The sequence below is a fragment of the Danio rerio genome, chromosome 15 (genome assembly GCF_049306965.1).
Source record: "Danio rerio strain Tuebingen ecotype United States chromosome 15, GRCz12tu, whole genome shotgun sequence".
Classification (NCBI taxonomy): domain Eukaryota; kingdom Metazoa; phylum Chordata; class Actinopteri; order Cypriniformes; family Danionidae; genus Danio; species Danio rerio.
The window spans coordinates 32,000,857-32,145,035 of NC_133190.1; the positions used below are offsets into that span (position 1 = coordinate 32,000,857).

A 144,179-nucleotide genomic window follows, 5' to 3' on the forward strand; every position below is an offset into this window, starting at 1 on the left:
TGTAGTACTGAATACTTGCTTCTTAAAGTCAATAGTGATGTAGCATTGACAGACATTCAATAAAAGACAAAACAAGCTGACTGTGCCAATTAAACCAAATTGTTTATTAAATTGATTAAAAAAAAGCCTGTTGTGCCAAATCCTGTCCACCAGTCTGATCCCAGTCACACCTACTAAAATGTTAGAATAATGAATTAAGCAATAGAGCAATAATAAAGTCTACCTAATGACTGTTTAATTCCAATATGGATGTTTTTCTTAAACACATCATTGTAAATTATACTAATTTTTATACTATAATATATTATATTAATTATATATTATAATAAATTATATAATATTATATATATATATGTGCATTTAAAATGGTTGATTTTAATTTAAAACCTCATTCAGTGCACTATCACATACTGTGTACAGTGGCAGAGTTAAATTTATAAATAAATCTGCAGTTCAACCACCCTGCTAAACATAGTTTAATTAAAAATAATAAAATGACATGATTATTTGCTATAAATTGGTGCTGGGAATGTTTATTTAATAAAGACCATGCCAGCTATAAACACAAAAGTTTTGTTGTTATTATTATTATTAATTAATTAATATTAAAGTGCCCTAAGAAACTGATCTAAATGCTAATGGGTTTTATTATTTTTTTACGTTGTTTAAAGTAAAAATGTACTTTGGCCATATGTGATGATAATCAATTTTTACCTGACCTACTGTCCCTTTCTGCAAATAATTTGCGGCTCTAATCTGAGAAAAAAAAAAGTTACATTGATTTATAACAATTAATAGTTTATGGTGCAAACATTTTACTCATTAGTATTTATTAATGGCAAATATATTCAAACCTAAGCTGCATATAAATATCCTAAATTGTGATGATATGATTGACTAAGCTTTATTTGTACTCTTAAGCCTATTTTTACTTGTTTTAAATTAATTTTAAGCTCCTTTTTATTAACATTTGTATGGCTAAATTACTATGGAATCTAAGTTTAAAGATAAAGGACACGAGGGGAAGACAGGACTTGGCACAACACCCCCTGTGAGCAAGCCATTGGCGACTGTGGCAAGGAAAAAAACTCCAAAAAGTTTGGAGAGAAACCTTGGAAAGACCAGACTCAGCAAGGGAGTACCCATCTTTCTTGGGCGTGGCACATAACATAACATTTTTTAAATGTATAAGCTAATAACATTTTTAAACAACGTTAAAATTATCTAAAATGTTGCAGGACACCGTCTTCCACCATCTGGCCTCTGGATCTGGCATGCACAGACTGTATATCCTGAGGAAGAGGAGGCAAAACAGATGTGACAAAATTATTAGTAAAAAAAATATATTTTGATTGTTTGGATACTTCAGGAACAAAGAGAAAATGAGAATCACGGTTTACTTTAAAATCTAAGGTTTTACAAAGCCCATACTTCTTAAAGACAAAGCACAAGTTATGACAAGATGCACTGAACCACAAGACTCTCCTAGAAGTACTAATAAAGTATACCTCTGGTCCGTCATCCTGCAATTCTGTGGTGTGCAATGCCAAACACCTGTTCTTCTCCTGTAACCATAAGATTAATAAATCAATAATAAGAACACTATATACACAAGCACCATTAAAAAACAGCCATTAACATTCATAGTGGATGCAAAAAATACAAAGAAAGTCAATGCTGTTTTTCCACAACATTAAAGATTTTTTTTGCATTCTCAAGCATTTCGAGTTCAAGAAGCAAGCAACTCAGACATATTTGAAACGAGTAGATTATCTGTAAATGACAACTTAAAAGTTTAGGTGAATAAACACCTTAATAATGCCTCAAAGTTTATGCAGCTTAATTTGTGGAAATATTTTGTAAAAGTTTCCTTTTAGAGAGAGCTTAAACAATATTGCAAATATAATTTTTTTTAATGGCATAACTCACTTGTTTCAGAATACCTCTGTATTAGAGATGTTCTTCCTCTGGTCCATCATTCTGCAATGCCGTAGTGCGCATACACCTGGTCTTCTCCTACAACCATGAGATTGATGAATCAATAATAAGAACACTATATACACAAGCACTAGTTAGAACAGCCATTAACAATAATAGTGATGCAAAGAAAATACAAAGAAAGTCAATAGCTTTTTTTCCATAACTTTTAAGATTTTAAAAGCTTTTTATTTATTTTATTTTTCAAGTATTTTGAGTTCAAGAATCAAGCAACTCCAGTAAATGATAATTTAAATGTTTAGGTGAATAACCTCCTTAATAATGTCTCTTAGTTTATGCAGCTTAACTTGTGGAAATATTTATTTTTTACATTTCTTTTTGTAGGAAGCTTAAACAATATTTAAAATAGAATCTTTTGTAACATGACAACTGGTTTGTTTTATAATTTCAATACATATTAGTACACATACACACTACAATTAAATGGCGTGATCCTAACAGCATGCTCACCAATATATAGTTAGGCAGATGTCTTCCTCAACAATACTGCAGGACATTTGTTTTCTCAGTCAACACATCTTCTTGGGTCTTCTGGTAGTAAAAACATAAAAAAAACACAACACTTGAATGAGACTAAGATTTAACATTATGCTGAAAATGTGACTGTATTACAAGGCAGTACAAACAACTGAAACAAAATACTTAGCTTTAGATTGAATCTCAAAGAATTCTGTCCACTTTGAAAAGGCTGCTGTTGTGTTAAAGCTGTGCCTGTAACAAATTAATAATATAACAGAAAATGTAAGTCATACATTCATTCATTTTTTCGGCTTTATTAATCTGGGGCTACGACTGCAGAATGAACCGCCAACTTATCCAGCACGTTTTTATGCAGCGGATGCCATTCCAGCCGCAACCCATCTCTGGGAAATATCTGAACATACTTTTTTACTCACACACACACACACACACACACACACACACACACACACACACACACACACACACACACACTAAGGCCAATTTAATCTATACCAATTCACCTGTTCCGCGTGTCTTTAGACTGTTGAAGAAGTCGAAGCAACCGGAGGAAACCCACTCGAACGCAGGGAGAACATGCAAACTCCACATAGAAACACCAACTGACCCAGCCGAGGCTCGAACCAGCGTTGCCACTGCAAGTCATAAATTCAGAACAAAATGTCAAACACAAATACAAAGGAAAAACATAAAATAATTCATTTATTCATGCATTTTATTGTCGGCTTAGTCTCTTTATTAATCCGGGGTCGCCACAGAAGAATGAACCACCAACTTATCCAGCCCATTTTTACACAGCGGACGACCTTCCAGCCGCAACTCATCTCTGGGAAACATCTGGACATTCTTATTCACACACATGCACACACACACACAAAGGCCAATTTAACCTATACCAATTCACCTGTTCCGCGTGTCTTTGGACTGTGGGGGAAGTTGAAGCAACCGGAGGAAACCCACGCGAACGCAGGGAGAACATGCAAACTCCACACAGAAACACCAACTGACTCAGCTGAGGCTCGAACCAGCGTTGCCACTGCAAGTCATAAATTCAGAACAAAATGTCAAACACAAATACAAAGGAAAAACATAAAATAATGGAACATTTAAAAAGCCACTGTACTACTCACCAACTGTTGCTGCTGTCACTGCCCTTTGTAAACTTTGAAGATGCCACAATATCCTCCTGATGTCCCTTGCTGCTGACCCTACTCTACTCTCATCACACAGCATCCACCTCAGGTACGACACACCGCCTTCACGCAACTGTGCACACACCACCAAGTAAAAGACGAGTGGCTGATAATCAGGCTCTATCCAGGTCTTTTGTCTCCCGGTTCTGTGTGGCACACTGACTTCATGTCAAAGACGTAGGCCAATGTTCGTTTCTTTGTGGTGGCCATGGAGATGAGCTGTTTGTATAGTAGGGATTGGAACAACTCCAGAATGGGCTTTCTTCCAGACAAGAGGTGGTCTTTGGTGAAGTCTCCACAGACAATTATGGGATTCTCCATCATTTCCAAATAATTAAGTAGGCCCATGATGTTTGGTGATGGTGTTTTATGTCCTCTATATGTGATGGGAGTCCCTCTGCTTTATGATGCACAACGATAAGCTTTTCTTTCAGACTGTTGTTGGTTTTTTTCCAGTGAAAAAGTAGCATGATGCCTTCCAGCGTTGCCATTTTTTGTCCTCTCCAACGTGGTTGTGATTTTTGACAGCCGATTGCATGGTCATGCCTTGAACTTTGTGAGTGGTGCATGCGTAAGCCATCTTGATTGGAAATAGTTGACAGACTGCTTCTTTTTTAAGAGTTTCCTCTGATCTTTTGATGTAAAGTGTCCTCTTCACCTTGCAGTTGTTGTCGTATGTATTTCTGGCCAGCATTTGGATTGTCGACTGATTTCCAAGCATGTGCACAAATGCAAGTCTGTATTTTGTTTTGGTCACAATGTTTCCAAAGCATCCATTGACAAGTCCATCTTTGACATCCACATTTTTGATCAACATTATGCAGACTCCCAATCAATGCAACTTGTATGGTGCCTAGCAGGTTGTCTTTTTTTACCCATGACAGGGTTAGTTTGCTTTTTCATCCATCCTGTTCTTGCATCTTGCACACAGAAACACCAACTGACCCAGCTGAGGCTCGAACCAGCATCGCCACTGCAAGTCATAAATTCAGTACAAAATGTCAAACACAAATACAAAGGAAAAACATAAAATAATGGAACATTCAAAAAGCCACTGTACTACTCACCAACTGTTGCTGCTGTCACTGCCCTTTGTAAACTTTGAAGATGCCACAATATCCTCCTGATGTCCCTTGCTGCTGACCCTACTCTACTCTCATCACACAGCATCCACCTCAGGTACGACACACCGCCTTCACGCAACTGTGCACACACCACCAAGTAAAAGACGAGTGGCTGATAATCAGGCTCTATCCAGGTCTTTTGTCTCCCGGTTCTGTGTGGCACACTGACTTCATGTCAAAGACGTAGGCCAGTGTTCGTTTCTTTGTGGTGGCCATGGAGATGAGCTGTTTGTATAGTGGGGATTGGAACAACTCCAGAATGGGCTTTCTTCCAGACAAGAGGTGGTCTTTGGTGAAGTCTCCACAGACAAATATGGGATTCTCCATCATTTCCAAATAATTAAGTAGGCCCCTGATGTTTGGTGATGGTGTTTTATGTCCTCTATATGTGATGGGAGTTCCTCTGCTTTATGATGCACAACGATAAGCTTTTCTTTCAGACTGTTGTTGGTTTTTTTTCCAGTGAAAAAGTAGCATGATGCCTTCCAGCGTTGCCATTTTTTGTCCTCTCCAACGCGGTTGTGATTTTTGACAGCCGATTGCATGGTCATGCCTTGAACTTTGTGAGTGGTGCATGCGTAAGCCATCTTGATTGGAAATTGTTGACAGACTGCTTCTTTCTTAAGAGTTTCCTCTGATCTTTTGATGTAAAGTGTCCTCTTCACCTTGCAGTTGTTGTCGTATGTATTTCTGGCCAGCATTTGGATTGTCGACTGATTTCCAAGCATGTGCACAAATGCAAGTCTGTATTTTGTTTTGGTCACAATGTTTCCAATGTTTCCAAAGCATCCATTGACAAGTCCATCTTTGACATCCACATTTTTGATCAACATTATGCAGACTCCCTATCAATGCAACTTGTATGGTGCCTAGCAGGTTGTCTTTTTTTACCCATGACAGGGTTAGTTTGCTTTTTCATCCATCCTGTTCTTGCATCTTGCACACAGAAACACCAACTGACCCAGCTGAGGCTCGAACCAGCATCGCCACTGCAAGTCATAAATTCAGTACAAAATGTCAAACACAAATACAAAGGAAACACACAAAATAATGGAACCTTTAAAAAGCCACTGTACTACTCACCAACTGTTGCTGCTGTCACTGCCCTTTGTAAACTTTGAAGATGCCACAATATCAACATTATGCAGACTCCCAATCAATGCAACTTGTATGGTGCCTAGCAGGTTGTCTTTTTTACCCATGACAGGGTTAGTTTGCCTTTTCATCCATCCTGTTCTTGCATCTTCCACACAGAAACACCAACTGACCCAGCTGAGGCTCGAACCAGCATCGCCACTGCAAGTCAAATTCAGTACAAAATGTCAAACACAAATACAAAGGAAAAACATAAAATAATGGAACATTTAAAAAGCCACTGTACTACTCACCAACTGTTGCTGCTGTCACTGCCCTTTGTAAACTTTGAAGATGCCACAATATCCTCCTGATGTCCCTTGCTGCTGACCCTACTCTACTCTCATCACACAGCATCCACCTCAGGTACGACACACCGCCTTCACGCAACTGTGCACACACCACCAAGTAAAAGACGAGTGGCTGATAATCAGGCTCTATCCAGGTCTTTTGTCTCCCGGTTCTGTGTGGCACACTGACTTCATGTCAAAGACGTAGGCCAATGTTCGTTTCTTTGTGGTGGCCATGGAGATGAGCTGTTTGTATAGTAGGGATTGGAACAACTCCAGAATGGGCTTTCTTCCAGACAAGAGGTGGTCTTTGGTGAAGTCTCCACAGACAATTATGGGATTCTCCATCATTTCCAAATAATTAAGTAGGCCCCTGATGTTTGGTGATGGTGTTTTATGTCCTCTATATGTGATGGGAGTTCCTCTGCTTTATGATGCACAACGATAAGCTTTTCTTTCAGACTGTTGTTGGTTTTTTCCAGTCAAAAAGTAGCATGATGCCTTCCAGCGTTGCCATTTTTTGTCCTCTCCAACGCGGTTGTGATTTTTGACAGCCGATTGCATGGCCATGCCTTGAACTTTGTGCATGTGTTAGCCATCTTGATTAGAAATTGTTGACGAACTGCTCCTTTCTTTAGAGTTTCCTCTGCTCTTTCGATGTAGAGTTAAGTGTCCTCTTCACCTTGCAGTTGCGTATGTATTTTTGGCCAGCATTTGGATTGTTGGCTGAATTATTTAGGCAAAACACAATACACTGGATTGTGATAGCTATAGTAGGTGTGTAAAACACCTGACTGCATGCACAAGTCTGGATGAGAAACATAAATATGATCCAACAGTGTTTGTTTCTCTGTGGTTGCATTGGTGATGAGCTGTTGGTATTGTTGGGATTGGAACAACTCCAGAATGGGCTTTCTTCCAGACGAGAGGTGGTCTTCGTTGAAGTCTCCACAGACAATTATGGGATTCTCCTTCATCATTTCCAAATAATCAAGAAGGCCCCTGATGTTTGGCAAAAATTTTTCCAGACTATAGTCTGGTGGCCTGTACACCGCAGCAATTGTTGCAGTCACTGGTGCATCAACTTTGATGACGACAAACTCCAGGTCGGTGACGTGGTGTATAAAGTGTCGAGGTTCCGCCTGAATGTCCTCTTTGCAATAAATTGCAACTCCACCACAGTCCTTCTTTGCCATTTCTGGAAGGGTTGAGTAAGACGCATGTCTATTTCTTGCAAACATCTTAAAGCCTTCCAACTGGACATGTGATGAGATGCATGATCCGGAGAGGTGCGTTTCCGTAACACAAAAGATATCACATAGAAGCAGCTCATGATGGTGTTTGATGTCTTCTATATGTGATTGGAGTCCCTCTGTGTTATGATGCACAACAATTAGTTTTTCTACCAGACTGGTGTTGGTTTTCTTCCAGTCAAAAAGTGGCATGATGCCTTCCAGCGTTGCCGTTTTCATCCTCTCCAACGAGGTTGTGATTTCCGGATCAGCATAGATCTTTTTTTCATCAAAGTCTCTGATGTACAACCCACCAAGTGAGGTTGTTCGGCTGAGGGCAACATAGGCCATTCCTGGCTCAAAAATCCTCTTTAGTGATACTACAGCCGATTGCATGGTCATGCCTTGAACTTTGTGAGCAGTGCATGCGTAGGCCAACTTGATTGGAAATTGTCGACGGACTGCTCTTTTCTTTACAGGTTCCTCAGATCTTTCAATGTAGACTAAAGTGTCCTGATCACCTTGCAGTCGTCGTCTGTATTTCTGGCCAGCATTTGGATTGTCGGGCTGAATGCCAAGCATGTGCACAAATGCAATTCCGTCTCTTGTTTTAGTCACAATGTTTCCAATGTTCCCAAAGCATCCATTGACGAGTCCATCTTCGACATCCAGATTCCTTATCATCATTATGCGGACTCCCACTGCAACTTGTATGGTGTCAAGCAGGTCGTCTTTATTACCCATGACAGGTTTAGTCTGTCTTTTCATCCCACCTGTTCTTGGGTCTTTCCGGTAATCTTCAGCATGAATGGTTATGATGTCAGCATGAAGAGCATTTACCGTGTTACTATTGTGACTGTGGACTTCCTTGTTGGTTGCAAATATGTGCAATGCATCACGTGGGCAGTCTTGGGGATTCCTCACAGCTTGCAATAACAAAGCTCTATCTTCTTCTTTAAGAGCATCAGATTTCCGTTTCACTCTCAATCGGTTTAAAAGCTGGGCAAATGCAAGGTCCTCTTTCTGCCGCATGATCTCTGTGAGGGTTACGATTTGGAAGTGGTCCTTCCAAAAGTCCAGCACATCCTCTTCGTAAACACAGAGTGGCTTGGCTTTTCCCGGGGGCGGTAATTGATAAAAGTCTCCCACCACGATGACAGAAATGCCCCCAAATGGTTTCTTGCTGCCTCTGATCTGTTGAAACCTCCAGTTGATGTATGCAAAAAAGTCTTTTGAAATCATAGAGATTTCGTCAATAATCAGGATTTCCACGTGACGTAATCCTGCTCGTACATCATCAAGAGAGTTCCCAAGTCCTTGATAGGGTGGCTTCAAGTTCCTTGGCAGCTTTAGAATGGAATGCAGAGTTTTTCCAGAAATGTTAAACGCTGCTGTTCCAGTGAATGCACTTAAAATCACTGTAGGAATGGAGAGATCCCCATCCTCCCGGAGCTGAGGAAGTTGTTGCAGAATCTTCGTTGCTTCAGTGTATACGCACTTGATTACGTGCGACTTTCCACATCCAGCACCACCTGACACGAAGTAAAAAAACTGTTCTGGATTCAGTCCCCACACACGGTTCTGACACCACCGCCGAATGGTGTAAAATATGGCTGCCTGTGTCTTGTTTAAACTCCTAAAGAGCTTCCTGACAAACTCGACACTCATCTGTGGCGCCACTATGCGCGGTGCAACTCCGTCGCCATCTTCATTACGAGGCTGGAATTCAGGGACCTCATCCTGTTCGTCATCTTCCTCTGGACCGACGTCTTCTTGTTCAGCTATGCATTCCAGGCGATCCACTTCAACTTCTGGTGCAAAAGCTGTCCAAGCACTCTCAGATGGTCCTTCCTGCTGAAGTTGTTCAAATGCTTTATCTACAACTTTGCCATGCTTTTCATATCTCTGCTGGTATGCCTTTACTATGCCGCAGACAGGGAACCGGAGACCAGGATGTCCAGGAAGTTCCACAAATCCGCTTTTATAAAATAGCTGATATGTGGGAAAATCCTCAGGTTTTAGCTCTTCATTGTGGCGATGGGGAACGTAAAGTTTCACCATTCTTCCATAAAATTTTTCTGGTTGCTTCTCCTCTGAAAAGCGAGCATATCTGATAACTGCAGGCTTGCCGATAGTCCTCTTTTGAATAAATCCCATATCGTGAAGCAGTCGGAGGACATTTTTTCCTTTAATTTGTTGACCGTACACAACACGGTAATTGGATGCAAAGTCTGCAAGACACATTTTTTCAAACTCCAACGTTAGAGGTCTTGCTCTATATTTTTCTATTAAACCTGACATCCAGACGTCCTCCGATTCAGGATTTTTGTTCAGCAACACACTTATGGGCAGACTCATCTTGAGGGCATCGTCATCCGTCGGAACAAACACGACACTTCGTGAACACTTCTTCAACGGCAAGCTGCATGTTCGCGCCACAGACTCCTGAGCACTTACTTGCCGGTGCTTGGCATAGGCTTGCATTATGTGCTTCATTTCATCCTCTTCATTAACGTTGGCTTCACGAACACTTTGGATAACGTTCTTAAGAAAGCCACTCATTTCATGCTCCGGCTTTGAAACGTAGGACAGCATATACATGATGCAGCTGTAAGCGTCTAGGATGTACTGAATATCCATGTTCGCATTCCACGCCCTGAGCAAATCAGGATTGTAGCCATTCACCCAAGTCTCCTTTGGATCACGCTTCAAAAGAACTGCACTGCCAGTGGTGAGTCCTTCAGCATAGTTCAGGTAATCGTCCATGGACAAATTGCACTTGGTTAGAAGGTCTGACAAATTGTTGAAGGAAGATTTGGGATCATTCAGCAAATCCCACAAAGGCTTGAGTTTTGATTTGGCTTCATTCATTGCTTTTTTAGCCTCATCTCGCCTTGCTTTTTTCTTGGCTGCTGAGTCAGTCGGTTCATCATCCCCCTCATCAGGACGCTCTGGCATCGGATGAGTGATCATGGTCTTAGGCATTGGTAGTTTTGGAAATCCAAATCTACACACCACCTTGCCTTTCTTGCATGACTTTGAGTGGTTTTTGCTATGAAGCTGAACCTCTGTCACAATCTTATGAAGCTCAGGATCAACATTGGGATCTGGAAGCTTGCAAGATACGTAACGGTCGATGAAGTCACATATTGTCTCATCATTGTCTTCCTCTGGATCTGGGGCATCCTTTACCCAAGCAAGCAGATGAATATGTGGGCTTCCTCTTGCCTGAAACTCCACTCTATAAAAGAAATCCTCCACTTCACCAATGGGTTGTGCAGGTGACAAAAGCAGGTGAGCCATTAATGCATCTACACGCTTCTCAAACATGCGCATGACAGTGACAGGATTACTCCTAAGGATTTCACATTTTGTCGCCCAGTCAAGCTGTGAAAAGTCAATTTCTTCGCCTTGTTGAGCTTTGATTACAGTCACAATCTCAGGCCATCGCATTTCTGCTGCACTGAATGTACAAAAGAAAGTAGGTGTCCCCAGCTGTCGAATCATGGCCTGTAGATCTCGCAACGTCTTCTCCCAATAGGCTGGAGAGCCTCTCAGGGGCTGCATGAATCGTGTGGCATCCCTGTTGTGAACAAGTCTCTCAACCTCATCGGAATCCTGAAGCATCCTATTGGAGATTCTTCGGCCATCTTTAGTAATGGGTTTACCTTTTCGAAGTTGAATGGACATGCTGTTTCTTGCCAGTTGCGTTTCTGTCACAAATTGTGCAAAGAAAAGGTAGCTTTGATCCCTTGCAAATCGGGCATCAACACAAAACAATCTGACGTTGAAGTACATGCTAGGAGAAACTGCTGTCTGCCTTGCCTCGTCGATTGTGTTCTCTCCTGTGGGGAACTGGACAGGGAATGCCATGGCTTCCAGTTTTGGGATTTTAAAAAATCCAACAGGCTTCTTTCCTTGTGCAGGTGCGATACTAAAGATCCCTTCACCGTACGACAAGATGTCATGTGCAATGTCTGGTGGCTGCATGCACGTGTCCAATGTAAGACCGGGGCGAAGTTCATCCTTTTCCTCCACACTGACATGTTGCTCCTCGTGCTCAGCAGTGCCAACTTCTTGGTTATCCTCTGCTGCATCAATGTCTTCGTCAAACTGATCTTCAGATACCTCAGGCTCTTGTATGGAGATATCCTTGTACTCAGAATGCACTTCCTTCAGCTTGGATAAAGCTGCCAGTACGCTGTGCATATTTACAGTATGGAAGTGCTGGTATCCTTTAAAACTGACATGTCTCTTTAGCTTGACTTGTAGGAGCTGGGACTCGCTTCTTGGTCTTGGCAGAGAGTTGACAGTGTTCTCCACCTCCGAAGGCACACACACAACAGCACCGTGAACTGCTCTCTGTTGTCCTTTGGGCAGTGCAACTATTTTTGCGAAAGGTAAAATTTTTGCAATAAGCTGACGTTCCAGCACATTTAGCTCAGCCAATTCTGCAGGGATAGGTGGCAGTTCAAGCTTGTTTACTGCTGCAATTGAAGGCATGCGTCCTCTTTTCAGATGGCTGTCACATGTGTGGCAGATCCATTCACGTCTTCTCTCTTCTGGAACGGTGCAATCATCTGAGCAGACACTGTCGCAAGTATGCACATACTTCCTTGTCAAGCAAAATGATGAAAGTTGAACATCTTTTTCATAATTCGATCCATCACAGGCCTTGACTTGGTCTGGAAAGAGGACTCTGTGGCAGACTGTGCAGACGTATGTAGGACCTTGCTGGATTTTAGACCGGAATGCATGAATTGCACTTTCCATCACTTTACTGACCAAAGGCTGGGGTGTTTCCAAGCTGGAGCGGATGCACATCTTGTATTTCCTTTTAATCCTCAGTGCACATTGCAACTGATGAATACGTGTAGTGTTATTAGGAAGCTTCTGTTTCTTATGGAGGGTACATTGGAGAATGTGATGTGCTCTGAACTCAGAATCATTTCCATATCTCCTCATCATGTATTCCTTCATTTTTTTCTGGAAAGCAGTATCAGTACTGTACCTGCTGACCATGTGTGCTCTTTTTTTTGCCTGGAAGATGGTGTCGTAACTGTACCTCCTAGTCATGTATTCTTTCTTCTTTGACTTTACAACTGGATCTGTGGTATACCTCTTAGCCATGTATTCCTTCTTCTTTGACTGTACAACTGGATCTGTGGTATACCTCCTAGCCATGTATTCTTTCTTCTTTGACAGAACAATCTCATCTTTGTACCGTCTATTACTGCAGTCTTTCTTTTTGTTTCTAAAATGAGCATCCTGGCTGTACTTTTCCCTAACAGCTTCTTTTTTGTTTGTCCGAAACTGTAAACAGGCGGCATACCGGTCCCTTTCATTATCTCTTTGTTTGTGTTTTTTCATTGCATAGGATGCAGTGGTGTTCTTGGATTTTCTAGATTTGAATTTTTCAGTTGTTTTTCGCATTTCTCTTCTTCTTCTGGACTTATTTTTTTTGGACATCATGGCTTTGTTTTCTTGGGCTATACCATTTTGGACGTCAATATTTTCTTCTGGTTCAGGTAGAACTGAAATTACTTGTGAAAATTGAGCACAAGTTGAGAGTAAAGGCTGTTGGCCAGCCTGTTGCTCTGTTTCAAAAGAGACCGGCATGAATTCATAGTTTTCATTATCAGGGCATTTCCCAAAAAGCTGCAGAATTTGGTCAGTCATGTCACTTAGTAGGGGAAAAGTTAACATCACAGCAGTTCCACAACCAGTACAATCAGGTAATCCTTTTGCAGTCCTTGAATGTGGATCAAAGAATCCATATCTGCCTGATCCATCTCTAAACACTGCAATACATTGTCGAGAAACTATTAAAAGTGCGTGAGTGACATCTGCTGTGAGACACTGCAGTCTTTTGGCAAGAGGCAAAAACCAATTTTCCATATCAGGGGCACTTCTGGCTCGAAGAAATCCAAGTTTGACTTCAGACTTGTGGACATTGTATGTTTGGTTAAATGTTGTAAGTTTAGAAGGTACTTCCTCCATAGATAGATGGTTCTGACGGAATCTTCTTTCAGCGATAAGCTGCATTTTAGTGCTGACATACAAAGCATCCCCCTCCTCTAAAACTCTATCAAGATCGGATATCTTAAACTGAAGCCCTGCACTCTGACTGGCCAAGAATGTCAGTGATACACATGTGCACTGGTGATTTCTGGAGAACTCGTCATATCTAACATCATCCTGACAATGAGACGCTTGCACTGACACAAATGTGGTTGCATTGCCACAACTTTCTGCATGTTGGCTCACAGAAAAGGAATTGACAGCAGCACTGGTACTGGCCTGTTCAACCTGTAAAAATAATGTAATATAAAAACTGCTAGTCAAGTTTGTATTTTTACAATCAGTGAGAAAATGTGAAGAACACTGTTGAACTTCTAGCAAAATATCAATATGTAATATTATAACAATAATAAATAATAATACATAAAATAATATAATAATAAATGAATATATTTAATTATAATGTAGGGCCGGGCAATTTTTACAGTTAATTCGAAATTACATTTTAAGACGATAAATTGTTTTATTAAATCGAGGTATCGCAATTTTTTCTGTATAAAAATATTGGATACATTGTAATTTCACCAAAGCGCTTTGGTTCACTCTCTGTATACTCTGCCTGACTGCCTGTCTGGGTTTCAATCATGGTAGTGACGGACTGAACACAGAGACTGGACAGCCTATTATCACCCAATGCACGAAGTACAATAAATAAATAATTTTATATTAGACGCACATCTGGCTTTACAGTTTCCATGTTCAGTCTTTTACTTCCACTTTAAGAAATAAGCAGCAGCATTACAACCTGTCATTCAATCAGAAGACAAAGTGAAAGCAGAGCTAAAAGCCAGTCTTTCCTAGGCTTAGCTAAACTTGCAAAAAATAACTGCAATTTTGTAATATTCCTAATCCCATTTTTAAAATAAAAAAGCTAATTATTTTATCATTACATTTATAGGTGACTGCTTTAACTCTACAAATTAGATATACAGTCAGTTTTCAGTAGTACCTCTTTAATGCTGGAAATGGTGGTTTCTACATCTTGAAGGTCTACCTTTCTCCAGCGCAATTTCTGAGCCTGAGATCTCTTCCCTTTTCGTGGCATCCTTTAACAAAAAAGTTAAAAATAAAACACAAGTCTAAAAGAAACAAATACACATATATATGTTAGTGGTGTAATGGGTCACAAATCTCACAGCTCAGATCACACTTCAATTTCTGAGTCACAGATCGGACCATTTTTCAGATCAACAAAAAACAAATTACATTTGCTTCCTTTTTTTGTTTATGTAGGGGGAAAACAGACCATTAATTCGCAGGAGAAAGAACATACCCCTTAACTGTTTCTCTGGGTTTACAATTAGGCCTATAGTTATGCATTTCAGTAAACCAATTCTTGTTTCACTCTAAACTACTTTTACACTTTTTTGTATTTCCAGACATGTCAGTACTTATATTTTCACAATAACAAATGCTTTTTAAAAGATTTAAGGAATAAATAATCCGTGGAATAACACTTTTCAGACACACCAAACTAAAATTCTTTACATGTGTAGAAAATAAACTTAATTAAATGTACAGAAAAGGTGTTACATCAAAGTACTTTTTAGGATATGAGGTGACTTTTGCCACAATACGAGACATTTAGAAAAGCAAACTAAACATTTTTTCTTTGGCACATACTTTAAAACTTCCCCCGATGAAAGCACTGCAGAACCTGACAAGATGAAAACCAGTAGTATCTGAAGAATCCGGAATATCTGACGAGTCTCTCTGAAAAAGGGACAAAAAAAAAAATAACATTAATGAAAATTAATGTCAACTATGCATTACCTTCTTTCCATGTTACACATCATCACTTATCAATAATATGCTTAATCTGTATATAAAATAAATAGTTAGGGATACATCAAAAGCATTTATCTATTTTTTAAAGGAGCCAATTTGCGACAAATATACTATCAGAGTCATTTGCAAAAGATTCTCGGAAAAGTGATGTATGGGGGAAAACAGGAAGAAGAACAGACACCTTAACTGGTGCTCTGGGTTTACAATTTAGACCTATAGTTATGCATTTCAGTAAACCAATTTCAGTAACCTTTTTTTTTGTATTTCCAGGCAAGTCTGTACTTATTTTTACAAAAAAAAAAAAAAAAAAAAAAAAAAAAAATCAATATTCCGTGGAATAACACTTTTCAGACACACCAAACTAAAATTATTTACATGTTGAAAATAAACTAAATTAAATGTACAGAAATGATGTTACATCAAAGTACTTTTTAGGATATGAGGTGACTTTTGCCACATTACGAGACATTTAGAAAGCAAACTAAATGTTTTTTTCTTTGGCACATACTTTAAAACTTCCCCCGATGTAAGCACTGCAGAACTTGAGAAAATGAAACCTGTAGTATCTGGAAGAAAACAGAGGTTAGCAACTATAGAAGACAGTACAGTGTGTAATTTAATTTATTTTTTTTTTTTAAACAAACAAAAAAAAAAAAAGTTAAGGAAAAAAAAATGCAGAAAAAAAAAAGAAAATATAAATTACAAAATTCTAAGTTTATTAAAACAAAAGAAACGTAATCCCTGTAAATATGGAGAGCACTGAAAAATAAAACAACAGAAGTAGTTGTTTTATTTTTCACAAGAAACCTGAAAAATAAAGAAAATAGAACAAATTAGGTCAAAGCAACAACTATTGTTTTCTCAATTTTTGAAATAAAAATGTTATCCAACACTCACCAAGATGCAAAGTGCAGTGAAGAATCTGGAATATCTGGTGAGTCTCTCTGAAAAAGGGACAAAAATAACTTTAATGAAAATTAATGTCAACTATGCATTACCTTCTCTCCATGTTAAACATCACTTATCAATAACATAGTTAATCTGTGAATAAAATAAATTGTTAGGGATATATCAAAAGCATGTATCTATTTTTTAAAGGAGTCAATTTGCGACAAACATACTATCAGAGTCATTTGCAAAAGATTCTCGGAAAAGTGATGTAGGGGGAAAACAGACCCCTTAACTGTTTCTCTGGCTTTACAATTTAGACCTGTAGTTATGCATTTCAGTAAACCAATTCTTGTTTTTTTTTTCAAGACATGTTTGTACTGGATTTTACACAATACAAATGTTTTTTTTTTTTTTGTTTGTTTGTTTGTTTAAGAAATCGATATTCCATGGAATAACACTTTTCAGACACACCAAAAAAAAAAAAAAAAAAAAAAAAAAGTGTTACTCAGACCAACTGTACTTTACTTTCCTTGAAAAAAAAAAAAGTTAAAATAGAATAATTTATAAGGGATAATTCCCCCCAAAATAAACAATTGACTCACTTTTATGCATTTACTAACAATGAAGTGGTTACAAACCTTTATGACTAACTTTATTCTGTTGAATACTAAAGATATTTTGGAGGGAAAAAAAGCAAAAATCGGAGCAACACTAGACTTCCATAGTACATAGGAAAAATAAATACTATGGAAGTAAATGGTTACAGGTTCCCAGCTTTCTTGAAAGTATTTTTTTGCTCAACAGAAGAATGTATGAAACACATAAAGGGTGAGTAAATGACAGAACTTTCAGTTTTGAGTGAACCATCCCTTTAACTCAAGCCCATAACTAACAAATCTGGAGAAACAGGATGTTTGCTCACTTAATTTCCCCCCTTATAGTAGTGGTCTGATAAATGTATGAAATTAATGTTATCTTAAAAACTGATTACATTCCAAAAAGTGAGTTTAACTGCTGCAAAAAGCCAGAATTATTATTATTATTAATTATTATAGAATTAATTATTCAATCATTACCTGACACAGGATGGATAGGCTGGTGAAAGTTCTAAAAAGATAAAAGTAGAAACAATCATGTCGCATAAAAAGCACATTTGTACTAGGGAAATGACTATTGTATTTTAATGTCAATTACATAAATTCTATCTGCAATATTAAATAAACATGTATAAAACCTGTACATTTAGATTGTGTAACATTTTTTATATTGATTTCACGACATTCGCAGTGCACTTTCAATGCTTTCTATACACAATTTTAGATTTTACTTCCCAGCACAAAAATTCTAGCAAAAGAATGTATAGTTTATACATTTACATGTCATTTGTTCGTTTATTTTACCTGCTGAAAGAAAACACTGTTCTTGAAACAAGGCTAACCTACATGCACAGGACAAGAGCATTTACAACAAATAAACTAATGTAATAAATATAATTTCGCTTGCTTTTTTAGCGCTGTCGAATAAGTTCTTAAACACCTATAATCGGTCATTATGTTCCCACACGCAACAGAAAGGGCTGCGATTCTTCTCGACTGCGGTTACCGCGGCTCGAGTTATTCATCGGAGTGACGGTGATACGGACAAACGGCCACGGTTAAAGTCTTAAATGCGCGGATATCACAGCTGATTCATGATAAACGCGGTAAAGAAAACTCCAGCTGCAGGGTAACATGCTCATGTGTGTCTAACCACAAGACTCACTGTAATAGCCGAGAGGACACGTTACCTTAAGCAAGCAGGTCAAATGTCTAACACACACACACACACACACACACACACACACACACACACACACCGTCTCGCTCTCAGCTTCAGTACAGCCGCGGGCCGCGGGAATGCAGACCTGTAGCTCACAGCTCTCATTTCATGTCCATATCAGTGAAATACAGGCTCGTGGGTTCTGCTGTAACGGTCAGCTGCTGATTAAGTACGTTGACGATAGTTAGTAGCATGTTTTAATGGGCCGCCCTCGCCACAGTAACGTTATTTATCGAAATAATCGCAGCTTTTGCGACTTGAATCGTAATTCTTCTAATCGCGACTTCAGTTTAAAATTTATTAGAGTATAACGTGACTGTACGTGATAAAGCAGCCTGCATAAAGTTAAGATCTAACCGTGAGTACAACGGCTTCAGCCTGAATTATTATGCACACCTGAAATCCCACTAAAGGACATGAATGGCTACTTTTACATCCACTACAAGCAACAACAATCTATACTTTTTAATATACATGTTTTAATTGAACGTGAAACAGCAATTATAAGAGCAAACCTCTAAAACAACCTACTCACCGCAGAAAGTTCTGGAACCTGAAGACGGCTCATCATCGTTGGCCAATAGAAGGCAAGGCACAGCCAATCAACCTGCAGAATTAAGATTTTCTCCATTTATGGAGAGGACCACACCCGTTTTCAAGTGTGACTTTTTAGTGCCTAACTAAAAAAAGAGTGCATTTTATATATATATATATATATATATATATATATATATATATATATATATATATATATATATATATATATATATATATAACACAGGTAAATTAATTGTAATAATAACAACTCAGAGACATTGTTTACCATGTTCCATTTTGAATCTAGCCATCTTTAAGTATTATAGTAAATAAAAATGTCTGAATTAAAATAATTTTTCTGTGTGTGTGTGTGTGTGTGTGAATGATGATGTAACTATCATTTCACCCCAAACAGCGGCACCTTACTGAATATTAATTAATATTAATGATGATTACACCTGCTTAATAAAAATCTGATGATTCACTACATTAATAAATCTGACATAACTTGATCAGAAATCTAAAAAGAGGAGAAAGAGTAGGGTAAAAAAAAAAAAAAAGTAGACATCAATAGCAGTGCAATAGTTATTCTTTGTACCCAACACCTGTATTTAATAGCGACATCGTGGTCTAGTGATTAGCACGTTCGATTACGAAGCCAGCGACCCGCGTTCAAAGCTCACCAGGAAGAAATACGTTTTTTCATTTTTAGTGTAAAGACATATAATACTGTTTGGGTTACTTGTTACAACCATTACAAATGACTGGATATCTATATAGAATTAATGTTCTCATTTATATATAAAAATGTGAAGTTCTAAGGCACCTGTATCCTTGAAAAACGTGTTAGTGTGTTAGTGTCATTTGAAACTGAATTGGAAATAACGTTATTTTAACAAAATCAGTCGTCGACTGAAGTGGGCCGTTCTAAGGCATGAAACTCCAGAGATAAAAAGGAGCTCCACTCCGGCACTGTCTGTGTGTGTGTGTGTGTGTGTGTGTGTGTGTGTGTGTGTGTGTGTGTGTGTGTGTGTGTGTGTGTGTGTGTGTCTGTGTGTGTCTGTGTGTGTGTGTGTGTGTGTGTGTGTGTGTGTGTGTGTGTGTGTAACAGTTGGTGTTTCCTGAAAACAAGTCTGAGCAGACAAAAAACTGCTATGTTTATATTTGATTAATGTATAAATGTCTAAGACAATCACAAATCAGTGATTTACTGCATTGCTAGGTGGTTGCTAGGGTGTTTTAGTCGTTGCTAGGCACTGCTAACATGTTCTGCTAGGTGGTTGATAATTTCTTGCTAGGGTGTTGAGTAGTTGCTAGGTGGTTGCTAAGACATTGCTAGGCAGTTGCTAGGGTGTTCTGAGTGGTTGCTAGGTTGTTGCTAGAGTGTTCTAAGTGGTTGATAGGCAGTTGCCAGGGTGTTCTGAATGTTTGATAGGCAGTTGCTGAGGTGTTGCTAGGGTGTTCTGAATGGTTGCTAGGTGGTTGCTAAGGTGTTGCTAGGTGGTTGCAAGGGTATTCCGAGTGGTTGCTAAGGCATTGCTAGGTGGTTGCTAGGGTGTTCTGAGTGGTTGCTAGGTGGTTGCTAAGGTGTTGCTAGGCGGTTGCTAAGGTGTCCTAAGTGGTTGCTAAGGTGTTGCTAGGTGGTTGCTAGGGTATTCTGAGTGGTTGCTAAGGCGTTGCTAGGCGGTTGCTAAGGTGTTGCTAGACGGTTGCTAGGGTGTTCTAAATGGTTGCTGGGTGGTTGCTAAGGTGTTGCTAGGCAGTTGCTAAGGTGTCCTAAGTGGTTGCTAGGTGGTTGCTAAGGTGTTGCTAGGTGGTTGCTAGGGTATTCTGAGTGGTTGCTAAGGCGGTTGCTAGGGTGTTCTGAGTGGTTGCTAAGTGGTTGCTAGGCGGTTGCTAGGGTGTTCTAAGTGGTTGCTAAGGTGTTGCCAGGCGGTTGCTATGGTGTCCTAAGTGGTTGCTAGGTGGTTGCTAAGGCATTGCTAGGTGGTTGCTAAGGTGTCCTGAGTGGTTGCTAGGTGGTTGCTAAAGTGTTACTAGGTGGTTGCTAGGGTGTTGCTTGGCGGTTGCTAGGGTGTTATGAGTGGTTGTTAGGTGGTTGCTAAGGTGTTGCTAGGCGGTTGCTAGGGTGTTCTAAGTGGTTGCTAAGTTGTTTCTAGGCGGTTGCTAAGGTGTCCTAAGTGGTTGGTAGGTGGTTGCTAAGGTGTTGCTAGGTGGTTGCTAGGGTATTCTAAGTGGTTGCTAAGGCATTGCTAGGCGGTTGCTAGGGTGTCCTAAGTGGTTGCTAGGTGGTTGCTAAGGTGTTGCTAGGTGGTTGCTAGGGTGTTCTGAGTGGTTGCTAGGTTGTTGCTAGGGTGTTCTGAGTGGTTGCTAGGTGGTTGCTAAGGTGTTGCTAGGTGGTTGCTAAGGTGTCCTAAGTGGTTGATAGGTGGTTGCTAAGGTGTTGCTAGGCGGATGCTAGGGTCTTCTGAGTGGTTGCTAGGTGGTTGCTAAGGTGTTGCTAGGTGGTTAGTAAGGTGTCCTAAGTGGTTGCTAGGTGGTTGCTAAGGTGTTGCTAGGTGGTTGCTAGGGTATTCTGAGTGGTTGGTAAGGCATTGCTATGCGGTTGCTAGGGTGTCCTGAATGGTTGCTAGGCCCTTACTAAGACGTTACTAGGCGGTTGCTAAGGTGTCCTAAGTGGTTGCTAGGTGGTTGCTAAGGTGTTGCTAGGCGGTTGCTAAGATGTCCTAAGTGGTTGCTAGGTGGTTGCTAAGGTGTTGCTAGGCGGTTGCTAAGGTGTCCTAAGTGGTTGCTAAGGTGTTGCTAGGTGGTTGCTAGGGTATTCTAAGTGGTTGCTAAGGCGTTGCTAGGCGGTTGCTAGGGTGTCCTAAGTGGTTGCTAGGTGGTTGCTAAGGCGTTGCTAGGCGGTTGCTAGGGTGTTCTGAGTGGTTGCTAGGTGGTTGCTAAGGTGTTGCTAGGCGGTTGCTAAGGTGTCCTAAGTGGTTTTTAGGTGGTTGCTAAGGCGTTGCTAGGCGGTTGCTAGGGTGTCCTGAGTGGTCGCTAGGCCCTTACTAAGGCGTTACTAGGCGGTTGCTAGGTGGTTGCTAGGCGGTTGCTAGGGTAATTTGGGTGGTTGCTAGGCAGTTGCTAGGGTACCCTGGGTGGTTACTAGGCAAGCCTCACATACATGCCTGATGAAATATTTATACTTAGTGAGCATTTCTAGGAAGTTACAGTACTTGGCTAGTCAATATTAGCATGTAGCTAGTCACTGCTAGCATGTGTAGCATATAGGAAGTTCCGTTTGCTAGCATGAGTCAAACGAGCCAATCCCCAAGTCTCTACGATGTTCTGATGCCGAGATATAGCTGTTGATTAATGGTTGCTAGGGTACTCTGTTTTGTTGCTATGGGCGAGGTTACAGAGTGAACTTGAATGTGGTTGGCTGTCCAAGTCAAATGAGCCAACCCCCAAGTCAATAGGACACTGCTAAGCAAAGAAATGCATGTAGGCCAGTATTAAAGGCAGTCTATGGGACCAGTTTGGGGGCGTGGCTTGTGAGCTTCATTATCATATTGAGATGCTCATTGGTTGTCTGAGTCAGATGAGCCATCCCAGAAGTCAATAGGACACTGCTAAGCAAAGATATGCATCCAGCCCTATTATAATAGAAGTCAATGGGATCAGTTTGGGGGCGTGGCTTGTGAGCTTCATTATCATATTGTGATGCTGATTGGTTGCCTGAGTCAAATGAGCCCACCCCCATGTCTCTATGACACTCCTATGTAATGTTATAGATGTGTGACCTTTATAATGGAAGTCAATGGGATGTGCAATGGGACATCCCACTCCATGTTAAGTCAATGGGGCAGTTATTAAGGGTCTTTAAGTGGTTTGGGGGGGCGTGGCTTGTGAGCTTCAAAATCATATTGAGATGCTGATTGGTTGCCTCAGTCAAGTAAGGCAACCCCCAAGTCTGTATGACACTGCTATGTAATGTGATTGACATGTGAGTCAAGAAATGAATGGGAGTCAATGGGCAATGTAAAGTCAATGGGGACCCCTTTGGGACGTCCTAGCACCCCAGGGGTACAACTTATACCCCCTTTTGGGGTATGTTCTCATACAGGCTGCAACCCCCTACAGATGTTGCGAATCCCATATTTCTACGAAATTCACACTTGGCGCTATAACGCTTTAAAGGTCGTCCCATTTCGCGGGGGCGTTAGTGCTGTTCTAGAAAAATGAATGGGAGTCAATGGGGACAATGTAAGTCAATGGGAGAGCTTTGGGACGTCCTAGAGCCCCAGGGGTGAAACTTTTACCCCATTGCGAGGTATGTTCTCATTTAGGCTGCAACCCCCTACAGATGCTGTGAATCTCATATTTCTATGAAATTCACACTCGGCGCTGTGATTCGTCAAAGTTCGGCTCAATGTTAAGTCTATGGGATTTTTGGGGGGGTTTTTTGGCCCCTGCGGGGCCAAAAAACCCCCCACCCCTTATAAAAGTCATAGCACACCATTCCCGATAAGACCGCACGATTTGAGCCCACTTTCAAGGGTCTGGGACGAAAGCTGCGGGACTAGTTACGCGCCGAAAAATGGTACGGAAGAAGGAAGAAGAAGAATAATAAGCCAGCACAATAGTAAGAATGGACTTTGCCTATGGCAAACCCCATTAATAATAATAATAATAACTAGAATTGTACATTTCCTAAAGGAAATGTGAATGGGGTTTGCGTGGCAAATCGATGGGGTACAAAATGGTACTAAACTGGGCAAAATAGCAGTAAATGCGGAGAAATGGTTAAATTCATGTGTTTATGTGGTTGCTAGGGTAATGCAAATAGTTGTTAGGGGGCTTAAAGTGGTTGCTAGGGAGTGTCTACAAATTTGTTATGTCAGTACTTAATACCAACTTGATAGGCCAAGTAAAATGAGCCCAGTCTCAAGCTTCTACGACTTACTAATCTCCATATCAATGTCAGCCATTTTGTGTCCATGTTAAGTCTATAGGGATTTTTGGTTGTCAGCCATTTTATTTATAAATGTAAAATAAGCCATTGAATTAAAGATGTCATCACCCTTCAAAAGTCATACCTGTCCTCAAGCCGTTGTGGCTCTGCATCCATGGTTCAATAACAAATGGTTGTGTCTAGGATAACCACAATACTGGTAAAGTAGCAACATTGTTTCGCTTCACATATTGTACTTCAACATGGGTCCAAATTTGTTTAACCACTTGCATCTTACAATCATCTGTGTATCAGATGCAATTGCAAAACTGTTATGTTTAAAAATAAATCATACCATCACCTAAAACCTTAATACTTACATCATAGCACAGGTTAAAGCACATTTAGGTAGACTGTGCTTAATCTAACATATGCAATTAGCATTTGTAGTACTGAATACTTGCTTCTTAAAGTCAATAGTGATGTAGCATTGACAGACATTCAATAAAAGACAAAACAAGCTGACTGTGCCAATTAAACCAAATTGTTTATTAAATTGATTAAAAAAAAGCCTGTTGTGCCAAATCCTGTCCACCAGTCTGATCCCAGTCACACCTACTAAAATGTTAGAATAATGAATTAAGCAATAGAGCAATAATAAAGTCTACCTAATGACTGTTTAATTCCAATATGGATGTTTTTCTTAAACACATCATTGTAAATTATACTAATTTTTATACTATAATATATTATATTAATTATATATTATAATAAATTATATAATATTATATATATATATGTGCATTTAAAATGGTTGATTTTAATTTAAAACCTCATTCAGTGCACTATCACATACTGTGTACAGTGGCAGAGTTAAATTTATAAATAAATCTGCAGTTCAACCACCCTGCTAAACATAGTTTAATTAAAAATAATAAAATGACATGATTATTTGCTATAAATTGGTGCTGGGAATGTTTATTTAATAAAGACCATGCCAGCTATAAACACAAAAGTTTTGTTGTTATTATTATTATTAATTAATTAATATTAAAGTGCCCTAAGAAACTGATCTAAATGCTAATGGGTTTTATTATTTTTTTACGTTGTTTAAAGTAAAAATGTACTTTGGCCATATGTGATGATAATCAATTTTTACCTGACCTACTGTCCCTTTCTGCAAATAATTTGCGGCTCTAATCTGAGAAAAAAAAAAGTTACATTGATTTATAACAATTAATAGTTTATGGTGCAAACATTTTACTCATTAGTATTTATTAATGGCAAATATATTCAAACCTAAGCTGCATATAAATATCCTAAATTGTGATGATATGATTGACTAAGCTTTATTTGTACTCTTAAGCCTATTTTTACTTGTTTTAAATTAATTTTAAGCTCCTTTTTATTAACATTTGTATGGCTAAATTACTATGGAATCTAAGTTTAAAGATAAAGGACACGAGGGGAAGACAGGACTTGGCACAACACCCCCTGTGAGCAAGCCATTGGCGACTGTGGCAAGGAAAAAAACTCCAAAAAGTTTGGAGAGAAACCTTGGAAAGACCAGACTCAGCAAGGGAGTACCCATCTTTCTTGGGCGTGGCACATAACATAACATTTTTTAAATGTATAAGCTAATAACATTTTTAAACAACGTTAAAATTATCTAAAATGTTGCAGGACACCGTCTTCCACCATCTGGCCTCTGGATCTGGCATGCACAGACTGTATATCCTGAGGAAGAGGAGGCAAAACAGATGTGACAAAATTATTAGTAAAAAAAATATATTTTGATTGTTTGGATACTTCAGGAACAAAGAGAAAATGAGAATCACGGTTTACTTTAAAATCTAAGGTTTTACAAAGCCCATACTTCTTAAAGACAAAGCACAAGTTATGACAAGATGCACTGAACCACAAGACTCTCCTAGAAGTACTAATAAAGTATACCTCTGGTCCGTCATCCTGCAATTCTGTGGTGTGCAATGCCAAACACCTGTTCTTCTCCTGTAACCATAAGATTAATAAATCAATAATAAGAACACTATATACACAAGCACCATTAAAAAACAGCCATTAACATTCATAGTGGATGCAAAAAATACAAAGAAAGTCAATGCTGTTTTTCCACAACATTAAAGATTTTTTTTGCATTCTCAAGCATTTCGAGTTCAAGAAGCAAGCAACTCAGACATATTTGAAACGAGTAGATTATCTGTAAATGACAACTTAAAAGTTTAGGTGAATAAACACCTTAATAATGCCTCAAAGTTTATGCAGCTTAATTTGTGGAAATATTTTGTAAAAGTTTCCTTTTAGAGAGAGCTTAAACAATATTGCAAATATAATTTTTTTTAATGGCATAACTCACTTGTTTCAGAATACCTCTGTATTAGAGATGTTCTTCCTCTGGTCCATCATTCTGCAATGCCGTAGTGCGCATACACCTGGTCTTCTCCTACAACCATGAGATTGATGAATCAATAATAAGAACACTATATACACAAGCACTAGTTAGAACAGCCATTAACAATAATAGTGATGCAAAGAAAATACAAAGAAAGTCAATAGCTTTTTTTCCATAACTTTTAAGATTTTAAAAGCTTTTTATTTATTTTATTTTTCAAGTATTTTGAGTTCAAGAATCAAGCAACTCCAGTAAATGATAATTTAAATGTTTAGGTGAATAACCTCCTTAATAATGTCTCTTAGTTTATGCAGCTTAACTTGTGGAAATATTTATTTTTTACATTTCTTTTTGTAGGAAGCTTAAACAATATTTAAAATAGAATCTTTTGTAACATGACAACTGGTTTGTTTTATAATTTCAATACATATTAGTACACATACACACTACAATTAAATGGCGTGATCCTAACAGCATGCTCACCAATATATAGTTAGGCAGATGTCTTCCTCAACAATACTGCAGGACATTTGTTTTCTCAGTCAACACATCTTCTTGGGTCTTCTGGTAGTAAAAACATAAAAAAAACACAACACTTGAATGAGACTAAGATTTAACATTATGCTGAAAATGTGACTGTATTACAAGGCAGTACAAACAACTGAAACAAAATACTTAGCTTTAGATTGAATCTCAAAGAATTCTGTCCACTTTGAAAAGGCTGCTGTTGTGTTAAAGCTGTGCCTGTAACAAATTAATAATATAACAGAAAATGTAAGTCATACATTCATTCATTTTTTCGGCTTTATTAATCTGGGGCTACGACTGCAGAATGAACCGCCAACTTATCCAGCACGTTTTTATGCAGCGGATGCCATTCCAGCCGCAACCCATCTCTGGGAAATATCTGAACATACTTTTTTACTCACACACACACACACACACACACACACACACACACACACACACACACACACACACACACACTAAGGCCAATTTAATCTATACCAATTCACCTGTTCCGCGTGTCTTTAGACTGTTGAAGAAGTCGAAGCAACCGGAGGAAACCCACTCGAACGCAGGGAGAACATGCAAACTCCACATAGAAACACCAACTGACCCAGCCGAGGCTCGAACCAGCGTTGCCACTGCAAGTCATAAATTCAGAACAAAATGTCAAACACAAATACAAAGGAAAAACATAAAATAATTCATTTATTCATGCATTTTATTGTCGGCTTAGTCTCTTTATTAATCCGGGGTCGCCACAGAAGAATGAACCACCAACTTATCCAGCCCATTTTTACACAGCGGACGACCTTCCAGCCGCAACTCATCTCTGGGAAACATCTGGACATTCTTATTCACACACATGCACACACACACACAAAGGCCAATTTAACCTATACCAATTCACCTGTTCCGCGTGTCTTTGGACTGTGGGGGAAGTTGAAGCAACCGGAGGAAACCCACGCGAACGCAGGGAGAACATGCAAACTCCACACAGAAACACCAACTGACTCAGCTGAGGCTCGAACCAGCGTTGCCACTGCAAGTCATAAATTCAGAACAAAATGTCAAACACAAATACAAAGGAAAAACATAAAATAATGGAACATTTAAAAAGCCACTGTACTACTCACCAACTGTTGCTGCTGTCACTGCCCTTTGTAAACTTTGAAGATGCCACAATATCCTCCTGATGTCCCTTGCTGCTGACCCTACTCTACTCTCATCACACAGCATCCACCTCAGGTACGACACACCGCCTTCACGCAACTGTGCACACACCACCAAGTAAAAGACGAGTGGCTGATAATCAGGCTCTATCCAGGTCTTTTGTCTCCCGGTTCTGTGTGGCACACTGACTTCATGTCAAAGACGTAGGCCAATGTTCGTTTCTTTGTGGTGGCCATGGAGATGAGCTGTTTGTATAGTAGGGATTGGAACAACTCCAGAATGGGCTTTCTTCCAGACAAGAGGTGGTCTTTGGTGAAGTCTCCACAGACAATTATGGGATTCTCCATCATTTCCAAATAATTAAGTAGGCCCATGATGTTTGGTGATGGTGTTTTATGTCCTCTATATGTGATGGGAGTCCCTCTGCTTTATGATGCACAACGATAAGCTTTTCTTTCAGACTGTTGTTGGTTTTTTTCCAGTGAAAAAGTAGCATGATGCCTTCCAGCGTTGCCATTTTTTGTCCTCTCCAACGTGGTTGTGATTTTTGACAGCCGATTGCATGGTCATGCCTTGAACTTTGTGAGTGGTGCATGCGTAAGCCATCTTGATTGGAAATAGTTGACAGACTGCTTCTTTTTTAAGAGTTTCCTCTGATCTTTTGATGTAAAGTGTCCTCTTCACCTTGCAGTTGTTGTCGTATGTATTTCTGGCCAGCATTTGGATTGTCGACTGATTTCCAAGCATGTGCACAAATGCAAGTCTGTATTTTGTTTTGGTCACAATGTTTCCAAAGCATCCATTGACAAGTCCATCTTTGACATCCACATTTTTGATCAACATTATGCAGACTCCCAATCAATGCAACTTGTATGGTGCCTAGCAGGTTGTCTTTTTTTACCCATGACAGGGTTAGTTTGCTTTTTCATCCATCCTGTTCTTGCATCTTGCACACAGAAACACCAACTGACCCAGCTGAGGCTCGAACCAGCATCGCCACTGCAAGTCATAAATTCAGTACAAAATGTCAAACACAAATACAAAGGAAAAACATAAAATAATGGAACATTCAAAAAGCCACTGTACTACTCACCAACTGTTGCTGCTGTCACTGCCCTTTGTAAACTTTGAAGATGCCACAATATCCTCCTGATGTCCCTTGCTGCTGACCCTACTCTACTCTCATCACACAGCATCCACCTCAGGTACGACACACCGCCTTCACGCAACTGTGCACACACCACCAAGTAAAAGACGAGTGGCTGATAATCAGGCTCTATCCAGGTCTTTTGTCTCCCGGTTCTGTGTGGCACACTGACTTCATGTCAAAGACGTAGGCCAGTGTTCGTTTCTTTGTGGTGGCCATGGAGATGAGCTGTTTGTATAGTGGGGATTGGAACAACTCCAGAATGGGCTTTCTTCCAGACAAGAGGTGGTCTTTGGTGAAGTCTCCACAGACAAATATGGGATTCTCCATCATTTCCAAATAATTAAGTAGGCCCCTGATGTTTGGTGATGGTGTTTTATGTCCTCTATATGTGATGGGAGTTCCTCTGCTTTATGATGCACAACGATAAGCTTTTCTTTCAGACTGTTGTTGGTTTTTTTTCCAGTGAAAAAGTAGCATGATGCCTTCCAGCGTTGCCATTTTTTGTCCTCTCCAACGCGGTTGTGATTTTTGACAGCCGATTGCATGGTCATGCCTTGAACTTTGTGAGTGGTGCATGCGTAAGCCATCTTGATTGGAAATTGTTGACAGACTGCTTCTTTCTTAAGAGTTTCCTCTGATCTTTTGATGTAAAGTGTCCTCTTCACCTTGCAGTTGTTGTCGTATGTATTTCTGGCCAGCATTTGGATTGTCGACTGATTTCCAAGCATGTGCACAAATGCAAGTCTGTATTTTGTTTTGGTCACAATGTTTCCAATGTTTCCAAAGCATCCATTGACAAGTCCATCTTTGACATCCACATTTTTGATCAACATTATGCAGACTCCCTATCAATGCAACTTGTATGGTGCCTAGCAGGTTGTCTTTTTTTACCCATGACAGGGTTAGTTTGCTTTTTCATCCATCCTGTTCTTGCATCTTGCACACAGAAACACCAACTGACCCAGCTGAGGCTCGAACCAGCATCGCCACTGCAAGTCATAAATTCAGTACAAAATGTCAAACACAAATACAAAGGAAACACACAAAATAATGGAACCTTTAAAAAGCCACTGTACTACTCACCAACTGTTGCTGCTGTCACTGCCCTTTGTAAACTTTGAAGATGCCACAATATCAACATTATGCAGACTCCCAATCAATGCAACTTGTATGGTGCCTAGCAGGTTGTCTTTTTTACCCATGACAGGGTTAGTTTGCCTTTTCATCCATCCTGTTCTTGCATCTTCCACACAGAAACACCAACTGACCCAGCTGAGGCTCGAACCAGCATCGCCACTGCAAGTCAAATTCAGTACAAAATGTCAAACACAAATACAAAGGAAAAACATAAAATAATGGAACATTTAAAAAGCCACTGTACTACTCACCAACTGTTGCTGCTGTCACTGCCCTTTGTAAACTTTGAAGATGCCACAATATCCTCCTGATGTCCCTTGCTGCTGACCCTACTCTACTCTCATCACACAGCATCCACCTCAGGTACGACACACCGCCTTCACGCAACTGTGCACACACCACCAAGTAAAAGACGAGTGGCTGATAATCAGGCTCTATCCAGGTCTTTTGTCTCCCGGTTCTGTGTGGCACACTGACTTCATGTCAAAGACGTAGGCCAATGTTCGTTTCTTTGTGGTGGCCATGGAGATGAGCTGTTTGTATAGTAGGGATTGGAACAACTCCAGAATGGGCTTTCTTCCAGACAAGAGGTGGTCTTTGGTGAAGTCTCCACAGACAATTATGGGATTCTCCATCATTTCCAAATAATTAAGTAGGCCCCTGATGTTTGGTGATGGTGTTTTATGTCCTCTATATGTGATGGGAGTTCCTCTGCTTTATGATGCACAACGATAAGCTTTTCTTTCAGACTGTTGTTGGTTTTTTCCAGTCAAAAAGTAGCATGATGCCTTCCAGCGTTGCCATTTTTTGTCCTCTCCAACGCGGTTGTGATTTTTGACAGCCGATTGCATGGCCATGCCTTGAACTTTGTGCATGTGTTAGCCATCTTGATTAGAAATTGTTGACGAACTGCTCCTTTCTTTAGAGTTTCCTCTGCTCTTTCGATGTAGAGTTAAGTGTCCTCTTCACCTTGCAGTTGCGTATGTATTTTTGGCCAGCATTTGGATTGTTGGCTGAATTATTTAGGCAAAACACAATACACTGGATTGTGATAGCTATAGTAGGTGTGTAAAACACCTGACTGCATGCACAAGTCTGGATGAGAAACATAAATATGATCCAACAGTGTTTGTTTCTCTGTGGTTGCATTGGTGATGAGCTGTTGGTATTGTTGGGATTGGAACAACTCCAGAATGGGCTTTCTTCCAGACGAGAGGTGGTCTTCGTTGAAGTCTCCACAGACAATTATGGGATTCTCCTTCATCATTTCCAAATAATCAAGAAGGCCCCTGATGTTTGGCAAAAATTTTTCCAGACTATAGTCTGGTGGCCTGTACACCGCAGCAATTGTTGCAGTCACTGGTGCATCAACTTTGATGACGACAAACTCCAGGTCGGTGACGTGGTGTATAAAGTGTCGAGGTTCCGCCTGAATGTCCTCTTTGCAATAAATTGCAACTCCACCACAGTCCTTCTTTGCCATTTCTGGAAGGGTTGAGTAAGACGCATGTCTATTTCTTGCAAACATCTTAAAGCCTTCCAACTGGACATGTGATGAGATGCATGATCCGGAGAGGTGCGTTTCCGTAACACAAAAGATATCACATAGAAGCAGCTCATGATGGTGTTTGATGTCTTCTATATGTGATTGGAGTCCCTCTGTGTTATGATGCACAACAATTAGTTTTTCTACCAGACTGGTGTTGGTTTTCTTCCAGTCAAAAAGTGGCATGATGCCTTCCAGCGTTGCCGTTTTCATCCTCTCCAACGAGGTTGTGATTTCCGGATCAGCATAGATCTTTTTTTCATCAAAGTCTCTGATGTACAACCCACCAAGTGAGGTTGTTCGGCTGAGGGCAACATAGGCCATTCCTGGCTCAAAAATCCTCTTTAGTGATACTACAGCCGATTGCATGGTCATGCCTTGAACTTTGTGAGCAGTGCATGCGTAGGCCAACTTGATTGGAAATTGTCGACGGACTGCTCTTTTCTTTACAGGTTCCTCAGATCTTTCAATGTAGACTAAAGTGTCCTGATCACCTTGCAGTCGTCGTCTGTATTTCTGGCCAGCATTTGGATTGTCGGGCTGAATGCCAAGCATGTGCACAAATGCAATTCCGTCTCTTGTTTTAGTCACAATGTTTCCAATGTTCCCAAAGCATCCATTGACGAGTCCATCTTCGACATCCAGATTCCTTATCATCATTATGCGGACTCCCACTGCAACTTGTATGGTGTCAAGCAGGTCGTCTTTATTACCCATGACAGGTTTAGTCTGTCTTTTCATCCCACCTGTTCTTGGGTCTTTCCGGTAATCTTCAGCATGAATGGTTATGATGTCAGCATGAAGAGCATTTACCGTGTTACTATTGTGACTGTGGACTTCCTTGTTGGTTGCAAATATGTGCAATGCATCACGTGGGCAGTCTTGGGGATTCCTCACAGCTTGCAATAACAAAGCTCTATCTTCTTCTTTAAGAGCATCAGATTTCCGTTTCACTCTCAATCGGTTTAAAAGCTGGGCAAATGCAAGGTCCTCTTTCTGCCGCATGATCTCTGTGAGGGTTACGATTTGGAAGTGGTCCTTCCAAAAGTCCAGCACATCCTCTTCGTAAACACAGAGTGGCTTGGCTTTTCCCGGGGGCGGTAATTGATAAAAGTCTCCCACCACGATGACAGAAATGCCCCCAAATGGTTTCTTGCTGCCTCTGATCTGTTGAAACCTCCAGTTGATGTATGCAAAAAAGTCTTTTGAAATCATAGAGATTTCGTCAATAATCAGGATTTCCACGTGACGTAATCCTGCTCGTACATCATCAAGAGAGTTCCCAAGTCCTTGATAGGGTGGCTTCAAGTTCCTTGGCAGCTTTAGAATGGAATGCAGAGTTTTTCCAGAAATGTTAAACGCTGCTGTTCCAGTGAATGCACTTAAAATCACTGTAGGAATGGAGAGATCCCCATCCTCCCGGAGCTGAGGAAGTTGTTGCAGAATCTTCGTTGCTTCAGTGTATACGCACTTGATTACGTGCGACTTTCCACATCCAGCACCACCTGACACGAAGTAAAAAAACTGTTCTGGATTCAGTCCCCACACACGGTTCTGACACCACCGCCGAATGGTGTAAAATATGGCTGCCTGTGTCTTGTTTAAACTCCTAAAGAGCTTCCTGACAAACTCGACACTCATCTGTGGCGCCACTATGCGCGGTGCAACTCCGTCGCCATCTTCATTACGAGGCTGGAATTCAGGGACCTCATCCTGTTCGTCATCTTCCTCTGGACCGACGTCTTCTTGTTCAGCTATGCATTCCAGGCGATCCACTTCAACTTCTGGTGCAAAAGCTGTCCAAGCACTCTCAGATGGTCCTTCCTGCTGAAGTTGTTCAAATGCTTTATCTACAACTTTGCCATGCTTTTCATATCTCTGCTGGTATGCCTTTACTATGCCGCAGACAGGGAACCGGAGACCAGGATGTCCAGGAAGTTCCACAAATCCGCTTTTATAAAATAGCTGATATGTGGGAAAATCCTCAGGTTTTAGCTCTTCATTGTGGCGATGGGGAACGTAAAGTTTCACCATTCTTCCATAAAATTTTTCTGGTTGCTTCTCCTCTGAAAAGCGAGCATATCTGATAACTGCAGGCTTGCCGATAGTCCTCTTTTGAATAAATCCCATATCGTGAAGCAGTCGGAGGACATTTTTTCCTTTAATTTGTTGACCGTACACAACACGGTAATTGGATGCAAAGTCTGCAAGACACATTTTTTCAAACTCCAACGTTAGAGGTCTTGCTCTATATTTTTCTATTAAACCTGACATCCAGACGTCCTCCGATTCAGGATTTTTGTTCAGCAACACACTTATGGGCAGACTCATCTTGAGGGCATCGTCATCCGTCGGAACAAACACGACACTTCGTGAACACTTCTTCAACGGCAAGCTGCATGTTCGCGCCACAGACTCCTGAGCACTTACTTGCCGGTGCTTGGCATAGGCTTGCATTATGTGCTTCATTTCATCCTCTTCATTAACGTTGGCTTCACGAACACTTTGGATAACGTTCTTAAGAAAGCCACTCATTTCATGCTCCGGCTTTGAAACGTAGGACAGCATATACATGATGCAGCTGTAAGCGTCTAGGATGTACTGAATATCCATGTTCGCATTCCACGCCCTGAGCAAATCAGGATTGTAGCCATTCACCCAAGTCTCCTTTGGATCACGCTTCAAAAGAACTGCACTGCCAGTGGTGAGTCCTTCAGCATAGTTCAGGTAATCGTCCATGGACAAATTGCACTTGGTTAGAAGGTCTGACAAATTGTTGAAGGAAGATTTGGGATCATTCAGCAAATCCCACAAAGGCTTGAGTTTTGATTTGGCTTCATTCATTGCTTTTTTAGCCTCATCTCGCCTTGCTTTTTTCTTGGCTGCTGAGTCAGTCGGTTCATCATCCCCCTCATCAGGACGCTCTGGCATCGGATGAGTGATCATGGTCTTAGGCATTGGTAGTTTTGGAAATCCAAATCTACACACCACCTTGCCTTTCTTGCATGACTTTGAGTGGTTTTTGCTATGAAGCTGAACCTCTGTCACAATCTTATGAAGCTCAGGATCAACATTGGGATCTGGAAGCTTGCAAGATACGTAACGGTCGATGAAGTCACATATTGTCTCATCATTGTCTTCCTCTGGATCTGGGGCATCCTTTACCCAAGCAAGCAGATGAATATGTGGGCTTCCTCTTGCCTGAAACTCCACTCTATAAAAGAAATCCTCCACTTCACCAATGGGTTGTGCAGGTGACAAAAGCAGGTGAGCCATTAATGCATCTACACGCTTCTCAAACATGCGCATGACAGTGACAGGATTACTCCTAAGGATTTCACATTTTGTCGCCCAGTCAAGCTGTGAAAAGTCAATTTCTTCGCCTTGTTGAGCTTTGATTACAGTCACAATCTCAGGCCATCGCATTTCTGCTGCACTGAATGTACAAAAGAAAGTAGGTGTCCCCAGCTGTCGAATCATGGCCTGTAGATCTCGCAACGTCTTCTCCCAATAGGCTGGAGAGCCTCTCAGGGGCTGCATGAATCGTGTGGCATCCCTGTTGTGAACAAGTCTCTCAACCTCATCGGAATCCTGAAGCATCCTATTGGAGATTCTTCGGCCATCTTTAGTAATGGGTTTACCTTTTCGAAGTTGAATGGACATGCTGTTTCTTGCCAGTTGCGTTTCTGTCACAAATTGTGCAAAGAAAAGGTAGCTTTGATCCCTTGCAAATCGGGCATCAACACAAAACAATCTGACGTTGAAGTACATGCTAGGAGAAACTGCTGTCTGCCTTGCCTCGTCGATTGTGTTCTCTCCTGTGGGGAACTGGACAGGGAATGCCATGGCTTCCAGTTTTGGGATTTTAAAAAATCCAACAGGCTTCTTTCCTTGTGCAGGTGCGATACTAAAGATCCCTTCACCGTACGACAAGATGTCATGTGCAATGTCTGGTGGCTGCATGCACGTGTCCAATGTAAGACCGGGGCGAAGTTCATCCTTTTCCTCCACACTGACATGTTGCTCCTCGTGCTCAGCAGTGCCAACTTCTTGGTTATCCTCTGCTGCATCAATGTCTTCGTCAAACTGATCTTCAGATACCTCAGGCTCTTGTATGGAGATATCCTTGTACTCAGAATGCACTTCCTTCAGCTTGGATAAAGCTGCCAGTACGCTGTGCATATTTACAGTATGGAAGTGCTGGTATCCTTTAAAACTGACATGTCTCTTTAGCTTGACTTGTAGGAGCTGGGACTCGCTTCTTGGTCTTGGCAGAGAGTTGACAGTGTTCTCCACCTCCGAAGGCACACACACAACAGCACCGTGAACTGCTCTCTGTTGTCCTTTGGGCAGTGCAACTATTTTTGCGAAAGGTAAAATTTTTGCAATAAGCTGACGTTCCAGCACATTTAGCTCAGCCAATTCTGCAGGGATAGGTGGCAGTTCAAGCTTGTTTACTGCTGCAATTGAAGGCATGCGTCCTCTTTTCAGATGGCTGTCACATGTGTGGCAGATCCATTCACGTCTTCTCTCTTCTGGAACGGTGCAATCATCTGAGCAGACACTGTCGCAAGTATGCACATACTTCCTTGTCAAGCAAAATGATGAAAGTTGAACATCTTTTTCATAATTCGATCCATCACAGGCCTTGACTTGGTCTGGAAAGAGGACTCTGTGGCAGACTGTGCAGACGTATGTAGGACCTTGCTGGATTTTAGACCGGAATGCATGAATTGCACTTTCCATCACTTTACTGACCAAAGGCTGGGGTGTTTCCAAGCTGGAGCGGATGCACATCTTGTATTTCCTTTTAATCCTCAGTGCACATTGCAACTGATGAATACGTGTAGTGTTATTAGGAAGCTTCTGTTTCTTATGGAGGGTACATTGGAGAATGTGATGTGCTCTGAACTCAGAATCATTTCCATATCTCCTCATCATGTATTCCTTCATTTTTTTCTGGAAAGCAGTATCAGTACTGTACCTGCTGACCATGTGTGCTCTTTTTTTTGCCTGGAAGATGGTGTCGTAACTGTACCTCCTAGTCATGTATTCTTTCTTCTTTGACTTTACAACTGGATCTGTGGTATACCTCTTAGCCATGTATTCCTTCTTCTTTGACTGTACAACTGGATCTGTGGTATACCTCCTAGCCATGTATTCTTTCTTCTTTGACAGAACAATCTCATCTTTGTACCGTCTATTACTGCAGTCTTTCTTTTTGTTTCTAAAATGAGCATCCTGGCTGTACTTTTCCCTAACAGCTTCTTTTTTGTTTGTCCGAAACTGTAAACAGGCGGCATACCGGTCCCTTTCATTATCTCTTTGTTTGTGTTTTTTCATTGCATAGGATGCAGTGGTGTTCTTGGATTTTCTAGATTTGAATTTTTCAGTTGTTTTTCGCATTTCTCTTCTTCTTCTGGACTTATTTTTTTTGGACATCATGGCTTTGTTTTCTTGGGCTATACCATTTTGGACGTCAATATTTTCTTCTGGTTCAGGTAGAACTGAAATTACTTGTGAAAATTGAGCACAAGTTGAGAGTAAAGGCTGTTGGCCAGCCTGTTGCTCTGTTTCAAAAGAGACCGGCATGAATTCATAGTTTTCATTATCAGGGCATTTCCCAAAAAGCTGCAGAATTTGGTCAGTCATGTCACTTAGTAGGGGAAAAGTTAACATCACAGCAGTTCCACAACCAGTACAATCAGGTAATCCTTTTGCAGTCCTTGAATGTGGATCAAAGAATCCATATCTGCCTGATCCATCTCTAAACACTGCAATACATTGTCGAGAAACTATTAAAAGTGCGTGAGTGACATCTGCTGTGAGACACTGCAGTCTTTTGGCAAGAGGCAAAAACCAATTTTCCATATCAGGGGCACTTCTGGCTCGAAGAAATCCAAGTTTGACTTCAGACTTGTGGACATTGTATGTTTGGTTAAATGTTGTAAGTTTAGAAGGTACTTCCTCCATAGATAGATGGTTCTGACGGAATCTTCTTTCAGCGATAAGCTGCATTTTAGTGCTGACATACAAAGCATCCCCCTCCTCTAAAACTCTATCAAGATCGGATATCTTAAACTGAAGCCCTGCACTCTGACTGGCCAAGAATGTCAGTGATACACATGTGCACTGGTGATTTCTGGAGAACTCGTCATATCTAACATCATCCTGACAATGAGACGCTTGCACTGACACAAATGTGGTTGCATTGCCACAACTTTCTGCATGTTGGCTCACAGAAAAGGAATTGACAGCAGCACTGGTACTGGCCTGTTCAACCTGTAAAAATAATGTAATATAAAAACTGCTAGTCAAGTTTGTATTTTTACAATCAGTGAGAAAATGTGAAGAACACTGTTGAACTTCTAGCAAAATATCAATATGTAATATTATAACAATAATAAATAATAATACATAAAATAATATAATAATAAATGAATATATTTAATTATAATGTAGGGCCGGGCAATTTTTACAGTTAATTCGAAATTACATTTTAAGACGATAAATTGTTTTATTAAATCGAGGTATCGCAATTTTTTCTGTATAAAAATATTGGATACATTGTAATTTCACCAAAGCGCTTTGGTTCACTCTCTGTATACTCTGCCTGACTGCCTGTCTGGGTTTCAATCATGGTAGTGACGGACTGAACACAGAGACTGGACAGCCTATTATCACCCAATGCACGAAGTACAATAAATAAATAATTTTATATTAGACGCACATCTGGCTTTACAGTTTCCATGTTCAGTCTTTTACTTCCACTTTAAGAAATAAGCAGCAGCATTACAACCTGTCATTCAATCAGAAGACAAAGTGAAAGCAGAGCTAAAAGCCAGTCTTTCCTAGGCTTAGCTAAACTTGCAAAAAATAACTGCAATTTTGTAATATTCCTAATCCCATTTTTAAAATAAAAAAGCTAATTATTTTATCATTACATTTATAGGTGACTGCTTTAACTCTACAAATTAGATATACAGTCAGTTTTCAGTAGTACCTCTTTAATGCTGGAAATGGTGGTTTCTACATCTTGAAGGTCTACCTTTCTCCAGCGCAATTTCTGAGCCTGAGATCTCTTCCCTTTTCGTGGCATCCTTTAACAAAAAAGTTAAAAATAAAACACAAGTCTAAAAGAAACAAATACACATATATATGTTAGTGGTGTAATGGGTCACAAATCTCACAGCTCAGATCACACTTCAATTTCTGAGTCACAGATCGGACCATTTTTCAGATCAACAAAAAACAAATTACATTTGCTTCCTTTTTTTGTTTATGTAGGGGGAAAACAGACCATTAATTCGCAGGAGAAAGAACATACCCCTTAACTGTTTCTCTGGGTTTACAATTAGGCCTATAGTTATGCATTTCAGTAAACCAATTCTTGTTTCACTCTAAACTACTTTTACACTTTTTTGTATTTCCAGACATGTCAGTACTTATATTTTCACAATAACAAATGCTTTTTAAAAGATTTAAGGAATAAATAATCCGTGGAATAACACTTTTCAGACACACCAAACTAAAATTCTTTACATGTGTGGAAAATAAACTTAATTAAATGTACAGAAAAGGTGTTACATCAAAGTACTTTTTAGGATATGAGGTGACTTTTGCCACAATACGAGACATTTAGAAAAGCAAACTAAACATTTTTTCTTTGGCACATACTTTAAAACTTCCCCCGATGAAAGCACTGCAGAACCTGACAAGATGAAAACCAGTAGTATCTGAAGAATCCGGAATATCTGACGAGTCTCTCTGAAAAAGGGACAAAAAAAAAAATAACATTAATGAAAATTAATGTCAACTATGCATTACCTTCTTTCCATGTTACACATCATCACTTATCAATAATATGCTTAATCTGTATATAAAATAAATAGTTAGGGATACATCAAAAGCATTTATCTATTTTTTAAAGGAGCCAATTTGCGACAAATATACTATCAGAGTCATTTGCAAAAGATTCTCGGAAAAGTGATGTATGGGGGAAAACAGGAAGAAGAACAGACACCTTAACTGGTGCTCTGGGTTTACAATTTAGACCTATAGTTATGCATTTCAGTAAACCAATTTCAGTAACCTTTTTTTTTGTATTTCCAGGCAAGTCTGTACTTATTTTTACAAAAAAAAAAAAAAAAAAAAAAAAAAAAAATCAATATTCCGTGGAATAACACTTTTCAGACACACCAAACTAAAATTATTTACATGTTGAAAATAAACTAAATTAAATGTACAGAAATGATGTTACATCAAAGTACTTTTTAGGATATGAGGTGACTTTTGCCACATTACGAGACATTTAGAAAGCAAACTAAATGTTTTTTTCTTTGGCACATACTTTAAAACTTCCCCCGATGTAAGCACTGCAGAACTTGAGAAAATGAAACCTGTAGTATCTGGAAGAAAACAGAGGTTAGCAACTATAGAAGACAGTACAGTGTGTAATTTAATTTATTTTTTTTTTTTAAACAAACAAAAAAAAAAAAAGTTAAGGAAAAAAAAATGCAGAAAAAAAAAAGAAAATATAAATTACAAAATTCTAAGTTTATTAAAACAAAAGAAACGTAATCCCTGTAAATATGGAGAGCACTGAAAAATAAAACAACAGAAGTAGTTGTTTTATTTTTCACAAGAAACCTGAAAAATAAAGAAAATAGAACAAATTAGGTCAAAGCAACAACTATTGTTTTCTCAATTTTTGAAATAAAAATGTTATCCAACACTCACCAAGATGCAAAGTGCAGTGAAGAATCTGGAATATCTGGTGAGTCTCTCTGAAAAAGGGACAAAAATAACTTTAATGAAAATTAATGTCAACTATGCATTACCTTCTCTCCATGTTAAACATCACTTATCAATAACATAGTTAATCTGTGAATAAAATAAATTGTTAGGGATATATCAAAAGCATGTATCTATTTTTTAAAGGAGTCAATTTGCGACAAACATACTATCAGAGTCATTTGCAAAAGATTCTCGGAAAAGTGATGTAGGGGGAAAACAGACCCCTTAACTGTTTCTCTGGCTTTACAATTTAGACCTGTAGTTATGCATTTCAGTAAACCAATTCTTGTTTTTTTTTTCAAGACATGTTTGTACTGGATTTTACACAATACAAATGTTTTTTTTTTTTTTGTTTGTTTGTTTGTTTAAGAAATCGATATTCCATGGAATAACACTTTTCAGACACACCAAAAAAAAAAAAAAAAAAAAAAAAAGTGTTACTCAGACCAACTGTACTTTACTTTCCTTGAAAAAAAAAAAAGTTAAAATAGAATAATTTATAAGGGATAATTCCCCCCAAAATAAACAATTGACTCACTTTTATGCATTTACTAACAATGAAGTGGTTACAAACCTTTATGACTAACTTTATTCTGTTGAATACTAAAGATATTTTGGAGGGAAAAAAAGCAAAAATCGGAGCAACACTAGACTTCCATAGTACATAGGAAAAATAAATACTATGGAAGTAAATGGTTACAGGTTCCCAGCTTTCTTGAAAGTATTTTTTTGCTCAACAGAAGAATGTATGAAACACATAAAGGGTGAGTAAATGACAGAACTTTCAGTTTTGAGTGAACCATCCCTTTAACTCAAGCCCATAACTAACAAATCTGGAGAAACAGGATGTTTGCTCACTTAATTTCCCCCCTTATAGTAGTGGTCTGATAAATGTATGAAATTAATGTTATCTTAAAAACTGATTACATTCCAAAAAGTGAGTTTAACTGCTGCAAAAAGCCAGAATTATTATTATTATTAATTATTATAGAATTAATTATTCAATCATTACCTGACACAGGATGGATAGGCTGGTGAAAGTTCTAAAAAGATAAAAGTAGAAACAATCATGTCGCATAAAAAGCACATTTGTACTAGGGAAATGACTATTGTATTTTAATGTCAATTACATAAATTCTATCTGCAATATTAAATAAACATGTATAAAACCTGTACATTTAGATTGTGTAACATTTTTTATATTGATTTCACGACATTCGCAGTGCACTTTCAATGCTTTCTATACACAATTTTAGATTTTACTTCCCAGCACAAAAATTCTAGCAAAAGAATGTATAGTTTATACATTTACATGTCATTTGTTCGTTTATTTTACCTGCTGAAAGAAAACACTGTTCTTGAAACAAGGCTAACCTACATGCACAGGACAAGAGCATTTACAACAAATAAACTAATGTAATAAATATAATTTCGCTTGCTTTTTTAGCGCTGTCGAATAAGTTCTTAAACACCTATAATCGGTCATTATGTTCCCACACGCAACAGAAAGGGCTGCGATTCTTCTCGACTGCGGTTACCGCGGCTCGAGTTATTCATCGGAGTGACGGTGATACGGACAAACGGCCACGGTTAAAGTCTTAAATGCGCGGATATCACAGCTGATTCATGATAAACGCGGTAAAGAAAACTCCAGCTGCAGGGTAACATGCTCATGTGTGTCTAACCACAAGACTCACTGTAATAGCCGAGAGGACACGTTACCTTAAGCAAGCAGGTCAAATGTCTAACACACACACACACACACACACACACACACACACACACACACACACCGTCTCGCTCTCAGCTTCAGTACAGCCGCGGGCCGCGGGAATGCAGACCTGTAGCTCACAGCTCTCATTTCATGTCCATATCAGTGAAATACAGGCTCGTGGGTTCTGCTGTAACGGTCAGCTGCTGATTAAGTACGTTGACGATAGTTAGTAGCATGTTTTAATGGGCCGCCCTCGCCACAGTAACGTTATTTATCGAAATAATCGCAGCTTTTGCGACTTGAATCGTAATTCTTCTAATCGCGACTTCAGTTTAAAATTTATTAGAGTATAACGTGACTGTACGTGATAAAGCAGCCTGCATAAAGTTAAGATCTAACCGTGAGTACAACGGCTTCAGCCTGAATTATTATGCACACCTGAAATCCCACTAAAGGACATGAATGGCTACTTTTACATCCACTACAAGCAACAACAATCTATACTTTTTAATATACATGTTTTAATTGAACGTGAAACAGCAATTATAAGAGCAAACCTCTAAAACAACCTACTCACCGCAGAAAGTTCTGGAACCTGAAGACGGCTCATCATCGTTGGCCAATAGAAGGCAAGGCACAGCCAATCAACCTGCAGAATTAAGATTTTCTCCATTTATGGAGAGGACCACACCCGTTTTCAAGTGTGACTTTTTAGTGCCTAACTAAAAAAAGAGTGCATTTTATATATATATATATATATATATATATATATATATATATATATATATATATATATATATATATATATATATATATATATATAACACAGGTAAATTAATTGTAATAATAACAACTCAGAGACATTGTTTACCATGTTCCATTTTGAATCTAGCCATCTTTAAGTATTATAGTAAATAAAAATGTCTGAATTAAAATAATTTTTCTGTGTGTGTGTGTGTGTGTGTGAATGATGATGTAACTATCATTTCACCCCAAACAGCGGCACCTTACTGAATATTAATTAATATTAATGATGATTACACCTGCTTAATAAAAATCTGATGATTCACTACATTAATAAATCTGACATAACTTGATCAGAAATCTAAAAAGAGGAGAAAGAGTAGGGTAAAAAAAAAAAAAAAGTAGACATCAATAGCAGTGCAATAGTTATTCTTTGTACCCAACACCTGTATTTAATAGCGACATCGTGGTCTAGTGATTAGCACGTTCGATTACGAAGCCAGCGACCCGCGTTCAAAGCTCACCAGGAAGAAATACGTTTTTTCATTTTTAGTGTAAAGACATATAATACTGTTTGGGTTACTTGTTACAACCATTACAAATGACTGGATATCTATATAGAATTAATGTTCTCATTTATATATAAAAATGTGAAGTTCTAAGGCACCTGTATCCTTGAAAAACGTGTTAGTGTGTTAGTGTCATTTGAAACTGAATTGGAAATAACGTTATTTTAACAAAATCAGTCGTCGACTGAAGTGGGCCGTTCTAAGGCATGAAACTCCAGAGATAAAAAGGAGCTCCACTCCGGCACTGTCTGTGTGTGTGTGTGTGTGTGTGTGTGTGTGTGTGTGTGTGTGTGTGTGTGTGTGTGTGTGTGTGTGTGTGTGTGTGTCTGTGTGTGTCTGTGTGTGTGTGTGTGTGTGTGTGTGTGTGTGTGTGTGTGTGTGTAACAGTTGGTGTTTCCTGAAAACAAGTCTGAGCAGACAAAAAACTGCTATGTTTATATTTGATTAATGTATAAATGTCTAAGACAATCACAAATCAGTGATTTACTGCATTGCTAGGTGGTTGCTAGGGTGTTTTAGTCGTTGCTAGGCACTGCTAACATGTTCTGCTAGGTGGTTGATAATTTCTTGCTAGGGTGTTGAGTAGTTGCTAGGTGGTTGCTAAGACATTGCTAGGCAGTTGCTAGGGTGTTCTGAGTGGTTGCTAGGTTGTTGCTAGAGTGTTCTAAGTGGTTGATAGGCAGTTGCCAGGGTGTTCTGAATGTTTGATAGGCAGTTGCTGAGGTGTTGCTAGGGTGTTCTGAATGGTTGCTAGGTGGTTGCTAAGGTGTTGCTAGGTGGTTGCAAGGGTATTCCGAGTGGTTGCTAAGGCATTGCTAGGTGGTTGCTAGGGTGTTCTGAGTGGTTGCTAGGTGGTTGCTAAGGTGTTGCTAGGCGGTTGCTAAGGTGTCCTAAGTGGTTGCTAAGGTGTTGCTAGGTGGTTGCTAGGGTATTCTGAGTGGTTGCTAAGGCGTTGCTAGGCGGTTGCTAAGGTGTTGCTAGACGGTTGCTAGGGTGTTCTAAATGGTTGCTGGGTGGTTGCTAAGGTGTTGCTAGGCAGTTGCTAAGGTGTCCTAAGTGGTTGCTAGGTGGTTGCTAAGGTGTTGCTAGGTGGTTGCTAGGGTATTCTGAGTGGTTGCTAAGGCGGTTGCTAGGGTGTTCTGAGTGGTTGCTAAGTGGTTGCTAGGCGGTTGCTAGGGTGTTCTAAGTGGTTGCTAAGGTGTTGCCAGGCGGTTGCTATGGTGTCCTAAGTGGTTGCTAGGTGGTTGCTAAGGCATTGCTAGGTGGTTGCTAAGGTGTCCTGAGTGGTTGCTAGGTGGTTGCTAAAGTGTTACTAGGTGGTTGCTAGGGTGTTGCTTGGCGGTTGCTAGGGTGTTATGAGTGGTTGTTAGGTGGTTGCTAAGGTGTTGCTAGGCGGTTGCTAGGGTGTTCTAAGTGGTTGCTAAGTTGTTTCTAGGCGGTTGCTAAGGTGTCCTAAGTGGTTGGTAGGTGGTTGCTAAGGTGTTGCTAGGTGGTTGCTAGGGTATTCTAAGTGGTTGCTAAGGCATTGCTAGGCGGTTGCTAGGGTGTCCTAAGTGGTTGCTAGGTGGTTGCTAAGGTGTTGCTAGGTGGTTGCTAGGGTGTTCTGAGTGGTTGCTAGGTTGTTGCTAGGGTGTTCTGAGTGGTTGCTAGGTGGTTGCTAAGGTGTTGCTAGGTGGTTGCTAAGGTGTCCTAAGTGGTTGATAGGTGGTTGCTAAGGTGTTGCTAGGCGGATGCTAGGGTCTTCTGAGTGGTTGCTAGGTGGTTGCTAAGGTGTTGCTAGGTGGTTAGTAAGGTGTCCTAAGTGGTTGCTAGGTGGTTGCTAAGGTGTTGCTAGGTGGTTGCTAGGGTATTCTGAGTGGTTGGTAAGGCATTGCTATGCGGTTGCTAGGGTGTCCTGAATGGTTGCTAGGCCCTTACTAAGACGTTACTAGGCGGTTGCTAAGGTGTCCTAAGTGGTTGCTAGGTGGTTGCTAAGGTGTTGCTAGGCGGTTGCTAAGATGTCCTAAGTGGTTGCTAGGTGGTTGCTAAGGTGTTGCTAGGCGGTTGCTAAGGTGTCCTAAGTGGTTGCTAAGGTGTTGCTAGGTGGTTGCTAGGGTATTCTAAGTGGTTGCTAAGGCGTTGCTAGGCGGTTGCTAGGGTGTCCTAAGTGGTTGCTAGGTGGTTGCTAAGGCGTTGCTAGGCGGTTGCTAGGGTGTTCTGAGTGGTTGCTAGGTGGTTGCTAAGGTGTTGCTAGGCGGTTGCTAAGGTGTCCTAAGTGGTTTTTAGGTGGTTGCTAAGGCGTTGCTAGGCGGTTGCTAGGGTGTCCTGAGTGGTCGCTAGGCCCTTACTAAGGCGTTACTAGGCGGTTGCTAGGTGGTTGCTAGGCGGTTGCTAGGGTAATTTGGGTGGTTGCTAGGCAGTTGCTAGGGTACCCTGGGTGGTTACTAGGCAAGCCTCACATACATGCCTGATGAAATATTTATACTTAGTGAGCATTTCTAGGAAGTTACAGTACTTGGCTAGTCAATATTAGCATGTAGCTAGTCACTGCTAGCATGTGTAGCATATAGGAAGTTCCGTTTGCTAGCATGAGTCAAACGAGCCAATCCCCAAGTCTCTACGATGTTCTGATGCCGAGATATAGCTGTTGATTAATGGTTGCTAGGGTACTCTGTTTTGTTGCTATGGGCGAGGTTACAGAGTGAACTTGAATGTGGTTGGCTGTCCAAGTCAAATGAGCCAACCCCCAAGTCAATAGGACACTGCTAAGCAAAGAAATGCATGTAGGCCAGTATTAAAGGCAGTCTATGGGACCAGTTTGGGGGCGTGGCTTGTGAGCTTCATTATCATATTGAGATGCTCATTGGTTGTCTGAGTCAGATGAGCCATCCCAGAAGTCAATAGGACACTGCTAAGCAAAGATATGCATCCAGCCCTATTATAATAGAAGTCAATGGGATCAGTTTGGGGGCGTGGCTTGTGAGCTTCATTATCATATTGTGATGCTGATTGGTTGCCTGAGTCAAATGAGCCCACCCCCATGTCTCTATGACACTCCTATGTAATGTTATAGATGTGTGACCTTTATAATGGAAGTCAATGGGATGTGCAATGGGACATCCCACTCCATGTTAAGTCAATGGGGCAGTTATTAAGGGTCTTTAAGTGGTTTGGGGGGGCGTGGCTTGTGAGCTTCAAAATCATATTGAGATGCTGATTGGTTGCCTCAGTCAAGTAAGGCAACCCCCAAGTCTGTATGACACTGCTATGTAATGTGATTGACATGTGAGTCAAGAAATGAATGGGAGTCAATGGGCAATGTAAAGTCAATGGGGACCCCTTTGGGACGTCCTAGCACCCCAGGGGTACAACTTATACCCCCTTTTGGGGTATGTTCTCATACAGGCTGCAACCCCCTACAGATGTTGCGAATCCCATATTTCTACGAAATTCACACTTGGCGCTATAACGCTTTAAAGGTCGTCCCATTTCGCGGGGGCGTTAGTGCTGTTCTAGAAAAATGAATGGGAGTCAATGGGGACAATGTAAGTCAATGGGAGAGCTTTGGGACGTCCTAGAGCCCCAGGGGTGAAACTTTTACCCCATTGCGAGGTATGTTCTCATTTAGGCTGCAACCCCCTACAGATGCTGTGAATCTCATATTTCTATGAAATTCACACTCGGCGCTGTGATTCGTCAAAGTTCGGCTCAATGTTAAGTCTATGGGATTTTTGGGGGGGTTTTTTGGCCCCTGCGGGGCCAAAAAACCCCCCACCCCTTATAAAAGTCATAGCACACCATTCCCGATAAGACCGCACGATTTGAGCCCACTTTCAAGGGTCTGGGACGAAAGCTGCGGGACTAGTTACGCGCCGAAAAATGGTACGGAAGAAGGAAGAAGAAGAACTAGAATTGTACATTTCCTAAAGGAAATGTGAATGGGGTTTGCGTGGCAAATCGATGGGGTACAAAATGGTACTAAACTGGGCAAAATAGCAAGAAATGCGTAAATGCGGAGAAATGTATTTGTTTTGGTAGCTAGGGTGTTTTGAATGGTTGCTAGGGTGTTCTGAGTGGTTGCTAGGTGGTTGCTAAGGTGTTGCTAGGCGGTTGCTAGGGTGTCCTGAGTGGTTGCTAGGTGGTTGCTAAGGTGTTGCTAGGCAGTTGCTAGGGTGTCCTGAGTGGTTGCTAGGTGGTTGCTAGGCGGTTGCTAAGGTATCCTAAGTGGTTGCTAGGTGGTTGCTAAGGTGTTGCTAGGTGGTTGCTAGGGTATTCTAAGTGGTTGCTAAGGCGTTGCTAGGCGGTTGCTAGGGTGTCCTGAGTGGTTGCTAGGTGGTTGCTAAGGTGTTGCTAGGTGGTTGCTAGGGTGTTCTGAGTGGTTGCTAAGTTGTTGCTAGGCGGTTGCTAGGGTATTCTGAGTGGTTGCTAGGTGGTTGCTAAGGTGTTGCTAGGCGGTTGCTAGAGTGTTCTGAGTGGTTGCTAGGTGGTTGCTAAGGTGTTGCTAGGTGGTTGCTAGGGTATTCTAAGTGGTTGCTAAGGCGTTGCTAGGCGGTTGCTAGGGTGTCCTGAGTGGTCGCTAGGCCCTTACTAAGGCGTTACTAGGCGGTTGCTAGGTGGTTGCTAGGCAGTTGCTAGGGTAATTTGGGTGGTTGCTAGGCGGTTGCTAGGGTACCCTAGGTGGTTACTAGGCAAGCCTCACATACATGCCTGATGAAATATTTATACTTAGTGAGCATTTCTAGCAAGTTACAGTACTTGGCTAGTCAATATTAGCATGTAGCTAGTCACTGCTAGCATGTGTAGCATACAGGAAGTTTCCGTTTGCTAGCATGAGTGAAACGAGCCAATCCCCAAGTCTCTACGATGTTCCGATGCTGAGATATAGCTGTTGATGAATGGTTGCTAGGGTACTCTGTTTTGTTGCTATGGGCGAGGTTACAGAGTGAACTCTAATGTGGTTGGCTGTCCAAGTCAAATGAGCCAACCCCCAAGTCAATAGGACACTGCAAAGCAAAGATATGCATGTAGGCCTATTTTAATGGAAGTCTATGGGACCAATTTGGGGGCGTGGCTTGTAAACTTCATTATCATATCGAGATGCTCATTGGTTGTCTGAGTCAGATGAGCCATCCCCCAAGTCAATAGGACACTGCTAAGCAAAGATATGCATGTAGGCCAGTTATAATGGCAGTCTATGGGACCAGTTTGGGGGCGTGGCTTGTGAGCTTCATTACCATATTGAGATGCTCATTGGTTGTCTGGGTCCAATGAGCCAACCCCTAAGCCTGGGGTACAATGTATTTGTTTTGGTAGCTAGGGTGTTCTGAATGGTTGCTAGGGTGTTCTGAGTGGTTGCTAGGTGGTTGCTAAGGTGTCCTAAGTGGTTGCTATGTGGTTGCTAAGGTGTTGCTAGGCGGTTGCTAGGGTATTCTGAGTGGTTGCTAGGTGGTTGCTAAGGTGTTGCTATGCGGTTGCTAAGGTGTCCTAAGTGGTTGCTAGGTGGTTGCTAAGGTGTTGCTAGGTGGTTGCTAGGGTATTCTAAGTGGTTGCTAAGGCGTTGCTAGGCGGTTGCTAGGGTGTCCTGGGTGGTTGCTAGGTGGTTGCTAAGGTGTTGCTAGGCGGTTGCTAAGGTGTCCTAAGTGGTTGCTAAGGTGTTGCCAGGTGGTTGCTAGGGTATTCTAAGTGGTTGCTAAGGCGTTGCTAGGCGGTTGCTAGGGTGTCCTGAGTGGTTGCTAGGTGGTTGCTAAGGTGTTGCTAGGCGGTTGCTAAGGTGTCCTAAGTGGTTGCTAGGTGGTTGCTAAGGTGTTGCTAGGTGGTTGCTAGGGTATTCTAAGTGGTTGCTAGGCGGTTGCTAGGGTGTCCTGAGTGGTTGCTAGGTGGTTGCTAAGGTGTTGCTAGGTGGTTGCTAGGGTGTCCTAAGTGGTTGCTAGGTGGTTGCTAAGGTGTTGCTAGGTGGTTGCTAGGGTGTTCTGAGTGGTTGCTAGGCGGTTGCTAGGGTGTTCTGAGTGGTTGCTAGGTGGTTGCCAAGGTGTTGCTAGGCGGTTGCTAAGGTGTCCTAAGTGGTTGCTAGGTGGTTGCTAAGGTGTTGCTAGGTGGTTGCTAGGGTATTCTGAGTGGTTGCTAAGGCGTTGCTAGGCGGTTGCTAGGGTGTCCTGAGTGGTCGCTAGGCCCTTACTAAGGCGTTACTAGGCGGTTGCTAGGTGGTTGCTAGGCGGTTGCTAGGGTAATTTGGGTGGTTGCTAGGCAGTTGCTAGGGTACCCTGGGTGGTTACTAGGCAAGCCTCACATACATGCCTGATGAAATATTTATACTTAGTAAGCATTTCTAGCAAGTTACAGTACATGGCTAGTCAATATTAGCATGTAGCTAGTCACTGCTAGCATGTGTAGCATATAGAAAGTTCCGTTTGCTAGCATGAGTCAAACGAGCCAATCCCCAAGTCTCTACGATGTTCCGATGCTGAGATATAGCTGTTGATGAACGGTTGCTAGGGTACTCTGTTTTGTTGCTATGGGCGAGGTTACAGAGTGAACTTGAATGTGGTTGGCTGTCCAAGTCAAATGAGCCAACCCCCAAGTCAATAGGACACTGCTAAGCAAAGATATGCATGTAGAGCAGTTATAATGGCAGTCTATGGGACCAGTTTGGGGGCGTGGCTTGTGAGCTTCATTATCATATTGAGATGCTCATTGGTTGTCTGAGTCAGATGAGCCATCCCCCAAGTCAATAGGACACTGCTAAGCAAAGATATGCATGAAGGCCAGTTATAAAGGCAGTCTATGGGACCAGTTTGGGGGCGTGGCTTGTGAGCTTCATTAACATATTGAAAAGCTCATTGGTTGTCTGAGTCCAATGAGCCAACCCCTAAGTCTATAGGACACTGTTATGCAAAGATATGCATGTAGACCAGTTAAAATGGCAGTGAATGGAACACTTATTAAGGGTATTTAAATGGATTTGTGGGCGTGGCTTAAGAGCTTCATTATTATATTGAAATGCTGATTGGTTGTCTGAGTCAAATGAGCCTTCCCCCAAGTCTGTATGACAGTGCTATGCAAAGATATGCATCTAGCCTTATTATAATAGAAGTCAATGGGACCAATTTGGGGGCGTGGCTTGTGAGCATCATTATCATATAGTGATGCTGATTGGTTGCCTGAGTCAAATGAGCCCACCCCCATTTCTCTATGACACTCCTATGTAATGTTATTGATGTGTAACATTTATAATGGAAGTCAATGGGATCTGCAATGGGACATCCCACCCCATGTTAAGTCAATGGGGCACTTATTAGGGGTCTTTAAATGGTTTGGGGGGGCGTGGCTTGTGAGCTTCAAAATCATATTGAGATGCTGATTGGTTGCCTCAGTTAAGTAAGCCAACCCCCAAGTCTGTATGACACTGCTATGTACTGTGATTGACATGTGAGTCAAGAAATGAATAGGAGTCAATGGGCAATGTAAAGTCAATGGGGACCCGTTTGGGACGTCCTAGCACCCCAGGGGTACAACTTATACCCCTTTTTGGGGTATGTTCTCATACAGGCTGCAACCCCCTACAGATGTTGCGAATCCCATATTTCTACGAATTTCACACTTGGCGCTATAACGCTTTAAAGGTCGTCCCATTTCGCGGCGCGTTTAGTGCTCTTCTAGAAAAATGAATGGGAGTCAATGGGCCAATGTAAGTCAATGGGAGCACTTTGGGACGTCCTAGAGCCCCAGGGGTGCAACTTATACCCCCTTGCGGGGTATGTTCTCACTTAGGCTGCAACCCCCTACAGATGCTGTAAATCCCATATTTCTATGAATTTCACACTTGGCGCTATAATCTGTCAAAGTTGGGCGTAATGTTGAGTCAATGCGTTTTGGGGGGTGGTTTTGGGGCCCCTGCGGGGCCCCAAAACCACCCACCCCTTATAAAAGTCATAGCACACCATTCCCGATAAAGCCGCACGATTTGAGCCCACTTTCAAGGGTCTGGGACGAAAGCTGCGGGACTAGTTACGCGCCGAAAAAGTGTACGGAAGAAGAAGAAGAAGAAGAAGAAGACAGAATAATAAACCACAATAGTAAGAATGGACTTTGCCTATGGCAAACCCCATTAATAATAAGCCAGCACAATAGTAAGAATGGACTTTGCCTATGGCAAACCCCATTAATAATAAACGGAGCAATTCCAATAGGGCCTACGCACCGTTTCGGTGCTCGGTCCCTAATAATAAACAGAGCAATTCCAATAGGGCCTACGCACCGTTTCGGTGCTCGGTCCCTAAATAGCCAAGACTGGAATGATCATTCAGTTATATACTAACTGCTGCTTCCCTGAACATCAATAAAAGACTTATTGCACATTGAGTACTGTACCATTTAGGCACACAGATGGCAATAAACTAACCCATATTGTCTCAAGTGAGGGTGTGTGATATTTCTCTCCAAATTTGAGTTTTTATTTTTGATAACTGCAATTAATATTTTGCCAAAAGTAATTTGTGGCTGGTTTACACCTGTCATAGATGAATAAATATGACTGTAAAACTGCCAGTAGATGGCGACAAGTCTCTGTTTTAATGAGTGATCCACTGAATCATTCAAAGGATTCTTTCAAAACTGCTGAACTAAGCAAGATTTCATAAATTTATTATTACCCTGGTTTTCTTCCTTACATGATGCAAATGTTTTCAAAGTTCGGAAAAAAATAAATATATTTCAAATGTGAAGTAGGTGCATTTCCATCAAGTTGTTAGAGTGGCTGACTGTAGTATTGGTAACTTAGTAACCAACAGTAAACAAAGCAAGCATAATGTAGACGGGTCGTGTGGGTGTATTATTTGCTACATCTGAGTTTAATTGGCAAATCAGTTTCAGTCACCCATTTAGGACTTTATATGCAAAAATAGGCATTTCCATCACTCATTTCTCATGCGATACTTAACCCAGCTAACGACTAGGGCTGGGCGATAAGTCAAAAATGCTATCTCGATAATTATTTCCCATATTGAACAATAACTATATATATTTCAATATGAGTTGTTAATGCTTCCAGATTTAAGAGGACCCCGACAATGACTGAAGCCACAAAAATTAGAGGGTCCATCAAACGACATAACTTATTTTGGGATGATGAATATTCAGTGGCTGAAAATCTCTAATATCAACACACTTTTAGATTCTCGTTGTACATTTATGCTGTGTGATTGGCTTTTAGACCAATATAGAGTAAAAAAGTCCAGAGCTTATCAGTGTTATTGACAAAGTTTAATTGGATTTGATTGGATATAATATTGTTTATCGGCCCAGCCCTACTATTGACTCAAATGATTTATTCAGGAATCATTCATGAAATGTCAGAATAACTTTGAGGTGCATAAATGTTCTGCTTTAAACTATTTTACTGTGTTTGAAAAACAAAACTGACAATATTGTGTCTAAAATGTCACTTAATATTTACTTATTTTTTAACTGTTGCTAAATCAATATCGCATTTAAGTTGACGTTTCAAAAACAAACTGCACCCTTGCTTTAGTGATATCAGTTAATCATATGATTACTTATACATAACAAATCCAGTGTGTTTGTTTACTTTTTTTCTTCCTCAAAGTGACTGACATGATAATGCACAATCACAATAATGCTTGCACATTATCAAAACCTCAGTTTTGATATTATATTATATAATATAATATAATAAATATCGCACACCCCAAAACAGACACTTGCTCTGGATACAGTAGAAAAGCATCTCCTTGATGCTATTGATATAATGAAGAACTAAATAAATACTCTGCGTCTGTTCTGAAGACCACATCTTCACATAACTGCTGCGTTGGTCTTGATTAACTCTGAAACTAATGCATTTGAGGAAGCAAAGACATGAGGAAGCAATGTCACTCAACCATCTTTTGGTTTGCTGGCACAAAGCAGTCATATGACAAATAAAAGATCAACTAAAGTTAGTCTTGCGAAGATGTCTATTGGGAATTTCAATTGCACTGACTTGAAGAGGCCAAGAACCACCCATAATGCCTGCCTGAATGGCCACACCGGTCACCACTGCCAAGTCCGGGTCCACTGACGTGTTCGGCTCCTTTCCGAAATATTGACTGATGAGCTGCCGGATCCGAGGGATCCGCGTAGACCCTCCAACCAGGACAATCTCATCCACCTCCTGCTTGTCCAGATGGCCCTCGACGAGGACGGTCTCGATGGGAGCCAGGATCTTCTGGAAGAGGTCGGCATTGAGCTCCTCAAATGTCTCCCTGGTCAGCTTCTCCTCAAACAGGACTTTCTCCTCTTGCGCTCCGCTGGCTCCTGTCATCTGGAGGTACAGAGGAACTCGGAGGTGAACGTGAGGTTCTTGGGTGAGGTTAAGTTTGGCGGCCTCTACAGCCTGTCGGAGGAGATGGATGTCTTCTTTAAGAGTAGGGGGAACGCCATATTGCTGCCGAACTCGCTCTGTGGTGTACTGGAGCAAACGCTGGGTGAAGTCCTGCCCTCCGAGCTGGTTATTACCTGTGGAGATTAAGTGTTAATTATGGGGCCAAACAGGTGGGTTGTGCTCATGGGGCCAGTTGCACCAGCAGTGTGCAAGTTAAAACGTAGCTTAGTTGTGGCTTAAAGTGACACTAAGTTACAACTTACACATTACTAAATATGTTGCACCACCTAACTTAGATTGAATGTAACGCAACGATCCAACTAAATATTTTTACGGCAGAAAAGAGATGACTAGTTTCCATTGAGGAGCTCACGATCATAATGCAGAATGATCTCTCTCTACTCACAGCTGTCATATCTTCCCAAATCTCACATTTTTTTCAGTTTGTATTTTCTAGTTTTTTTCGGTTTGTATTTTCTATTAATTTGTATTTCTATTTATTTTAATTTTCTATGAAGGACTGTTTTGTGTTTGTTGTATCCATCAATTAAAAGTCCTGGGCTGCATCCGAAACCGCATACTTCCATACTATATAGTACGCTAAAATCAGTATGCGAGCCAGGTAGTATGTCCGAATTCATAGAATTCGAAAATCAGTATGCGAGAAGTACCCGGATGACTTATAACTTCCGGCGAGATTCTAGAGTGCGCACCCCATGCATGATGCGCTATCCCATGATGCCCCGCGAGCGAATTCATGATTGGGAGTAAAGCGACGCAATTGACGCAGGTTGGTCACGTGACCATGACAAAATGGCGGATGTAGTACGTCCGAATTCCATTCATACTTTTCACATTCATACTGTATAGAACGTACTTTTGTAACAGCCGAGTAGTACGTTTAAATTCAAATGCAAAACCTACAGAGTAGTAGGCAGTTTCGGACGCAGCCCAGCTCTTTTCTCTTCAACATGTAAGATATAAAAAAAAAAAAAAAAAAAACAAGTTTAGATAACTTTGTGTATGGCTCGTGAATCAGGTATGCGTGTCATCTGTTATAGTGACTGACAGTATCGTACTATAAAACTGTAACTTGTCATTTAATTTTCATAGGACAGTTATATATAGATACATTAGTTGCAGAATTTTAAAGCAGTTTAATGATTTAAATACTTTTTGTTGGATATTACATCATTCAAGCAACTACGCATGACTTTAAGGAGAGCTTACGACCTACTAACTACAGTTTGATTTAAGAGCATGTGGTGCAACCGAAGAAAGAACAAATTTAGTTACAAACTAGCTAGTAGTTACTAAGCCCCTATTGAGGACTTTACGTTCCAGTTTAAGAAAGAACCTACGAACAGCTGGTGCAACCCTACCCAGATGTGGTGGCATTTCTATGAGTGTCAGTTAAATGTCAATGAGACTGCGTCATCTACAAAAACATCTAATCTAAAAAGCTATTGAGGTCAAACCCCTGAGAATAATGTGACCTGTATTAAATTGTTCAACCAAAAAAAAGAGAACTTGCAGATTTTTTTTTAATTCTTATTCTGCTTAAGATTTTTGTTTTAATAGAAAATTGAAGATTTGTAGCTGAAACGGGTACCTGGTGATTCAGAAAAAAAAAATACCAGCACTAAGAGTAAAGTTGAAGCAAAGCATAATACTTGTGGCTCCTAATGATATGAGGTCTTAGGAGGTAAATTAATCTGTGTAAGAAATTGAACATTGTTAACAGCACTATTATGAATCACCAAGAACCACGGCTTCAGAAAAAAATTAATTAATTGATTAATTAAAATAAAAATATTTATATCTTTAAATTCATTAACTGACTGAACAATATACATACATGAAATTATCTTCTACAGGATTTATTACTTTTAGAAGCTAAACTCACCATTTTAAGCACAATTGTATGTTAACATTAGTAAATGAACTGTCAAATGACATGTATGTTTTGTTAACATAACTAAAGATGTTATACAAATGTATTTCTATTTTTACTTGTGTGCTTGAATGTACTTATTTAACAGACTAAAGCTTACTTTAAAACCAGGGTCGCCAGCCCTGATCCTGCAGAGCTGGCTTCCAGTGGTCTAGACAAGATACGGTCTAGCTAGGATACAGCTGCAGATACGCACATCAATAAAGCAGCATTTTTGTAACACTGTATAAGTAACAAATAATACTCTGTACAGCTACTGTTTTTACATTTCTGTGACGGTTGAGTTTAGGATTGGGGTAGGGGTAGAAATTAATATATACACAATTAAAGCTGCGGTCACCCTGCACTTTTCTCACCACAGACTTCCGTTCATATGCACGTGAAAGGGTCAGAAATGCAAGCTCGTGCGACAAGTTTCGCAGTTCGGCACATTTGAAAGTTCTAGCTTAGTGAAATCTGACCTGCAAAATCGCATCACATGAATGCGTGAGACCAATCAAAGATCACAACCTGACCTCTCTGAACAGAATTTTAAAATATGGACCAATCGCTCGCTTTTTTAAATGTATAATCATCTTATCTCGCCCCTCTTCGCTGCGCTGTACAACAGAATTTCGCAAGCACAAACTCTGTCCGCAGCATTATTGGGTAATTTAATAAGTAACATATATAATACTCTGTACAACTACGGTTTTTACATTACCGCTATGGTTGAGTTTAGGGTTGGGGTAATGGTAACCAAAGTTATTAATTGAATACAAAGTAATGGGACATTTAATATGTAACTATAGAACTATAGATAAATGAATCATAAATTTGATAACAACTAAATCTGATCTAGCAACAACCCCTTCCAGCAGAATTCAGCTCCATCCCTGATCAAACACACCTGAACCCATTAATTAGGACCTGAAGCAGCACTTGATAATTACAGACAGCTGTGTTTATTAAAATCTGCAGGAAGGTAGATCTTCAGGAACAGGGTTGGTGACCCCTGCTCTAAAGTGTTCAAGAACTATAACTGCTAATTTCATATCGCTCCCTTAAAATACAGTGTTTTACTACAATGTCTAAGTGACTCTTCACACTCATTGGCTGTTGCTTCAGTACAACGATTACTATAGCAGTGTTTGGCAGAGTGAAGATTGAAAATGAGAACAAATATTTCCGTGCTTTACCAGCAAGGATAACATAAGATCTTTGTCCTGCTCAGAGACTGTATAAAAATATGTCCCGAAGAAGAAGCAGAACATGTCTGAACTGAACTCACAAGATATAAAGACCAACGACAACAACACTGACGAGCGTAAACAACAGCTGGAGATTTGATGACACCAATGTTGTTTTTTCTGATGGACAGGTAAGGGAATTGACTATTGTGGCAAAAACATAGCTTTCTAACACAACTAATCTCAAATATCAACATTTTAAAACCTTTTTTTTTAATCCGTCATAAAAAGCTTAGACTAAAAATGCATAACACCGCTAATGAGAGCGGCATTGCATTATATAACTTAACATTAAATGAACAGCATTGTATTCAGCATAATATTGAGGCAGGATGAATTGTAAATAACGTTAATAACTTTTCTTGAAGATACTAACTACTCTTTAGAGACGCGTTTATATCAAACCATATCAAACACCTGCACAAATCATGTTCATGGCATTTTTCTATATGGGAACACTAACAGGTTTGCTGGTATTACAAAACTGCGGCAGAAGTTTAAAAAAAAAAAAAAAAAAAAGACTTAAAATGACAAAGCTAATTTTAGAAAACACTGCCTAACCATATGTAGTCTTCTAACACTACCCTCTACCTTAAAAGACAAAAAAAGGTGACCAGCTTATTATCACTACTGAGGACACTCAAATTAAAATATTTGTATTTGTTTTATTCTATAAAAGGTCTGATAACATTGCTTCCAAATAGAAAAAAAGAACAATATTAAAGGGCTTTAGAGCCTAGAGTTTTGTTTTTATTTTTTTGTGATGGAAAATCATGGATGTTCCACCATATACTGATTTCCTAATACTTTAGAAGTTAAATCATTGATATTTTTTTGTCTAAAAAGGGATCTAGACATGTCTGAAAACATGGTCTCTTTTTTTAATTGGGAAGAAATGTTACCAGTGCTTTACAGAATAAAATACATTTTAATCAATCAACTAATAATAAATACATATGAAGTTAAACCTTCATAAAAGGTTTTGCACATTAAAATTCAAACATGCAGCTTTATATACAGTAGTAAAGCTTCTGTTAGTTAAGATGTTTATCATTATCGTATCACCCAGCTCACCTGCCATAGCTCTGGTGAGGAACATGCCGCCCTGTTTATTGAGTAGTGACACATCTAGTGTTCCTCCCCCCAGATCCACCACCAGCACATTAAACACCTCAGCCTTATGCAGTCCATATGCCATCGCTGCTGCTGTGGGCTCATTGATCACCCGCAGGACATCCAGTCCTGAAAAAAAGAAATGCACATGATTTGTCATTACAGATTCTAACCAGTACATGAGTAGCTTTTTTTTATTAGTAAGAAGTGATTTTTTTTTTTTTTTTTTTTTTTTTTTACAAATACTTGTGGCCAAAAAGATTGATTAAGATGTACAAAGCACTGCTCTCAAAGAAGTTATTTCAAATTAAGTAAATTTGTGGGTCAACATGGCAAAAACAAAAAATCACTATGGAATGACTGGATTTAAAAGTTGACAATTTATTAGAATGATACAAAACCTTGAAAAGGTTTTCAGCATGATTTGTAAAAGTTAACTGGTTCTAAAAAATGTAAAACCTGTGTGGTTTACTGTTTAAAAAAAAAAAAAAAAAGAAAAAAAAAAAGAATTATATTTAAAACAAAATGTATACCAAACAAATTTCATCTAGCAAAAACATTTGGTTCTGCACCAAAACAAATATTATAAAAACATTTCTTTCCAATAGAAAATTTTAATTAGTTTATATTTGCTGCTTTTCTTCTCCAGATTTTACAATAGATGTTGTAGAATTGTATACAGCAGCACAAGGTATAAGGCTGCACCCAAACACAGTAATCTCTCAATTATATACACATCTTGAGTTGAATCTCATATGAGATGAAATATTTCCCCATGCAGACCTAATATCAGACAGAGTTTTGACAGGCAAATATTGGATTTCTGTTGATCACTGCGATGAATTTAGTCAGAAACTGTTGCAATATATTTTGCTGTAGCATGAGACTGGAATAATTGGATTCCTGTTGAAATGAAATGCAAGCTTAAAAACTGAATCCTAAAACTGACCAGCTAGGTTAGCAGCTCTTATGGTGTAGTTTCTCTGCCTCTCATCAAACTCTGCTGGCACTGATATGACCGCTTTCTCGACAGGAACTCCCAGCTGCTTCTCAGCCATCTTCCTCATTTTCAGCAGGAGACGGGATCCGATAAATTCAGGAGTAACCGTGAAAGTGCTGTTTGTATTGACTAAAAAATCTGCACTGCCATTGTTGAATATCACCTGCAAAATAGCAATGATAATGTCAGAGACACGATAAGAAATGATAGAGTGTAACAAGAAAATTTTTTTACCTTAAATGGGTATCTTGCACTCTCTTTTTCTAAAGTCTCTTCATCGAAAATCTTTCCAATAAATCTCTTAGCATCATAGATTGTATTTTGAGGATTTACGTCAGACAGTTCCTGGCCCTCATGTCCAGCAAACACACCGGTCAGAGTGAATGACACCACACTCGGGATGCTTTTGCGACCTTTGTCATCTTCGATAATTTCAATCTCGCCAGTGCCAGGCTGAAGCACTCCCACAGAGCAGAACGTGGTCCCAAGATCCAGCCCAATGACCCTGGGCTTTGGAGGCGGTAGATACTGCTGTCCCAGATACCCAGCCAGAAGTAGAGCCAGGATGACAGAACCTGGAGAAACACACAATTATGTATGGCTAAAAAATAATGTTGACTAATAAGCAATGTGAAGTTGCTATCGCTTGAAATCCACTACAACACGCACATAGGATACAGTGTCAGATGGTAATACCACGATACTTTAGTTCACCACTTAACTAGTGGTTACCATATAATAGCAATCATGAACATTCCATTTAAATATAAAGGTTTCTAGCATGTGCCTGTATGGTATACATATAAATGTCACGTAGAAAAACTAAAACATAAAAAACACTTATATGGTTTGGTACGGTGTCTAGACAATGTTCCTGATGATGACCAAATAGCTAGACAGGTAGTTAACATGGTGTTTAGACCCAACTGCTGTAACATCTGTAACTTACCATAAAGAACGAAAGTCGACTGGCATATAACAGCTTATTTTACAGGCTGGCGGCTTTGTGTTATGCCAAACAAGAAAACTATTTACCAGCTTGAAATCAAGTTAACGTTAATGTAATTATCCACAGTGCAGTCAGTTATTAGGGAGTTTCAAGACAGATGCGTCAGATCTGTTTCTAGCTAACGGCTACACCAATGGTTATTTTGCTAGAGTTTATATATAGTTGCCAGTACGTTAATTTAAATAAACACTTACCTATCATTGACATTTCTCCGGCCATGTCTCCAACCCAGTATGTATTGAATAACTGTTTAAGAGATGTTCATTCAGTATCTGCGCCGACTGCGTGAACATAACACGTCAACCTAATATGAGATGTTCGGCTTATGGGGGTTGTAGTTCTTTTCATCGACCTCATTATTACTCTGAAGGATTATTTGGTACGCACAGAACTACATTACCCAGAATGCATTTTTAAAATGCAAGGGACTTTTGCACAATTTCCGGTTATCGTTTAGTCTCGAAACCAGATGTAACGCCTCACAAGGCAAGGTGGTTGGGATGAAAAATGGCGAAGGAAAGATGCCGAAGCGGGTTTAGCGACAGCTGTGGTGTGAATGAAGAGAGTGAAGGAGGAAATTTAGACGATGAGGATGATTCAACCAACCTAGATATGGAAGATGATTGGTCTCAGGTTGAACAGAGATCTCAGAAGCGCAAGAACAGAAGTTCAGATTCTGAGGAGGTAGCAACAGGAGGAGTAGAAGGAAGAAGCAAAACAATGAGGATGGAGGATGAGTATAAAGTTATCATGATGTTCTCAAGCATAGGTGAGATGAATAATCCCATGAGATTAACAAAAATGCTCAAAAAAGCTATTGGGGAAATAAATTCAGCCAGATATTTATCAAACAACCGAGTTCTTGTATTTTGTCTGAACAAAAAACAACAAGAAATGCTGATTAAAATGAAAGAGATTGGAGGAGTCGGAGTTAAATGCCACGTACCAGGAGAGGTTAGTGGCATTAAAGGAGTGATAACTGGGGTTCCGCTGTCTTTATCAGACGAAACATTAAGAAATCAGTTATTAAGTGAAAAGGTAATAGAAGTGAAAAGGTTAACAACAAATAGAAGTGGGAAAAGAGAGCCAAGTACAACAGTGATGATAATCATGAATGGGAAGCAACTGCCAGATAATGTAAAAATGGGATATGTTTGTTATCCAGTAAGAACATTCATTAAACCTGCATTAAGGTGTTTCAACTGCCAAAGACTGGGTCATGTTGCAGAAGTTTGTAAGGGAAAGCAAAGATGTTGTAAATGTGGAGGTGAACACAAATATGGTGAATGTGGGGAACTAGTAGAACCTAAGTGCTGTAACTGTGGAGGTCCTCATAGTGCAGCGTATTTAGGATGTAATGCTCAAAAACAAGCTGTGGAGGCAATGAAATACAAAACAGAGTATAATATGTCATATGCTCAAGCTGTAAAAAAAGTTCAAGATGAACAAAGAAACACGAAGAGCTATCAAGTTATGAATGCAAATGAAAGATCGAATAAATCAATAGAAACTCTCAAAACAAATCAGGATGCAGATTTACTCATGGTCAGCAAGGTAAATTTTATAGCATTCATTGCAGAAGTAATCAACTGTACAGCTCAAACTAACAAAAGAACAGAGAAACTAAAAATCATAATATCTGCGGCAACTCGTCATCTTGGAATAACAGAAGTGTCAATGGAGGGAATTCAGTCTCTACTAGGGCAACCTGAGAGTAACTCAAACCCTCAAGAACCCCCAGACAAGCAAAGGCTAATAAAATAAAATGACATTCAGGGTAATACAATGGAATGCCAGGAGTCTAATCGCGAATGGTCAAGAATTTAAGAAAGTTATACATGAAATGACAAATGTGCCTGATTTAATATGTATTCAGGAAACATGGCTTAAATCGCGATTGGATTTTGTCATTCCAGGGTATATATCTATTAGAAAAGACAGAGCAGGAACTTCAGGTGGTGGGTGTGCAACATTTATAAAAAATGGGGTGGCTTATAGGGAAATAAGTATAGATTCACAATATGAATGTGTTAAAGTTGAAGTGTGGACAGCACTAGGGAAAGTATCAATAATAAATTTTTACAATCCATGTAAGCAAATATCCTTAATGGAGCTGAATAAAATTTGGAGAAAAGATGAAGGTATAGGAATATGGTGTGGGGATTTTAATGCACATAGTGTGGTGTGGGGTAGTATGAACACAGACACAAATGGAATGGTGGTGGAAGATTATATGGAAGATAATTCACTAGTATGCTTAAACGATGGTAGGGGAACAAGATTTAATATTAGAAAACAAGTAAAATCATGTTTAGATTTAACAATAGTGTCAGCTGCAATATCTGTTAAATGCCAATGGGAGGTAATAGAGCAGTCAACAGTAGGAAGTGACCATTTTCCAATTATATGTACAATAGGATTAGAAATGCAAAGGAGTATATTGATAAAACAAAATAGATGGAAATTTGAGAAAGCTGATTGGGGAAAATATAATCAAATATGTGAAGAAAAAGTAAAGAACTTTACTAAAGAAGATGACATTGACAAACGTACAGAGGAATTAAGTTCAATTTTAATCACAACTGCAGAAGAATGTATACCAAAAACTAATGGGAATAGTAAAAAGAAGATTGTGCCTTGGTGGAATAACGAATGTAAAAACTCAATAAAAAGTAGAAATAAAGCATTTAGAATGTTGAAAAGAACTTTGACACCAGAAGCTGTAATAGAATATCAAAGGGAGAGAGCAAAGGCAAGAAGAACAATTAAACAAGCAAAAAAGAAATATTGGAGGGAGTATTGTGCATCTATTGGAAAGGAAACACAATTAGGAGAAGTATGGAATATGTTAAAAAAGATGATTGGAGTTTATAAAACTAGAAATATACCAGTAATATCAGGAGAAGGGAAAACGGCTATTACAGAAAAGGAGAAGGCAGAGTTACTAGTTAATACCTTTCAGAAAGCTCATAGTAAAGAAAACCTCAGTGAGAATTATAGAAAGAAAAGAACAGAAATTTTGACTCAACATGAAGACATTTATAATAAAAGACAAAAAGGAGTGGGAGCATTAGATGAGGAGTTTAAAATGTGGGAACTTAAGCAAGTTATGAATAAGATTAAACATACAGCACCTGGACGAGATGGAATTTACTACATTATGCTTAAGCAAGTAAATGATAAAATACTAAAACTTGTATTGGACTTGTATAATAAAATTTGGACAGAAGGGAGATTACCAAGGTCTTGGAAGCATGCTATAATAATACCCATAGCTAAACCAGGGAAAGATGCTTCAAAAGCAGAGAATTACAGACCAATTGCTCTTACATCAAACCTGTGCAAACTAATGGAGAAAATGATTGTAAATAGGCTTAATTATATATTTGACATTAAAGAAATTTTAGCACCATATCAATACGGTTTCAGAAAAGGAAGGTCAACATTAGATGCATTAGTTAAATTGGAAACAGAAGTAAAAAAAGCTATAGCAGTTAAAGAGGGATTGGTAGCAATTTATTTTGATATGGAAAAAGCATATGATATGCTCTGGAAAGAGGGATTATTAATTAAAATGAAAACAATTGGAATAGAAGGAAGAATGTTTAATTGGGTATTGAGTTTTTTATTTGATAGAACAATTCAAGTCCAAGTGGGTAGTGAAGTTTCACAAATTGTGAATATAGAAAACGGAACACCACAGGGAAGTGTGATCAGTCCCATACTTTTTAACATTATGATTAATGATATTTTTAAAAATGTTCATCCAGGAATTAATACAGCATTGTACGCAGATGATGGAATAATGTGGAAAAGAGGAAGGAATATTGCATTTAATTTGTATAAAATTCAAGAAGCTATAAATACAGTAGAGAAATGGTCATTAGATTGGGGTTTCAAATTTTCAACATCAAAAACATGTTATCAAATTTTTACAAAGAAGAAAATAACAGTGAATAAACAGCTTACACTATATGGATCATGTTTAGAGAAAGTTGAAAATTTTAAGTATTTAGGATTATGGTTTGATCAAAAGTTAACATGGAAGAATCATATAGATTATATATTAAAGAAATGTGGAAAGATATTAAATTTAATGAGAGCAGTGTCAGGACAAGACTGGGGTGCTGACAAACAGTCGTTAAAAGGAATTTATGATGGACTTATGCGATCTAGTATTGACTATGGATGCATTGTATATGAATCAGCATCATCAACATTATTAAAAAAACTAGACATTATGCAAACTAAAGCGTTAAGAATTATTTTAGGGGCAGTTAAAACAACACCTATAGCTGCTCTTCAAATAGAGACATCAGAAACACCACTTTATATAAGAAGACAAAAATTGGCTTTGGCGTACTGGATAAATCTACAGGGACAAAGTGAGAATCATCCTGTAAAAAATGTTTTGAATGATTCCTGGGAACTTATAAATACACAAGGGAAGGGCTTTGCCTGGAAAATCAAAGAATGGGTAAATGAGAATGGTCTAGATATATTAACTTTTGCATCAATAAATGTAATGTCACCAATTCCACCTTGGTTACTTGAACAACCAAAAGTAGATTTAAAATTACATGAAAACAAAAGAGAGATGGAAGAGACTGTTAACATAAACACATATGTCAAGAACTACATTATTAATGAATATTACTCATATCTACAAATATATACAGATGGTTCAAAGAGTATGGAATCAGGAAGGACAGGAGTGGCATTCTATGTCCCAGTGCTTGAAGTGAGGAAGTCTGAAAGGATATCAGATGGAACCTCTGTATACACAGCTGAGATGGTTGCAATTTTGATGGCATTAGAGTGGATATATGAAACCAGACCTGATAAAGCTCTAATATGTTCTGATTCAATGGCTGTCTTGATGAGTTTAAAATCAATGGAATCGAAAAGAAATGACATTCTAACAGAAATTATGATCAAGTTTAATAATCTAACACAGATGGGAGTAATAGTTCATTTAATGTGGGTTCCAGCGCATGTCGGTATTCAGGGCAATGAGGAGGCAGATAAAATAGCTAAAGAATCTCTACAACAAAATGAACCAATTAGACACATTTCACTAAGCAGAGCAGAAGGAAAAGGCTTAATCTTAGAAGCTTGTAATAGGAAATGGCAGAAAGTTTGGGAGTCCAATAACACAGGGAGACATTATCATAAGATCCAAAAAACAGTAAAGAAAAGCAAAATATCACATAATCTTAGTCGAAGAGAACAAGTTATTTTAACACGTTTAAGAACAGGACATACATTTTTAAATCAAACATTACACATAATGGGGAAACATGAGACAGGTTTATGCAACACATGTCTAATAGATGAGACAGTAGAACATGTTTTAAAAAGGTGCAAAGCATATAAAAATGAAAGAAGAAACCTTAAAGAGGAATTGCATAGTTTAGGATACCAGGATTTCACAATAAAGGGTTTATTAAAAGATGGTTTAGATTCAGGAAGACAAATAAAGGCAGTAATAAGGTTCATTAAAAATAGTGGATTATACAATAGAATTTAGGAAACCAGTTCAACCTCTTCACACTCCATCACAGTAGGTGGCGATATGCACCTTTAAAGTTGGTTCGCAACTCGCCATAAAACGAAGAAGAAGAAGAAGAAGAACGCCTCACAAGTGCGCAAATGTTAAAACTGAGACCAAACCTGGACCAAACAGTACAAGTAAGTTGTCATAAAAGGCTACGACTCCTTTAGCAAAGCGAGCTGTATCACTAATCAAGAAAAATATATTACAGTATAGTGTTCATAACATTATTTATATACATTAAAACATTTTTTTAAATATGAAAATTATCTGTACTACATTATATGAGAATGTAATATAATGCATTTTCATGCCATTTCGAATACCAATAAATGTCACTTTAGCTAAATTATTTTTATAATAACATGAGTTTTGGAGCAGAGATTAAAGTTTGAAAGCGTAGACCATTTCATTATATACAGTTGAAGTCAGAATTATTGGCCCTCTTTTGATTTTTATTTTCTTTTTTAAATATTTCCCAAATTATTTTTAACAGAGCAATGAAATTTTCACAGTATGTCTGATAATATTTTTTCTTCTGGAGAAAGTCTTATTTGTTTTATTTCAGCTAGAATAAAAGCAATTTTTAATTTTTTAAAAACCATTTTTGGGACAAAATTATTAGCCCCTTTAAGCTAATTTTTTTTCGATAGTCTACAGAACAAACCATCATTATACAATAACTTGACTAATTACCCTAACCTGCCTAGTTCACCTTATTAACCTAGTTAAGCCTTTAAATGTCACTTTAAGCTGTATAGAAGTGTCTTGAAAAATATCTAGTAAAATATTATTTACTGTCGTCATGGAAAAGATAAAATAAATCAGTTATTAGAAATAAGTTTTTAAAACTATTATGTTTAGAAATGTGCTGAAACAATCTTCCCAGAACAGAACAGAAATTGGGGAAAAAAATAAACAGGGGCGTTAATAAATCACGGGGGCTAATAATTCTGACTTCAACTGTACATAAAACAGAAATATGCAAAAAATAAAAATAAACTCACACCGGCCACTTTAATAGGTACACCTTTCTAGTATCGGTTTGACCCTCTTTTGCCTTCAGAACTGCCTTAATCCTTCGTGACATGGATTTACCAAGGTACTGGAAATATTCTTCAGAGATTTTGGTCCATATTGACATAATAACCAAACAGCTGCAGATTTGTTGGCTGTGCACATCCATGATTCGAATCTCTTGGTCCACCACATCCCAAAAGTGCTCTATTGGATTGAGGTCTGGTGACTGTGGAGGCCATTTGTGTATAGTGAACTCATTGTCATGTTCAAGAAATCAGTCTGAGATGATTCATGCTCTATGACGGGGATCACCAAACTTGTTCCTGGAGGTCCGGTGTCCTGCAGATTGTAGCTCCAATTTTAATCAAACACACCTGAACAAGCTAATCAAGGTCTTACAAGGTATTCTTGAAACACCCAGACAGGTGTGTTGAGGCAAATTGGAGCTAAACCCATGCAGGGCACCGAAGCTCCAGGAACGAGATTGTTGACTCCTGCTCTATGACATGGCGCATTATCCTGCTGGAAGTAGCCATCAGAAGATGGGTACACTGTGGTCATAAAGGGATGGACAGCAATTCTCGGGTAGGCTGTGGTGTTTCTACTAATTGGTACTCAGTTGGTACTAATGGGCCCACAGTGTGCCGAGAAAATATCCCCCTGCTCTTCTGCATACCTCGGTTGTAATCAGTGGCTATTTGAGTTACTGTTGCCTTTCTATCTGCTCAAACCAGTCTGGCCATTCTCCTCTGACCTCTGGGATCAACAAGACTTTTGTGCCCACAGACTTTCACTCACTGGATATTTTTTGACCATTCTCTGTAAACCATAGAGAAAGTTGTGCGTGAAAATCCCAGTAAATCGTCAGTTTCTGAAATACTCAGGCCAGCCTGTCTCGCACCAACAACCATGCCAAGTTCAGTGTCACTTAAATCACCTTTCTTTCTCATTCTGATGCTCAGTTTGAACTGCAGCAGATCATCTTGATCATGTCTACATGCCTAAATGCATTGAGTTGCTGGCATGTGATAGGCTGATTAGAAAGTTGCATTACAAGACATTGCAAATATGTACCTAATAAAGTGGCCAGTGTGTGTGTGTGTATTATATATGTATAATTCAGCTCTTTTTCTAATGTCGTTTACAACTGTCATTTCAACATTTAATTTCATTACCTATTACTCATTGTTCAGATAGGGAAGTTGCGTAATAATTATTAACTGGAAAGTGCTTAGTCATCTGGAAACGTATCCTACCAGAAGCAACACCCACAAGAATTAAATAGTTATTTTAAGAACCAAATGGAAAAGTTAATGCACTAAATTTTAGCAGCGATAGCAAAAGTTATGCAAATAGCCGAAAGAACAAAAGAAACGTGAAGAATAAATAATTTATTTTTTATAACATTATATACAGTTCAGGCTCGATAAACATTTGCAAAAGCAGTAAAAACATCTCTCTCACACACAGTTAGGTACACATTCAAAAAACATCCACTGAACAGGAAAAGGTGTTACATCGATCAATGTGCAAATACAAAACACATACATGTAAATGAGAGAATAACAGATTATGACAAAAAGAAAAAACATGAACTGAGTTATGTGTCTGTTTGTAGCTTTAACATTAAGTAATATCAGCAGAGAGACATTACGCTCATAAGTTAAAATCTTCTTTATAGGATGGTTTCCTGAAGAACCTTTAACATCCGTTTCATTCCACAAGTAGTCCTTCAAAGTGAGCAAAGGTCGTTTAAATTATTATTATGTACTTCATGCTGAGAAATAAATGGTTCTTCTTAAAAACTGTTGACAAGGTTTTTCTCTGCATTCACTTCTAAAATAGTTTCATTTTATTGAAGTTTTATTTTCTAGAGTGTAGAGTCTCTCAGCAGTCAGGACACTCCGCTGGAATAAAACAGCCCGAGTCTCTGAGACCATCATTATCTTCATCCTCGTCATCGCCCTTCATCTCGCCCTCTTCCTCCTCTGTAGGCCAAAGCAAAGAAAGGTTAAAGCGAGCACATGAACTCCTGCTTGTTAATTTCATCTCTGCTGAACAAATCAGGTTTGCGTTTGCTCTAACAACCGAATGAAATTAATGTTAATTAAATGACTGGATGTCTTCCTGCGTATTCTGGCACACTCGTATCAGCCAGAGCGGCCCAACCACGTGCCACCTGCTCATCCAAATGGTAATTAATCCTGACCTGCATTTACAGAAAAGGGCCGTTCCTTACTGGATTACATAAAAAAAATAAATAAATAAATAAAAAAGATACGGAGGTGACATTCAATAATACAGGAATCACAAGCAGTCCAACTCTAATATTTCAAAAAGGCAGATTTTCATCCAAACACTAAAATAGATAATGCAAAGAGAGCAGTATCTGTGCCCTTCCTGAGACTCACTGACATAAGTGTGAAAAGATCGGTTCAGTTTGTTTCTTATGTGTGTGCGCCTTTGTCTAAATCAGTAGCCGCTAAGCTAAACCTCATGAGGTAGTGACTACCAACACTGGTCTAAGATTATCTACCATAATATATGATGGCTAGATATCTAAATTATTGTTGGTAATATTAGTATTATTTGTCGTTTAAAAGTATAGCTTCTGCTTGAAATTAAGATTGACACGTTTACACTGCATGGATGCATTGATGTAAAAATTGATGAAAAGTAGCAAAACATAAGTTAATGCAAGAATCTACTTTAGAATGGAGTAAAAAAAAGCCAAATTACTAAAATCATCTCCACATATCCCCAGTTTATTGTTGATTACGTTAACAATTACAAAAAAAATTGTTATACAAGATTTTTAAAAATTCTAAATATGCAAATAAGTGTTTAATATGTATGTTTAAATTAGCAAATAATGAATTTTATTTATGAAATATGTAAAATTGCTTTAGTTTGCAAACCATTTTGGCACAAATATCTGAACAACGAATGAAGCAGTGTTAAAAATGTGTGTTTCGCCATTGACTTGCTTGGTTTGGGGACTTGTGGAGCTGCATTGATTTGCTGTTCTGTGTTTGGACTTTCAGCAGTGAAATTTAAACCACACTGAACTGAACTAAACTGACATTCAACTCTGAAAACTGGACTGACACAGTTTCAAATCACTATGAACTTCAACTGCTTTGACACAATCTACATTGTAAAAATGCCATAGAAATAAACATGAATTTAAATAAATTATGATTCCTGAGATGGACACTAGAATATATATACACTGTGTAAAAATTAAATTATGTCCAAAATCCTATTTTGTTTAAATGAGTATTACAAAAGGTATCTGGATGGTTTACTATTTCTGGTAGAAATTGCAAGTGCAGATCTCTGCACACTATAATGCTATTGTAGCCCACAACAAATTGAACAGTACACAAGAATTCAATGTCAACTACAAACATGAATAAAACTGTAAAAAAAAAAAAAAAACTACAAACATGGCGGATGCACAAGATCAACAGATACTGTAAGTGGAGAGGTTTTAGTTAAAGGGTTAGAATTATTAATAAAACCTGATAAAAAACATTTATTTTAAATTTAAGTTATATTTACAACAACAATGTGTTTTTAATAAAGTTAAAAGTTTAACTAACTTTTTAATGCATAATTATACAAACGGAGGAGATTTCTCTGCATGAAAGCTTGTGAATAGCAGGTCAACATACTACTTCTACAATACAGTAGGAAATTTAAAATAAATTTGGAGAATATGATGGCATGATTAAAATGACACATAATTAAGCAATAAAACTGTTTGTTAATGAGGAAATAATTTGTCCTAAAGCTTGCCATTTCTTCTGTTACACATTCAAAAGTACATACTTTTCCTTCACAAAACAGTACATGATTTTACAGCATAGTATAGGCGAATTGGGATGAAGCAACTATCATTTGGGAATTTTGGACACACTAATGCTGATGATACACTGGGCAACCTTTTAAACAATGTCGCTTGACTATTTTATTATTGAGAATGGTCGAACATACTGTATCTGCATCCCATTTGTCTAAGTAGTTGCCTTGTTTTACCTAGTTGCCCTTTGGCAGCAAATCGTAATTTCTCAAAGTCTCACCACAGCTTATAAAGTTGCCCAGTGTATAATCAGCATGTCAGTTTTCCCGACAGCTGTGGATCAGATAGTGTATTGACACTCACTGTTTGTGACGTAGAGGCAGTCAGAGGCTGCAAGCAGCCTGTGTCTGTGTTCAGGATCAGTCACATTCAGCTCGATCAGATGCCTCTCTTTCAGATGTCTGAGGTCATCCACTGTCTGGTAGCCATTCAGGAGTAATGAAGATGCATATTCCTATTACAAACAAGATTGAAAATATTACATTGTGCAATGCAGTGATACACTTTTCAGGTCTGGACAAATTCACAATCGTTCACTGAAAGTCACACATGCCATAAGACCCAGAAATTGTAGCCATTAAAACCCCAGCGTAGACAGACATCAAAATATTGAAGAAGATTTTTAGAAGTTCTACAGTAGTTAAATAACTAATATCAATTCTAGTGGCAACCAATATATGTCATGTAAGGATGTTTAAATAAGCAGTATTAAACAAGTGGGCATACAAAGAAAGTGGTGCTTTTTGTGTCTGTATGTGCATTCAGATAATATCTAGGTCTCTTTATACCTCTAAATGAAGCCGTTCTAATAACTCCAGCAGTGTATTTGGTCGTGGTTTCTTGCAAACTTTCATAGGTCTTATTTTCGGGGCTTCTTCCTCCTGTTCCTTCTCTTTCTCTGGTAGAACATCTACATAGATAAACTTGAAGTTCCCCACTTTATTATTGAGCATGCCTGTCCATATGCCCATCGGTGGTTTACTTATAATGCTGATGATGTCTCCCACCTAAAAATAAAACATTATATAATTAATATCCTATTTTGCTGTAAAAAATGCTTGCTGCCCTAATTTTTTTTAGTTAAATCAAATGAACTTGCATCAAACAAACTGACTAAAATATTGATTTAAACTGTGTAGCTAATTAAAGATTAGTTGAGACCTGATCAACTTATTAAAATAAGTTAAAGGAACATAAAATATGAGCTCTCTTGCCTTTTTGTCGATACATTTTTTACAGTGTGGCTATTCATAATTCAAAATTGAACTTACTGTAAGTGTATATAAAAAGTGCAGTCATCTCACCTTCAGTTTGAGGGAATCTGTATCGTATGGGCTGGGGACAAAGTCTGTATGTACTTTGGCTCGCCCACAGAACTGTCCCGTATAGAGCGCTTCCTCCTCCAGTTTCAGGCTGTCTCTGTTACTGGATACATCTGAACTGCTCGCCACACCACCTGAGCCAGTAAATACATACACAACAAGAGTATGATTACAATGTAAAACACAGATTTCAGATTCATTCGCCTGTGCATAGATTCTCACTGGATGAGCTCTGTCCACTGTAGAGGCTTTCTAAAGAGTTGCTGGTGCGGTCTGAGCTCTTCTCCACAGCAGATCCATTCTCTGTTTCTCCCTCAGTGTCATCAGCCTGCACCGAAACAAAACAAAGAATGACTACGAATTCTTTATTTTATGTGATAAAGAGAACTAGATGGGTTGGTTGGCAACAGTGATAGGTTTTCTTTGGTTATACCATCTTTGCAACCAGATAGAAACCCTAAAAGAACACTTTAGTTACTACCCAAAAGCAACAAGCTAGCCAAACACCTATTACCACAAATAACATCCCAGCAACTAAAAAATAATAATTAATAATTCCATACATTTATATAGCCCTTTTCTGGACAGTCAAAGCGTTTACATTTTTGGGGGGAATCTACTTATCCACCACCAGTATGTAGAATCCAGGGCCGGAGTACGACTCCTTTTTAGCCCTGAAGTTTCAAGCCTTCGACCGGCCCACTTTGGTTCACGACTGACTTTATCAGTGGTCACCAAACTTGTTCCTGGAGGGCTGGTGTCCTGCAGATTTTAGCTCCAACCCAAATCAAACACACCTGAACAAGCTAATCAAGGTCTTACTAGGTATACTTGAAACATCCAGGGAGTTGTGTTGAAGCAAGTTAGAGCTAAACCCTGCAGGGACACCGGCCCTCCAGGACCAGGATTGGTGACCCCTGGACTATATTTAAAAAATGTCATTTCCAATTCAGTACTTCTCAGGGAAGATTTATTTAAACAATTAACACAATGTAATGTTTAACAGTATCAGAATCCATTTTCTGTTGGAATTAAAGCTCATAAATATCAAATAAATACAAATATAATGTATGTATCATGTATGTATGTAAGGAAAATGTATTGAACATTTTAAAGACACTATCATGTCTTTTTTTAAGGAAACAGCTGCTTTAAAACTTTAAATATATTTTCAGAAATATGACAACATTAAAGTGTAGCTAGATCTCCAACAATATTTTTTAAAACATCAGTGTCCTTTTCTGCAATATCTGAATATATATTCAAAAATGGTTACAGATATCCAGTCCTTAAACACAAATAAAAAATAACACAAGTATTGCACTGTTATCTGCCAGACATTTTTAACCACAGTATAACTTTTTAATAAGGGCTTCATTTTAAAATTTATTTGCAATTTATTAATGCAGTGAATCATCTGATTTCATTAATTGTCACTGACCATTGAGCATGTGTAATAATCATTTCATATTAATATTTCAAATTCTTATATTTATTTAGTGACAATTCTACCAGGCCATTCTAGTGTGTTGGGCTCATGACAAGTGCTTGGTAACGTTACAGGGCCTGGTTTTTCTCTGTTAGCAGCAAACTGGACAAGAGGCTGCTGCTGCTGAAGAGCTACAGTTCCAGAAAAAGTTTAAAACATGAACGGAGGTTTGCAGACATCATTGTTTTGTGCTGCTCCTTACTAGCTAATGCTAACTTGCCGGTCATTTCATTTCATTTCATTCTCGCTGCTGCTGGTTTTAACAAAAAATGTACTCAGCTTCGTACATTTAGCCGTGTCAGTTTCTAGATTTTATAATTTTTTTTTTTTAATTATGGCCTTTTCAGCGTCACTTTTGTGTTTTTATTATCCATTTTTCATCTCTAGGCGCTTGCTGAAAATAATTGTGAGTGCATGAAGCTAGAGACACAGGCCCTCGCGACCAAAAAATTGACCGGCCCACAGGGAATTCTCTCGGTCTTCCCAATTAACCAATCCAGGCCTGCATCCACCTGGATGTCTATATTAAATGTTTTTTAAGGAACACAAAGTCAGGACCTCGGTTTAACGTCTCTGAAAGACGGTGCTCACTGAGCAGTATAAATTCTCCATCAATATACTGGGGTGTTATAACCCACACAGATCTCCAGTTGAGCTCCTCCTGCAGGCCTCACTGACACCTTTACATCTGCAAAGTAAAAACTTAGCAAACACACCTGATACCCCAACAACTGCTTAGCAAAACCTTAGTTACCACCTTTTCTTGCAAATCGTTCTGTCTAGAAAACAGAGCAAATGCATAACAAGCCCTAGCTGAAATCCCTCAACAAACTGCATAACAACACCAATCGACCAGAACTCTAGTGTCTGCATCAAATGACACATTAATACACCGATACATTCTGAAACACTGAAAGCAGATGATTACAAGTATATATTTAGAATGTTTGAAGAAATTTGTGACAACAAACTGAAAAACAATATGTATAAAATAATGTTCCATATTCTTCAATGAATACAAATGAAACAACATACATATTCTGGCCTGTACTCAGTCAAATAAAATGAATAAGTTATCAAACTTAATTTGATTACACTTTAAATGACCAAGGTAACTATTTATTGCTGGCAAATGGGTATAACCTAGTGGTTTGAAGGATAGTGGCATTGTATAAAGGTTTGTAATTAAATTAGTTAGAAACTTGGCAGTCCAGTGTGATCCTTTAATGGTCTTCTTAAAATTAACGTCACACTTATAAAGTCTAATGAAATGCTGATATTGTGGATAATGAAGAGCTGAGTTGCTTAAACGGTGTCAGCAATCACCGAGCTTGCAGGAGCAGGAGCTTGCGTTATATGACTCACCATATCCTCTGAGCAGGATTTGACGGGTTTCTTGCCCATTCTTTTACGCATCGTCATTGAGATGGCCTTCATCTTTTTCCCCAGACATCTTGGTTTCTCACTGATGTCTGCTGCTGAGTCGCCTTCTGTCTGTTTAAAAAAAACAATGTTTTTATTAATGCATCTGTATATAAAAGTTCTCTTTTCAGTGATATGAAAATCTGTTCTTATTTTACTAGCCTTGAGGTTTTTTCTTCTTCAGTAGAACATAAAAAAATATCTTCATCCAAAGCTGTGGCCCTTGGTGATTTAATTTAATGCAAGTAAACAGTTACAGACAATAAAAAACCTTGCACGCGGCACAAAATTAAAACCAGTGGCTCTTGTTCGTATGTTAAGGTGTAATGGAGCAAAGTGCTTGTCATTTAGAAGAGTTTTGAGCGCAAGCTGTTATTTATGTACAAGCTAGCGCAAACTCACTAATACTGTCTGGTTTAAGCTTTTTTTTATATAGATTCCAGCATTTCAAAATAAGCTCAAATGCACCATTTTGATGAAAAAGTCTTCTTTCTCAGTTGTAAACAACAGTGTCATCTCATGTGTCAGTGTGCCAACGCATATGTTTTTGTGGCTATAGAGGCTGCATAAGGCAATAATGTTGCAAATAATTTCTGTTTAAAAGACCTCAATGTATCATCAGGACTCAAGAACTGGGTGCAAATTACAGGGGAGTTTAGGAAGGATTGACCCCCTTAATTACTACTTAAATAGTAGATAATATACACCTCTATAATGAATTATACCATGGTTAATGCATAATCACATAAATTAATCTATGCCGATAGACACGGTAAGTGTTCAGGTGTTTGTAGCCTAAAAGTAAAGTAAAATTAGATGCGTTGTTTGTATAGTTTGACCAACTGTAACCTCTGAAATGGCTATATCACAGGATATTGTAGGTCAGAATACACAAACTATCCCACAAAACACTAAAAAATATGTTGCAATAATAATGTAGATGTAAGGTAGTAAGGTAATAAGGTAGACTTTGACTTGCATTTTATCAACAATAACCAAAGTGTTAGATATAAATCTTTTAATCTTCTATATAAGAGGTGTAAAAAGTATCTTGGATGGCCCAAGGTTTAGTAAATTGATTTTTGTTTGAATTTTGGTCAAATTTAATAATTTGGGATCCACTCCAAAAATGGGACGATGAAGAATATGTTATGGGGATGAAAATGTATAATAGTTTTGCATAAATCCCAATGAATATTATATTAATCTTTATTTACTTGTTTGTCTTACCTCAGGGGTGCCATTTTCCTCAAGCTTGGAAGGAGAGTTTTGATTTCTGAATGTGTCAAATCTTCCAAAACTTGTGGATCGCTGTGTCAGGTAAATAAAACATATGACATTTAGAATAGATATTTTGTACATTGATAACACGCATCTTATACATTACTTTGTATAAATCAAAAATCATCTGACATCACGTTTTAGAGCACTTCAGTATATTAAACAGCACTTGACGTGTCATCATTTTAATGCAATGTTTTCAATTTGATAAAAATGCTGAATGACTCCTAATCTGCTTAAAACATGTCAGCTCTTTCAGAGGAAAATTATAAATAATTATCCAAATTAAAAATCCATGTAATCCCAGTCTTACAGCAAATGGAACTTACATTTTAGGCAGTTATATGACCTGAATGTTACTTTTCATACTTTTCCAGCAATGTCATGTGGTGTTTTCTTGCTTTATTTTTAAAGTGTCAGATCTACTTCTCTATTGTATATTAAAAAACACAAATTTTTGACACAAATTACTCATTTTTTTGTCACAACAAATGCTAAGTTTCACACAATTCCTTCATGTTTATCCATCACAAATTGATTTATTTAAATTTTACATGTAATTGTTTTTACAAATTTAAGTGGATTTAACAAAATGTTTGTCTCAAAAAAAAAAAAAAGCTAAAGAATTGTTTCAACTCATTTTTATGTAGTTTAAACAAGCAGCAAAAGTCATTTTCTGAATGTAGATCTAAATAGCAAGTTCTCAACAACAATAATATACAAAACCTACCTTAGGTTTAAGACTTTTTGGCTTGTCTGATACATTTGAAGCAGCCCTTTGAAGCATCTCTTTGACTTGTGCGTTCAGTTTTCCCTCAAAATGAAACACTAATCTGAAACTAGCGGTTTTACTTCTCAGCTCGTCAAGTGTAAAAATGCAGTGCCTCAGCAGAACAACTGAGCTCAAGAACTTCCTCAAATCACACAGGATATGAGCCAATGCGTCTTCTGTCTATTATCAAGGCATCAGTTTTACAGGGGAAAAAAAAACGAAGTGCTTGAGTCTGCATTTTGTGGCTCACCACTTCACAGTCATTTCGAGTAACACAGATTCGGTATGTGGGGCTCTGTGGCACACACACAAAGTTTTTCCAAAGAGGTGCTTTTTACATAATCAAATTTTCTTGCATCATTTTGGTTTCATGGAGGCCTTTACGTTTGTGAAGAAAATCTAACCTTCCACTTTTTAAATATATATATATTTTTTTACTTTTTTGTGATTTTATTTAATGTCACACTCATGATTTCGAACTGAATGTAAAACTTTATATATACTTAAATGAAAGCTTCTCTTCAAAAGGTTTCATTTTGAATCTTTTTAAAGTGTAAGTAATAGAAGAACCATTTTGTGTTTCCTAAAGAACATTTCAGCGCACTTAAGGACCGTATGTTTCTTACTGTGAAGAACATTTTAATAATCCAACCGTTTGCAGAAGGTAAACATTTTGATTGTTCACCATTTTAGGAGTTTTAGGAGTGTGTTAATCAATATTCCTTTTTTGTCTTTTGCCCAAATTGCAAAATTTGGTCTTTGCACTGGGGAAGTAAGCAGACTTGCACGCAAAGGAAGAGGACCCATGCTTTTGAAATACTTCCTGCCTACTTTCACAACCTTCAGTCAGGATTTTTCTATGTAAAATTGCAAACTAGTTTTATCTGAGGTCTTTCTCTAACGTATTTTGTAATTGCATAACAAAATGTGCTTAATATATTAGGTGTACAACTAGAATTAAACCTTAAATGTTTGTTTTCCTATTGGATTTGTTTTTGTATTCAATTGTATGTACCATAAGCAGATTGTGTAATCTTGAGGGTGAGTAGCCAATGGAAGATTTTTTTGAGTATTGGGGAAACCTGTTTAAAATTTATCATTATTTTTTACTTGCATCAGTGTCACAAGAGGCAAATAAATTTTAGTTTAACTGATCAAAGACCTATTGAAATATACATTGCTTTATGAGGCATGAACTGACCAATAGTGACCACTACTAACAAAACAATACAGACAATAACATCCTAATCCAGCTGTGTGCAATGAGCCATAGCAAAATCCAAATCCAGGATTACAGCAATATAATTTATTTCTTCAAACGTCACAGGCTTTTAGAAACCACCAGCCCTTTCTAACCTTTTATGAAGCTTCAGTCTATCTGAGAGGGGTACATTCTTACTCATTGAGAAAACATATGAAAATCCAGGAACAGGCGATTATTACTGTTATTGTACCTGAAAACATTAGAAATTATATGGATAGTTCACCCAAAAATGAAATTTCTGTCACTAGTGAACATGATTATGGCATGTGTTATGAGGAAGCCAAGTTATTCATTCTTCGCTGTGTGAAGTATGAAACACGGATTATGACTGAACTTGCTGTTGTGATGCAAATCCTTATCATTCACTTGCTTTCCTGTACTGCAGTTTTTAAGCCATGTAACACGTGTTCAATCGTTCAGTAATACTCATGTGTCAGGATGAGTACTGCAGTGAACGTGAGGTAGACTGTGATAAAATAAGAGCGAAAAGTCTCATCCAAATCTGAACGCTAGTTCTGAACCTTAGAGACTATTTGAATGCATGTTCATATACCAGATACAGTTATTTATCTTAACCAGTGTTGGGTAAGTTACGTCAAAAATGTAATTTAGAACTAATTGCGAATAGTATTGCGATAAGATTTGTATTTAAATGTTTTCTAATTGCTTTGCCTTAAAATGGATTGTTTTTAATGTTTGTAAGCATGTGTAATCGTTTAACCTTAATCTAAGTTATTCTGCAAATGTATTTGTATAACAAAATGCATAATTCTTTTTTCAATTTTTCTGCTACTCTGAACAGATTTATACAGAACTGTTAAATTCATGCACAGCATTTTAGGCAAGTATATTTTAAATAGCTCATTAAATTATATAAATATGAAAAAGTAATCTCTTATTTTACTTTGGAAAAGTCATTTAAATGGAAAATTAATTAAAATACGTCAACAAGTTACTTTGTTACTAATTAAACTCAATTCTGATCTCAACTACTGTAAATTCTTGCTAGTGGACCACTGAAGAAGTAATACTTAAAAATATTTTAAAACCTTTATGACCCCAGGCTTTTGGTTGAAAGTGCACTCAAGAAAAAAAAAAAGATTACTGTTGCTCGTTCAAACAACCTGTTTAAAATTAGCTGAAACCACAATTCTTGTCATTTCGTTGGCCAATTTTTTATTTTTTTTATGTTCACTCCACTTAAATTCATAAATGTTATCATAAGCATTTTGTGTTGGGACAATATAAAGGAATTGTGCTCGTCCAACTACCTGGTTAGGGGATTTGTAGTTACCAGCATGCTTTTCAATTAAGAGAGCGAAATGTTGACAGTAAAAGAAATCTTAGGTGTTAAAGTTAATAGAAAAATTTGTTAAAGTTTAATCTTCACTTTACTTTGAAGATTTTGATGTAATTTGAGATTACCACCTTGCAGAAGCACGGGTTTCTTTGAATGTTGGCAGCTTAATTAGCAAAAATGCAGTTTGTTGCTTTGCTCAATGAGCAATAACTTTTCTAAGATTAGTTCTGAGATCAGTCTCAATCAACTGTATATGTAACTCCTGCAATATGCTTAAAATAGCTCTTTTATTTAATTTAGGATAACTGAGTTTAAAGAGACTTTGAAATGTACAACACATAATAGACATTCATGATATTATCAGACCTTTGAGTTTGGTAAATAGAAATACAAATGTATTCAAACTTTTATTTGATAAAACCAGGTTGGACCAACTCAGTTGCAATTAATTGTATAAATATTTTTTTATTTGGTGCTAAACAAGTTAATTGGATAGAGATCCTGACAATCTATCCAATGAGTTTTTTTTTTGAGTGTGTACATCAATTATGACTTACTTTAGAGGCACAGAAATCTACACTGGTCGTGGAGCGCATCATTCCTTTGGGCAAGGAGTCTCTCTTCATATTTGGGCCATTGATTTTGTCTCCTTGACTCCTGTTTCTGGATGCAGTGCACTCACAGGTGTGGATGCGATGTTCACTGAGTTGAGGCTGACAGGGGTTGTAGGCTTGAACCCAGGTGCTTTCAGTGGGGTTACTCCAGCGATTTCTGCTGGATGCTGCAATCTGTTTGACCCTCAAACCTTCAGAGGTACAAGATATATCCGGATTTTGTGACCACATCCCTACATCAGGCATCGTTCCTTTGGCACCTTTACTAGGATCTTTAGGTGACAAAGATAGTAAAAATAAATAACAACAATCAACAATTTTGTGTGAATTATCAATGGATATGCTAAGATTATCAGAAAATCTTTTTTTTTTAAATTGAGATAGATATTGTTTTTCACAATACAACAACCGTCTCACAATATCAAGTTCCCAAACATGCAAGTAATTTTTAGTGTGTGTTGTCTGTGCGGGTAATTATTTATGTGGGAAAAATTTAGTTGCAGTGTTTTTTCCCTTTTCCAGAAATAACGATTTTGTTTTCTTGTTGGAATGGATATGATGATTTATTTGCAAATTACTTTTATGCAATTATACACTTCTCTTAAACTCGCAACTTTAAAATGGAAACACAGCTAATGACATGGGTTTCAACAAAAATCATTATTGTAGCCAAAAAATATCTGCAATTCAAGTTTTTGGCTCTGCAAATATATGAGATTTATATTTACCTGTTGTCTCTTGTGTTGGAGTTTCTCTTTGACTGCTTTTTTTTTCTAGTTTTTTCACCCTTGTTCCTCTTGCTCGTATCATCTCTTCATTTACTGTCTCCGTCTTTTAATGACCAAAAAAAAATTGCATTAAGATTAAGATTACATTTACCCCCCCACCCCCCCCCCCCCCGCCACAATGACTATTATACACATTCAGCATTTTTACAGAAGACACTCAATACAATGTCATTCAGTGTATCAATAGTTTATGTAATGACAAATCTTAGAGGCAAATTTTATTTATTTAAATATATATAAATTTAATTCTTAAACAGGTCAGAATGACTATGATGTTTAACTTTTAGACAAATATGTCACACTAAGCCACAATTGACCATTATTCCACACATTTTGACAAAGATTAATAAAAATTAAAGATTTGCATTTAATATGCTTTCGATATATTTAAAATCACATTTTTAAATTTTATGCAGACACTAAAAACTCTGATATATCTGAAAAAAACATAGACAGTTGAAGTCAGAATTATTATTCTTTTTTTCTTTTTTATAAATTATCAAATGATGTTTAACAGAGCAAGGATATTTTCCCAGTTATGTCTGATAAAATATTTTTTCTTCTGGAGAAAGTCTTGTTTTATTTTGGCTAGAAATTTTTAAAAACCATTTAAAGATCAAAATTATTATCGTCTTTAAGCTATATTTTCTTCTGAGTCTACAGAACAAACCATTGTTATACAATAACTTGCCTAATTATCCTATCCTGCCTAGTTAACCTAATCAACCTACTGTAGTTAAGCCTTTAAATGTCACTTTAAGCTGTATAGAAGTGTCTTGAAATATATCTACTGAACTATTATTTACTGTCATCAAAGATAAAATAAAACAGCTATTAGAAATGTGTTATTAAAACTTATGTTTAGAAATTTGTTGAGAATCTTCGCTCCGTTAAACAGAAATTGATGGAAAAAATTAACTTCAACTGTATATAATTGTGTATATATTTTGTTCAAATTGTGTAATTTTATTGTACAATTTAATATTGTCATACAATATAAAATTCAATATGAGTCCACAGGCATAAACAATTTAGCAGTCTCAACAGAATCTAATGCCACGTGGGCATAAGGATTACATGGGCTGGGCAGAGCGTGCCCCTCACCCAACCATCTGTACAGTCAACCACAATACCCTATTTGGGGACAGCAGTTGTTCAGACCCCGGTGAAACAAACATGACGATCATTTACATTCCAGCTGGCACAAAACACCTGGGTATAGAGTCTTTGAACTTACCACGCCATTCTGCCTGCTGCTTAGCCCATCAAGGTTTGGCTTACACCCTTCATAATAGACAACCTACCAAGAAAATAATAATTTGTAAATAAGTAAATGGAGTAAGTGAAGCATAATAATTATGTAATTACAAATTTATAAATTAATAAGTTGCTTCTAGCATAATGTTTAAATGTCATAGAGAGGACATCCTGTTATGATTTCTGCATCAAACTAAATAAAAGAAATTTTATTTTATATTTATATATCAAATTATTATTTTTTAAAGTGATTTTAATAAGAAAACTAATTTTCTTTAGCCAGATTAGGTGTAATAATGTAATTCAGCTTCACACACACACACACACACGCACACGCGCACACACACACACACACACACACACACACACACACAGTTTTTAATTTGATTCATAGGCCAACAGCAACTTTTTTTACAGTATATTCTGACCTGAAATGTACAGAAATATGAGTGATTATTGAATGATTTTAGTACTGTCAAATGCGAAAAAACATTTTCAAATGGTTTTTAATGACAGTGGCAAAGTGTAACGATTTAAATTATTTTTTGAGGCTTTAATATGATCCTTAAATAGTGTTTTAATGTCATCAGATCAGATTTTATGGTATATAAACTCGTTACACTGAATGACATATTATCGTATAATATTTAATATTTCATACTCTTAATTATGTAAGTCCAGCTCTGTGGCATGCAGTAAACGTGATTTATTATTATTTTTTTTAAATATTTTTGTGACCTGGATTGGCTGGCTCTCTTGCTGTGGGTTTCTTGCGATGATCTTTAAGTTTGCCATTGTCTGGTTTTCTGTCCTTACAGCTCTCCTCAGATCTGAAATGCAAACACATTTGACCTATTTAGTTTTCAAATGTCACTGTGCATCTTTTGGGTTTTATTTGGGAATTTATTTTAGACTTCAGTGCATCAAAAAACAAGATTTTAAAATCTCTGAATATCTAAATGGCAAGGGTTAACCAACGCAAAGCTCAAAATAGTTCATTCCGTATAAGAAAAGTTGTGTGGTTTTGCACCTCATTTCCTGTTTTGCTTCTTCACACATTTTGATGAGGGGAAATACCATGTGGCAGGTAGATTTACTCTGCTTAGTCAAGGAAATGTGATGCATCCATACAGACTGGTTTAACAACATTATCACCAGCTTTTAAAATTCAGATTATAGACATATGTTGACTCTTATGAAAAAAACAAGATACGTTATATTTAACATTAGTTATGCTGATTAAACTCAATTATATGATACAGTAAATACAACAGTAAAAAAAAAGTTGTATTTCTACATTAATTTTAGCATGAATAAAATAAAAAAATTCTATATTTGTAATCAACTAAATTAAATCTTGAACTAAGTACTTGGAATATACATTTCATAAAACATGTGCGAGTAGTTGTCGATTCATTCTGCTGTTACGACTTCTGATAAATTGGGGACTAATGACTGAGTGATTAAGTATTACTCAGAGACTCTATATGTTATAATTTGATAAATAAGCTTTTTCTGTTTTTGATGATGATTTGAACAAATTATTCTGTTACTCTGAAACATTTTAAGTTTTGTCAGTGTAGTGTCTAATTCATATGAATGAAGTCGATTTCAGTCGAATGACAATGGAAAATTTTAAAAAGAAGTGGTGGCACTGAACCCTACCCGCTTATCTCAACCATCATAGGGAGATCGTAAATTGTAAATCATGTACAAATAAGATCGCATAAATTCATCCTAATTAGCCACTAAATCAAAAACTTAGGAACTGGCGTGAGATGACGTTGGACTAACACACTAATATTAGTTGCTTTTTGACACCTACTGGTAAACACAATGCAGTTGTTAGTGTTCATATGAGGGCTGCACAATATATAGTTTTAGCAATGTGCACACCTGCAATAGTCACGTCACTGGATCTGCAATGTTGAGTCTGAATTGTAGATGCTCACGAGACACAGAACGCATGTGATTTTGCAGAGTTAAACCAAAATAGAGTGAAAGTTTATAATTTTTCATGTGTTTTTAGGGACTGTGACTGAGCATTTCATTTATTCATTCATTCATTGATTTTCTTGTCGGCTTAGTGCCTTTATTAATCCAGGGTCGCCACAGCAGAATTAACCGTTAACTTATCCAGCACATTTTTACGCAGCAGATGCCTTTCCAGCCGCAACCCATCTCTGGGAAACCTCCACACCCACAGCGACCTTCTTGCTGTGAGGCGACAGCACTACCTACTGCACTACTGTATCGCATTTCTATAGAGTTTAAAACATTTGGGCACAAGAAGTTGCAAAAATTACAGATAAAAAAATTACTAGAACTTATCTTGTTTCTACTCCAATTATTAACATTTCAAACCAAAAACAAGATTATTTTACTCCAACCCCCACCCCCCGCATTGGCCGATTATTTTGCTTGTTTTAAGAAAAAAAAAAACTCACTTAATTTTGAGTTTATTACTTCTTAACATAAAAGCAAAACAATACAATTACTTTATTTATTTTTTTCAGATTTTTGTTCTAGAAAAGAGACAAACTCTAAATTAGGAAAGCATTTTTTTGGAATTAGATTTTTCAATTTCTGTGCCTGAATACTGTTAGAATTCCCAGAAAAAGATGAATAGAGCTATTCAAACCAAAATAAATAAATAAATAACTTTTATCTTTTTTGAAAATATTCATATCGTAATATATATCGCAGAAAAATAAAATCACAATATCAAGTTTTTCAAATATCGTGCAGCCCTAAATGGAATTTAATTTTAGTTAAAATAACATAAATTGCCTCATTTGAAATTAAGATTTTGTGAGTGTATAAATCTTTATCAAGACCTTTTCTTGATTTATTGTACAGCTCTAATGATACTGTCTTTGAAAGTCCTCCACAAGTCTAAGAGGCTGGAATCTAGTGCCCTATTTAAAATGAAGACCCTGCTGTTTCTTAATTAATCCAGTGCAGGACAAGCAAATGCTCTAAGTGAGCTGATGTCTGCACACTTGCGCTTGTGCTGCTTCCATTCATGGCGAATGGGATTTGATGCAGTCTGGCTTTCTGATTGGTCAACAGTAAGTGGATGTTGCTTGCCTGTGTGTGTTTTATAAATCAAATCTAGTCAGGCTTAACCTACAAATCCTCAAACCGGTTTTACCTTCATTCTGATTGTTCCTCAGGAGGACTAAATCTTCCTGCTTTTTGGCAGCTGGCCAGACCGAATTAGTGCCGAGTGTGTTATCTGCAAAAAGAAAAGCAAAACCAGTGTGGCGTTAAGCATTTAAGGTTCATTTCACCCATGTACAATGCTTTTAAATGTTTTCACTTTCATCTGATGGCAAGACATTTTTTTTTTACTTGTTTGTACATTTTTAGTCTGTCATTTGTCTTTTTAAATGTCAGTTCAGCTGGATTCTTTTATATAAGCTTAACAGGATAGCAAGGGTGTATTATTGCGATCAGTAAAATGTAAAAATTATCTGTAAATATACACTCAAAAAATATTTAGGCCTAACAAAAAAGATTTATGTATTCTTATTGCTCATGAAATGTCTATCCATTTAATTGCATACTCTTTAAAATAACTAAAAAAAACTTTCTGACTGATATTTGTTAGTTAAACATAAATTAAACAAATAAGAACAAGCTTTATGTAATAATATCTTCAATAAATCCAATGTGTTTAAAATGCTTCTTATTGATTAATCTATTGTGTCGAGTATGGATATGGAGCTGTGTCAATTTTGCCCCTGAATATTAAGTAAACCAATCTCATAGAATTTCATTAATTGGATTTTACTACAGATCCGTTTGCTTATTTGCAGTGCTTATCATACTATTTTTTTTGTTTACAAAAATGTATGTTTATTTACAAGTGTGCCTTTTAAGTTATTACAGTTTCATATATGATGTAATGAGATTATAATTAAAAAAACATTTAAAAAAATACTTGTTTTTCTATCATAGACAACAAACCAAAAAAAAGGCAATCTGTTAAAACTTGTTATAAGTTTAAAATATAAATAATAAAAGCTTTCTTTAATTGGTTATTTTATTGGTTATTCTTCTTAAAGGCTTCTTAAATTGGTTATTTTCACGATTTAGGATGGCATACTGTAAAATGAGATACGTAAGCTCATATGGGCCAAATTCTGGACTTTGTCCGTAGGGGGGTGGGTCTTTCAAACCACTCAAACCCCCCCTGGCTACAGGCCTGCATATATTTTAACATATTCAATCTAATAGTATTTGATTTTAACGGATTTAGATTGATTCTAAGGGATCTGACAACACTGACAAATTAAATAAAATCAAAAGGTTACGAACAGTTTATGATCAACTTCATTGTGGTTACGTACCTGAAGTGTCATTTTCAGAAACCGATTTTGGTAGTGATCTGCAACATAACACAAGGGAATGTTCAGAATGTTGGGCAAATATTCACAGAGTACATTTAACAAACACAAAATCTCTTTCACTTTTACTTTGACTGGAAGTTCAACATTTTTGTCTTTTGCGCACACAGCGAGCTCACCTTTGTTTCTTTTTTCTATTGTCTGGGTTGATTTGTGACATTTCCTGAAAAAGTAAATACAGTAAGCAGTTTAGAACTTTTGCAATATGAACTGACATGTATAACCGAGCCATGTGTCATTGTATATAGGTCAAAGACAATTGGGGATTCTAGGATCAATAAATAAATGAAACTAAATAAAAATAAATAAATAAAACCATATTACAGTTTTAAACATTTTGTTAAAAAAGTAAATGTAAATGTGTTTAATGTAATATAATTTTATTGTTTATTTTTTTTAAATAATTTTAGAAATAAAATGACAATTAGATGTTATACATCAAAATCTCTGTGACTTACAGAGGATACTCTATATAATCTACTGTAATGTCCTTCAGTGTAACAGTAGTTTTGTACGAAAAAAAATATCACCAGGCAGATTTAAACCACAAAGTAATTGATGACATAATCAGTCATTAATTTGCATTATTAATATTTGCCACCTTTCTTCAAAACACCTGGTTTAAAATATTTTTCAGTAAAAGTAAAACATATATTAAGATTATTAATTTTACATTTTATATTACATATTAAATTTTAATATTAAATTTTGATATAAGATAATAGATTTGTTTTTATTAAAATGTTAAACTGAATTATATACAATTTTAAATTAAATTTGTAATGCAATTTTGTATGAGTAATGGTACTTATTAAAATATATAAAAGAATAAGTCCAGTTGTGAGTATATTAGTTTATTTTTACATTAACACATCTGCTGCTCTGAATACCAGTGGAACATTATTTCTCTCAAATGTTGTCATATTAAAAGTAAGTTTTAACATTACAGTAGGCATTTTACATGCATTCATATAATTTCTGTGTGTATAAAATCACCTCTTTACAATTATTTTTGATGCTTTTGATGTCTTGACCCACCTAACAAATACTGTAGCATAACCTGTTAATGCATTCTTATTTCATGTTTCTCTCTCAGACCTGAAATAGGTCTAAACCTATTTCCATATGGTTGCATCACAGTCTATTAGTAGCAGATTTTCATTTAATGGTAGCTCATCATGTCCAAAGCAATGTTATAACATAAGTCCAGATGGCTGAAACATTTCCCATGATGACAGTGCTGGATGCATATAACATTCAGCAGTCATTTGTGTATTTACCATAGAGCAGGAACGTCCTGCACTCCTCCGTTTGGTGTTGTCCTCTAGGAGAACCGCTGGGCTGCAGGACCGGCTGGGGATGGTGTAAACCTGAGCCTCACATGAGTCCTGCACCGCCTCATACAGGCTGTCCATAGAGCCTTCCTAAAAACAACAACGTGAGACAACATGTGCTGCTAATGAGATGCTTTAAAAATGACATGAAATCGTGTACAAGTGCTTTCTTCTCTATTGTGATGAATATCCGAGTAAATGTTTTAGTCTTGTTGTTTATCAAATTTGTGAGTGTATTTTACAGCTATTTTAAGAAACTAGTTAGTTATATTTTTAAAGCATATAAATTAGCAATAGCGAGAAATTAAATAAGCACAACTCGCAAGGGGAAAAAGTGAGAATTGAGAGTTAATTGAGGTTTTTTTTCCTCTCCGCTGTCGCCACTGCCTCGCATGGTTCAGGATTGGTAGAGCTACGCATCGATGAATTGGCTCTTCAGTGTTTGAACTCTCAGTAATGATTAAATCACACTGAACTGAGCTAAACTGAACTGAACTGAACTTAAACACTAAAACCTGAACCACACTGTTCCAGTTACTATGACCATTTATGTGAAGCTGCTTTGACACAATCTACATTGTAAAAGCGCTATACAAATAAAGCTGAATTGAAAATTGAATTGAATTAAAAACAAATGGCGACAAAAAGGCTCAATTATGAAAGTCAAATCTGCAAGAACGGATATACCATTTTGTGAAATAAGTTTGTTTGGAGAAAAAAAGTCACAATTTTAGCTTGAAAACTTGTGTTTTTGAGAAACAACTTGAGATAAATGTCTAAATTCAGATTTGGTTTCTTGTAATTCTGAACTTGGATTTTGTTAGGATGAATTTTTTCAAAAAAGACAATATATTTGAGGAAATAATTTTAGTCATTAAGAGAATAAAGTGCAAATTTCAAGACATATCCTACTACAAGCATGAAATTCTGAGAATAAAGAAGTCAGTTTTGCGAGGTATAAACTATATCTTGAGCGTCACGGTGGCGCAGTAGGTAGTATGATCGCCTCACAGCAATAAGGTCACTGGTTCGAGCCTTGGCTGGGTCAATTGGTAATTCTGTGTGGAGTTTGCATGTTCTCCCCGTGTTCGCGTTTGTTTCCTCCGGGTGCTCTGGTTTGCCCCATCAAGTCCAAAGACGTAGTATAGGGGTCTTGGGTAAGCTAAATTGTTCGTATTTGTGTGAATGAGTTTCCCAGTGATGGGTTGCGGCTGGAAGGACATCCGCTGTATAAAATATATGCTGGATAAGTTGGTGGTTCATTCCTCTGTGGCATTCCCAGATTAATAAAAGGACTAAGCAGGAAAGAAGATGAGTGAATTAATAAACTATCTCATATTTAATATTGGGTGTATCCTTTAAACACAAATCCTGCAATTTTCATTCATTCATTCATTTTCTTGTCGGCTTAGTTCCCACAGTATGTCTGATCATATTTTTTCTTCAAGAAAAAGTCTTATTTGTTTTATTACGGCTAGAATAAAAGCAGTTTTTATTTAATTATTTATTAAAAAAAAAAAAAAAACATTTTAAGGACAAAATGTTCCATTGGGTTGCTCTGGTTTCCAAAGACATGTGGTATAGGTGAATTGGGTAAGCCAACTTGTCCATAGTGTATGTATGTGTGCGAATGAGTGTGAATGGGTTTCCAAGTGATATGCTGGATAAGTTGGCGGTTCATTTCGCTGTGGCGACCAAAGATTAATAAAGGGACTAAAGCGAAAAAAATAATAATAAAATTTATAATTCCACTAGACCATAATTTAATAAACAAACATTTATTGTACGTTTAAAATACATTAGTACAAAAGATAAAACAAAAAAACAAATGCATTAGTTTGTTTATGTAAAGTCAGATCAGTGTGAACTGAGGGAAATGAGACCACCATTAATCCCAAACTGCAAAACAATACAACATCTGTCAGAGATGAACTCAGTTTAGTCCACACATTTCACCATTGTATTTTGTTTGTATAAAATAAAATAAAATAAAATAAAGACAAGAAGAAGAAGAAATGTTTGTGTTGAATACAAAGGCTTCAAATCTACAGTAAGCCAAAATAAACACTGACTTGACTTCACAACTAAAAGTAAGCATAGCAAAAGGCCATCCGACAGAAGCATAAAATAAGTAAAATAAAATAAAAATAGGAAGTAAGAAGAATAAATATTTATCTTTAATACAAGGGCTACAAATCTAAGCCAAAATAAACACTGACTTGACTTCTCAGCTAAAAGGAAACAAAACAAAAGGCCATCTGACAGCATCTCAGCTTGGTTTCTGATCTTCATGCACTGCCACCATGTTTCCTTTGCACCTTCCAGTAGGTCACGTTTGATCCACACACTGTCAGTCAACAAACCACAGAGCAGAAAAGGGGAATCACGTCTTACCAGAGAGAAGCAGAAAAGATTCATTCTGGAAAGTCTGGTTTGTTTCCAGCGCAGGATGAACAATGGGACGAGTCGCAGCAGAGTGAGAGCAGAGCGCTTAGTGTTTCAGGCTGCACAGATTAACGCTGAATGACATCCTTCCTGTAATCCAATAGATGTGGAGACCATTACCACTGCCGGCAGCCCCTCCGTCAGGAGCTGAATGCACTAATGCTCATGTTGTTTACTTACTGGCCTAAAGAGCTTTTGTTATAGAATCACTACAACTGCCGATTGCGTAATTTTCTGTAAATGCTTGTCGCTTACACACATTTGAACAACTTAGAGGGATATATTAATGTAAAAGTTTACAAACTGTAGCTCTGGAACAGGTTTGGTTGCTGTTTTTTAGACACGTGTTTAAGAATTCCATTTTATCATGTGCAATTTTATTTATTCATTCATTTTCCTAAGAGTTAGTCCCTTATTTATCAGGGGTTGCCACAGTGGAATGAACCACCAACTATTCCAGCATATGTTTTACACAGTGGATTCAACCCAGTACTGGGAAATACAATTTTATAACATAATAAATACCATTTATTATAAACAAACTATAATATAAACGTTTGGACCCAAATATTTCCCAAATATGTATGAAACATAATGAATACTTATTATTTTTACACAATAACTTCCTATATACTTACTATAAAAATTACTAAATATTTAAAATTCTTTGTTTTTGTACTATATAATAACATATGAGGTATAATATTAGTATAATATGCAGTTTACTGAACAATCATCATCTAAACATATAATGTAAACACATACATAATCCTATCATTTCTTTACACAGGAAACTCTGACCTCATTTCATGGTGGAGAAAATATACTTAAATACTACAGTGATATTTTATTAACCGTGCACCATGTTCTGGCTCCATCCACAGGGAAAAAAGGAAATGAAGGTGACATTAATGCATAGTTCTTAGGAAAATTCATCCTTCAAGTACATTTAAATAGCTTGACTGCTCTGTAAAATATATAACTAAAATGTACTTGGTGTGGAACCATCTGAATTATCTAAAGCTGCAAGTTAAAGCTTATTATCATTTAATTTACTTTGAATTAAACGCCTAGGTCACACATGTTTTCTCTTAAAGTCACAGCTCATACAAAAATGTAAAGCTACTCCTTATTTGCAAGTGGTTACAAACATTTATACGATTTTTTTTTTTCGTTGAACACGAAATATTTTTAATAGAATGGACATCAACATTAGGTTTAAGCATTCTTCAGATATCTTCATTTGTGTTCATTAAAATTAGAAACTGCTTTGTAACAAGTGGAGGGAGAGTCAGTAATGACAGGATGTTTATTCTGGGTCAACTACACTCACCGGCCACTTTTTTAGGAACACCTTTCCCAACTGCTTGTTAACACAAATTTCTAATCAGCCAATGACATTGCAGCAACTCAATGCATTTAGGCATGTATAAATGGTCAAAGTGACCTGCTGATGTTCAAACCGAGCATCGTAATTGTCTGAGTATTTCCGAAACTGCTGATCTACTGGGATTTTCACGCACAATCACCTCTAGGGTTTACAGAGAATTGTCTGAAAAAGAGAAAACATCTAGTGAGCGGCGGTTCTGTGGGCACAAATGCCTTGTTGATGCCAGAGGTCAGAGGAGAATGGCCAGACTAGTTCGAGCTGATAGAAAGGCAACAGTAACTCAAATAACCACTCGTTACCACTGAGGTATGCAGAAAAGCATCTCTGAAGCACAACAAGTCTAACCTCAAGGGCTTTAGCAGCAGAAGACCACACCGGGTGCATCTCCTGACAGCTAAGAACAAAAAACTGAGGCAACAATTTGCACAGGCTCACCAAAAAAGGACAATAGAAGATTGGAAAACATTGCCTGGTCTGATGAGTGTCAATTTCTGTTGGGACATTTGGATGGAAGGGTCAGAATTTGTGTCAACAACATGAAAGGATGGATCCATCCTGCAGCGGTTTAGACTGGTGTTGGGACTTTTTGGTCCCATTAGTATCAATTGAGCATCGTGTCAAAATAAGTGTCATCGTGCCACAGCCTACCTGAGAATTGTTGCTGACCATGTCCATCTCTTTACGACCACAGTGTTTCCATCTTTACATATCCCAAATGGCCTCCACAGTCACCGGATCTCATTCCAATAGAGCACCTTTGGGGTGTAGTGGAATGGAAAATTCGCATCATGGATGTGCAGCCAAAAAATGTGCATTGTGGACCAAAATCTCTGAGGAATATTTCCAGTACCTTGTTGAGTCTATGCCACAAAGGTTTAAGGCAGTCCTGAAGGCAAAAGGGGGTCCAACGCAGTACTAGTAAGGTGTACCTAATATAGTGGCCGGTGAGTGTTTATCTTTGAGTGCACAGTTTCACTTTGATTAACTCTAAGAGTGTGTCATGCCAGGTTGTAATAAAAACTTTGCTCAGAAAACCTACCTGAGAATGTATCGCCTTGGCATATGACATGACCTGCAAACACTGCAAATATAGGCCAAAGCGCATGCGATGTGTTGTCAACAGCCCTTAAGTCGTTTATATCTGGAATTGTCTTGAAAGAGGCCCAGAGGATTACGGAGCACAGCGAGCAGTGTTTTTAGACCTCAGGACAGGAGGTGAATCTGCTTGAAGAAAGTCTAAGCTGCTGTGAAAAGTGGGTCAATATAAAAGCACTTGTGTTCACGGCTTCTCACTGGCTGTGCATGCAGATGAACGTGAAGGTCATCGGACATTTGATTTGCTCCGGTGATAATCTGCTTGTTTTGATTGTTGGACGTTTGCCAAATTATGCAATCTGTTCATTTCCTTTATGTTGCTATGAAAAGGGCAATTCGAGGTGATGGCTGGTCTGGCAAAGAAAGCACTACTGCACTCAAATAATTAATGTACACTCGTAAATTTAACGATTAGCCCTTTTTATTTACAAATGCATAATTTAGTAATGTAATTCAAGTAGCATGTTTGATGAAGTCAAATCAAAATGAGGTCTGTTTCATTTCTTAATGCACATTCCTGGTGAAACTGCGCATTATAGATTGGGGTAACTTCATTCATTCATTCATGAAATATACACACAATATTAGTTGAGAGATATACTTCATTCAATCATTTTCTTTCCGAAGGCTCAAGGTGTTTTTTTACATGCATTTTTTTATTTCTCTGCTATTTGGGCTTATTGGAACCTAATTAGAATAAAAACCCAAGTATCATCTTTTGATATGATGTTCGTTTAGAGCTAAAGTATGTCCATATATGTAGACTTGTAATACTAATTTACACAAAACATATTTTCTGACTGTTTTGTAATGCATATTTAACATAGAATTTTTTTTTAACATGTTTTGATTATCAGAGAGTAAAAACAATATTTTTTTTCCACCCATTTTGGACAGTTAAAAATAGTGTTTGGGACATTTCATATGCTGCACAACAATTACACATTATAAATATAACACATTATAAGTATTTTAAATAGCCACTTAAGAGCTAAAATGTGCTGTAAATGTATGTGGCCACTAAGCCCTTGGAGGTTCCAGCATATATTTTATGCAGCGAATGCCCCTTCCAGCTGCAACCCATCATTGGGAAACAAACATCCATACACACTCCTTCACACCCATACACTACGGCCAATTTAGCTTACCGAACTCACCTATACCACATGTCTTTGGACTTGTGGGGGAAACCGGAGCACCCAGAGGAAACGCTTCATTCTACATTTTAAAAAGTAGATCATTTGAATAAAAGGTATACTGATAACTCACAAAAAACAGCTTAATGAAATAGTCTATTGTACCAGTTTGCATGCCAACCAGTAACAAGTAAATGAGTCTTTGTGGCTTTTGAAATACATTTATTTTAAGTTTATTTCCTGGTAGAGCAGGCAAACCATTTCATTTGCATTTCTGACTGGAAGTATTTCATTTGTTTGTACAGTTGTCATGTTAACTGTGGTTGTTAACAACTTCTTCAGCACACCAAGAGAACACATTTATATTTCTTTGGGGGAAGAAAGTGTCTAAACTATCTGTATATTTCCTCCTCCTCAGAAAGAAGATTAATGACTCAAACACAATAACAGCTGCCTCCTTTTGCAGAGTGAAATGTGGCCTTATAGCCAAATCATTTTATCCAACATGTATTTTTAGTTTTTGTTTGCATGTGTCCAACAAACCATTTTTGAGCAGCTGAAAACACCAGAGCAAGTGCTTCTCACATTGTCCCAGCCTCTAAAAAATGTAGAGGACTCAGTGCCTCAACATGCTGCTAGCATTCTTTTTTTATGATTTGAACTTTATTGCTTTTTCTTATTTTAAATAATGCAGATGAATATCAAATAAAGAGCATTAACATAAAAGCTGAACAATACAAAACAAATTAAAACAAATAAATGACGTCATATATATTAAGTAAACCAAACTAAAACACATACATGGAAAAAAGGGGTAAGGGGTTGCTAATATCATAACCTTAATTATTATTTTGTCTTGTTACATGTTTGCCAACATTGTGGGTCGCAGAAATTTAGAAATTTTCCCCATTTACCAAAACAAATTTCAGTCCTTCCATGTAAACTGTAGGAGAGTTATTTAAAACCTGCAACTCATCCTGAGATTCATTCGAAAATCAAGAGAAGATTTCCAGTTTTTAACAATCACCCTTCTGCCTAGCATGATACAGCTCTGACTGTATCCACTGTGATTTAGCTTTATTCATGTGGCTTAAGGGACAGGGGTCACCAAGTATGTACAGTATAAGCTTGGGTAAAAGTCATACTGGCTCTGCAATATCTTTACAAGGTATTCATGCAGCTCTCTCCAAAAATGTTGCACTTCTGGGCATTGCCGTAATACATTAAATGGATCGCCTGCTTCTTGTTGGCATCGTCAGCATTCTAGATTGTTTTTGAAACCTGCTCTGAACAGTCTCGTAGGAGTCCAGCAAAATCTATGTACAATTTTGGGCATATTCTAACATCTTCAGACATTCATTTTAAATTCCCAGCAATTTTTCCCCAGTTCTTATCTTCAAATGTGCATCCCAAATCTTTTTCCCATATTATCTTGACTACAGAACTAATATTTTGACTCGTTTGACTAATGAGTATTGCATAGTATTAAGAAGCTTCATGACCAGTACCTATAATACTGCGGGCCATTTTATCAATATTTTTACCCTTGGGAGAATTTGAAGGGGAGCCAAAGACATTTGTGTGCAAATGTCTCAACTGTAGATTCCTCCAGAACTAATTATTAGGCAGATTAGATTTATGCTTAAGTTTTTCAAAATATATTAATTTGTCATCTTTATAAAGATCTTCCAGAATGTTAATATTATCTAACCATTCCTTCCATAATACTGGTGTTCCACCTTTTAACAATTTTGAATTGGCCCAGATGGAAGATGAAGGACTTGGGAAAGGGTCAGATCGGAAAATGTGTAATGTCTTTTTCCAAATTGTTTGGAGATGTGAAATAATTAATGATTACGAATTAATGATTATCAATAATTGATGATTACGAATTGGCAATGATAATTTCGGTATTAATAAGGACTCAAATGATATTGACGTCTAAATTAATTGCTGCTTTTTAAAATGCAGCACTTTTCATTGACAACAAGTAAAAGAAAATATGCTTAGCCCTGAAAAAACAGCTGAAAACACCAGCAATCTCCCAAAAATGCTCAGCTGCAAGCGCTTCTCACGTTGTCTGAGTTTTTAAAAACTGCCAAAGACTCAACGCCTTAACACGCTGCTAGCATTCCAAAAAACGCAGCACTTATATTGACAAGAAGTTATAAAAATATGTTCAGCTCTGGGGTAAAAACACATCGGTGTGGACCCACAAAACCGATGTCAGGCTTTCTATGAGTGTCCTACAAATTTTTTGCTACCGTGTTTCATATGTCAGCTCTATGGTCAGGTTTATTTGGTCCATGTTACTTATTACATCATGCAATTGATGTGAATTGGAAAGTTGATATTATCAGATGATTTCTTAATGGCTGCTTTCTCACTGCTGTTCTTTTTATGTTTTATGTAATTAGTCATTACAAGAGAAGTCTTCAGCATACTGTACATATTCATTTAAACTTTTCTTTAGAGTCACTTTGGAGTAAGGCCCAATCCCATTTCCCTTAGCCCTTCCATTTCATACATTCATATGAAGTATCTCTTAATTTTCTTTTGATAGCAGATGTAGGGGTAGGGAGGAAAGCGCCAGATAGCCCCACACAAAGATATTTTTGGATATAATGGATACAAATAAAGCAGGATGAGAAATTTCCCTGAATATAAAGCAGCATCATGGCTCCAAAGGTGAGTAAGAAGACCCACTAATGTATTTCTTGGCATTAATAAGCGTTTTTACTATAAGCAAGCATCTGTTTTATTACATTTCATTATGGCGTTCATGTTTTATGGTTGTGACCTCTGACTATAGTTCTTTGTAACTACATAACAACAGTTCCACAACGTAGTCTATTTTCAATAACAGTGAATTTTCTTTTTACACAGCATGTATCATTCGGTCAGCATGTTTTCATGTGGTCACATCAATTAATACTGTTTAAATCAATGGTCTCAAACTCAATTCCTGGAGGGCCGCAGCTCTGCATAGTTCCGCTACAACCACCTCCAGCTCACACCTGCTTAATGGTCTCTAGTAGTCTTGAACACCTTGATTAGTTGGATTAGCTTTGTATGATTAGTGTTGGAGCAAAAATGTGCAGAGCTGCGGCCCTCCAGGAATCAGTTTGAGACCTATGGTGTAAATACACAGCAGTTTTACCCAGAGGTTCAAACGCTTTCAAGCTAAAAATGAACAAAATACAGTCCAAATTCAATGCAAACCCTGTTAAACGTTACAGCACTTGCACCTTCTGCAATAACTATTGCAACAAACATAGTTGCATCTCAATTAGCGAAGACATTTGGCGCGTTCTGGTAGTTGTTGTGTCCCATTACTCTGGGGAATATTTTCATCGTTTCCCATTCACACTCTGTTTCAATAGCCGAAGTGATAGGGATAAATTAAGGGTATAAAAATAACTGGGATTAAACCTATAAGTTGTGTCAATAATAACAACATTATCTGATTTCTACTATACTTATGGGCTCTTTAAGAGAGTAACACCCATGTTTTAACCAACAGTGGATAAAATTAACCCCCACCAAATGTCTTTCTATATCCAGTTTCGACTGTAACATAAATTGCAGAAGTAAATGGGTTGCAAACTGGAGTTCAAGTCAGCTGTAGCCAAGTCAAAGATGGCAAGGTCATTTTCTCCAACCTCAGTTCAGTTAAACTCCAATCAATCATTGCTCTCTGGCCTGTTTCTCTTCTTTTCTTCCACTTTCTTGACAAATCTTGGATATCTCTCTTTTTCTTAATCAGCAGAAGAGCTCAGATTCTCAGAAACGACAGCTCATTCACTTGCTCATTTCTTAGAACTTGTAAATTGACAAAAATGTCATGTCAATTCAACACGCAGAGGCCTCTGGCTCTTAATCTTTTGCTGTCCATTAAAGAACATGACAAGATAAATTGCTGTCCCGGGCGCTGTGTGAAAGAAGGTGCGCAGGTTCCCAGCTGCTTAGTTTCAGGAGAAGAAAATCCTCAATCTCTTTAATAACAAACCCTGCCGTCATGGAAATGGAAATAAAGAAGGGAGGATTAATTCAGAGCTGACCCACATTTGCTTGTTTGAATTAAGATTATTAGAAGCAATCCAATTTTTTTGTGTATGGGGACGGAAGGTATTTTATTGGGTTGTGTTTGTTATTGAGAGCATCTACAATGAAAAAAATGAATAGAATTTTTACTAAAAATTGACAGTAGAAATCACAAATATTGCAAAAAATAGGCAGGTAAATAAAATTAAATGTGAATACTGCAATAGTATTTTAAATAAAGAGCCAGACACCTATAAATAAATACCACTACATAATAATAATAATAATAATGATAATAATAATAATAATAAACTATGGGTGACACGGTGGCGCAGTAGGTAGTGCTGTTGCCTTACAGCAAGAAGGTTGCTGGTTCGAGCCTCGGCTGGGTCAGTTGGCATTTCTGTGTGGAGTTTGCATGTTTTCCCCGCATTTGAGCGGGTTTCCTCCGGGTGCTCCGGTTTCCCCCACATGTCCTAAGACATGTGGTACAGGTGAATTGGGTAGGCTAAATTGTCCGTAGTGTATGGGTGTGTATGTGAATGTGTGTTTGGATGTTTCCCAGAGATGGGTTTCGGCTTGAAGGGCATCTGCTGTGTAAAAATGCGCCTGTATAAGTTGGCGATTCATTCTGCTGTGGTGGCCCCAGATTAATAAAGGGACTAAGCCGAAAAGAAAATGAATGAATAATAATAATAATAATAATAATAACAATAATTTTTGTTGTTTATTATTATTATTAGTATTATTATTATTATTATTATTATTATTATTATTATTATTATATTTTTTCATTTTTTCTTATTAGTATTATTATTATTAACTATTACATTTTATACATTTATTATTATTACTATTATTATTATTACTATTATTTAACTATTATTACATTTTTATACATTTATAATAATAATAATAATAATAATAATAATAATAAATTTATAAAAATGTAATAGTTAATAATAATAATAATATTAATAATAAATATATAAAAATGCAATAGTTAATAATAATAATAATAATAATAATAATAATGATAATAATAATAATAATAATATGAAGAATAAGAATAACAATAAGTTTAGAAGTTATCTAAATATAAGTTTAAAAAGTATATCTTCAAACTATTGTTCACTAAAACATGTTATAAATTAACATTTTTATACATTTTATCAACAACACTTTATGTAAAATGCACCGAGCAACTCATTGACATTCATAGAGTTAAGCTTGTTTGCAAACAAGCTGGTAATTATGCTTTAAATCAACCTTAATCAGCATTTGATATTCATATACATATATTTTTTTGCATCTCATGGGAGATATGCATATCAAAGCCACATTAATGCCTGGAGTGCATGTTTAGCTTCCAGTTTTCTCATCTGTTAAAAGCAGCAGTTAATCCAGGCACATATGGCATCATAACATCTCTCCTGAATGACCTACATCTCTCTGACAACACTCCACTCTAAAACACACACATATACAGCATTTTACTGAGCAGATTTTATTTCATTCATAAACCAAATCATCATACAGAAATAAAACAGAAACCAGAATTTTTAGACATTCCTTTTAAGAAGTGTTAAGCAAATCATGTTGAGTCAGATGGAGAAGGGTCATTAGAAAAAAAGCCAATAAGTGACTTTTCCCCCCCTATAATGCTATTATAATGAACATTAGTGTCTGACTGGCAGGACAGGACTGGTGGTGTTGAGAGGTCAGTCACACAGATCAGAAGTGCAGCAGTAGACGTTCACTCCAGGCACACAGAACTCCTCACACGTGCGGGTGAACACAGAAGCTGTGGTTCAGAATATAACAAGAAAAATAGCTCAAAACCCAATTTAAAAAAATAAATACTTTTTTTTATTGGAAATGATTTAAAATTCTTTATTTTTTATTTCAGCTAATTGATTATTTTAAACTTTTAAATTGCAATTCTTGTTTGATTTGCCAAATAATTTTCATAACTTTTTTTATAATATTGAGTTTACATCTTGAAGTGTCATTTTAATGACCCACAATTTAGTTTTTAATCTCACAATTCGTTTACTTTGTATTTCACAATTCTGGCTTTATATCTCACAAATCAAAGTTTGCATTTTGTAGTACAGAGTTTGTATCTCATAATGTATTTGTATCTCATATGTTACATTATATAATCTCCTAATTTGAAGTTTGTACATCACAATTTTAAGTTTATATCTGATAATTCAGAGTTTCTCTAAAATATTGTGTTTATATCTTGCACTTCTGTTCATATCTGACAATTTTGAGTTTTTCTTGCAATTCTGAGTTTACATTTATACATCTACATCTATATTTAACAGTTCTGAGATTATGTCTAACAATTTCAAAAAAGTAGAGATCTCAAAATTTTAGTTTACATCTTGGAATTCAAAGTTTACGAAGATTAAAATCTCTCAGTTCTGAATTTATATTCCCCAGTTCTGAGTTTACATCACATTTCAGATTTTATATAGCAAATGTAAGATGGAAATCCCAATTTTGAGTAAAAAGAGTAGTAGAAATAAGCTTCCATGAAATGACTACAATGAAATAATAAATGACAAACAGAAATGTAATGAAAACAAGATATTAAACTAAAAATGTAGAAAGGTAACATAATTACCAGATGCTTAACTACAAATAAAATGAAAGAAAATATAATGAAATACAAATTCTTTTTAAATATTATCCTAAAATAAATAATAATAATAATAATAATAATAATAAACAATTTTGTTTTAAAATAATAAAGTAATAATTTTGTTGATACTTCTTGCTGTTCACTGTTGAATTGATCGCTTACCTGTTGAAACAGTCTTGCAGAAATTGCTTGAGGCTGGGCATTCAGTGGGGGTCTTGCAGTCCCCATCCACACATGTGTAGCATGTCAGCGAGTGCACTGATGAGAGATTACACACACATTACTTACTTTACTTTGTTATATTTCACATCAAATTTTTCAAACATTTTGGTACACTACATTTTGAAAAATGAGATCACATTTGCTTATTTGAGGTTTAAAAAACATTGACAGACAGACAGACAGACAGACAGACAGACAGATAGATGGACAAAGAAAAGTCTGTAAATTAGCAGTTTTTTTGCATTTTGTGATTTCATGTTTTTATATTTTTTATTTTCCCCATTATTTATGCTTCTGAATTAGAGTATGAAACCTTAATCTTTCTTTTAACAAATTTTAACCTTAACAGGTTGGAAAAAAGGACTTTATCAACATTTTTTTGTGTAAAGCTGGGGTGCCCAATCCATTTCTTATGAAGGGCCAAAAACTAAACTTGATTGAGGGTGGTGGGCTGGAGGTAAATATACCAAACTGTGAAGTTGTCAATGTAATTTAGTAATTTATTATTATAATCTAATATATAATTTATTATATAATTTAATTAATACTATAACTTATTGCATTTAAAATATTTTAATTCTATTAATACTTATACATTTTTGTAATAAACATCTTGAAATAAAAACATGAACAATCTCAGTTTTACCACTAAAAAATACACTTTGCTTTGACTTGCTGATGTTTTCCACAATGTCCGCTCTCAATCAAGTGGCTGTATTCAATTATTATTATGATTATTATTTTTAAGAATCTGATTAATTCACAACATTAATTAAAACATTTCATTTAAAATTATTGTCTGGGTTGGTGTTGTATATTACGCAACAAAAACCTTGTGATAAGCTGCCAGTATCTTCTGTTATTTTACAGATTTATTTCTCTTGATATTTTTTCTTAAACATTATATTATTTCAAACTACTAAAATGTCAATAAAAGTCACTTTGTTAAACTGTACAGTTGAATTCGTAACATCGGCAGAGCCGATATTGACATCCCATAATGCAATTCATGACCATAAATAAACAGAAAACACAAAATACGGAAACTGTTAATCAACAGATATTTTCAGATAGATAGATAGATAGATAGATAGATAGATAGGTAGGTAGATAGGTAGATAGATAGATAGATAGATAGATAGATAGATAGATAGATAGATAGATAGATAGATAGATAGATAGGTAGATAGGTAGATAGATAGATAGATAGATAGATAGATAGATAGATAGATAGATAGATAGATAGATAGATAGATAGATTTTCATCTGTACCTGAGGCACTGCAGAGGAGCACAACAATTAGAGCACACACTAGAGTCTTCATGATGGAAGCTGGTCTGGTCACGAAGAGGAACATAGTTCTTTATACTTACTTGGTTACACCTTTTACTAAAAACACATTCCTACTAAAGCATACAAGTAATGCTGCATGACAGGTTTCATGTACTGTAATTAGATACAGATCTTAGCTTAGTTCCCGTAGAAGGAAGTTAAATAATTTTTTTTTCAATTGTTAAATGTTTGAACCAAGATGCAAAGTTCAGTCATGTTCTTTTTTTTTCTTCTTCTCTATATCCTGTTTAACCTGTTTCCTGCCACCTATGATGTTTTGCTAATTTTAAAACTGAGATCACTATCTATTAACCAGCATTAGCATATTCAACCACAACGCACGACACTTACAGGAAATAACAATTTAATGTCACTTCTGTAAAATATCATAACAACTAACTTCCAAATCGTTTTGATTCTACTTAGATATTGCTTATTTGTACAATTCTTGAATTATTAAATGCCATTATTTTGTGAAATGGGTTTCTGAAGTGCAGAGCCCTTACATTTATATTCCTCCAGCATTGCTAACCCTGTCAGGTAGCGCAGAAAGCATCCAATTAATCTTCACACCAACAATCCTCTGGTGTTCCGCAGGGATCTGTACTTGGACCCTTTCTCATTCTACTAAATCACTCAGTTATTTCATAACCTCTCATGGCCTCTTACCTCTTATTAAAAATGCAAATCTCATCTCAAAGTTGAAATTACAGGCCAGCTGGCAAAATGATCTCTAATAGCATGTACCTCAGGGCCATGAAGCCAAGCGAATTCATTGCTTATTAGAGCTGAGGCACGGATGTGTCTTATGGGTAATCTGTCTGAAGATTACTATTTTATTGTTTTTAGGCTCTGGCATTTCTATAGAAGTTTTTGATTTATTGCTTCGAGTAGAGACATTAGAGGATCAAGAGATGCTCAGCTACTGAGTATAGTGAAGCTGACGGAATTTAAAGAATATTTTCCTCTCAAAAAAATAAAAAAATAAAAAAATAACAATATATCAGAAAAGTTTTTTCATAACTCTGCATGTATTTTTCAATATTGCTTAATACGGCCATTTAAAGCATTGTTAAAGCAAATATAAGTGTTTACACTTGTTATTTTGATGCACTTGCTATAATAATTGCTGTACATATTGTTATTAATGAGGAAAGCATTAAATATTTAATGAACTTGTAATTTAAATGTATTTGTTTTGTAAAGGACTATATATTATAACAGGGGTTCCCAAGGTTTTTAGCCTTCGACTCCCAAACAGTGGTGTAAATTAACAAATTACAAATACTCAAATTATTGTAATTGAGGAGTATTTATCAGGAATTGTAATTTACTAGTAGTTTTAAAAATGTGTAATTTTACTTTCCCTTCAGTACATTTTTAATGTTGTATCAATACTTTTACTCCACTATTTTCCTTCAACCTAGACACTTGATTTTTTTTTTTTTTTGATACCAGTCCACTCAAATAAAAAAATAAAAAATAAATTCAAGACATGTTTGGAAAGTGTCCAAAATCTTAACACACAATCCTCCTGTGACTGTTTAGCCTGCATGTCACTGATGGGAAGATAATGTCTATGTATAATGACTGAAATGCTCAAATGACCTTAAACAATCACTAAATGCACTACAGAATGTTACGTTTTCACCAAGCGGCAATCTCCCGCACTCCCTCATGAAGCAAATATGAAAGTAACTGAAACTGCAATTCTTCAAAATTCCAGGCTTCATAATAGAGCAAATTTCTATAGAGCCCAATGTTTCAATGGCTAACTTTGCAGAAGAAAAAAAAAGGTGTTTGCTGCCTGGTACAAAGAACCATTTTGGTTCATATAGCTAATAATACTCTTCATGACAACTGTGAGGGGGTGAACTATTTTATAGCTCATCCCTTTAGTTTATATTATGTTATATTAAATCTGCATAATTAAGGGTGTGGCCACTTGAGTGACAGCTAGGTCTCGCTGGTCGCCATCACTTCACCTTAGCCAATTCCAGCTGATCAGCCGCTGATCTTGGCATATACATCGTATTTTTGTTTTGTTTTCTGTGGCTTTACACAGTCAGTTGCCTTTTGGAATTATTTCCTACAATTATCAGATGATATGGCATGCTGTGTGCACTTAATTGTGCTCACAAAGTATTCACGTGGCCTCCATTTCCCAGGTGAGTGAAATTATATACTTGTATACCATCTCTATAAATGTATTTGTTTTATTTAAGATCATTTATCATTTGTAGTTTTCTTTAGAGTTGTAATGCACTCCAGAATCTGACAGATTGATTAGCTGTAGGCTCTAGAAAAGTCATCTGAAGCATTGTGATACAATGTTATGCCTGGATTTCATAAATAGCCTTACATTTACTAACACAGACTGTATTTAAAGTTTTTGTAAGTTATTTGCGCTTTCTTCCTGTAGAAAAACATCATAAGAACAATGTTTAGTGATTCAATTTATTATTTCAGTGTTTTTTAAAAGTCTAAACACTTTATTAATAAAGTGTACAACCAAGCACATGTTATCTGAACACAAACAAGTTATAGGGACTAAAGTATTAAGCATTTCTCCCAAAAATAAGCCTCTCTAAGCAAAATGCTAGCAGGCATCTGTAGCTTCATTCACGCCCCCCTCTTTGCCTTTGTTTTGTATCCCCCGGTCAGTGCGATGGCGTGCAAACAAAATGGCGATGGTTGGCCACGCATACTTCTGCTTCTTTTGCGTTCTTCAGAAACCCATGGGTGACATCACCGATACTACGTCCATATCTTTTTGGTTTTCACGCACATGCACACACTGCATGTAAACACATCAACCATTCACAGCATAATACTACCCATGAGTACTTTTAAAAGGGCTACTTTTTACTCTTGAGTATGATTTTATTTTAATTACACTTTCCACCACTGCCCCTAAAATAACATTTACTCACAACACCCACTATACTTGAAGGTGGTTATAAACATACAAACATTGCATACAATGTGCACACACACCAATAGGAACTACATAAACATGAGCATATTGAAAAGACAAAAAAGTGCAGCAGTCTAACAACCGAATCATTTTTATAGTCATTATTTATTTGTTTAGGAGATTTTGATGCAGAGATCATCCTCTCTCAGCTGTAAAATGAATGCCTTTTATTCAAAGCTTGACATTAACTTTTTTGATCACCAGCAACTGTGGCTAGTAGATTTCCAACTAGCCGCCATTTTTACTAGCCACAATTTTGCTGTTGAGAAAATATATTTTTTATGCATAAATTTGACTTTGACAAGCTAAAATGACTTGATTTAGACTGTGTTTTTCCACATGCCTTCTCATTCATTTGACTTTTTTGTGTGTGTTGTGTATGAGCTTGCTCTGTGCATGAGCAAATGGGTTGTGGTTTCATAGTGCTATTAGTTTAGTAGTCAAAATGAAGGATTTACCAAATTTAACTCTGACCACACCATAAAGTGGGGTTAGGGGGGTTGTCACGGCACAAATTAAGCCTTGGTTAAATTTATGGCACTATTGCTGTGTCATTAATATAACATAAACAACCCAGGGGTTTCAATCCAATGGAAAAAAATGGAAAGGTTGATGTTTTTTCATTTCCTTTTTTTTTTTATAATAACTGTTAAATACTCTTTAATCTTTACATTTAGTCATTTAGCAGACGCTTTTATCCAAAGCGAATCCATAACCAATCTTATCTTATCCATAATCTTATCTTATCCATAACCAATCTTCTGTAGGTTATGGATAAAATATGATCGTTCTAATAGTTCTAATATATATATATATATATATATATATATATATATATATATATATATATATATATATATATATATATATATATATATATTATATTTATATATATAGTTTTAGGACAACTTTGATAAAAGTCTTGATCCACTTCAAATGTTGACTACTATAAATCCAAAGGAACTGAAATCAAAAGATATATGCAGTAATGTGTACGTCAACAACATATATTTCACTGACACAGACAGCAGGGGGCAACAAAGATTAAACAAATGATTAGACATCAGGCATCCACATTTTACCCTTGTTACTATGGCCTTTGCAAAGACGAATAAAGATTTAATATAAGGTAAAAAATACTGGAACACATATGAATTAATGTATGTTTTTAATAACATATGAATATACATATTGTGTTAAAACATGCATGTTGCTTCTAAATAAATATATCATGGCATTATGTATGCACTAATACACAAAAAAATATTTGTTTTCTCTTTGTTCAAAGTACTTATTCAAAATCAGCTGAATGAACACAATTCCTTCTGGGTTTTTTTTTTGTATTTTGGACAACTTAAATTTCATTATTTACAATCCACTTAAAATTAAAAAACAATTAAGTTAACCTAATTGATTTGTGCTAGGGTGACGTGGTTGCGCAGTGGGTAGTGCTGTTGCCCCACAGCAGCAGGTTACTGGTTCAAGCCTTGGCCTTGCCAGTTGGCATTTCTGTGTGGAGTTTGCATGTTCTCCCTGTGTTTGTGTGGGTTTCCTGGTGCTCTGGTTTCCCCCACAAGTTCAACAACATGTGCCATAGGTAAATTGGATAAACTTAAATTGTCCGTAGTTTATGTGTGAATGGGAATGTATGGGTGTTTCCCAGTGATGGGTTGCAGCAGGAAGGGCATCCTCTGCATAAAACATATGCTGGATAAGTTGGCGGTTCATTCTGCTATGGCGAAAGTAACCAAGCCGAAAAGAAAATGAATGAAAGAATGATTTGTGTTGGGACAACAAGAAGAAACTGTGTGGAACCCAGCATTTTTTACAGTGTATAAAGCAGTGCATACGTGGAACCTGAACTATACTTCATGCAATGGCCTTGAAACAAAACAAACATTTACTGTATGTTGTTGTTAGCATACCAAAATAATTAATAATAGGCTACTTAAGATTATTATGACTTGGGTTGAAGACCATAAACATTCTTCAACTTAAACATCAATCTGTTTCTTTCTCTCTCTCTCTCTCTCTCTCTCTCTCTCTCTCTCTCTCTCTCTCTCTCTCTCTCTCTCTCTCTCTCTCTCTCTCTCTCGTTAGTCATCCATCCATCTATTTATTCATAAATCACTCAGCCATACTCCTATTGATCCATTAATTCATTTTTTTAATAAAAGCAATTTATTGGAAAGCTTGCTGTTCATTCCTACACCACTCAACCAAATGAAACCTTGGGCTCCAAATGTAATTTTTGCTGCATTAAATGAATTGCTAAAAGTTCCATTTAGTAAGCAAATTGGTTCCTGCATAAATAATCACTTCAATAAACATTTGGGGATTTGTTTGGCCTCTGTGAATTCAAGTGACAGGTGCTCATGACTTGAGATTTAGAGCTGCTAGTTTATAAAAAATGAGCCCTGTGAACTTTAAAACAGCACATTTTATAAACTTCTTTACAGCTCTGAGCACAGACTGTACGTACTTCCAGCTGAGTCCAAGCAAACAAAGTGTTGTGTTTTATGGTTTGGAACTATGCGCTGGCAGTGTGACCTTCTGAAGGTGATCTTGCTAGTCTGCAGTGACATCTCATAATTCCCTCGGCAGAAGATGATGTTCAGAACAGACCGTATGTCTTATAACTAGTATCTTGCAAGAAAATAAATAAAACTGGCGCCATAAGAATACAAATGCCTGCATGCAATTTCTTAATGCTAATACTTTGCAGTTTATTAGGATGCATAATAAACTCATGGTCATTTTTCCAATGCCTTTTGTAGTTTACTAATTCAGATTGTTGTTATTAGTGATACCGGTGGTCAATTAGTGAACTGCAATTTATTACTTGTGCTCGCGCTCGTTCACACGTAACAGAAACTGAATGCTATTTAGGCCCAATCCCAATTTTATTTTTTGTACCCCTACCTCTCCCTCCTCCCTTTCCCCTTGGCCCTTGAAACAGAGTGTGAAGGGGAAGGGCTTCAGAATTTAGGCCTAAGAAATGGGACAGCACTACAGCATCTGCACACGTCATCATATGTCATCACGATCTCTTGCTTCATATGACATTGACAGTGGCGACTGCTGTAGTTATTTGAGTTTTTTTTTTTTTTTTTTGGTATTTATCTTTAGGAAATCACTGAAGGCAACAATATCATGTTATCATTTACACCCTGCCATACCATATAATTTTCACCGCCATATTCATCAATGTAAACACAAGAAAACAACATTAGCATTATACCAGACACTGTAAAAAGGTCTTCCCAGCCAGACTTTTCTGACAGGGGATTTGAGTGTAATCAAGTGTCAGATGTGAAAGTTTGTTATGGGACTGCTATATTGTAATGTTATTATTAAGGATTACAGATAGCGAAATCTAGAGTTGTTGTTTTTTTTTTTTTTAAGATTTAAACACAAACGCTATTATGAATGTATTAAAACATATGCTTGTTTGTTGTAAAGAATCATAATAATAACAAAAAATACAAATTTGTGCATCTCCTGACCTCTGTGGCTGGTGTATTCTGGGAAATGTTTGTACCCATTGGTTTCGAGTCTGGTCCTAAAAAAAATTCTGTTTAAAGGGGTTAGCCTTATGCCTTCCCTTAGCCTTATGCCTTCAAGCTAAAGAGAATTGGGTCACCCCTACACCTTCACGTGAACGCAGTTGGCATTTCTGTTTGGAGTTTGCATGTTCTCCCTGTGTTCGTGTGGGTTTCCACCGGGTGCTTCTGTTTCCCCTGCAAGTCCAAAGACAAGTGGTATAGGTGAAGGGGGTAAGCTAAATTGACGGTAGTGTATGTATGTGAATGATTGTGTATATGGGTGTTTTTACCATGATGGGTTGGAGCTGGAAGGGCATGTGCTGAGTAAAACATGCGCTGGATAAGTTGGCAGTTCATTCCGCTGTGGTGACCCCAGGTTAATAGAGGGACTAAGCCGAAAAGAAAATGAATGAATAAATGAATGAAATATAAAATATTTAGGTACTTATATCTTACCTCCCACAGTTAACAACTGAAGAGTCATACTGGGATTCATCTGAACAGTAAGGCCTTGTTTTCTTTAATTAGATTGGCCTTCTCAGTCATTTTGATACAGATGAAAGCTAAAATCGTCCTAACATTTAACTTTTAAAAACTTTAACTTTTAAATCTTAGTCTTTACAGCAAACAGAGAGGCGTGTAGCAGAGCACTTTTATTCTAGACTGCAGTGTTGTTAATGTCCAGCAGATGCTGCCATTGAGCCAATCATTTGTGTGAGTGCTTCCCTTGTTTTCATTGCATTTCATGGCTAAACAGCTAAAATCTCTCCAGAATGCAGCTGGTCAGAATAATCTGCAATTTTCATTCCAACAACCCTACAGATTGCTTTGCCACTACATTTCTGAAATAAATGACCCCATTTGCAAACTCAAACAGACTGACAGGGCAAGCAGTCTGATCCCGCTGCTGAAAGTAATTTTTTTCTTCCCGAGAGCAATGTAGCGACTGGACTGGATAGCAAAAAAGCTTCCGATTCCCCATCTCCCTCGGTAAATTGCAGAAACAGAGTGTCCTCCATTAGGCCTCATAAATCTGAGTTGATGTGACAAAGGGTAATGAAGCAGCTTTCTAATCGGCCTGCCCACGGCCCCTCATGTCACACTGCAGACCGGCCGCTTTCCAAACGCAGGAATGGATGTGGTTAACAGATTACCCACCCACCTAGAGCTAAACAAACAAACATTTATTTTTAGTCAAAAACGGCAGCAGTCTTAAAAGTGACTATATTTGTGCCATTTTTTACTTTTCTGAAAAAAATCTAGAGCTGAGCCCTAGTGATAGACTTCTGTTACACAAAAATAGCCAACACAATGGTAAAACCAGTCATGTCATAGTATTTTTTGAAGAACAAAATCACCATCCAATCACATATTCATATCCCATTATTCCACTCACAGAAATCTGATCACCCTGTGTATATATCAATACTGCTATATATGAAGGACGGCTTTGCTAAATGCAGTTGAAAGTTGGTAGCATTTCCAGAAATCAATAATAGAGCAACGCAGAAGTTTAATGAAAGAAGACTCTGTAATGATCCTGCATAGACCCGAAACAGATCCTCTCTGAAAAGAGTCAATTTCAAAATGCAGTTTTATTGAGGGTCTCTGTTTTATGAGAACAAGAACTTCCTATAAATTTAAAGGGAATATTTCACTCAAAAATTATACTTGCTGTTCGTTTGCTTTTCCATCCAAGATGTACAGCATGTGACCCTTTTTGTCTTCAGTGGAACACTAAAGAAGATTTTTTAGCTGATGTTGTATTTGATGTTTCATAAAATGCAAGCCACTGATAATAGCACTGTGAGAATCCCAAACTATTTATACAGCTAACACAATACCCATGGCTAAAGTTTAATCTAGTCTTGATAGACATACTTGATGCGTATCAATATGTGACAGGCAGCTTAAGCTCCGGGCTATTATAAATGTAAATAATGTTGTAAATAATGTCTACGCATTTTTATTTATTTCTTTATTTTTTTTGCATTTTAAAGGCCAGGACCATGACTCATCAAGCCAGGTTGATGGCTGAGCGTCTGTCAAGCTAGTTTGTTTGGGGTATGTTTAACATGCAGTGGTGGATTTGGGCATGGACAATATGGGCAATTGCCCAGGGTGGCATCTTGGAGGAGGATGGCTTGAAGAGTTGAGCCCTCCCTCACTCTTCATCATCAACTTCCACTCACCATACCCCCCAACCCTGCATTTCAGTTTTGACACAAGAATTATCAGACATATTTTATAAGAAGTACTGTTAAGATGGTATGTAGATGCTGCTTTGTTTATGGTTTGTATGTGTGCTGCACTAGTTCCTGTTACCCTTTATGGAATGACAATACAGATTCTGTCACATGGTATAGAAAGATACTTTCTCTTTTTGTATTGTCTGTTCTCTGGTGTGTTTTTTGCTATACATTCAGCCACCGTAAGGCATCTTTTTTGTTGTATAGCTAGAACTTTGATGTCGGCTTGTTGTGTCTGTGACCATCATTTTCAATTGTTTCAAGTCATCATCCACACTGAAATGACTGAAAAAGATTTCATCCCTCTATTGCACATGCATTAAAACAAAAAAAAAATTATAAAAAATTTTTATAATTGTTTTTTAAGGGTTCTCTCCTTTATTGGGATAGGACAGTGGAGATTTTACAGACAGGAAAGTGTGGGGAGTAGAGATAGGGGAAGGATCGGTAAAGGACCTCGAGCCGGGAATCAATCTCAGGTTGCTGTGAGCACCTTGGTGCTATGTGTTGACGCACTAACCACAAGGCTATTGGCATCGACTGAGCTACATCATTTCTGCCTAGTGTTTATTTACTTTTAAAACACCAGGCAATATGTTGAGGGAAACGACCATCCACATTGTTACTTTGAATAACGTAGAACATAGACTGTGAAACGCTGATTAAACATTTTGTGTCCTTTGAAGTCTGACATTAACAACTCACTTAAACAGTTGGGTTAATAATAACCCAACAGGTAACCCAATGATGGGTTGTTTTGGCTCGGACCTGCTGTTGGGTTATTTTTAACCCAATTAAGGTTAACCCAAGAATATTGGTAACAAAAATAACTTATTTGTTGGGTTAGTTTGCCAAAAAGTGGCTATATAATAAATTGTTATTATTATTATTATTATTATTATTATTACTGTTGTTATTATTATTATTATTATTATTATTACTATTTTTATTATTGAGTTAATGTCTCCACTGGGTCCTAAAGGCGAAAATGATGGCCGAATATCTCAAATATGTGTATCATTTCTTCAAAAAAAAAACAAACAAAAAAAAAAACTGTAGAAATGAACACAGAGGTAGAAAAATATTTTTTTCTGTGTTATCTGTGTTTGCATCATCAGTAACTAAGAGTGCTGGTGAAATGGATATAAAAAACACGACACGGAGAGGTAATTTGATAAAAAAAACAACAACAACAATATTGTGTTACAGCTTAAATAAACTTTATAACGCAAAAACAACATTATGTAGCATAATAATACAGCTGTTCTGTGTCTGTTAAATCAGCTGACTGTTGAAATTCTACATTTTTAACCCAACTGGTTACGTGATTAAATAAATAACCCAATAAAGGTTGAAAATAACCCAACATAGCACCAAATGTTTAACCTAACTGGTTGAGTTACTAATACATAACTAAATAAAGGTCCATCTAATGCACACTTCAAAATCTTGCTAGCAGTAGTAAGTCATCCTGGTGCTTCTTGCATAATGTTTTTCAAATGCTATGAATTCCGACAAACTCCTCAGCTTGCATACTGATTTTAGCGTACTCAGTTAAAATGCTTGGATTAAAAATACCCCAACATATAACCAAACTATAGGTTACTATAGCACCTTCCCAACCATGGGTTATTTTAACCCAATGCATTGGCTTATTTTGATTAAATGTTATTTATTTTTTGGTATTGCTTCTACTAGTTATTTAGTTATGGCTGTGTAAATGGCTTGTTTTCATAAATATTGAAAATGCTTTTATTTCCATTACATTTGTAACAAAACCCAACACTGAGAGGTAATTTGATTTAAAACAAAATAAAATTGTGTTAGAGCTTAAACTTTTTATGACGCAAAAACAACATTACGTATGCATAATAATACAGCTGTTCTGTGGCAGTTAAATCCGTTCTGTTGAAATTTAACATTTTTAACCCAACTGGTTAAGTTATTAAATAAATAACCCAACAAAGCACCAAATATTTAACCCAACTAATTGAGTTATTAATAAGTAACCCCAAAAAAGGTAAACAAAATAACCCAACAAAGCACCAAATATTTTCATCTCAACCATTGGATTAAATAAATAACTCAAGGTTTTTTAGAGTGCAGCATGGAAGTATGCGATTTCAGACGCAGCGTGTGAATCGGAAATGGTATTTTAAAGTGTATCACTTTTTCAAAGAGACCGTATTTAAAAATTTTATTTCTGCCTAAAAAGGCCATCTTGATGTGGGCGGCATTTTACTTATTAGTCTGGACATGACCTAATTCACCTATGATCACAAGTTGAAAATATGATCATCATTTACTCATCCTCCACTTGTTCCAAACCTTTTCAATGTTTAGAATCACTTAAGTGTGAGTAGATGGTGAAGTGATTTTCATTTTTGTGTGAACTGTCCCTTTAATGCGATGCGAGTCATGTTTTACCCTCTCAGGAAGGTGTGTGGAGAAACTGCAGCATGATGACATTAAACTCTGGGCTTGTCCCACACCGTACATGTGTTCCTCTTGTCCTTGTCTCTGAATTGGAACAGAGCTTACTACAGCGAGAGCTGGCTGGCGCTTTATCACATAAACCTTCGCTATACCTAATCAAATAACCAGCCGGGCGTGAAACCATATTCCACTCTGTTCACGTAGCCTTGCGATGAGTGCCTTGCAGAATCAAACAGGACACAGGATTAAGTGATGGAGTCGGAGTCTTCCAAAGGGCCTTGTGCTACAGCGATTAGGCGAGAGGTATGACTGAGATTGTAGGTGGTACAATACATGAAGAATGGGGACAGAAGCGCAAAGTAGCTCTCCAAGACCCGTCAGGTGCTCATCTGTTTAAATATCACCTTCTGGTTGTTTTTGTAAAGCAATAATGACAGAGCTTTTATTTACACCAAATTGTATACTCAGATGTGTATTAGAGCTGGATTTGGTCAAAATGGAAATAATGTCGATTGGAGATGTTTAAAGAGCCCCTATTATGCCATATAAGGGTCATATTTTGGTTTTGGGGGTCTCCAACAACAGTCTGATATGCATGCAAAGTCGAAAAACACTTTCATTGTCTTATAATATGCATTTATTTTTTACCTGATTATTCCAACAACTCCCATATGGTTTGTGATGTCTTCCTCTTTTTCTTTCTACAGTGTTTGTGGGTGGGGCTCAGGGTTTAAATTTTCCCGGGTCGCCGTGCAACAAAGGGGCGGGGCTTAAGTTCTGTATTGATATCAAATCTATTGTAGAATTTTCAGAGACAGAAATAACAATAATGATGGCTTATACAGTATTTAAATGTAGAAAAAAAATTGTCAAATAAATCTAAAATAAAAACATTCATCAAATAAAAAAGCCATGCTGCAGCCATCATTATTTTTATTATTGCATTTTTTTATTTAAACAAAAAAATGAACATAAACAGAAATGAAGATAAACACCATACAAATAATTAACAAAAATAACATTTATAAATGATACATGTTAGAAGACATCTAAATCTGAAATTTCAACAACCAGTACTTGTAAACAGTTTTTAGAGTCACATGATCTTTCAGATAGATGTTCTGTCAAGTTAATCCACAAAATGATCTTTGCAAAACTATCTTCATCACAATTCACACAATTCACAATCGCCTCAGCAAGCAGGTTGCTGGTTCGAGCCCCGACTGGGTCAGTTGGCATTTCTGAGTGGAGTTTGCATGTTCTCCCTGCGTTCGCGTGGGTTTCCTCCTGGTGCTCTGGTTGCCCTCACAGTCCAAAGGCATGTGGTTCTGGTCAATTGGGTAAGCTAAATTGTCCATAGTGTACGAGTGTGAATGTGTGTATGGGTGTTTCCCAGTGTTAGGTTGCGGCTTGAAGGGCATCCGTTGTGTAAAACATATGCTGGATAAGTTTATGGTTCATTCCGCTTGTGGTGACCCCGGATAAATAAGGGGGATTAAGCCGAAAATAAAATGAATGAATGAACAACAATAAAATAAATTAATAAACAGCATGACAAACCAAATGCAAAATAAACCTTTACACCCTGTTGAATATTTTCCAATAGTTAACTTTTCCCAAGTATTCAATTTTTTTGAGAGAGATATTTGACACTTGCAGTGCTGAATAGCAGCTAATGACTCAGTATATCCACATCCCTTTCTTTGTCTAGCTGAACTCTATCCTTGCACTCGGCTGAGAGACTGTTAGGGGTCGTGACCTTGCTGGCCTTTTGTTCCCTCAGTGAGTTGGGTTACAGACAGAGCCTCATCAGCCATGCTGTAGATGACCTTCTGTACTTCTGTCCCTCACAGCTATGCAGGGCCATTGGCCTCTCTGCCTCTCCGTTAAAGCTGCCTTTTATAGAGCTACATGCTGGGAGACAAACACAGACAAATGGATTGTAGATTTTTCTAAACAATAGTTAAGTCAACAAGTGCGACCGAAAAAAAGATGTATTATTTATTTTAAGAAAGTTAACTGCATAGTTTAGCAAAAAAAGAAGAAAAAATACTAATAAAATAGACCAGTCCAGAACCAGTTTGCTTATACCTCTTAAAAATATTGTATATAATATTTCCTGTAATGATTGACTTTAATTTAGTTTTACAGCATGTCCTAAAAAATAAAACTTAAATAATAAATGTATAAAAATATATTGTCTTAAAAACTAACAAAAATTACAAAAACACACAATAAGAGTTCTAAAACTAAATAAAAAGGGAACATTTGAAAATAAAAAACAATTCAAACTTTTGTTTTTTATTGTAATTTAAACGCTTAGGCAGCTGACACTACAGGCAGTAACACTACAGGCAGTGGTAATGCATAAAGGCACTTCATAAATTTTCACATGACCTTCTGAAACAGCATAAAAATGTAATCATGATCAACTAAATAGCTTTAGTGATACCTAGGGAAAAATGAGCTTGCACTGTAAAAAATGCTGGGTTCCACACAATCAATTTGTGTTGGTACAACATGAAGGAACTTGTTAGTTTAAGTGGATTGAACACACAGCAAACAAGATCATTTGAGATCTTGACAACATTTACAGTGACGGCTGTTAAATTTGCTGAAGTTTAAATATAATACAGTGTCCTCTGTAACAGCCTCTCGAAGCCATACCAGAACCTCTCAGAGTTCCAGGAAGTATTTAAAGCTCAGACGTGATGCTGTAAAAATAATTCAAAGAGCAGGAAGAGGAGTTATTAAAGTGAAAGAGAGGACAGCAGGGCTCTTTGATGAGAGTATCCGGAGTGTCCCGGATGAGGGCTGAGTAATGCGGAGGAGCTTTATCCAGGTGCTCACATTGTGCTCACTCCATTCTGCCCTCATCCGTCTTTCTTTCACACATTCAGGCTCGTTCTACGCCCCCTCCCTTTTCCCTTCTCTGTCTATTGAGCTGGACGGCGGGAGTCAGATAGATGGTCCAGCTGCATCCTTTTGGTCACTCTGTGCCAGTTTATTTAAGGTCTTCTTGGAACAGAGACGTCCCTGTGAATGTCTAAATATATAGTCTGTGTGTTGGCCTGTGTTTGTAAGTCACGGTCTCCTAAATAAAGCTCATGGTCGGTTAGATTTAGAAGCGCGAGTAAATACTACACTTTTTTTTTTTGAATGAGTTTTTGCATGAAAGGGAGTGTAGTCATGGCTTTCTTGTTATTCGTATCACCTGGAGAAAGCCATCCATTAGGACTGGCATTCATCTTAATGGCAGTTTCTCAGAATGGCACAGGATGCAAGAAGGCGCAGACCCAAAAGCAGAACTAATGACTGTCCTGAGGTGTGACGTGGAAGGCCACTTTGTAAGATTGTGTCTAATGGTTTATATTTACAGCTGCTGAAATGGCTAGGGTTGGTATATTTTTCTCTGTCTTACCATGAGTGCATTTATTTAATCAATATATAGTAAAGGTACTATTGTAAAATATAACTAAAACCAACAGCCTTTTAAAATACATACATTTACATGTATTGGAATCAAATGTATATAAAGTTAGGTCCAAAAATATTTGGTCATCGACAAAATTCTAACATTTTTGACACTATACACCAACATAATCAATATAAAAAGAAACAAACAAGATGTGCTTTAACTGCAGATTGTCAGCTTTAATTTGAGGGTATTTACATCCCAAGCAGGTGAACACTGTAGGAATTACAACAGTTTTGTCATGTGCCTCCTACTTGTTAAGGGTCCAAAAGTAATTGGACAATTAGCTTTTAAGCTGTTCCATGGCCAGGTGTGTGTTATTCCCTCATTATACCAATTACAATGAGCAGATAAAAGGTCAGAATTTATTTCAAGTGTGCTATTTGCATTTGGAATCCGTTACTGTTAACTCTCAAGATGAGATCCAAAGAGCTGTCACTATCAGTCAAGCAAGCCATCATTAGGCTGAAAAAACAAAACAAACCCATCAGAGAGACCAGTGAGCTCAGCAACACCAGAAGACCATGGAAAACAGCTGTGGTGGACGACCAAAGGATTCTTTCCCTGGTAAAGAAAACACTCTTCATAACAGTTGGCCAGAACAAGAATACTCTGCAGGAGGTAGGTGTATCTGTGTCAGAGTCAACAATCAAGAGAAGACTACACCAGAGTGAATACAGAAGGTTCACCAAAAGATGTAAACCATGGTGAGCCTCGAAAACAGAAAGGCCAGATTAGAGTACTATAAAAAGCCATCACAGTGATGAAACAACATCCTATGGAAAGATGAGCTCAAGATCAAATTTTACCAGAATGATGGTAAGAGAAGAGTATAGAGAAGGAAAGGAACTGCTCATGATTCTAAGCAGTGAAACATGGTGGTGGTAGTGTCATGGCGTGGGCATATATGGCTGTCAATAGAACTGGTTCTCTTGTATTTATTGATGATCAAAAGCAGCAGGATAAATTCTGAAGTTTCAAGCAATATTTTCTGCTCATATTAAGTCAAATACGTCAGAAAACATTGGACAGTTCTTTACAGTGCAGATAGAGAATGACCCAAAGCAAACTGCAAAAACAACCACAGAGTTTTTGAAGGGAAAGAAGTGAAATGTTATGCAATGGCCAAGTCAATCACCTGATCTGAATCCGAATTGAGCATGCATTTCAATTACTGAAGACAAAACTAAAGGGAAAATGCCACAAATTGCACATATGCAAACTGTTATAATTCTTACAGCATTCACCTGATTTGGGTGTAATTAAAGCTGACAGTCTGCAGTTAAAGCACATCTTGTTAGTTTCATTTTAAATCCCTTGTGGATGTCCAAACATTTATGGACCTAACTGAATATACATGGAATCAAATTTTGCAATTACAGAATCTACCAACCAGCAAAAACCTAAACTAGGCTGTACAGTTTCATTGTACAGTTTTTAATATATTATAAGTTGTACAGTATTTAATATAACATAATTCCCTCAATCTGCACAAACTTATGTACACACAAACATATATATTTTTAACTTATACCTACAGATAAAAGCTAAATCGGTACCACAAAAAGTGCAACAGTTTAACAACCATATCATTTTTTGTAATCATTTCTTAATGTGTTTAATTTATTATTACCTCAAATCTCTTGTTTTTAATGTATTGGCGTGCCATATAGGTTGTCAGAAAATAGATTGTGGTTAATCTAAACACCCCAGGAGTCGCAATCCAATTAAAAAAAAGAAAAGAAAAGAAAGGCTGATGGATTTAGATTTATATGTTGTAGTTTTTTTTTTAATATTCTGTGGGTAATGGATGAAATATGGCAATTATAATAGTTTAATAAAAATTTAATAACATTTATTTGAGTTTTGGAAATCACCAAGTGACTACCCTTTATTGTCTCATGACCCCAACTTTGAGAACCACTGAACTAGGCAATGCAAGTCATTGGACTGCAGTGATTTGTTCTGTTCTGGAAATAGATAGGAAATACTATGATTATGTGGCTTTGCAAAATATCACTTGGAAATAAATAAAGGAACATCACTCTCTGATGCTCATGCTGGTCACTTGTGTTCTGGATCTGACTGTCAAATCCTCCTCGACTCTTCAGAGCTGCTCCAGTACTCTGTCATTTTTCATTCAGAATGGTCACTTTTAATTTGAATCCTAATGCAATTTCAACTCCAAAGCAATAAAGCCTTGATTTTTTTGGGTTGTCATCTCTTACGGGTCGCCCAGAGGCCATCAATATTGATTACCTTTCTTTAAGAAAAACTCTCCATCCTCGTGTAAATGACCTGCTCTGTTGATTAATTAAGGTGACGCACTGCAGGCAAAAACACCTTTTGTGCATGTTGGTTTTGAGATTTTTTTTTACTTTTTGGCTTTTTATTAAATGCTTTTTTAGTCTAAAGTAAAGTGTTGATTTTGTCATATTTTGATCAGTTTGTGTAAGCATTTTTTTATTTTCAATACATATTTTTGAATGCCTGTTTTCTCAAAATCTTCTGCACTGAGCAATACATTTCCATTCCAGCAGCACTTATGTGCTGAAGGGTGTGTGTGTGTGTGTGTGTGTGTGTGTGTGTAAGTTGTATATAAATTGAAATATATATTTACATATAATTTTGTTTTAATGTATGTGTATGTGTATTATCTCCTATACATAATAAATATATAGTATAAACACGTGTATATAAAATTGTCAAAACAAACGTTTGTTTTGGATGTGATTAATCACTATTAATCTTTGACCAGCATTAATATTATATATATGAAGAAAGACCACTGTTTTGAGTCCTAATTGGACCAGGAGGTCTTTCAGTGTGGAGTTTGTATCTTCTCCTATTATTCTTGCTGTGAGGCAACCATGCTTACCGCTTAACCCCCACACTGTCGCCTTATTGCAAATAAATTTTTTTCTAGTGTTGTTTGTATGTCTAAGTGTTTTCTAAATTATGGAGTGATAAAACGGGAAAATCAAGAAACAAGATATTTTTAATGTTCCGATTTTGTCATAGTAGAATATATGCCAATTATTTAACAAGTAGTAATATTACACAATTTGTGAATATTAATATGTGAATAATATCATTACAAAATTGGTGAAATTATACCTCATTTGTGTATTTAGAATATTTTAAAATTATTTTTATGGGTTTTTAACCGTTATTTATATAGGACAATAATGGAAAAGGGAAAGCATGGAAGTAGAGAGAGGGGAAGAGGGGTAAGAGAGTGGAAAAACTTTTTATTTGATAAGAAAATATGTGCATAAACTACGATGGAAACACTTTTACCGAACAAATTCCAGTATGCACGTTAAAGGGTCATGTGATTTTGTTATAAGAGATCATGTGTACAACATGTGAATGGACAGACCAGCAGGCTGAGCACACTGTAAAACATCTGAAATGTTGTTTTGGCCATTCTAAAACACCTTAACCATTTCACTATTAATGTTATTATATCATCAACTACCTCCAAAACTGTCAAAAGCATCTGTGCTCCACGTCTCACATTTTAAAACACCACCACGTGTTCATTGTGTCACAGCATCGTCTTCTGAGTCGCAAATAATTTATTAATTAAAGAAAAGATTCACACAGCTTCTCACACTGCAGCAAATTCCGTCTTTACTGTTGATATTTGACACCAGTTTATCAGGAAGTGACGATTTTGTTCTCTTTCACGTTGCTTCATTCGCATGTCTTATATGCAATATTCCGGTTTTGTGCATGAATTGAATTTGCATCTTCTGATAGAAACATAGCTATAGACTGATTTCATGCGGCCGCCATTTTTCTTGCTGTGGTTGGAAGAAACCCGAAAGTATCGTTGAGAGTTACATAGGAACGTTGTGTACTTGGGTGTATATCTTATCAGCGAAGAGAACGTGACACAAATTTATAATTTCACAGAGTGACCCGAAGGTCCATTCTGAATGAATGGAGAAAATAAAAAGGGATATCAGACCTCATTTTCAGCTAAGTTAAGGGAATTGGCACTAGTTAGTTAACGTTTTCTTTCCCAAACACACATTTTAGATGCCATTTATCAAACTCGAGTAAAATAAGCTGATTCTTTCACCATATTAGACTTGTCACGATACTGAATTAAAAGAAAAAACATAAATTTCCCCTTAACATTTAAGACACTGTTGATGGCTTTCTTAAAACAGCGCTGATTTGCCATTGTGTTCACTTGCTCGACAGAAATGACTGTGATTGGCCGAGAAGGTCATCAGTTCACCCTCCGCTGTTTACCGAGTACAAACACAGAAGAGCGATCTGCTTGATGACTCGACTGATTCCTCGGCTATATATTCACGGCTGCTTCACGCTCCAGTGTCCGTGTATCTGTGTTTGTACTGGGTGACGAGCGGTAAATTGTTGAGCACCAGTGAATACTATGGTAAATAATCGCTTTTTATGAATGCGCTCAACGGCACTTGAATGTTAGCAGGAATTGGACGTATTTAAAACTTCAGTGCCGAGACAACACTATTACAGACAACACGAGGGTGTGCTACAGAGGACTGCAGTGTTTTATTGCTCACAGGGTTACTTGGCTGAAGCAGGGAAGTTTCCCCATAGTGTTTAACTGGTGCCATGAACTGAAGCCCAGGAGGACACTCGAGCGTATTACTCTTACAGAGATTGTGATGTTGTTTGGTGCTCATTTGCTTTTAATTGTTTAAATTGAACTTACTGAATGATATTAAAGTGATGTTCACACCATTTCTGAATTTTGAAATCTCGACAACAGCTGGAGATGTAGTCCACAGCATGTTATTGCAATGTTTACAGTGCTGGTCCTATACTTCCGGGATTCTTCCCAGCGCAGCCTCGCTTTGGTTCTTTAAAATGGCAACCACATGAAATAAGTGTATTGGCTACCAATTCCCAGCATTCTTCAAAACATCTCGCTTTGTGTCAGACAAAATGAAAGAAATCCAGACAGGTTTGTAACAAGTGAAAGGTGAATAAATTGTGAGTATATTTTAAATTGTGAGTGAACTAATCCATTTGGGTTTCTTTAATGGATGCATATATTCTTGTATGAATTTATGCAGATTTTAGAAGGTTGTGAAATGCTGTAGTCCTTGAGTAGATGTATGACTTGACATTATACTGTCCTGTCTAGAAGGAGGTGATTCAGATCTTTTATTGCACCAATACTGCCTGCTCATCTGTGCTGTCCTGCGTCATTCGGCACTGTCCTCAGCGGGACCTTTCACTCCTCATAACCCCTGAGGGGCGGAGCTCTTCATTTCCTGTCCACTGGTGACTCACTGCCATCAATGAAGGTGTTTATCAGTCTGACCTTTTATGACCTCCCCTGTTTCCTGCTGATGGCTTCATGACCCCTGCACTGACCTCTTGCTGATTTTATCTGCTTTTAACACATATCCAGTTTATTTCTCAATGTGTCTTGTCAGAATATTCTGTCAGATTCATCATGGCTGTTCAGATTCATTTTTAAGCTAAGTAGATTTTTAGTGTTTTGTCAACATAATAAAAAAGTGTATATTCTTTATATTAATTATAAAATTCTGTTTTAAATGATCATTTTATAAAAAAATAATTATAAAATGCATTTTAAATATATAAACATTTTATTTGCATATATTATATAGGTAAAACCTAATGTTTTTTATGTTAATTATTTGAATAAAATTATTTAAACATTTAATGTGAAGATACAAGTGTCTATATACATGTAATTTAAATAATATTATTTAATGTATTTAACTAAAGTTATACCCATAAAAGTTAAATATTTATGTTGCATAATATAATATAATATAATATAATATAATATAATATAATATAATATAATATAATATAATATAATATAATATAATATAATATAATATTGTAGCAGTTAATTTCCAATATTTTTAACTGCATGTTTTAAAATAATTAAAATAGTAAATGAAAATATGCAATAATCAAGAATGCAATGTTTATATAATAAAATAACAAATAACTATTTTGACTTCTTAAAACAAAAAAGCCAATCAAGATTTTAGAAATTCAGGGAAAAATACTAAAACGAAAATGCTAATATTTAAAATAAAAATAAAATGTATTTAATTATTATTTAAAAAACTGCATAATCAAATAAAATATTTTATTTATTTATTATTCATTAATTCATTCATTTTCTTTTCAACTTAATCTCTATTAATCTGGGGTCCCCACAGCAGAAACTGACTCAGCCGAGGCTCGAACGAGCGACCTTTTTGCTGTGAGGTGAACGTGCTACCCACTGCCCCATCATAATGATCATTTTATTTTTTATTAATTATATTATTTTGTTTTTATTTTTGTTTTATTTTTTTATTACATTGCTCAATCATCTCGCCTGAAGCAGCACACAAGACAAACCTGCCAGAAAAGAAAAAGATGCACATCGATTACTTCTACAATCCTGCCTCTAGCAACTCATAAACGTGTCATCATGACAGAGTATAATAATATTTGTGTAATACATGTACATTTTAATTGCGAAGAGATTTCCCCTTATACATAACAAAAACACAGGGATGCAATACAAGAATCAGACAAACGTGCATTATTTTTATATGAGACACATTAGTCCCATTATGGGTGTTCAATGCAACTGGAAATTTCTCTTTACACATTTTTTGGCTTCCATCACATTTAATTGTTTCATTTCATCTCAGCATATGGGACTGTAATCGCAGCAGAAACAATGAGCGTTTTGATTAAGGATCCAATATGACCAATTACCGCACTGTAAGCAGCCATGTTGGCAGAATGTGGATGACAGAAGATCTTTAATGGCTTGTTCATTGCATAACAGCACGAATTAACAAAATCTGTTTTCACTATATGAAAATACAGTATGCATATATTTATCACCACAGATTTGAGCTTTAAAGCACAGACGTGTTTGGCAGATAGCATTGTCTTCCTAGAAAATTACAGATATAATTTACAAGGTGACCCCTGAGGGAAGCCTTTATATTGCATTCCAGGGAAAGCAAAGGTACACAAATATTTTGTTTACAGAAAAATACACAAATATTGTCATGAAAAAGCACTATAATCAGTTTGATGTGTTATAAAGTAATGTTATAGGGCAGGGGTCACCAATCATGGTCCTGGAGGGCCGGTGTCCCTGCAGGGTTTAGCTCCAACTTGCCTCAACACACCTGCCTGGGTGTTTCAAGTATACCTAGTAAGAGCTTGATTGGCTTGTTCAGGTGTGTTTGATTAGGGTTGGAGCTAAAACTTGCAGGACACCAGCCCTCCAGGAACAAGTTTGGTGACCACTGTTATAGGGACTATTTATGTTCCGTTACATTGTTACATTACGTTACTTTTATGTTACGTTATGTTGTGCAGGATGCAAACTATGGGGTTCCCCTTAAACATGATTTGTAAAATTTTGGGGTGTCTCAAAAAATATTCTTATGTTATTTAGACGTGTGGTTTCAGTTTTGTGTAATGCATAGGTCTCAAACTGGATTCCTGGGGGGCCGCGGCTCTGCAGTTTTGCTCCAACCCTAATCAAACACAGCTAATCCAAATAATCAGGTTGTTCAAGACTACTAGAGACTATTAAGTTGTGAGTTGGAGGTGGTTGGAGCTAGATTATGCAGAGCTGCGGCCCTCCAGGAATTGAGTTTGAGACCACTAGTGTAATATGACCATGGATTATTATCATGTGTAAAAGTGCAAAAATATTATTCGTTCATGCATGATGGCAATTCTCATCTCATTTAAAAAAATAAAAAATAAAACCACACATGCTACTCTTGTCATGAGCATCAAGGTGTATGGAGCAAAGTCCAGTAATGTCAAAGACTGACATCCATATGCTTTCATATGGATGTTAAGACACTGCTTATTTATTTAACAAATGATGTGACTTTGTGTTTTGTTTTATTTGCTTCATACAGTAGTCCAATACAATATTCTTTTTTTTAAACACAGTGACACTGCTGTAAACATGTAGGACAGTTAAGCTGAAAGCAGGGTAAACTTTCAAAAAGACTAAATGGAACCCCTTACAATGATGTTTATTTCTTTTTCGAATTTGCGATTGTTTTACTGGACCGATAAACCATGACACAACATCCATGAGGTCTACTGTGTGCCTCTATAGTGGTTAAAATATAAAATATAAAATACATATTCACCTTTAATAAAACCAATCATTTCAAAGTAGCTTCACTGTAATAAACAGGAAATTAGCAAAAACCCTAATGCAAACTTAATCAAATTCAAACTAATCTGCAATGAAGAAAATCTGTATGATATATTCAGATCAAGTCAGTTCAGTTTAGAGTCTATTTAATCTGTATGAATGCAGCTTAGATTATAGTTTAGATGAAGGAGCCAGTCTGAACTGCCTTTTAATTCATGAGCACAACAAAAAGTGCATCTGAAAGTTTCTTTTGACAAAACTGCGTGGTTTAGTCTACTTGCCCTTGCGTTTTTTCTAAGTTACCTCAAAAGCAAGGCCAAGAGCGTGAGCTACAGATGCGTGAGGGAGGCGCAGAGACTTCATTGTCTCCTTAAGGACCTTGGTTCACTTCATCATACATTCCTTTTCATCTCGGCGTCCTGAACATCCAGTGTTTTTCCGCATGGCCGCCGCTGAAGCACACAGTACGTGATCGGGGTGCACCTGCCGGCTCAGGGAATTGACCCGCGATCCTCACTTTGGATGTCAATAGTGGGCAATTTTTTCCTTCTTCCTCAAGGTCATCGTGACCTGGAGTGAATCCATAAGAGACGAGCCTAATTACTGAGCAACAACAGGCAGTGCTGCAATAACCTAATTATTCTTGGCATATATTAGATAAAGGGGCCTAGTGCTGGCTTTCCTGCGAGGGGCCTGTTGAAAAGGAATTTGATTTCCCCAAATACTTCTCCAGCAGATCTCGCCTTGTGTTAATTGGGTACTTTGAAGCAATGAGGGACATCTCTTTGTTGCAAACTGAAGGGATGGCTCTTGAAGGTAAAGGGACAGTTCATCCCTCAAAATTAAAAAAAAAATTCTGTCATAATTTAGCCATTCGGGTTGTCCAGTGCAACGTACATTTCTGGGTGTTTGTTAATTTCTTTTTAAGTTTTATATGCATTATTACATAACTACAACAACTATTAGTATTACTATTGACAATAATAATAGTCACATTAATTATTAAATGTAAGATATATGTGGATATTTGTTTAATTTTGACAATAGCAAATAATACATTTACCATATATTATTTGGGCAGCATGGAGGCTCAGTGGTTAGCACTGTTGCCTCACAGCAAGAAGTTTGCTGGTTCGAGTTTTGTTTGGGCCAGTTGGCATTTCTGTGTGGAGTTTTTTGCTCCAGTTTTCCCAAGTCCAAAGACATGCACTCAAGACTAATTGAATGAACTAAATTGGCCATCGTATACGAGTGTGTGCGTGAATGTGAGAGTATATGGGTGTTGCGACTGGAAGGGCATTAGCTGCGTTAAACATATGCTGAAATAGTTGGCGGTTCATTGTGCTGTGAAAACTGAATGAATGAATTTATTATTTGATTATTCATTTACTATTTTTATTGTGTTATTGACATATTGCAGTTATTAATATTATACATATTATACAATAATACATACAGTTGAACCCAAAACTATTGTAAGTTACTGTGCTGTGCTTTAAATATTTTCTAATATTTTCAAAGTTATATTTAACAGGAATGCAAGGAAGTTTTTATAGTATTTTCTAATATTTTTTTTTTCTTCTGGAGAAATTATTTCAGTTGGAATAAAAAATGGAACAAAATCATAATAATTTTGTTACGTCCCTACTTAAATACAACTTGTGATCCTAAGACATTGTAACATAAATAAACAACAGCCAAAGTCCTCCGACTAACTTATTTATTAGCATAACGTAATCAGCAAAAACAATCCAAAATAACAAGAGTAGGGGAGCCCAGTGACATAATAAATAACCAAACAAACCGGTTAGGACTCCCCCTATAAATAAATGTCAAAAGGAAAACATAAAGGGGAACACAACAATAAAGCCGTCAGAAACTCTGGTGACATGGAGGAATGAGCAAGAACAAGAAGTTTTATCCGACATCACCAAATCAACCAATAGAAAACTGAAATGGAAAAAAGGACAAACAAGATTAAATTGAAAGTAATTATGGGCAAGAGTGAACGCCACACATAACAAATTTCTCGGCTCAATATTTTTATCCCTCCTTTTTGTCGTCCAATGACTTGCCTAATTAACCTAACCTGACTTGTTAACCAAATTAACCTAGTTAAGCCTTTACATTTCACTTTAAGCTGAATCCTAGTATATTGCAAAATAAAATATCATGTACTGTCACCATGGCCATTAAGCCGCCCTTCAGAATTATTTGATAAAGTATTTACATTTTAAAGGAAGATAATTTGGTCTTCAACTAATGATACATAATTATTATAAAATAAACATATATTATCCTAAATAAATAATATAAAGCCCCACTAGCTCTCAGAACAGACATATTTTCCCTTCAGTTTGTTTAACCCAAAGTTGATATTTGATTTCGTAAGACATTGCAGCGATAAAACCATGCTGGGATCTGTGCTTTTATTTATGGATCTGTTTCTCCCTCCGAACAAGACGTGTTGTGCAGTGGACAGCAGACTAATGTGGGTTTCCCTGCAGGCCACAGCAGTGTGATCCTCATTGACCATGTCGTGATGAATTAACCTCAGCTATAGGCAGCTGGCTTTCTCATAATACACCTACAGGTCAGCAGACGCAGAGAAAGCTCTTTTACTGACTCACCGTCTATAAACAGTGGAACTCAGAGGACATGGAGCTTATATTTGGATGCGAGCTGGCAGAAATAGAGGCACAGATATCACATGGGATAGTTTGTTCTCTGATTTAGACCATTAAAATGGTTTACAGACATTTTGTTCGGCCATAAAGTTAGTGGTACATTTGTAAAGACCACAGAGACGAGTGACCCTTCAGTTCACGGGTTGCCAGATGCAGACTTTAAGGCAGCTAGTTTTGCTTCAGGGATCAAACAAAATAAATAAAAATAAATTAACAAATGCTGCAACCATGACATCTTCAACTGTTGGAGCCCTCTACTAAAGTATGTTAAACTTAAATAAGCAATGCAAAGCATTTTTTTTTGGATTTGTTTATGTATAATTAATGTCAGATTAAGTTATGTTAACACTAGCACTTATTTTAATCATGAACTGGGTTTTTTATCGTAATCTAAAACTAATAATAATAATAATAAACTTTTATTTAAAAAATTTAATTTAGTTTGACAAAAAGATATGAAACATTGAATAAAAAAAAAATATATATATATATAATATATATATAAATATATATATATATATATATATATATATATATATATATATATATATATATATATATATATATATATATATATATATATATATATATATATGTTGGTGTCAAAATGTATTGTTTATTTAGTGCACCACGATGCAGACGCGGACAAGTTGGTATCGAGTTTAGTAATAATCATAACCGGTTATTATATACTGACGTCATAAATCTCATATGCGCTATGTATCCGTAGCTTACTATGGTGAGGGAGGCGAGCGCGAGTATTTGCAACACTCCAGTTACTTAAAAACGCAAAAACTGTGCACATTTTCACTGCGTGTGTGTTTGTTCCACAGACATTCTGAAGCCCCTATTTTACTGCAATTGAGAAAATGAAAGTAAACTCCATTTCTCTCTCTCACTGTGGCCCATTTATACTGCTGGAGTGACTTTTTTCCTCTCCTCTAGGCTGTTATAGCAATACTTCTGGATACAGACATGAGCAAGTGTCTGCAGAGTGAGTTTTCACCACCACTTCTATCACAGATCAGTGTCACTCATCAGTGAACAACGTCAAAGCTTTAGAGCCAGTCGCAACTTTTTCAGCATGTGATCAATCATAGGGGTGTAAGAAAGAAATCGTTAGACAAGGCTCAGAAAGCATGCAGGATATTTACATTTGTTGATTTTCTTTAAATGCCCATGTTGTTCTGTGCATGTACTTGAGTTTTTAAAGGTACAGTTCATTTATCTGACTTGTATTAATGGAAACAATTGTATTACAAATAATATATAGATATATTAATACATTTTAATACAAGATTTGCTGTGCTGTAAAGAAAATATAAAACTGTGTATGGAAAGCATTGTCGATGAACCGAGAATTTAACCGAAACGATGGCATGATAATCGTAACCGTACTGAACCATGAGACCAATGTTGATTTACACCTCTAATATATCTATTTCTTTTTTTACATTTCTTTTTTTAATATTTCCCAAATGATGTTTAATAGAGTAAGAAAAATTTCACAGTATATCTGATAATATTTTTTCTTCTGGAGAAAGTTTATTTTATTTTATTTTGGCTAGAACAAAAGCCGTTTTTATTTTTTAAAAACCATTTTAAGGGTGAAAATTATTAGCCCATTGTTATACAATAACTTGCCTGATTACCGCCTAAGTTTAAATGTCACTTTAAGCTGTATAGAAGTGTCTTGAAAAATATCTAGTAAAATAATATTTACTGTCATCATGGCAAAGATAAGATAAATTAGTTATTAGAAGTGAGTTATTAAAACTATTATGTTTAGAAATGTGATGAAAAATATACTCTCCATTAAACAGATGTTGGGGAAAAATAAACAGGGGGGGCTAATAATTTTGACTTCAACCGAATATATACTGTATAGGCAAGCAGTGTCAATACAGGAACAAACAGATGTATTCAGGAAATACAGTGGCGTGGTTGATAAACAGGCAAATATTCAAAAGGCAGGCAGCATACAACGTAAGTAAATGGCAAGGCAAAGGAAAACGCATTGTAATGTCACGCACAGTAAAACAAGACTCAGCCACTAATGCTGCTTTTTAAAATCCATGTAATCAGTTCTGAACAACTGTGAGTGTGTGGTGCATGACAGGATTTGTAGTCCATATGGTAACAGATTTGTAGTTGTGAGTGGAAGTGACTGATTCCTACAATCCTGGATAGCTGGTGATTGTGACAAATATATATAAAATGCATGTAAAATAAAAAATATGTACATAAAGAAAACATAAATATTTTTAAATATGTTTTTATAATAATATATGTATATATTATATTTTTTTAAATAACTGTGCACTCTGCTTTAAAAAAACATAGTGAGGCAACTTAAAAAGATGCCTTGTTCATCAACCGTGATCTCTTTTAACCTCCTGGCCTCTCTTTTATTAAGCTCTAATTAGAGAATTTGTGTGGCATTTTCTGGCTTGTAAACATGTCTGTGTCTGAATTACAGGACTCACAAACTCAAGGCCAGCCGTTGCTCACTTCAGCACTAGCTGCAGGATCAATGTCCTGATGCTGCGGGTCTGTGGAGGAGGACATGAAGACATGAGGACAGGCTTAAGCAGACGCTCGTCTCACTTCCATTTCATGCATCAGCGGATACAAGCTCAAACACCAGCATCAGCCCTTGCCGTTCAGTATGTATGCAAACACACACACACAGACGGGCACAGACAGAAGACGCTTTTACAAGGCTACACTACATGTTATTGGACGCCACATTGATCTACTGAATATGAAGTCTTGCTGCAGCAGCGCTTCGGTGAAAAACATTGCGACGTTGCTCTCTGGAAGAATAATTCAGGCTTTGTCAGTGTTCATAGTCTGACAGCAGTTTGACACGGGCAATACAAACACAGGACTCTGGTATGTCCTTTGTATACAGTTACACAGCTCTCAGGAATTGAGCTGATGATGAGATGTAAAGATGACTCTCAGGCCTGATAGCAAGGGGCGAAATAAACAAATTATTGCAAATAATAAATTAAGTAAATTATGTAAATTTAATTATTATTATGAATAATTGTAATCTTCATTAATTTGATTACATTCAAATATGTAATTAATTACAATTATGTATATTTTAATAATTATATAAATTGTTAATTTTACTTTTCTAATAATTATTGAATATTTTTAATAATTAATTATTTTTAATAATTAAACAAATACATTAGTAAGTAAATGTAAACTAATTAAGTTGCTAATGTCAAGAGATAATGTCAATTAGAATATGAGTTAACATTTATTCATAAATGTTCCTTAGGCTAAGTCTCTGATTTTATCAGAGGTCGCCACAGTGGAATAAACCACCAACTATTCTAGCATATGTTTAACGCAGCAGATCCAGCTGCAACCCAGTACTGGGAAACACCCATACACTCTGACATTCACATGCACTACAGCCAATTTAGTTCATCCAATTCATTTACACTGCATGTCTTTGGACTGTGGGGCACACGAACATGGGGATAACATATAAACTCCACGCAGAAATGCCAACTGGCCCAGCCGGGACTTCAACTAATGACCTTCTTGCTGTGGGGCAACAGTGCTAACCACTGAGCCACTGAACTGCCTAGGAGTTAACATTACCAAAAATATGAAATGCTGAATGAAGCCATTGTTCACTTACCATCGGGTTATGTTCACTAATGCATTACCGAATTACTATATTTTTATTTGACAAAGATTAAAACAATGCTTATTAATGTGTGCTCTTCATTGTTAATTCATGATTACTATTGCATTAGCTAGTGCTAACTAATAAAACCTTTTGGTACCCATTTTAATAGATTGTTTGGCTACGTAATTGTTTGTATTTTTTTATATAAGTTTATATTTAGTTACTTAAAAAAATGTTTTATTTATACACTTTTAGGATACATTACAAAATAACTTCTAAAACATCTGAATACTACAACAAAGAATACTTACATATGTAGCAGTTTTTAATTACTTTAGTAAATTCCGTTACACTAAATAAAAATGAAAATTACATAATTAAAAAAAAATTGGATATATTTTTCAATACTTTATTTTAAGGTGTCCTTATTTTACATTCCATGTACTTACAATAGTAATTACAATAATTATGCATAAATTACATGACAGTTCTGCCTGGTTTTTGAATTTGAATGGCTGATGTGATATTTGTCCAGTCTCTACACCCTTGTGTAGAGCAGAGGACAGTCTACAGTTTGACAAATAGTGCAGCTGTTGGTAAACATAATGTACCTTTGAGGCACTTTTAGTCAAGAATGTTGTTGTTTAGATTTCCACTATGCAGTTTATTTATAAGGATAGTGCCTATTTTTAAAAATGTATAATTTATGCGAGACAACACGTCTGCAGCCATTAGCCTGTCATTGAGCAGACCAAAGATGGTTGATGTTGTCCATCCACAAGATGGCGACAGAGACCGCATAAGCTGATCAAATCATTTTAAATCACTTTTTAAGTCGATCGCTCTATTTTGTATGTTGTAGTGCTGTATTTATACCATAGTACTTGTATTGTGTTGAGTGTGAGATGGGACTCATCTCAAAGTCTTGAAACCAGAGATGGCCTTCTGTTTCTTGTAAGTCTCCTGTTTTCGTTACTGCAGACTAGTTCAGTAAACAGAAGTATAAAGAAGAAATGCCCCCATGTGTTTAGCATTTTTCCTTATCGCAAGCACAAAAGTAATATAGTAGTGATTTGCATTGCTTTGGCTTTTTCGGGGGTCAATTATTGTGATCTCTCGATTGCAATTGTTTTATCATCACTTTAGACATTATGCTAGAGAATCATTCAAACGCTAGCTCTAAAGTGACAGTGGTGAAGTAGCAACAGTTTCTGCTGTTCAGACCGCCAGCTGCAAGCGTGAATGAATGGCGGCAAAAAGTAATTCCTCTTAGAAAAGGATTTCGACACTCTCCGTGTTTGATTTTCTTTTCTATATACACGATTATGCCATCAACCTGTTGTATAAACGCAATATCACTTCTAGCAGTGCGATGTTGCTGCATATTGTCAATTGCCAATGCACGCCTCCCACCAGTGCTGATATACAGCCACATCACACTGCTACTCATGTGATATTGCTCATGTAACTTACCCTAATGCTAACCCACATTCAAACTCTAACCATATGCTGTAGTAAGTACATGTAATTAATTAATATTACTCTGTAGTTTAATAAATAGTTACACTGAACACCTTACAATAAGCTGCAACCATATATTCTAGATAAAGAATGTTGTCGAATCTAATCTGAATAAATATTAAATAATAGTATCGCATACGCCTCATCTTTAGCTGATTTGATCAATCCAATGTAGAGTAAAATCAACGCTGATTAAAAGCAGTTTCTCTGTGTAGTGCAATAAACCCAGGATATGGCAAATTAAAGGTTTGCTAATTTAGAAACTAGGTCAACACTAGTTTAGCATAATACAATAATGTTTGTTAATGTCATTAATCAAAGTAAATACACAGTTTTTCCAAGAAAATCTCTTGATTCTCATAGTAGGGGGTCTCTGGGTTGGCTGAAAGTCTTGACGAGGTTGAAAAACATTGACAACTAAACCATAATCCTCTTGCATTTGAATTATAATACCTCATTTATGCCTCTAGTACTTCACATTTCTCCTTCTGCATCTAAAAACAGACTTATGGATGTGTTCTGTAATTGCATGCTATACTCTGAATAACAGAAAACCGATTGTGTGCGAATAAAACAGCACAAAAAAGAGGTGCAAAAGGCTAAAGCCCTTGGGATTCTGGGATCTGTCTTCTGACCTCCAAAAGCAAAGTAGCAAGTTAATGAACACCCATTACAACAAATCACACATGGGCTTGGAATGCTAATCGGCTCTTAATTGCAAACCCGCTACCAATGGAAAACGCACACCTCTGCAAATGGCAGATGCTTGATCCTGATCAATAGCAGGCATGCAACTATCAATTGCAAAATCAATACTGTTGTATTTGGTTCTCCAATCCTCTGTCTTGTTGGAAATAAGGGCTCTAACAGAGTGGCCACGGATAACGAGCTTGACCGCTGAGACCTTCGTCTTTATCTATCAATGGGTCAATCCCCAAGTCTCCAGTGACCTGAGGCTGGTGTGGTTCTTTACCACAGTACCGTTCACACCAATTGTTGATTTGCTTTTCAGTGCTTTGGAGGGTTGGAGCACCTAAAATGCTAATTCTGGCATTATGTACTCACCCTCATATTGGCTGTATGGAAATTGTGTGTAACAAAGTGTTTTGTTCATACATTGAAAGCCATGAAAGTCAACAACATTTAACACCCATTGATATTTGTTGTCATCAACACTGAAACTACCAGAGTTCTACAACTACTAAAATGCTCATAGCAGTCATTCTGACCGTACATATAAGACCGAATGCAGTTTTTGTTACATCATATTTACATCCAAAGCTTTTTTTGAGATTTCACAATCGAGATTGGTTATATTTTATAAGATCATTACCCTAAAAATATATTATTTTGTAATATATGAAGTTAGATTTGTTGTTGTATTATTATCAGTTAGGAAATATGAATAGTAATATACAAGTTATTATACAGTTTTAGTTAACTTACCTCGGAGAAGACCTGTTGCTCGCTTTTGTCACTGAAGTGAGTTCAGTCCAAATCGCGAAAGCATAGCGGGCATGGCCAACCTGTGACCTCAATTAAGATTGACCAATAGAATAAGGTCTTTCACCCTGGAGGGAAGATACCACCTACTGAGCTGCAGAGTTCAACACTTTTGAACTCGCAAAGGTTTTAGATCTGCAAAAAAATGATAGAACAGAAAGCAAAATGAATGAGCGCACAATGAAAAACGTGGTGGTAACTGCAGACAATGGCGATATTTTATTTTATGCAATTATTATTATTTTTTTTATCCATGACATTTTTTATTTGATCTTTTATTTTTTTTGTTACAATGTACCCAATTTTGGTCAAAACTTTATATGTTTGTTTGAATAATAAAGACACAAAATTAACCCCTGCATATATGGTTTCAAAACTTTTCAACACACAAGCAAAACATTTCTCAAAACAACTTGCAAGCAAAGAATCTAGATGCGCAATAAATGACAGCAGAGCAGAGAACAAAATGAATGAGTGTGCAATGAAAATTGTGGTAACTGCATGATAGGACAATAGTTTTTGCATTTCAAAATATGTTATTATCATTGACATTTGTTTTTTTAATAAATCATTATTATTTTATTGATTGAATAATAAAGAAAAATAACTCCAAAGTATTATAGCCTATAACTGTGTACTTGTGCGTTACTAGACTGCCCATAAAGGTGTATACGTCAATTTGTCTGACAAGCAGGAGAGAAAAGTTTTAACACACAGTTAAAATGTTGTTTTGAAAGGCATGTTTAAAGTAAAGTTATGTTTTTGTTTGCAGTGAGTTGCTAGATAATATTTAAAGGCATGGGGAAAGTAGTGAGTAAATTTGACTGCAATGGCCATTCAAAGTAGGGATGTCCTGATCAGGGTTTTTGGCCTCAAGTCATTTGATTTTAAATATCTACCAATATCGAAACCCGATCCTATACTTCTATAATACGTAAAAAAGAATAAAGAAGAAACAGATCCACATTTAGGAAAGGACAGGGCACTCTAGTTATGGGTTTAATTTTAACAAAGTTATTGTTACATTACAAAATGTAAAGGTTAAATATTTTTTACTTTAAAAATAAATGATCTTAAGTTAGGATATTTTTCATTGTCTACACTGTAAAAATGCTGCTGCCTTATTTTTTTCATTGAATCAAAGTCTTTCAAAGTATATTCAACTTGTATTAGTTAAACCGCACAATCAAAGCTGTGTCTCAATATAGTGGTTGCCTCCTTCAATGTCCACACGAGCCGAAATGAGATGTTTGTACTGACTTTTCTCAAAGGGGTTTTAACCCTTATATGTGATCTAATTCAGTAAAATGAGTCACAGTGACCCAAATTTCAAAATTGAGATTTTAGTATCAATGGAAAGAGAAGACGCTGTGCTTTAAAATGATAAATCAAAATGATTCCTTAATTGGATTTGAAGAAATGCCTATTAGAATTATGGTTGTCTCGCCTCTTTTTCCAATTGAGATCCTTAGAAAATCACAAGAAAACATTTTTTTTTGACTGTTTTTTGCTCATATCCTTCAAAATTCATTGCATTTAAAGCAATAAATTATTTATTTTGCAGCTTAATTTGTACATTTGGTTATAAAAATGCTATTAAAAGTTCACTAAAGTAAAAGTTAAATAGCATTGTTATTGTTATGTTGCCATGACTTTTGATATAATTTGTAATAGTGTAGGGCATTCGTGGATTTATTGTTAACATTAAGCCTCTTGGACACCATCAAAGAGTTAAGAAGCTTGCAACTTACAAGTATGTCAATCACCTACCAGATCAACCAATAGTGAGAGCTTGGGGCGTGGCTAATGTAGCAGTCAGGCTGAGCCAAAGGGTGTTTAACTGGTGTGAGAAAATGAATGACACATTACATTGGAAAAAAAAAAATGGTGTTTTGTTTAAAAACATCTGAAGACTTTTAAAAAACACAATGACAGATAATAGAGTAAAACCACAATAAACAGTTTTGTTAAAAGATGGAGGAATATGATGGAATGTTTGGGTTTCTGTTGAGAGTTTTCTTTTTTATACTTGAGCTTCACTTGTTTTTATCACATTAGCTTTTTACTGTCAAGCTAAAAACAAATTAAAAAATAAAATAAAATAATAATAGTAAAAAATAAATAACAAATAATAATAGCAATGACAATAACAACAAATTAAAGCCTAAAGTATTATGTTTAATTCTTACACATGTATCCTTGTACAGTGAGTAAACAATTATGTCATCATAACAGTATGTTTTTAATGTGTGTGTGACAGGTAAGCTCATATTTTGTCACACCATCATGCCTAATATAAAATAGTCCACATATTTAGACTAAAGCCCAAAGTATACAGTAAACAGGTGTACTTTTTTTGTGCAAACTGTGCCTTTAAGATTTTGACTTCAATAGCTTCATAAATACCTGAAGACCAAGAGTGTCCTTATTTTACAGTACCCTGAAAAAGGCTACATATTTACAGCTCTGTGTTAAGGAACATTTAATGACACAACACAGGTCATAAAGCAAGCAAACGTTAATTTCTGAGTGCTGTCACACACCAAAAGCGCTCCGTCTTTCCCCATATTTCACAAAAGCCTATCTATTAAATGACTTTCAATGCACCAATTTGTCTTTGGCAGATGAATGTCCTTGTTGGCACAGGATCACCATAGTGCCTGTTTTAGCCAGTAAATGCCATCTGTGATTGACAGAGAGATTTAAGCCAAGAGTACATGCCTGGGCAATTGGTGTCCAGTAAAAGCTAAAGCAACATGGATTATGGTTTAATTCGTTGTAGGATGATGTTTTACAGAGGATTTCACGCAAATTTTCAGACTAATGCTCAGCAGACATGGTTTCTCACCCCTAAAGGATGAAGTAGTGTTTTCAACTGACCTTTAAACTTCAAGGGTTCATAAAAAAACTTTAAAACAAGCATCTCGGTTCAGGTCACATGCTTTGTTGGCACTCATGGTTCAGAATGATGCAGTGATTTGACTTTAGACACCATTAAATTGCTTGGAGAGGGCAAACAGGGTAGGATGGATATTTGTAGTGGCTTAAAAAAACAACAGCTTTAGAAATAATGTTGTGCACCACAGTTTGATGGTTGCTAATGCCAGACAGGTTCACTTTATAGACAATTCAACTATATATTATAGAAAAGTGGTGATATACAATATATTATATATTATACAAATATTATATAAAACTATATAAAAGCTGAAAAAAATGTTTCTCAATGATGCCTCTTGTATATTATCTCATTATCTTTTGGGAGAAGTCTGTTATTTACATGGGTTAACAACAACAACAACAAAAATTTGAAGGTTACATAAAAGGAACTTTAAGTCAGAATTTACCTGGGGTATGAATAATTAAATGTTTAAATTAGATAAAAAAATAATTTAAAAAAATAAATAAATAACTGAAATTTGTATTTTCATTAAATTTCTTTTTGGCTTAGTCCCTTTATTAATCCGGGGTCACCACAGCGGAATGAACCGCCAACTTATCCAGCATATGACAGTGGATGCCCTTCCAGCCACAACACACTCATTCACACTCATACACGGACAATTTAGCTTACCCAATTCAACTGTACCGCATGTCTTTGGACTGGGGGGGAAACTGGAGCACCCAGAGGAAACCCACGCAAACACAGGGAGACCATGCAAACCACACCATGACCATGCTCCACATAGAAAAGCCAACTGACCCAGCCGAGGCTTGAACCAGTGACCTTCTTGCTGTGAGGCGACAGCACTACCTATTGCATCGCCTGAAATTTGTATTTTATATATTTCATTTGTTACACATATATACTTAATATCTGTTTTTATGTTTTACACATATATACATAAGTATATAAAATTAACGTTGATATAATAAAACATATTCTCCCAAAGGACATTTCTAAAAAAATTTCTCCCAAAGCAACTAAAACAAGGATCTTGATGTCAGTTCTAGACGTGTTTGCTATTTTCAGACCATCGCAACTCTAATTTTCCCGTTTTCCGCTAGTTGTTTAAATAGCAAATCCATTTGCATCACTTTGTGGACTCATGGGTGTGCCTGTCTAGAATGGAGGTGTGTTAAGGAGCATTGTTGGAGTGTTGCTATTTTGAGGAACTAAAATAGACTGCGCAATTGACCAGCTGAAAGCAGGTCTAAAGTCCAGCGCAGAGTGGGTTACTTGATCGCCTCAAATAGATAGACATTGCTTAATACACAGGATGCACAGCAAAACACAAATATTTTGTATAATGTTATTATTATTAGCAGTAATATTTATTATTTGCATATTTATTTTTGTTTTAATAAAAACAAGCTTAGAATTGTCCATCTGTCGGGTTTTGGACCATATGGGCCGTAGGACGTGTGTTTGGATATATTTTTGACCACACTTCATTTTTATTGTTCATTTATTTGTTTGCTGGAAATTAGAACAGAATTTAAAATTCATTTTAGAAATATTTTTGCTTAGAATTAAATATGTAGGCTAATGGAAGTCTTCAGTGGAGAGTGTACAACATTGTTTCCTTACTCCGCGAAAGTGAAGGAGTAAAGTGTAAAAGTAAAAAGAAGGAGAAAGACGTTGATTGGAGGAGGCTCGCTGTTTATCTTTTCACAGATGGTCTTTTTAACTGTTTTCTCGCTAGTGAAGTGGTTAGTTTTACAAAGTCCGCTATGCAAATAGCAAATGCCCCATGGAACCACACAACTGACTCTTATAGGGAAAGGGAGATAAGTCTCTGATTGGTTTAATGCACATTACTCTCATAACACACCCATAACTCATTAAGAGAAAAAGCACAACCCCGATAGACCATGTGCTGCGGCGCAAGCCACATTTTTCCATCTTTAAAATAGTTTGAGTGGATACGGACACACCCTTAATGCTTTAGTGCCCTGCGCTTTAGACCTTGCGCCTAGATAGTTAATATAGAGCCCCTAATCAACTAAATAGACATGTTCTTTTTTTGTACTGATAAAATAGAACAGAACAGAACAAATTAGAAAAAGAATCTTTTATTGTCAAGTTCAATGTCAAATATATTGTGAAAAAACTGAAACAAAAGCACAAAAGTCTAATCTTAGCCTTCGACACAATTTCAAGTGTCTTCTGCATGTGTGAGGAACATATTATGAATGAATTGGTGTAACAGTAGCATAGATTTTTGCACATTGGATTGATATTATGGTATTAATGAAGCCTTGAATTCTCCTGCTGTCTTCCCTGTGCAGCAGATTTACTGTATGACCACCCTTTAAAAAACTCTGGTGCTTTATGAAAAGTGATCCTGCTTTCACTAGGCTTCTTTCACCTTCAGCACAAAGTTATTTCCCGAGAATAATAACGAAGGGCATCGAAGATAAGGAGCTCAGCGGACAAGGACAAGTGAAAATCACACCGTGCAAATGCGCCGCAATTGCAGAGGCCCTTTTTGAGAGATCACCGCTGGTTTAAATTGCAAAAGATGAGCGTCGAAATGGATGAGGCGTCTTCAGGCTCTCTGGCGCTCGCCTATTGCGATTTGCAGTAATTACTCATTGAATGGGGGGACATCAAGAAGCTGCTGACGCCGTCTCGTTTTTCAGCAATAACACCATCATTCAGTCACCTGGAAATGCGTGTCCAACAAGGCATACGAGCAACGCTTTTACCTGCTTCTGCTGTGTATTGATCAATGCGGAGGAGAAGCGGAACATAATACTACATGACCTCTGTTGACATTATAATGTTGCATTATTTTGTAATAGTGAGGAAAGTGATGACAGCTCAAAAAAAGGTATAATAGCTGAGGCGTGTAGATTTTGCATAGACGAAGATGAGGAGATAGAAACCCCCATGAGGAGCGAGGAGAGAGTGTGGTCTGATAATGGAGGGCAGGGGAAGGTTGCTGACCTGCAGATCATTCTGGGGGTTGAGTTACAGAGGCGGGACAAGGTCAGACTCCTTAGTTTACCACTGTGGTTTCATCATCTGTGTTTTATTTAGTATCACAAACAAATTCGGGAGATACCCTTAAATAGACATTACCGGGCATCCGACCCAAATGGCATCAATTCTTTTTGGCTGTGACGGAAGCTGTGCGGATGTGGATGAAAATATTGTTAATCCACTCTTGTATGCTAGGAAGCATGCAAAGTTTTTATTTACTCTACAATGAATGGGATATATATATATATATATATATATATATATATATATATATATATATATATATATATATATATATATATATATATATATATAATTTTTATTGCTCAATAATTTTGGTTCCCTTTAGGTGGGCGGGGTTCAAATTGGGGACTCTTGAGAGACGTTATGGGGGAGTGATGGGGTCCACAGAAATGTCTGGAGAAAAAGAAAAGCACTTTGGGGCTGCACGGTGGCGCAGTGGGTAGCGCGTTTGCCTCACAGCAAGAAAGTCGCTGGTTCGAGCTTCTTCTGGGTCAGTTGGCGTTTCTGTGTGGAGTTTGCATGTGTTACTCGTATTCGGGTGCTCTGGGTTTCCAAATTTGCTCTATATAAGAATATGCATTCTCTCTCTCTCTCTCTCTCTCTCTCTCTCTCTCTCTCTCTCTATATATATATATATATATATATATATATATATATATATATATATATATATATATACACACACAGAAGGAATATTTACATTTTAGGATGGGGTAAGATATTGCATCAGAATTATTTAATTTGGGGGCCCGTGGCTTGTGTGAGATTGAAACCCCCTGCCTTTAGGCATTCCTTTAACTATAAGTAACTGTATTATAAATTATAGAATAATAAAAAAATCCAGTCTACTTCATTTTACTGCATTGCTGCAGTCTTGTACATGCTGCAATTGTCTTTTTTTGATATTCGGCTAAGAGGTCATTTAATGATCTTTTACTGACCATGTATTCTGGTTTTGAAGACAAAAAAAGAGAGATGACTAATCTTGAGGCAAGAAATGTGCATGAGTTCACATGTAAATAGTCAATGGAATGGAAAGTGTGATCGTTCCTTAGTCAGATTTTTCATTGAATGTTTTTTTTTCCACCACGAAGGGTTATCAAACACCAAATAAACCATATTAAAAATTATTAGAAAAATGGTGTAAACATTTTGTGGTCAAATAAATAACTAAAACAATGCTTTAGAAAACAGTCCCCTGTATATTGTTGTTAGTCAAATTATTCAATTAAACCTCTCCAGTGAAAATATGAAAAATGTGCTGCAAGAGTTGTTTTCTAAAAGTCCACAGGGCCATAGCTGAAGAAACAGCCAATTTCTAATTTTATCACTGCTGTTTTCAGGATTTCTAATCCAATCTTATAGTTTCATAATTGGAATCAGTTGGACTCAAGACATCTACTGCCATTATTTCCAGCTCATAAAGCAACTTTATGGAGCTTGTCACTTTCACTCAAGACATTTTCTCTCCAATGTGGTCACACAAAAACACTGGCACAATTTCTCAGGTGCCCATGAGCACACAAATCACAACCCCCCTATTCCCCACAAAATGTATTTATCTTACACTGAGTCATCAGAAGCATTGGCCTAAAAATTCCCCTGAAGTCCCTTAAAATGCATAGCTTTGTTCAGTGTGTGATGTAATTTAAACTGAAACATAAAGATAGGGCGGGACATATGCAGTAGCCCATCCCCCTTTTAAAAATAGCCAATAGCTTTTTGTTTATAGCTCTGCTCTGCCAGTCAGAGTCATTGAGCTAAAGCTGATCTCATCTGCAAAAGCAATGCTGAATGTGTCTAACCATTTATCTGCTGTAAAATGAACCATTCAAAAGGGTCCTTTACATTTAGTGATCTGCATTCTATTAAGCAAATGATCTGCTCTTTGCTGTTGTGCCTTCAGGCCAGAGCAGACCCTGTATGTCCTGTTGTGGGAATTAACATGATACTAACAAAAAAACAGACTTCATTTACACCAATTTAAAGCTTATTTACATTTTCTTGCCTTGTTTTTTGTCTTGTAGTCTGTACTGTTTCATAAAGAAAATTGTAATTGTGTGCAGACTGAATTCTGAATTTCCTGCAGGCTGTGTCCATAGACCCCAAGGCACATCTCCTGCACATACAGTAGCTGAAACTATTGTGAGCATTTATACTTCTACATTCTGTCTGTGCTGCTCTTGCAATAACACTTCTGAAACACTGGTAGGCAGTGTGGTTTCTATGTTCCACTGCTTCAAGTTTCTTTTCCATTGTTTTAATTTTGCCAGAAATGTGTTTGGTTCTACTGTAACAGTAGTTTCAACATACACTCATTCAAGGATGAAAAAGGTGGGAAACTGACAAATCCGTAGCTCGAGACTCGAGATTTTAAAACACTTGCACTACCAGCCTCTCTCTGCTCCCACAACTCTTGGTCCCACCCTCACTCGTCACAACTATAACAAGCCAGTTAATCACAGATCTCGTGCTCTTCCTTGTTGTTTTATATAACATTTTTTGAAATGTGCAATTAAGTCTTTGACGAAGGGCAGGGGCGCCAATGGCCGGCGTGGGCCCTATGAAAGCATAAGCGTCTAGCGGGGAAGTGGAAGTGGGGGGGACACTTGAATTAAAATAGATTAAATTAATTTATTTCTTCAAAATTCTACACAAAATACCCCATGGTGACAATGTGAAAAAGATATTTTTTAATTGTTGCAAATTTATAAAAAATAAAAAACCTGATGAATCACATGTACATCAGTATTCACAGCTTTAGCTTAATACTTTGTTGATGCATCTTTGGCAGCAATTACAGCCTCAAGTCTTTTCAAATATTATGATACAAGCTTGGCACACCTGACTTTGGGAATTTTTGCCCATTCCTCTTTACAGTACCTCTCAAGCTCTATCAGGTTGGATGGGAAAAAGCGGTGTACAGCCATTTTCAGATCTCTCCAGAAATGCTCAATAGGGTTTAGTTCTGGGCTCTGGCTGGGCCACTCAAGGACATTCACAGAGTTGTTGTGAAGCCACTCCATTGATATTTTGGCAGTGTGCTTTGGGACATTGTCCTGCTGGAAGATGAACCATAGCCCCAGAGGTCAAGATCACTCTGAAGCAGGTTTTCATTAAGGATGTCTCTGTACATTGCTGCATTCATCTTTTCCTCTGTCCTGACTAGTCTTCCAGCTCCTTCTGCTCTAAAACATCCCCACAGCATGATGCTGCCACCACCAGGCTTCACTGTAGGGATAGTATTAGCCTGGTGATGAGCAGTTCCTGGTTTTCTCCAAACGTATCGCCTGACATTTACTCTAAAGAGTTCAATTTTAGTCTCATCAGAGCAGAGAATTTTGTTTCTTATGGTCTGAGAGTCCTTCAGATGCTTTTTGGCAAATTCCAGGTGGGGAGTGGCTTCCGTCTGGCCACTTTACCATATTGGTGGATTGCTGCTCAGATGGTTGTCCTGTAAGGTTCTCCTTTCTCTACAGAAGAACGCTGAAACTCAGGCAGAGAGACCATCAGGTTATTGATCACCTCCCTGACTAAGGCCCTTCTTCCTCGATCACTCAGCTTAGATGGCAGGCCAGCTCTAGGAAGAGTCCTGGTGGTTCAAAACATCTTTCACTTGCAGATGATGGAGGCCACTGTGCTCATTGGAACTTTCAGAGCAGCAGAAATGTTTCTGTAACCTTCCAACCTTGTGCTTTGAGATAATCCTGTCTCAGGTCTACAAACAATTCCTTTGTCTTCATGCTTGGTTTATGTTTTGACATGCACTGTCAACCCTGGGACCTTATATAGACAGGTGTATGCCGTTTTAAATCATGTACAATCAACTGAATTTACCACAGGTGAACTCCAATTAAGCTGCTGAAACATCTCAAGAATGATCAGTGGTAACAGAATGTACCTGAGCTTAATTTAGAGCTTCACGGCAAAGGCTGTGAATATTTATGTACATGTGATTTTTCAGGTTTTTTCTTTTTAATAAATTTGCAACAAAAATTTTTCACATTGTCATTATGGGGTATTGTGTGTGGAAATTTGAGGAAATTAATTAATTTAATCCATTTTGTAACTAGGC

At 37.0% G+C, this 144,179-nt stretch overlaps 5 protein-coding genes across 19 annotated transcripts; all 5 read right to left on the minus strand.

Annotated features, from left to right (window-relative positions):
* Positions 1-4,617: 4,617 nt before the first annotated feature.
* LOC101886064 (uncharacterized) lies at positions 4,618-19,401 on the minus strand. Of its 3 annotated transcripts, XM_073923790.1 has the most exons (11): positions 19,250-19,401; positions 18,565-18,705; positions 17,288-17,318; positions 16,218-16,264; positions 15,829-16,127; positions 15,156-15,395; positions 14,482-14,578; positions 6,184-13,760; positions 5,879-6,091; positions 4,739-5,784; positions 4,618-4,644 (listed from the first exon to the last, which is right to left on the minus strand). In XM_073923790.1, exons 7-8 carry the CDS (start codon positions 14,575-14,577, stop codon positions 6,951-6,953), a joined length of 6,906 nt encoding a protein of 2,301 aa, XP_073779891.1. In that variant the 5' UTR covers position 14,578; positions 15,156-15,395; positions 15,829-16,127; positions 16,218-16,264; positions 17,288-17,318; positions 18,565-18,705; positions 19,250-19,401; the 3' UTR covers positions 4,618-4,644; positions 4,739-5,784; positions 5,879-6,091; positions 6,184-6,950. The 3 variants fall into 3 exon arrangements, with proteins under 3 accessions (XP_073779891.1, XP_068069853.1, XP_073779892.1); XM_068213752.2 differs by lacking the exon at positions 19,250-19,401 and having other exon boundaries at positions 15,156-15,245; positions 18,565-18,749; XM_073923791.1 differs by lacking the exons at positions 18,565-18,705; positions 19,250-19,401 and having other exon boundaries at positions 15,156-15,245; positions 17,288-17,360.
* A 9,163-nt stretch (positions 19,402-28,564) lies between these two features.
* On the minus strand, positions 28,565-40,074 carry LOC110437909 (uncharacterized). 2 transcript variants are annotated; one of them, XM_068213754.2, is made up of 7 exons: positions 39,776-40,074; positions 39,103-39,192; positions 38,429-38,525; positions 30,131-37,707; positions 29,826-30,038; positions 28,686-29,731; positions 28,565-28,591 (listed from the first exon to the last, which is right to left on the minus strand). In XM_068213754.2, the coding sequence occupies exons 3-4, from the start codon at positions 38,522-38,524 to the stop codon at positions 30,898-30,900; spliced, it is 6,906 nt and encodes a 2,301-aa protein (XP_068069855.1). In that variant the 5' UTR covers position 38,525; positions 39,103-39,192; positions 39,776-40,074; the 3' UTR covers positions 28,565-28,591; positions 28,686-29,731; positions 29,826-30,038; positions 30,131-30,897. The 2 variants fall into 2 exon arrangements, with proteins under 2 accessions (XP_068069855.1, XP_073779893.1); XM_073923792.1 differs by having other exon boundaries at positions 39,103-39,342.
* hspa13 (heat shock protein 70 family, member 13) lies at positions 39,776-60,221 on the minus strand. 3 transcript variants are annotated; one of them, XM_073923098.1, is made up of 9 exons: positions 60,105-60,221; positions 59,136-59,476; positions 58,851-59,064; positions 57,863-58,030; positions 53,258-53,739; positions 42,513-42,584; positions 41,234-41,264; positions 40,165-40,211; positions 39,776-40,074 (listed from the first exon to the last, which is right to left on the minus strand). In XM_073923098.1, the coding sequence occupies exons 1-9, from the start codon at positions 60,127-60,129 to the stop codon at positions 40,057-40,059; spliced, it is 1,398 nt and encodes a 465-aa protein (XP_073779199.1). In that variant the 5' UTR covers positions 60,130-60,221; the 3' UTR covers positions 39,776-40,056.
* Positions 60,222-67,860: 7,639 nt separating this feature from the next.
* Positions 67,861-90,223, minus strand: samsn1a (SAM domain, SH3 domain and nuclear localisation signals 1a). 10 transcript variants are annotated; one of them, XR_012390393.1, is made up of 16 exons: positions 89,999-90,223; positions 87,551-87,694; positions 86,390-86,433; positions 86,214-86,251; positions 85,013-85,096; positions 82,597-82,688; positions 81,839-81,901; positions 80,542-80,644; positions 79,757-80,085; positions 75,800-75,893; positions 74,526-74,654; positions 71,894-71,999; positions 71,654-71,805; positions 71,138-71,356; positions 70,653-70,803; positions 67,861-68,472 (listed from the first exon to the last, which is right to left on the minus strand). XR_012390393.1 is itself a non-coding variant. In XM_021481348.3 (16 exons), exons 1-16 carry the CDS (start codon positions 90,020-90,022, stop codon positions 68,372-68,374), a joined length of 1,860 nt encoding a protein of 619 aa, XP_021337023.1. In that variant the 5' UTR covers positions 90,023-90,223; the 3' UTR covers positions 67,861-68,371. The 10 variants fall into 10 exon arrangements, 9 of the variants coding, with proteins under 9 accessions (XP_021337023.1, XP_068069579.1, XP_073778895.1 ...); XM_021481348.3 differs by having other exon boundaries at positions 75,813-75,893; XM_068213478.2 differs by having other exon boundaries at positions 71,654-71,810; positions 71,893-71,999; positions 75,813-75,893.
* Positions 90,224-99,205: 8,982 nt separating this feature from the next.
* Positions 99,206-102,162, minus strand: si:ch211-207n23.2. The gene is made up of 3 exons (NM_001386226.1): positions 101,862-102,162; positions 100,530-100,625; positions 99,206-99,518 (listed from the first exon to the last, which is right to left on the minus strand). Exons 1-3 carry the CDS (start codon positions 101,944-101,946, stop codon positions 99,436-99,438), a joined length of 264 nt encoding a protein of 87 aa, NP_001373155.1. The 5' UTR covers positions 101,947-102,162; the 3' UTR covers positions 99,206-99,435.
* Positions 102,163-144,179: the final 42,017 nt, after the last annotated feature.

What these genes read in the sequence shown, in the direction of transcription:
- LOC101886064 (XM_073923790.1), bottom strand. Translation starts at nt 14,577, where the DNA reads ATGCCACGAAAAGGGAAGAGATCTCAGGCTCAGAAATTGCGCTGGAGA. An exon ending in CCATTTCCAGCATTAAAGAG is followed by an intron (nt 13,761 to 14,481) that starts GTACTACTGAAA and finishes TTATTTTTACAG; the next exon opens with GTTGAACAGGCCAGTACCAG.
- LOC110437909 (XM_068213754.2), bottom strand. Translation starts at nt 38,524, where the DNA reads ATGCCACGAAAAGGGAAGAGATCTCAGGCTCAGAAATTGCGCTGGAGA. An exon ending in CCATTTCCAGCATTAAAGAG is followed by an intron (nt 37,708 to 38,428) that starts GTACTACTGAAA and finishes TTATTTTTACAG; the next exon opens with GTTGAACAGGCCAGTACCAG.
- hspa13 (XM_073923097.1), bottom strand. Translation starts at nt 60,129, where the DNA reads ATGGCCGGAGAAATGTCAATGATAG. An exon ending in AAGAGCTGCTAACCTAGCTG is followed by an intron (nt 58,031 to 58,850) that starts GTCAGTTTTAGG and finishes TCTTTTTTTCAG; the next exon opens with GACTGGATGTCCTGCGGGTG. An exon ending in CCTCACCAGAGCTATGGCAG is followed by an intron (nt 53,740 to 57,862) that starts GTGAGCTGGGTG and finishes TAATCTCCACAG; the next exon opens with GTAATAACCAGCTCGGAGGG.
- samsn1a (XM_068213478.2), bottom strand. Translation starts at nt 90,022, where the DNA reads ATGAATCTTTTCTGCTTCTCTCTG. An exon ending in AAGAGAGCCAGCCAATCCAG is followed by an intron (nt 81,902 to 82,596) that starts GTCACAAAAATA and finishes TTTTCTTGGTAG; the next exon opens with GTTGTCTATTATGAAGGGTG. An exon ending in CTGCCTCTACGTCACAAACA is followed by an intron (nt 68,473 to 70,652) that starts GTGAGTGTCAAT and finishes TTTGGCCTACAG; the next exon opens with AGGAGGAAGAGGGCGAGATG.
- si:ch211-207n23.2 (NM_001386226.1), bottom strand. Translation starts at nt 101,946, where the DNA reads ATGTTCCTCTTCGTGACCAGACCAGCTTCCATCATGAAGACTCTAGTG. An exon ending in GCTCCTCTGCAGTGCCTCAG is followed by an intron (nt 100,626 to 101,861) that starts GTACAGATGAAA and finishes ATCTCTCATCAG; the next exon opens with TGCACTCGCTGACATGCTAC. An exon ending in CTGCAAGACTGTTTCAACAG is followed by an intron (nt 99,519 to 100,529) that starts GTAAGCGATCAA and finishes TCTGAACCACAG; the next exon opens with CTTCTGTGTTCACCCGCACG.